Raw genomic sequence first — 144179 nt, forward strand, 5'->3', positions numbered from 1 at the left:
CCAGGTTCCGCTAATTGCTCCCTCCTCTGGCTGCTCAGGTCCTCGGGGTAGTCAGGCCCCAGGGTAACTCTCCCTTCTGGGTTCCCTGCACCTTGCAAATCATTTCTTTATTAAAGGTTCCTCAAATTGCCCAAGTTGAATGTGCCATCTGTTCCCTGCCAGGACTCTGACTGATAAAACTGCTTTTCAAACTTGACGTTGCTGTCTAAATGCAAGTTATTTCTCATTTATCTTTGCACAGAGCTTTACACAAAGCAGATTGCTGCTATTAATAACAAATGGTAAAATGAATGTTTGCAAGGATGAATGAGTGAATGATCCTACCCTCTCCCACTTCACTTATGTTCTTCTCTGGGGAATATCTCCTTGTCACCTTGATTGGATTTTGTGATGCCCTGATCTGATTTCTGTTCTTGGAACTCACTGTCTCTTAGGTGAAAGGTTTCTGCAGATAGTCTAACTCAGGCTTTGTATGTTCCTAGTGGTTTAACTTGGAAGGGTTAACTTTGTCTGGAATATCTAAAACATCTGCCTTCAATAGGCTGCACACTTACCTGATATCAAAATGGATTGCTTATTTGTTCATTTGTTTGTATTTTTTGTTCATCAACGTAAAAGTTGGCAAATAAATCAAAAGCAAGCAAATTGATTGTTCTCCTATCACTTGAGAACCAAGAGCATATTTAAGGAACTAGTAACCCAGATTGAGGTAATTTTTTTCAAAAGCAGAATAAATACATGTGGGGTAAATTATTTCCTCCACTGACCCCTTTCCTAGGTAAAATCCTAGCCAATGAATGGACAATTGGGTATCTTCACCAACTGATCTAAACAAAGATAAATCTCAGAATTCAGTATCTTGATATTTATGAAGAGGTGAGATCATGACTAATTAGACTTTAATATGAAATTAATTTATTTACAGCAATTACAGACTATCCTTTTTTCCTGAATCCTCACGTATCTCAATAAAACAAGAGACAAACATTTCCTCTTATTTTAACATTAGGTGGATGACTTAAAAATGTGAAACTGACCTACGGAAGCTATCTTTATAAAACATAATTTTGAGTAAACACATTTAATGGTATGCTTTGATAATGAGCAGGTATTATTCATTATCAAATAATTGCATAACTGGAATTCTTAATTAAAATTTGTGATGAGAAATGAATCTGTCTATCCTGTAATTATGACCCAGAGATTCAGAACATATTGGGATAGATTATGAGCACAATTCCTCAAATTTTAATATAATAAAAGAACTCACAAAGCCTTTAAATAGGGACTCTTGGAGGAAAACTACACATACAACATGCATATGCATGGATTCAGATGCAATAATATTTGAAAAGTCAACTGTTGAATATAACTATTAATATAACATGGAAATATTCTTACCTAATGATGCGTGATACTATTAAAAATCTCACTATTAAAAACAGTACTTCTGGACCTCTCTGGATTTTCCAGAAAGGCTCTTAGCCAATAGTTTCTTATTTCAGCTTTGTAATTGAAATACAAATTCAAACAATTGAAAACTCTGTGAGACTCCTTTTTAAAGCTTTCCTTAATAATACATTTGAAGCAATTGTTCAGTATCCATCACAATTCACGCTTTTAGAAGATGGCCACGCAGGAGTCCATCCTGGCCCATAGTCAGCTGAATCAGATAGTGTTTAAATCTAACTTGGCTAACTAGGGCCTCCCTGATAAGAAATTCTGTTATAAAAATGAAATAGACCTTGTTGTTTTTACTTGCTGACTGTCAACATGTGATAGGTTCTAGGTTCGAAGACCAGAGAGATCTGGGGACAAGGAGAACATGGGTGCAGAGTACCCTGTGGAACCAAGCAAAGGCTAGATAAGCTGCAGGTTTCTCCTAACCTCATTCTAGAACATAAATGAAGCCCCTGTAACTGGGGCTGGTGCAGCAAGCATTACCTCCTGTCACCGAGCTGTGCCATTGCTGACTCAATGGACACCATACCTCAGACCCGGATTTAAGCACTTGTTACCCAGATAGATCTCCTGTGTGCTGCTGGGCCTTGCCACTTCATCACGGTCTAACAGGGCACTGGGGATTTTAGACAACTCCTCTAATTACAGTGGAGCACTGACATGTTTGCTATTGATTTTTATCCCACAATGTCAACTTCTTCTGATCCTCTGTACACATACTATGCTCACTCCCCTGCATACCGGCAGTGTAATTTTTAAATGACTTTAATATATTTAATATTAACAAGATGCCCGTCATAGTAAGCATCCTATCTGAGAAAGCGAAAAGAAACAAAGAAAGAAAAAATGTATTGTGTGCCTTTATTTTGAAAGACAGGAATTACCCAGAATCCTATTCCCTTTCTTTAACCAATAGGTGGCGCTAGTGGTTGCTGTCAATACCTCGGCTCTGTAGCTCTAACATGTAGAAGTTCTAGCACTTAGAGGATCATCATCATCACGATTTTGTCAAAACTTTGATCATATAGCCCTAACCACTAACTGAAACATTTGTAACCTAACCAGTAAGGTTGATTTTAATATTAATTCACATGCTGCTAAACAGGCCTATTTTCTCTTTATTTACAAGCAATCCAGGGGAATTACATGGGTAATAGAATACATATAATGTATAGAGGTTTAAGCTATGTTTTAAACCCCATCAAAGGATTCCTGACACTAGTTTATAGGTAACAAACAAAAACTAGCAAAGAATTAGAAACTGAAGCACACATTTTAACCTTACTCTGAGTATCTAGTTGAGGATTTTTTTAAAATGTTTTTATTTCCTTTATAATTCAAGACATGTTTTTTTTAAACTTATGCTCTTTCCATTTTTCAGAGCATAGTGTCCTTGAAAGAAAATTAGGCCTGAGAGCCAAACAGACCTGTATTAGACTCTAGGCTCCATCATCCACTGGGGCTAAAAATCCTGACAAGATGGTTAACTTAAACAAGGACGGGTTTCTTTGTTCCTAAACGATGCCTGTCTCCAAGAGCTGTGTCAGAATTAAGTGATACTATTATGGCTAGTCACAGTTTCTTCTCCCTTTGTTGATTTGAATTTTAACATCGACTTAAGCAAAGATAATAATAGGAAAGGAGGTCTATTTTTAAAAGCAAAGTAAAAAGTTACATATTTTTGAAACAGATGAAATTTTCTAATTCTCTGCCCCTTTTGATTGTTTTTGTTGTCTTTGTCCTTGGTTAAGACATTCTAACATTTATTAGGTATTATTTGGTCCCAATTCTTCAAGGTCAGAGGCTTGGTTACTGTAAATTTGTGGAGAGAAGGCTGTCAGGAACTTACATAGAGTCTCATAAGCTGACCTCCTTGTATCCTAAGCTTTCCTCCTCAACGTATGTATAAATAAAATTAAGCAACTCAAACTGAGTTAACACCTCTTTATTTGACCTTTCCTTCAGAAAGTTTATTTTGCTTCTGTTTGTTCAAAAGATCTTCGATAAAATGTTGATAGCATCCTGCCTCTTGTCTGTTTTCAAAAGCGCTAGTATTATTAAAGGTTGTTTGCTCTTCATCCTTGATGGAAAAAGAAAAGCCTGATTCTTTTTATTTGTCGTGAGCATTCAGTGTCCTTCCACACAGTGGCACCTGAGGCGTCATTAGCAAAACTAGCTAAGTAACTGATTTACTATTTCCATAAATGCATGGTGCATCCCCCTTCCTTTGGAGTGCACAGCAAAATTAGTCATGCTAAGATGGAGTAATCACAATGACTAAAAAAGCACATTTTTATCATTCCAAACATAAGCAGAACTGTGGTGGTATGCTATCATAGTACATAATAATCGAAATGAATTATGTCAGTAAAATCTTGAGGTTTAAGATTTATCATGATAAATATTTTTCATTAAAGTGAAATATCTTGGCAGAGTCACTTTCATATGCAGACTGTTGACACAGGAGACCAGCTGTGCCTATGCAGATGCTAAGATTTGGGTCTATATTATTAATGATTTATCATGTCATGGAGAGCATAGATTAGTTTCTAAAGCAATCCCTTGGCACAAAAGCACTTTCTATAATGTGCGAATGCAAGGAATACTATATGTGCATTTCAAATTAAAGTAATCACAGAAGCTATAGCTACCTTTGAAATTTCAATACCTCTAGCTTTTTATTTTGAAACATGAAATTCTACATTCTAAACTGTATGATTCATGAAAATTCATGCAAAATGTTATTTCATATCAACTGCATAGTAAATGGTATATCTGAATTTTTATATATATATATTATACACACACACACACAGATGACGAAATTAAAGCAATGGAATGGAACAAAAATTTATTGCAAACCTATTGTGTACCATGTGCTTTTACCCTAAGTCTCACATTTAGTGTGAGGTTGGATTAAGTTTCTAATCCAATTCCGCAGGATTCCAAGGTTGCTCTGCCTACAGGGCATGTATAATAACATTGGCTAATATTTATTCAGTGCTTGCAGTGTTCCAGGTAAGATGCTAAACACTTTACATGCATTATCCCATTCAGTTTTCATAAAATCCATTTGAAGTATTGTTATGACTCCTGTTTCACAGATAAGAAGACTGATGCACAGTGTAGTTAAATAAATTATCCCAGGAGAGGGGGGGGAGTCTGGATTTGAATCCAGGTTGTCTAATGTTTCCAAAACATTCACTATTTACCACTGCTGTTAGCTGTAACCTCAGAATTAACCACTATTATAACTAAGTAAGAGGTTAGGTTTCTCTTACACACTTACTACCAGCGTGGCCTTAGGCAAGTCACTTAAACCCTCTAAGCCTCAGTTTCCTCTTCTGCAAAATGTAGGTAATAATAATACTTAACTCATAAAATTGTTGTGCACATTAATATTTTTAAAATGCTTAAAAGAGACTGACACACAGTAAACACTAATGTTTTATTTAATAGCTGTAATAGTTAAGGAGTGGTATTCTCTGATAATTGATAAACTTTTGCTATTACACACTGATTTTCTACAATTTTCAGATGAATTTTATTGTTAAAGCTGTATTAGAAATGAAACATAGAAACAAAATTTTGAACTTTTCCTAAAGCAAACAGACAAAAAAATAGATTGTAAACAAAGTTATTACTTATCACATCACTGCTGGGAGATGTATACAGATAACACAAAAGCATAATCCTTAACCATCTAAAGCACAGACCATTTTAAGCATTCTTTCTAGGTATTAAAAGAGCCAAATATCTTCTTTCTTTCTTGATTCATTCATTCTTCACTCATTCAACAAACACCCTTGCATAGATAACTATGCTTGCCCTGGGGATACAAATGAATCAATCCCTACTGTGGAGAAGCATACAATCAAAAGATAACTGTTTTCTCTGGTTCAGCACATAAAAGAGTATGTTGGGAAAGTTGTGGCTTCCCTTGCCAGATCTGTTTAACAAGTACTTGTTGAGTGTCCACTAAATGTCAGGCTAGGCACTGGGGGTTATCCGGGTAAATAAGACAAGATCCTTGCAGTTAAGAAGCACCCAGTAAGGAAGACATACTGAGCAATTATTTTCCCTTCCATTTGGTAAATTAGAGAAGTGAACTTGCTAGGAGAACACAGAAGAGAGATGCTTATATCCATCTTGGGGGCTAGTGAGCTAAGGGAAATTCTGACACCTGAGTTAAATTATTAAAAGTCAAGAAAAGCAGAAACTAAAGTACCTGAAGTGATGGAGAAAGAGTACCCCAAGAAGCAGACAAAAGTGCAGACATGTAGACAAGAGACAGTGTGACGGGGGGACTTTACACAGCAGGGCTATGCCAGAGCCTAAGGGCTTCCCAGGTGGCACAGTGAGAAAGAATCCTCCTGCCAATGCAGGAGATAGAGACTCGGGTTTAAGGCCTGGTTTGGGAAGATTCCCTGGAGTAAGAAATTACAACCCATTCCAGTATTCTTGCCTGGAAAATTTCATGGACAGAGGAGCCTGGTGGGCTACAATTCACGTGGTCACAAAGAGCTGGACACGACTGAGCACGCAACAGCAGCTAGAGCCTAAAGCATACTGTAGTGTGAGCAGAGAAAGTCCAGTCTGACTGGAGAAGTAAGCAGGGCTAAAAGGTTGTGTAAAATCAACCGAAAGGACAAATGCTAATAAACTGCACAGAGTGAGCAGTTCCCTTAGATTTCTCTCCACTAAAACCCAAACAGAAAGAGTGTCATTTTCTTGACATTCAAGACTCTGGGAACCAGAGAAATGACTAATCTTTAAGAATAATATTTTTATCTGACCAAAAGTAATATTTTGATTCTTTTTTTTAGATTTCCACTGTAATGTGTTATTTCTAAAATACATCTGAAACAAACATATAAAATATTAAAATGTGTTGAAGTTGAGTGGTGGGCATATGAATGTTATAGCCTTTAATCTTCTAGTTGTTTGAAAAGTTCTTTTTCTTACAAATTACACCTTGAATATAGGGCCTGAATAACACTCTCCTAGGTCTGCACTGTTACTTGGTAAAAGTAACGCTCAGTAAAATTGTTCTTTACCATTCTTTTGGTGTCACTAGATTGTCCACTTCCCTCTCTCTCTTTCCCTCTGGACCAAACATGGGGATTGGCTCTGAGGTGTACACTGCTATTTAGACTGAAAACATGTCTAACCCTTGGCTCGAAATGACCTATCAGCATATTCTTCTGCAACCTAAAAAGTGTTTTCGTTCTTGAATTTAAGAACTCAGTCTAAGGTGAATGGCACTCTCTGGGGTGGCACTCTTTAAAGCTGGCCATCGCAAAATTTCAACAAAGAATTCACAGATCTGGAGAACTGAACTTCTTCTTCTTCTTCTTTTTTTTTTTTTCTTGGTTGCTACTGCAGACAGAGGACAACTCCTAAGCTTTAGGTGGGTGGTGATATGATTCGTCAAGCCACTGGTCACCCCTTTGCATATTCATTCAATGCACAGAGCGCTCTGCCTGCAGCGGGGCTTGCTCTCTTGATGGAGAAAGGATAGAATGACTGGATACGAGTAAAAGAGGCAGAGCTTTCAGGGTCAGAAGTTGGCTGCAGAAGGGCCCTGACTGCCAAGTAACTTGCAATGATGTCAGAGCCCAGCACAACCCGAAAACACCAGCCAGCCAGCCAACAAAAGTCTTAACAACAACCGAAAAATCACAAAGCTGTGTTGCCAAAGCTGTTCTTTCCGCCCCCTACCCTTGACTTGGAATAGGAAGAACAGCAGGAAGAGCTTATATTTTAAAAGACTCCAGGTCCATCCTCTTTCTTCCTTTTGGTAACAAAGTGTTAACTAGTAAGGAAACAGTTCTCCGGATGAGTCCTGTAGCATTTCCTTGGGGTGTCTTTTTTGGGTTCCTTTTCAAGGCTGTCTGTGGAAGTTTCACAAATTACTCAGAACAGGGTATTTTTTTTTTTTTTTTTCTAACTGTAAACAGTAACTGTGCTTGGGAGAAGCAGGAACCATTGAGGAAAGGAAAATACTTTGCCCCCTTCTCTCTTTCACGGTAATTAACCATACTCAAATGAAAATTAAAAGTTTGGCAGAAAAGCTTTCATCTTTTTCTTTATATGAGGGCATCATGGTTCATTCCAGCCATTTAGAGCCCTCAGTGATTCATAATTCAACTGGAAATTTTAATAAAACAAACCTGTTCTTGGATATGAAGTTTGAATTAAAATCCTCTCGTTTTTAAATGTGTGAGTTTTTCCCTTTCCTTTGTGACAGTCAATTTTAAATGATGTCACTTCAAGGACATTTTCATTTCTCCCACAACATATTACACGAAACACTTGCCTGTAAAACCGGCTCATTAGCCTGCAAAATTATACTGTACTGAATGGCTTTCATTCAAAGTAGAAATGGGATTTTTAGTAGGCAATTTCTGTATTTTATAAAGATAAAACAATGTTTGATTGCTTCTCCCCAGCTGTTTTGCTTAGTGGTTATAAAGAGAAGTTGGGGCGGGGGGACGACAAAGGTCATATGGGGGCGGGCTTGTAAGGATGTGCTTTAAAAAATAAATCTTAGATCAGGAAAGTAAGGCACAACTTTATGGAGCAACTGTGCCTGCAGCTCCTCTGGGCTGCAATGATTTGTCCTCTAGATGTCTGGAGGAAAGCTCTGAAAAATCTTTCAGAGAGAGAAAAAAGAGGGAAAGAGGGGCGAAAGCGAAAAGGCTGCTTCGCAGGCTGCAGCAGCCGCCGCGAGCCGGATGACTGAGGCGCTGGGAGTTGCTGGAAGGAGCAGCTCTTGAGAGGTGGCGAGAGGGAGGGCGCGCAGCCGAGCGCCGGGGAGGAGGGACGCGGAGGCCACCGAGGGGTCAGCCTGGCCGCGGCGCCGGGCTGGGGGCCTCCAGGCGGCGCTGGCCGCGGCGCTCGGGCGAGCGAGCGCGCCGGGCCGCCCGCGCCGCCTGCTGTCCGCGCCCGGGGGTGGGCCCCGCGCCGCGAGCTGCCGAGTGCGGGGAGGGAACGAGACTCCGGCTCGCCTGATGGATTGACTTGGAGATGGATCGAATTACACCATTTGCCGTGCCTCGATTTGTTTTGCTCCCGCTTGGTCCGGCTGCTGCTGTCGCTGCCGCTGCTGCAAGGACTGGTGGCGGCGAGTTTCAGGATTATACCGAAGAAACCAAAACCTAAAGAGACACAGGGATATATATGTATTTCGATTTTTTATTTTCATTTCTCCTTGAGCGTAACAAGCTTTTATTATTATTTTTTTAAACCAAGCCTCCCCCATGAGGTAAGACAGCCCTATAAAAATTTGCTAATGCTCTAAGGCGCCTGGTGGGGATCGGACCCAGATCCTTAAAGCCTGAATCGCTTCTAGTGTGTGTGTATGTGTGTACGTGTGCGGGTGTGTGTGTGTTGGCACTGGAGAGTTGATTTCTTTTCCAAGCAGCTTTCCGCCTGCCGTGCAAGAGACGCGCAAAAGGCTGGAGGTTTGGTGGACGCGTCAAAACTGGCATTGCTGGAGGCTTGGGGGGAGGGGCCCTTCAACATTGTGCACCCCCCCCCCCCAAAAAAAGGAGGAGAAGGAAGGGGCTAGCAAAAGTTTCTTGCCAGGCAGCGCCAGCTCCGCGCTCCCCCACACCTTATCAGGGGGAACCCGGGCTGCTTAGGTGTCGGGCACCACGTCCCCAGCTCTCGCCACCGCCGAGCCGAAGCTAAAGGAGCCGGCTGCGGGCTCCGCCGCCCCCTTCCGCCCGCCCGGCAGCCCCTGAGCTGCCCCCGGCATCGCCGGGCCAGGCAAGCAGTGGACGGGCGACCACTCGCCCGCGCCAGGAGAAGGGGCGCAGCGCAGCCGCCGACACCCGGGCAGCTCTCGGCCGACGCCGGCTACCTGTCGGTGCGCCTCGGGCTTGGACGGCCGGCCGGTAGTGCCGAGGGGCGGGGGCTCGGGGGACTCGGCCCCTCCCCAGCCCCCAGGCTTCGGCCCCGAGGGCGGCCACTTCCCACCCTCCCTCTCCCCCTGCTGGCCAAGCGCGCCGCGGGCGGGCTCCGGAGCCCGGAGCTGCCCACCGCCCACCCCCGCCTCCCACCCGGCGCCCCGGTTTCTCTTCCCAGCCACTCTCCCCCGCAACTTTCCGAGCTTTGTTCTCCCGCTGGAAATGATTCACGGAAGCGTCTTGGACAGGGTCTCCGCCAGGCGGCAAGAGCCCAGCGCTGAGATGTGTTACGTTCTCATCTACCCATCAATTATGGATGGAAACAAATAAGGAAGAGTCAATTTTGCATGAGCCCCTTCTCCGGCGGCCAGAGGCGTCCGCAGCCGGGAGGGAGCCGCCGCGCGCGTCGGCAGCCGCTGGCAGGGGGATGGTGAGGACAAGGTAGGGAAACTTTTATTTCCCGTTTTGACAGCGGTGGTGTTTGTTCCCGGTCTGCAGAAACTGATACTGCAGCTGCCTTGGGTAATTTGGAAGGGCTTAAAGCTTCCTCCATCGTGTATAACTCTTGGATTGAAATAAAAGGTCATAAGGACTTGAAGGTGTGGATGAGAACTGGGTTTGAAAATGTTTTGCCGTCTAGACTCTTGGGACCTCTGCTGTCAGGTGATTCTTTAAATCGCGAACGTGTGAAGAGCTAAATGCCAAGGAGCTAGAGATGAGGGAGGCAGCAGTGTTAGAGAAACTCGGAGTACTACTCCCCGTTCCGAGGTGACCAGTCGGTAACCGAAGTTCCAGCATCCCAACCTCTCACCGCGTTCAGCTGGGAGATTCACACAGAAGGATTATGATAGATACACAGACTTTGTAAACAGTCATTGCTTCTTATGTCCATTGCTACGGGCGACTGCTTTCCCTTAAAAATAACCGTAGTGTTTCCAGTTACTTGGGAGAAGAAATGACTGGGACAGTTTTCCCAAGAACTTCTGGCTCCTAAGAGTTTAAATCTGCAGTAAAATGTTGAGTTGCTTTTTAAGAATTATCCTTCCCTCTACTTGATATTTGGGCCAGTAAAGTGGATTCTTTTATTCAAGGCTGAAATCCGAGGGAAAGGTTTAACATTTTTCTAATCTGCTTTGGTCTCCCCTCCCTGCCTAGACTTGGACAATTACTTGTTTGGAGAAAATTTTCAAGGTTTCTTTCTTATAGAATTGCAAAATCTTATCCCAGACAGCTCAAGGTGAGGATTTTACTGTTCTTTTGGTGGTTTAACAATAGGTTTTGATGCTGGCTTATATTCATGTGGTTGAAAAATCCCCTCCCTCTCTTTGGTATCTAACTTGAGAATTAATTAAGTTGTGTGTAGTCATGTTTAATGTAGTAAGTGACAGGCATATTCTGTCAGGCTGGTGAGTACTATACAGACATTTACCCTCGCTCAGATAAATAGAAATTGCTAAATAAGTTCTGAGATGTAAGCCTATGTTACCATGAACTTGAACATCTTTTTTTTTTTTTTTTTTAACCCCATCCCCTGCCCCGAACTTGAACATCTTTGAGTAAATAAACTGTAGCCCAGCCATAACTGAGTTTTATATTTTATAGTTAGTGTCTATGCTTTGATTTAGGTCCCTGGACTGTTCTCTTAGAAAGACAGTGAAGTAAAAAAAACCCTGAGATTTCCAAATGTGTTGTTTAGCAGACTGTTTTTTTCCAGTGGTATATTTGGTGAGATTTTAACAGCCAGCACCTAGTTCGAACTAGATACTGGTTGTTACCTGTCTTTGTTTCTATGAGGGATGCTACATAGGTGAACTTTTTTTTGAGAAACACTTCTGTGTTTCAGGACAGTGTGCTAGGATTATTGTGGCTTCTTCTTCAGCAAACAGCTAGTTAACTTGAATTTGATTTAGATTTGTGGGCATTCTGCCCTTGTCCTCTTCTATTTATTTATTAGTTACTTATTTATTTTGAAGTCCTCTAATAGCACCATCTGGCCTTGTCTCCCCTCATTTGATGGATTTGAAAGATGGTTGTGACGTAAACTGTAGAGTGGGGGTAACTTACTTAGAAACCCAGTGGACATCAGTTCACTCGCTGCCTGCTAAACAGGAAGGATCTGTCCAGTACCTTGCTGGGGTAAGTAGGCCCCTGAATCCTGTGTGGTGATTTCTATCTCTTTAAACCACACAAGCAAAGTAAGCAGGAATCAGAGCTTGGATTCGCAAAGATACTCATAATTGTTAAGGACTTAATGAAACTGGAGAAGTTCTTCACTTCTTGCTGCTCCATCATAATAAACCTTGGTAATTAGCTTAGTCATTGTTCTTGCATTTGAGTTTCACTAAGTTACAAAGAGTGAAAAATACATCTGAAATAGGGTCATTTTTCACCCTTACTGATGCATTTTATGCAGAGTTAAGAGCCTGGCTGAATGCCTAACCATTATTGGTATAAGAGTAGGAGGTGAACGCCTTCCTTAGCATATTGCAAGATAAAATATTACCTTTTATTTCAATTAATAGACTTTAAGCCTGCCCATTCTAGATTCATTCCTAGAGGAAGCAAGAGGCACTTGGGGTATGCCAGGCAGTCAGCATTTATTGAGTCCCTGTCGTTTGCAAGGAGCTATGCTAGCCAATGTTCCAACATCACGTGAGGCAGACATGTTTCTCTACGTTAAACTTAGTAAGAATCTAAAGAAACAGAGGATGGCAAAACTGGATCATTTGGTGAGAGATGTAAATCTGCATCTTTTTCTGAAGCATGTTATTTCATCCTGAAGATTTTAAGGCAAGATTGTCCATACCAGATATATACAAGGGGCCAATCTTCCTGCCTTCAACAGTAATAATGCAGTGTACTAGTAGTGTAATTCACATGTTGGAACTGTCAATGGAGCTGGAGACCTCGCTGTCAGCAGCTCCTGTGAATGGAGACTTAGTGTTAAAATCTACCAAAGCCAGTGTCTTAGGTTGCAGCTTATTTTGTGAACAGCTGCCAACTTCCAGTTGGGGGAAAAAAGTGTGTTTTGATTTATTCCCATGACACGTGGTGAGAATGAAAATCATATAACTATATTAAGCATATCGTAACCTTTTCAGTTACGGTGGCTATTGTCAGGCTGACTTTTTCCCCTCAGACCTGACAGCAGTGGTTAGTGCCTCTGATAAGTGAATCTGCTTCCATTCATCCCAACAGGAAAACTGGGAAACGTTCTTACTTTGAAAAGCAACTGTTTATGTAACCAAGAGCATTCGAATCAGTGCTCCACATAGGTACCACATGAGGTATACTTACTTCTCAAACTTTTCTATTAAGCCTTTGTTAACTCACCCAGATTAGCATTTTAACAACCCTGAAGTGAACTTCTGCCATTCTCTCTACTTGGACACAGTCTGTAGATCATCCATCATTCTGTCCTTGGCTACAACAGGCTGCTGGCTCCATCACCATTTGGAGCTACACAGAATCCATCCGACTGTGAACAACACAGCTGGCTACAGCAATTTTTTCTTCCACACCACTGGCAGCATTGTCTGGCTGTGGTAACTAAAGTTAACACCCAGAACAGGAAGTTTCCATTGTTTGCCAACCTGTGCTGGGCCCCTCACCCACTTTGGGGGGGGCGCACCTGCAGAAAGACCCTGCTGGCTTGCCGTGGCCTGTTCCACTTAAGACGAGGCTTGCCTCAACCTTACAGGACTCACAGGAAAGCCTCTTCAGACTTGATACAATTAAATCACCAGAATTACAGAATTAGAAGGAGTCATTCAGTCGTCACTCATCCTAGACCTTTAAAACTCAGACTATCGAAAAGGGGAAGAAAAGAATGAAGTGCCTTTAGCTGGTGATCCCAAATGACTGAAACAGAAAAAGACCCTGTCTGGTTGTTTGAAGAAGTGAAGGTATCACTGTTTTATCTCTTATCACAAAGAATGTGTGATGGACCTAAAATCTGGGACCCAAGCCTAATGGAACCCAGTGCATTCTATAACTTTTTTTTCCCTCTTCCTTTTACTCGGTTAAGATACCTGTTACAGTAGTCATTGCTTATTAAAGTGAGAATGGCATGAATTAGGTGGACATGTTTGCAAGGTTATGTTGTCAAGAAAAAGATTTTATAAGTACCACTTTTGGAGTTTGATATAGGAAGCGAAAAAGACCCTGATGCTGGGAAAGATTGCAGGCAGGAGAAGGGGATGACAGAGGATGAGATGGTTGGATGACATCACTGACTCAATGGGCCTGGGTTTGAGTAAACTCCAGGAGTTGGCGATGGACAGGGAGGCCTGGCGTGCTGCAGTCCATGGGGTCGCAGAGTCAGACACAACTGAGCAACTGAACTGAACTGAACTGATAGGAAGGGGAGAGGGTATCATAATTTGGTGGGAGCTAGTCTTCTCACCTCTTTTTCTAATGTTTACTAATGAAATCAGCTATAAGATAGCTGGGATGATGTGATGATGATGATGATGGAGGAGGAAGAGGAGAAAGCAGCAACCTTGACAACCATCACTTATCATTAGTCTGCTTACTAATTTCTAGGTACTACGCTAAGATCTTTATCTTAATTATGTCCTGTAACACTCAGACAGCTGGGATGATTGAGGCGGCTTCTGTTATTATCACTGCTTTATCAAAAAAGCAGAAAAAGAAACTCAAGCACCTGAGAAGTCAAGTCATTGTCCTGAGATCATTGAGCAGGGAAGTAGTGAAGTCAGGATTTGAACTCAGGTCTGCCTGATGTCTCAGCCCACTGTCCCATCACTGCACTGAGTTGTTTTCAGGAATCCGGACCCCCAGGCAATTTGCTGACTCTTTGATACTTCTGACATTCTTTTTCAATAAAAGAGTTCTATTTTGAGGGAAATCTTTGCATTGATTGAAATGATATGTGCAGAATATGTATGCTCTTAACTTTGACCTTTCTCTGAACGAAACTGTATTGACACATTCTTCTTCATTTTAATTCCTGTTAGGCAAATAATTATGACATACCCTTCTTTTCAAGTGTCCTAAGGTAGCATCTTCTCCCACCATTTTTTCCCTGTTAGGTTTTCCTGTCCAAAATTGCATGGCACAGGACAAATGGCAATATTCATCACTCTACCAAAAAGTGCTTTTGCATCAGGGTGCAATTGACATTCATTTCCTTGATCTTGGCAGGTGAAGATCCATTATGTATCTTTGTCCTATTTCCCAGGAGTATTTATGGGCCCCATCAGCAAAGACAGTGAGAGCTGCAGCTGTTCAGGCTTTAGTGGCAAGAGGATGAAAAGTGTATTACTGAAGTTTGACTGCATATTATACTATAATATACACTTTTCTTATTTATGGCTGAGGGAGAATCCTTTTACCTTTGTGAGTAATCAGATATGTTGTTTGAGAAATCATCACCCATGCATCAGCATTTTTGGTTGATCTTTCTGATTCAGGATTCCTATGGGAGGGAAGAAAACAAATACACATTACCACTACCTATAGTGCTGAAATTTAAGGTTTTCAACATTTATTTATGGAAAGGAAATACGGGTTTTAAAAAGTCCAGTATGTTCGTACATGTATAAAAAGTCCTTGGGAAGATCTGCAATTACTTAGCCTATTATTGGAGTCTGTATTTAAAAATAAAGTCAGGAGTTTCTACTCAGGCGAGGAACTGGCACATATGAACCAGAGCAGATGAAGCTCTTTGGAAAATAACACTTCAATTCCCAGGAGCCAGCCGTCAGTAGACCAGGGACTCAGACTCCCCCAGCACCTACATTGATCGAGGGCTCCTTTGGCATTAGAAGGGTCTCTGGAAATACTTTTTGGTCTGCAGAGTTGTCTACATATATCAGTAATTCCCCAAACCTCCCCTGGGTAATTGCTAGATCAAGTAAATATATTTTTAAAAGCTATTGAAGAAGAAGGAGGAGAGATAGAAAAAGGAGGGATAAAGAATGTTGCAGTTGCTTCTGTTTTTGTCATTGCTGGGGTAGCCATTTGTTCATACAGCTAATTTTTACCAAGTGTCTACTCCTTACAAGGAGGTGCCAGGGTGGGGAAACAGTTCAAAGAGGAACTGACATGGATCCAGAGCTCAAGGCTCTTACTGAGTGGTGTATTGAAGACGAGGTAAACACATAGCCAAAATAAAATGGCCAGTGTCTTAAGTGCCAGAACACACACGGACCTATGGAAATTGAGAGCAGTGAGAAGTTATTTCTGGCTGGGGTGGTCAGGGAAGGCTTTGTGGAGCGCTGATATTTGAGCTGGTCCTTGAACTAGGTAGGATTTGGACAGGTGGACACAGGGGCAGTAGGGGAGGTGCTGAGAGGGAGGGCATTCCAAGCATAGAGAACAGCTTAGGCAAAGGCCCTGGGACGGGGGCGGGGGGTCTAGGTCACTTGTCCTCTTCTGAGGCCTGACCTAGACTTGCGTTTCAGGTGTGAAGAAGCAGTTTGTCATGCAAATCCACAAATATTTATTGAGTGTCTGTGGTCTACGGTACGGAGCCGATCAGCAGATGGCCCTGCAGCTTAAGCCATCAGAATGGATGGGATCAATCTTGTGATGATTCAGGAGTTTGCTTCGTGATCAGAGCTAAACCCCCCACATCAACTGCCAACTGGTTCAGTGTTACACAGGAACATGGCAAAGAATCACGTGGTTTGCCTCATATTACCCTGCAAGCTGGTTTCCCCCACAGAGGGGTTTAGAAGAATCAGACTAGAATGTTGCTGCATCATGGGCTTCATCTTTTTGCTTTAACTTGAAAAGACTAGGTGTAGACTCCTAACAAAGAACACGTTGCATATGTAGATAGGGACTTGGGGAGGATGTGGAGAAAGGAAGTGAAAGAGAGAGCAGCAACTTGTTGAAATTGTGAGAAAAGCATGAGTTGGACTCCAGGTGCTCCTTCGACTGCAGGCCCCAGGAGCTTAGACTGCTTTATTCATCCCTGTAACTTAGCGGTGTGTGACACACAGTAGACGTGTTGCAAATATTGTAGTAAACGTGTTAATTGAGTCTTAACTTCTTATTCGATTGTAGTTATAATCTATCATGCCTGGCGAAGTGTGCAAGCAATGGGGTTGGAACTCTGGCAACCTTCTCCTGATAGAACAAGAGAAAAAGCAGCAGCAAACAGCTTGGAGTCACTAATGTAATACTTCCCTTTGGAAGACCCCATCCTTGAGTGACCCTGGGGACCTAGCATCCCTTCCTGCGTCTGAGCTTTCAGGGTAAACACCCCCCATTAGTGGCTCTTCACCATCCTGCCTCCCCAACTCCCTTACCTTCTCCCTGCTTCCCCCCATGCCCATGCCTCTTCTATGTCGGGCTGTTTGAGGATTTCCAAGCCGTTATTAACCCCTTGAGTTAGCGTAAATTGTAATCAATCCACAGTTACATATAATTGTGGAGGTGATAAGCTTTCTGGGCTTCCCTGGTGGCTCCATGGTAAAGAATTCACCTGCCAATGCAGGAGACACGGGTTCAGTTGACCCCTGGGTTGGGAAGATCGCTTGGAGAAGGGAATGGACACCCATTCCAGTATTTTGTCTGGGAAATTGCATGGATAGAGGAATCTGGCGGGCCACAGTCCACAGGGCCGCGAAAAGTTGGACACGACTGAGCGTCTAAACAACAACATAAGCTTTCTGAGAGGAAATACCAGAAGTTCTCAGTAGTATAACACGGGAACACATACTAAAGGAAAAGTAAAATGAAAACAATTGCATTAGGGGATGATTAAGCCAATTGCTTGGCCAAGAAATGCTCCAGTGGTTCAATTTTCCTTGGTATATTTAAGTCTTTTATAAGTTAACGGTTACATGACAGTCTGAGAGCAGATTCTTAGTCTGAAGAATCACTGCCAATGAAAGATCAATCAGAGAAGATAAGATAGGTCAATGGGGAAGAAGGGTTAAGCATATACCAATTCAGTATTAGGAACTTTTCAGGAATATTCCAGTGACATAAAGCAGAGAACCTGTTGGATTTCATAATTAGTCTGGCTCCTACCCAATTACTTTCTGAAGTGAAAGGCATGCTGCCTCCCCTTGCATAGAACACAGTTGCCTTCCAGACAAAACCTAAAATAAACCGTCCTGGCTCAACTTGCCTAATAATAACAGCTAGCCCTCACCGGGTGCTTACTGGGTGCTGTGGCCCTGTGCCTAGTACTTTACGTATGTTATCTAATTTAATCCTCATGCTACCCCTGAGAGTGGAGGATGGATGAATAGCTAACTCAGAATTAGCACTTATTAAGTACTTGCTGTGTGCTTGATACTCTTTTAAGTGAATATATTAAATCTTCTGGTCAGAATTCTTTAAGGTGAGTGCTACTGTTTATTACTTCTTATTGCACAGGGGAAAACAGGGATGGGAGATTAAGTAATTTTACCAGGGTCAAACAACTAATGAGTACTAGAACCAGGGGACTTGGGCCCGTGAGAAGCAACTTAGGAAGGTAGTTAAGACATGAACTCTGGCACCAGCCTATTGGGGTGTGAGTCCTGGCTATGTGATCAGTAAACTGTGTGATTTTGAGCAAATTACTTAATCTCTCTGAGCCTTAGTTTCATGACATGAAAGGGGGACGATGATGAGTGGTAGCCACCTGGTAGGATGTTTGTGAGACATAAATGAATTAATATTTGAACGGCACTTAGAATAGTGCTTGGCCTGTAGTGAGTACTATATTTATCTCAGTGTCTGTTAAGTAAAAGTAAATGCAGTCTGGCTCCAAGGTCCATCCTTTTAGCCCTTATACTATGCAGTCTTTTCACATGTGGTTCTGTCATATCTCTTTGACTGATATATAGACCTTGAAGCCAGTTTTACAACCAGCTCTCCTCCACCCCCACACACTACACTTGCCACACATTCAGCCAGACTGGAGAGGGGAATTTGGCAGGAGAGCTCCAAGGCCCTAGAGATGTACCCAGACCTTGATGCCTAGTTGCCTAGCCCTGACCCAGATAGCAGCCATTTCAGATTCATGATGTCAGAAATCTGGCTCCACGGATGGTTGGGCTGAAGGACAAAATGTAGGTGATTGGCATGTGTTCTATGCTGTTTGCCCCCTAGGCAATTAAAGCCTGAAGAACATCATGGAAAATCAGACCCATTGCTGTCATCACCCACATCTTTGATCTCTGCCAGTGGTCCTCAAACTTTAAAATTGATCAGAATCACCTGGGGCTACACGCAGATTCCCAGGGCCCCAGCACCAGTGGGTCTGTGTTGTTGGGTCTGGCATGAGGCCCCAGTGTTAGCATTTTCAACACACTCCTCAAGTGACTCACATTCTACGGTACCTTGACCACAAATGGAGAAATGATGCTCTGGTGTAGCCAGAGTTTCTCAAACCTCAGAGCACCTGCGGTTTGCCCAGCATCTTGTAACATTCAGATTCCCATCCAAGCAAGGTGCTAGACGTCAAGACTAGTGTTGGCAGGCCCCTGGGTAGGAGGTTGCAAACCTCTTGCCCACAACTCAGGGAGAATCCATATGAGCCAAAGGCAACCCGGCCAGCTGATGAAAGAGTGAAGAGAGTCATAAAATCTGCTCAAAGCTGAAGAGACTTTTTTTTCCCGTAGTTTGCAAAGGATCCTCCCGGTGAGAAGAAATTAAGAGAGAAAAAAGGCCCTCACTCACTCCTGCTGACTGGCGTATATCATTTCATAAATGGAGTCCTGGTCCAGTATTCGTAGCAACAGTCTTTGATTTAATGATAAACTGAGATAAGGGTAATCAAACTTCATGCTTCAGGGCATCAGGTGATTGCCTGCTGTGGTCAGGATGAAATCTTTTCCCTTGTGCTTTGCACAATTGACTAGATGCATTTGAGACAGGCTGCAGGCTGTGCTTGCAAGAGCTGGGGCAGGAGGCGCGGGCGAGAAACGCCGCTGGATGAGACCACGTGGGAAATGGTCTTGTGTGGGATGAACAACCCCATCATCATTTGGCCTTATCATTTTTATTTCATTTTAAGATTCTCCATACCCTATGTGTATATTTCTATAAACCACATGATGAAATCGGCAGCTTGCTGTGTCTGGAATGACATAAGACTCCCAACTTTGGCCAATACTGGCCTCTCTGAGTGACCTAAGGAAAGTGCTGTCCCCCTCGGAGGCTCTGGCTCCTCATCTGTGGACTTGCAGTTAAAATGAGCATCAAATAAGACAGTGTTGATAAAAGGGCTTCATAAAAACCAAAATGCCACTCAAATGTAAGGGATCATTATGATACAATGAATTATACTTTATGGAATCACCATTTATCACAATCATAACATAGTTATCTCATCTCTATGTAATGATATCATACATAATGACGGTGAACATTTATTGAGTTCTTCATTTCTGCCAAGCACTAAAGAGTTTTATTTACATTCTCTTATTTAATCCTCATGTCAGCCCTTTGGGGCACATATTTTTTTACTCCATTTTTTAGGTAAAGGCACGGGTGCTCCAGGAGCATCAGTTAGTTTCCTTTTGCTGTTGTAACAAATTACTACAAACTTAGATATCTAAACAACAGGGATTTATTACCTGACAATTCTGGAGGTTTGAAGTCCCAAATGGGCTTCATTGAGCTAAAGTCGAAGTGTCAGCAGGGCTGTGTTCTTTCCAGAGGCTCAAGGGAAAAATCCATTTCCTTCCCTTTTCCAGCTTTTAGGAGGCTACCTGGATTTCTTTGCTGTGGCCCCTTTCTCCAAACTCAAAGTTAGCCATTCTATAACTCTGACTTCTGCTTCCATAGTCTTGTCTTCTTGGATGCTTCTGCCTTCCTCTTCCACCTTTTAAGGACCCTTGTGATTACATTGGTTCCACCGATGTAATCCAGGATAAATCCACCTATTTTAAGATCCCTTACTTAATCACATATGAAAGTTCCTCTTTCCATATGTTACGGTATATTCACAGATTCTCAGGATTGGGCATGGACATCTTTGGAGATGAATGGGAACATTATTCTGTCCACTACAATTATGTACCTGCTAGGAGCGCACAGTGGCAGAGTCAGAATTCATGCCCAAACCTGTCTGACTCCAAACCACTCACTATAAAATCTCCTTGATTCATTCAGTGAAAGAAATAAAATCATAGAACGGAAGTAGTGAGGAGGGCCATGTTACTTTTATAATACCAATCGGGAGCATTTAAATCATTATAATAGTAGCAATAAAAAAGAGTTAACCTGTATTTACATGTATTCCCAATCGTGGCTGATTCATATCAATGTATGACAAAACCCACTGGAAAAAAAAAAAAATAAAAATAAAAAAATAAAATAAAAAAAATAAAAAAAATAAAAAAAAAAAGAAAAGCAAACAAGGGAATAAATGTTGGAAAAAAAAAATATATTCCAAAACAAAGTTTGGTTAAATAAATCATGATGTATGTAATATGTAGACTTTCATGCATCAATAAAAACAATATTTTATAAAATAAATAAATAAATATCTCTAAGTCAAAAAAAAAAAAAAAAGAGTTAACCTTACTGGTCTTCATGTCCTACTTTGTCCTAAGCATTCTATACGCAGTCATTCACTTTTTTCTTGGGAGGGTAAATGTTATTTACCTGAATAACTGAATTGAACGGTTCCTAAATCCATCTGTCTTTCATGGGGTGACTAAACAAAGAAGGAGTAGGGGGCCAGGGGACCATTTTGGAGGACTATAAAAAGATGTTTTAATGAAGCTACTGGTTCGGCAAAGGATGGTTGATCAAAGGTGATGGAGATAACCAGGCTCTCCTTTGCTGGCTCTGACACTGTCTCTTGGCCAGTCAGATATGGTTCTTCAGGAGACAGTCACCCTGCCCACTCATAGCCAAGATCATCTCCAATTTATGGGCTTTAATGTCCTCAGAGGTCAATCAGGAAATCAGATGCTGTGCTTGATAGGAAGTGTGGGAAGTTATCAGAGATCTCTCCCTCACTCTTTGCTTGTCATCTCTCCTTCTCTGCCACACACTTAATAGCTAATTTGTGAGGCTTAATGTCATTTTAAAGTTCAAAACATGGTCCCATCACTGAAAAGGCCATCAGAGCAGTTTAAAAAGGAGTGAGAGGACAGAACTGGGAGTCCAGAAACCTGGCCTGGCAACACTATTAGCCAACCAGCTATCTCTGGAGAAAGCCCTGGCCTTCTGTGGTCCTAGTGCTCTCATTAGAACAAAGTGAGGTTGGGATGGGCATCAAAGAGAATCTAAATGATTTCCAAGTTTCTTTCTAGTAGTAGCATTCCTTAATGTTATATTTATCTTCATATTTTAATTGCCATATAGTATCAAATCTACTGGTGATTTCAAAAAATATGAACCCACCTCATGAACGTGCATATACTTATCTGTACAAAGACACACACACACACACAAATAGCCCCACTTCTCAAATTTATTATTGCCATTTACATTTTATAACACTTTGCCCTTTTCTTTCAAGATCACTTAAAACTTCATTGCTGCTAATATAGTTTTTATACTCAATTTTCAGAAATATATAGATAATATTTTCAGTTAGCAGTAATTGCACCTCATTCAACTCTCAGGAGTTGATACGCTACCATGGCACAATTTCCCTCTAATTTTCAGTTACATCCGTGAAGAGCCATTCCCCGTGGAACACATAGGACAGGCAGGGAAAATGAGTTTCAAAGTAGAGAGGCCAAACCTGACTGGTAGTAGGCTGTTGCATCTTGTGTTGTAGAAATGTGTGGGGCTACATCAAATGTCAGGGAGAAAAAGGACACCTTTATTGATTTGCAGAGTCTTCTATGCGAAATAGAGTGCTTGGTAGTCCCAATACAGCACATTTGCCACCTTTGATTTAATTTTTTTGAGACATTCATCTCCCTTAAAACACTCATGCATGCATGCTAAGTCGCGTCAGTCATGTCCGACTCTTTGCAACCCCATGGACTGGAAGTCCATCAGGCTCCTCTGTCCTTGGGATTCTCCAGGCAAGAACACTGGAGTGGGTTACCATGCCCTCCTTCAGGGGATCTTCTCTACCCAGCGATCGAACCTAAGTCTCTTACATCTCCTGCCCTGGCAGGCATGTTCTTTATCACTAGCGCCACCTGGAAGCCATCCTCACTAATGATCTCTGTATAGGTTGATGCGTATTTAGTGCAGATGCCATCTGGCACGATGTCTCAGAACAGAGCTTGAATTATCTGACCTGTGAGAAGGCAAATAAGTAACTCAATGGATAAGCAAACTTGGTAATGATTACTTTTGCCAGTTCTTTCCATTTTCTTTGTTGCTGTTGTTGTACAGTGACTAAGTTGTGTCTGACTCTTTGCGACCCCGTGGGCTGTGGCACGCCAGGCTTCCCTGTCCTTCACCATCTTCTGGAGTTTGCTCAAACTCATGTCCATTGAGTTGGTGATGCCATCCACCATCTCATCCTCTGTCGTCTCCTTCTCCTCCTGCCCTAAATCTTTCCAAGCATCAGGGTATTTTCCAAGGAGTCGGCAGTCTTGGGCAGAGAGTGGGACCACTACGATCAACTTACATGGAGGAGACTAGTTTATTATTGAATACATGTACAAAATCAGCATTTTGTTGCAAACTATTCACAACTGAACAACAAAATTTGTATTTATACATTGTTATATATGCATGTTATATGCACCCCACGTAACATTACATAAACATGTTCATGAGGGCTTACAAGCTAGAAAACTTTGGTGTTTGGCCAGAAATATTTTTCTGCCATTATGAAAAAATTTTGCATCCCTGGAACAGCACTTTCATTTAATTAGGCAGTTTAAAAATGTAAAAACTATGACATTGGCGGGCAATGCTACAAAAAAGTGGACAGGATATATCAAATGAATTTGCTCTCATATTTTTTTTCTTTTATTTTTCCTCCCTGTGGCTTGTTTTAAAAGATGCCCCTGCCAGATTTACACTTTGAAACATCATAATAAATACAAGCCATAATTATGAAGCCATTTCTATCTAGAGAGGTAGAAACAGAAACATTCTCTCTCTTCTCTTCAGTTCTGAGACAGATGTGAGTCTGTCATCATGAATGTTACCCACATTTTTGCCTTTCTGTCCCTTAATGAAATATTGCAGACTACCTGAGTGGAAATCTCAGCCTGGCGAAGTCTTCCTTCACTTTGAGTACAGAGTTCAGCCTCTGTTAGAGTAATGCAGTGAATCAGATCCTAAAGCCCCATAAAAGATAGGTGAGGAGGCTCCTCCTTTACTTGTCTTTATCCAGATTTGCAATGAGCTATAAAATTAACCACCTAGATTTTCAATATCAGAAATTTCTACTTTCAGGGTTTTATGACTGCATTTTTGCTCACCAGAGTGAAACTTCACTCAGCCCTTATCAGATAAAAGTCTCATTCCTTAAAGGCAGGCCGTAGCCCTTGCTCTGCTGTTTTGTGTATAGCCAACCTTCCAAAGAACTATTAGTCTTCAGGAGTCCAAATGGTCCTAAAGGCAAATTCTGTCTGATGTGCCACTCGACCTCTGGTAGCCTTGTTTTCCACACTGGAAAATCAGGATAATATATCTACTTCATTCACAGTTTGATGTTACGAGGTCTGTCTTCAGAAGTATATGTAAGCACTGAGCATGGTATCTGACATAATAAAACTCAACAAATTGTTGTGTTGTTATTATTACTACTGTTTTCAAATCAGGGATGCTTGGCAATATATGAAATACTCGCATCTGAAGTATTTTGTAGTTTTGCACATGGATAGGTTCTGTAAAATATATCTGGATAGCTACTTCTAAACACAAGAGACAGAAAAAGAACACAAGACCAGTTCTGCTAAGAAGCTGGCATTTCTTGAGCACATAAAAGCACTGTAACACCGCCACGTGTAAACCTCGCTGCTCACATTTTGGACATGGTACTGGCAACTTACTTATGCTGGGGCTAGGAAATTTTTTGTGTTGTGAAGTATTTTCAGATTATGAATTGTGTCACTTAAATAATGGACCAAGTTTTCAGGGTGACTTACTGTATTAACTCAACCTGCCCCTGGGTCTGAGATGTAATTTTCTAGCTGCATTCTTTCACTCATTCACCTACACATTCACTCACTTACCCACATGATAGATCATTTTTTGAGCATCTTCAGTGTTCAAAGAGATGTTCTTCCCCTTGGCCTTCAAAGAGTCTCAGTGTAGTAAGTGCTGGCGTGACCGCAGCCAGGATCAGTTTCATGGATGTGTTTCTTGTACAGTCACGCTTGGCCCCATGCCGAGAATGTGCTGCTCTAGCCATATTGAAATTCTTAATAATTTTTGAATAAGGAGCCCCTGTTTTCATTTTGCGCTGGTCCCTGCTTATCATGTAGCCTTGCCTGATTGCTCCTTTTTCCCAATGCCATTTCTTCTGTAGCATCTGAGTAGACAGACATGAGCTGGAAAGAGGCACGTTTTCTGGGTCTGAGTTCGCTCTGCACTGCACACTCAGGCAAGGCACATAATTTCCCTGGGCCTTGGTTCTCTCCGTTGTAAATTGAGGCAGAATAGACATGGTGTTCAGGGCCACTGCTAGTAATCTGCACACTTCAAGAGAGTATAAGACATCAGTGTTAAATGACGTCAGGCCTGGGTTTGGGTTATAACTGGCGTGACTAGACTCTCAGAATTTAAAATTACGGTATGGGGATTATATGAGATCAACAGAAAAAGTAGAAGTCAGGGCTCTTCTTGCGAAGTTGAGCTGTATAGCTGAAACTTTTGACCTCTAGACTAGGCCTACATGTTGTATGGTGATTTTATAACATAGAGTCAAATTGATTCAGCACTGGAATTATTCTGCTCATTTCATTTGGATCTGTCCTTTCCTCTCTATAGATTTTATGCTGATATCCCAGAGGAGATGTAACTCACTCCAGGACTTTTGCCACGCTTAGAAAAAAAATCTATATCTGAGACTTTAAAACTCTAATATACAAATATTGGCATCCTTGAGAGTTCTCTAATTTACTGCCCCAGTTTTGTATATTACAAGGTGATAAACTATTTAGCCAACCCACTGGCATGGGCCACTGACCAGTTAAAACACACCCCACAATGTGGCGCCAAGTGAAGGCTGGTTTGGGGTCTATTCTTTGCAGTCTTTTCTTTAGCATTTTTGTTGGAGCTTAGTTGCTTTACAATGTTGTATTCGTTTCTACTGTACAGTAAAGTGAATCAGCTATATGCATACATATAGCCCCTCTTTTTTTATTTCCTCCCCATTTAGGTCACCACAGAGCACTGAGTAGGGTTCCCTGAGCTGCACAGTAGGTCCTCATTAGTTACCTATTGTATACATAGTATCAATAGTGTATGTACATCAATCCCAACCTCCCAATTCATCCCACCCTCCCCCTTCCCCCTTGCTATCCACACGTTTGTTCTCTAAGCCTGTGTCTCTATTTCTGCTTTGTACATAAGATCTTCTATGCCAGTTTTTTTCAGATTCCACATATATGCATTAATATACAGCGTTTGTTTTTCTCTTTCGCTCACTTCACTCTGGTGAGAGTCTCTAAGTTAATCCATGTGTGTGTGCTAAGTCACTTCAGTCGTGTCCGACTCTTTGTGACCGCATGAACTATAGCCCGCCAGGCTCCTCTATTGATGGGATTCTCCAGGCAAGAATACTGAAGTGGGTTGCTTTGCTCTCCTCCAAGGGATCTTCCCAACCCAGGGATCAAACCATGTCTCTAATGCACCTCATGCATTATCAGGCAGGTTCTTTACCACTAGTGCCACCTGGGAAGGCCAGGTCCATCCATGTCTCTACAAATGACCCAATTTCGGGGTAGTCTTAAACTTAGTTATAACTTTTAGAAAAGGTGCCACTCTACTCATGGTGGCCCAAGTATCTAGTTCTGTGCAGACCCAGTCTCTCCAAGATTCAAGAAAGAGGCACCACCAATGAATCTGCACTTACTCTGTGTGAGAACCATGATTTTTCTGGTTCAGTCATTATGACACTTCAGAACACTTGGAAATTCTGTATTAAAACTTATAGCTGTTTAATGGGAAGCACAGATTTCAGGTCTACTCAGGTTTTCTTTTTTTATCAAGTTGAGGTACCAACTTGATAAGTAAATATGTATCAAATAAAGACTATCAAAGAAAAACAACTTTAATTGAGATGTAACAATTATCATTTTTAGATAGATCTTCATTTCTGCCTGGAGCCACCTTCCACTTGAGCAGATTTTAGATCGCAAGAGAATTTGGTGCTCCAAGTGTCTCTCATCACCCACCTAAACGTTTACATCATTTAACTGGACCTTTTCCACTTTACAAACATGTTGTTGGCTGTTTAAGTACAGAGATGGGAGGCTGTTCTGTAATGTTAAAGCCCACAGACATCTCCAGTGTAAGCCACGGTACCATGAGCCAATTAAAAGCAAAGTCTTGATGCTTGATGCTACAGACTTCATCGCTTAAATATTAAGCAATTTTTACTTTGACACTGATCAAGAGGTGTTAATGTAGATTCTTTTAAACAACTTGATTTAAGGTGTGTATATGAGAGAAAGAATAGTAATCTTTTTGACTTTTGAGAGCTGGAAGTATCATCGCTGTGGGCCTCCTAAAAGTTACTCAGTTTAAGGGTTGTTCATTCATTTATTTTAATTTAATTTAACCTCATTTAATTTTAGTTTATCTTAGTAGAGAACATCTTGACTTCTGCCTGTTTTATTGTGTGTGTGCAATAAGATGCTTAACTTAGGAGCCTTGGAACCAAATGGGGGTTTATACTTTAGCTCCCAAGACTTTTCTTGAGCCCCTAATGACTGGCTGACTGATGTGTTTACATTTATATTAGTGTTGAGTGGGCTGATTCAAAAAGGGTTACAGATAGAGCTGGTGTGTGACTTCTTGTTGCTTTAATACCTAGAGGCAGAATTATGGAATTATCTTTCTCTACTATGGAATCTATTTTATGACTAAGAAAAATGGCTCAATGCGACCAAATTCTGAAATGGATTCAGTGTTCTAGCAGCCATTTATCTTTTAAAGTAAATTGTAAACATCTCTGCTTGGACATTAGCTTAGGAAAATGTGTATTTAATGTTTGTCTACACACACAAATAAAAGTATGTTTAATGCTTAGAATGGCACTTATGTGGCTCATGGTGGAGTAAGCTGATGACTCCAGCAAGAAGGCTGGCAGAGAAGTCATCCTTACTTCTTGCCACTCCACTCACCGGGCTGTAAGAGGAAGTTTGGAATTTGAGTGGGCCAGGTCTTTCTTCTCCATTTTCCTTTGCATGTTTTTAGGATAGAGAAAGGAGACCTTACAGCCAGTGTTTAAACAACCAGGGTAAAAATGGGTTTGGCTTTAAATATCCAAGGACACAATTGCAATCAGTTATCCTTTTGCTTTTACTGGTATGCACTTGATTACTGAGAAGTCTAACCAGGTTTTCTTTCTCCTGTGTGACTGGAATTCTTGATTTTTAATGCAAAAGACAAACACCATCTTACCAGCACCAGGAGTGCAGCAGTGATTTTGAATTGGGATGGATCTTTGTGAAAATCAGATTAAAGTTCACTTTAAAAATAGAAACTGTTGTTGCTGGTTTTATTTTAGCACTTTATATTTTGGAAGCCTAGGAAAGAAAAATTGACGGTTAAAAGTGGTGGGGGGGAGCATGGGGTGGGAAGCAAAGCCAAAATTATGATATGCTAACTTAACTGAAATCTCTGAATTACTTCCATCTTCTTTTATTAAATGCCCAGAGTGTAAATATGATATATAAAATTATAGAAGACTTATTTTCTAAGACTTTATCATCTAAAATAATGTTTTAAGAGACAGATTCCATAGGATCCAAGTATTAGTTCTTGGCTTTGGTCAACAGGTCAGTAATTGCCTTCATCAGGAAAATGTTTAGCTTATTTGGGTTGGAGAGTGATTTTATATTTTTAATGGATCATAACTCCATCTCTCCTTGTATAATGTTAAAAGTATTATTCTTAAAGGGGAAAAATCCTAAAATAGCTTATTTTGCCTTTATTCCCTTTTAACATTTGTCAATATGTATCTCTGTTTTTATAGAGTTGTAATTAATGAACATATATTTTTATACTATGATTTCCCCATTTGGTATTACATCATAAACTAAGGATTACTGGTCTTCATTATTATCATCTTAATGGTTGCATGATATTCCATGAGACTGGTATAATGTACCTTTATTTTTACTACTTCTCCATGTTAAATAAGCATCTTCTTTGTTCTTCTTTAGATCTTTTGCTTAGGATAAAGTATAAGAAGTAAAAATCACTGAGTCAGGGTTAGTATTGTTAGCATACATGGATGGGAGCAAGTGTGTACACACTGACTTATTGTTTTCTAAATGGTTGTAACTTTTTTACCCTGCTATGTCTAATATATCAATTAATTCCAATTAACATTATATTTTATCCTTGAGAAAAAAGACATGTATTTGCCTTTTGTAAAATGTACCGTGTTGATATAATTTGCATTCCTGATTATTAACAAGAAGCCTGCTGTTTTTTTAGAAACTGAGACAAGACCGTTTAGGAACAAGTTTAGTCCTGCTGACACATAGACAATCTGAAGGCCGGGAATTGTGTTAGCATCTACATTCTGACCAGCAGCTTCCTGTGTCTCTGCCGTATACCCAGCTCTGACAGCTAATTTCAGTCTTCAGCTGGACCAAGAGGAGAAAGCAAAACAAAGCAGTATTTCAGGCAAAGAGTACCTTAAAGGATCTAGGAAAGGATTCTCCCCAAAACATGCAGTATATCAATTATCTAGCTTCATTACAGACCATTGCAAAACTGAGTGTTTAAAATAATAGCAATCATTCATCTGACTCAAAAATCTACAATTTGAGCAGAGCTCAGCACAGCTCCACTTTAAATCAAGTAGGGTGATTCGATTATGGGCTGGAGGATCCATTTAAAAATTGGCCCATTCATGTGGGAAGCCCATGTGTGTTGCCTATAAGCTGGGGGATCAACCAGGGCTGAGCCTTAGTCTCAGAGACTAAACCCCAGTCTTGTCTCTCTCTACATGGGCCTCTTCATGAAGGCCTGATAAACAGCGTGGGCTTCCTCATACCATGGTGTGTGTGTGTATGTTCAGCTATGTCCGGCTCTGTGGCCCCATGGACTGCAGTCCACCAGATTCCTCTGTCCATGGAATTTTCCAGGCAAGAATACTGAAGTGGGGTACCATTTCCTACTCCAGGGGATCGTCCCAACCCAGGGATGGAACCCTGAGTCTTTTGTGTCTCCTGCCTTGGCGGGCAGATTTTTTTTTACCACTCGTGCCACCTGGGAAGCCCCATACTATGGTGGCTGGGTTCAAAAAGTATCTGAAGAAACAGAAATTGGAAGCTGCCCATTCATTACCTTCTGGACCCACAGGTGACGAAACATCACTTCCACAATATTCTATTCTGTTCAGGCAAGTCATATCCTTGACTCAAAGGAGGGATCTGTATACCCACTTCTAAATGGGAATGGTAGAAAATATTTGGGGACCATGTTTTTGAGAGGCTAAGAATCTAGATATTTGAAGCATCATAGTCTGGGAATTATTATAGCATTGATCTCTACCCTTGCTTTCTAGAATATTCCAGGAATGAGTTCTCCAATTATTTAACTCACCTTTCCCACAGCAGGGAATTCAGTCATCGAGTTGTGTCTCTTCACTGACTTTTCCACTAGGGAAAGCTAGCAGCATTCCTTCCACTCCCCAGCCTTCCCTAGGAAGCCAGGTCTCAGGGCTTTTAATCATCTATGTCATGGCTGTTTTCTTCTAAGACAGATATTAGAAGTGGGCCTGAATATGTGATGCATCTCAAGAAAAAGTAACAACTTTAAGTATACTTGGTGCATTTACACCAGTAAAATGTTTATCATCTGATGTGCTGGAAGATTCCAAGAGAGAATTTAGAACATAGAAGACCCTGAAATCACCAGAGGTGGTCTTCAGGAAAGATTAGATTATCACAGGGCAGGGAACACAGAAACAGAGTTATGTCAATACTGATACTAACAGCAATAACCATAATAGCTAAGACTTCATTTATTTGCCTGCACACTTTTCAAGGTTTTCTGAATACTAAGCCTGTAACCTTTAAACAGTCCTTTAAGATAGTCTACTTGTTTTCTATTTTTTTACAGGTACAAGGCAAAGTTGGTTTTCCAAGGTCACACAGCTAATGGGTAGTAGAACCAGAATATCCTTAAACCCCATTTCCTCAATGAATTGTATGAGGGTGTTTATTCTCAGGCACAGTGAGAAGATGGGCTGTCATCTCACAGCTTCTTCTTCAATATGGGTTTCCATATTGACCCCCTTTTTCCAGCCATTTCTCAGGGTTGAGATGGAGTATGGATAAGAGTTTCCTTTTTTACTGTTCTGATACTGGTCATTAATGATAGAAACTAAAAGAAGTAGATAAGCCTTCAGAGGTGCAGACTTTCCTTCTTACGTGCTCCGTGCCACATCCACGCTGCCTGGCCTGCTGGACATTTACAGGAAGGGACTCTCAAGGAAACCTTCCTTTAACTCTGAGAGACCCAGGAGCAGAGGGACCGGGTGGGCTTTCCACCCTCAATTTGTGTCCACACAGGAGGAGCACCTGAACAAGAAGGCTCCCTGATTTTGGAGCTGGGTCCCTATTTCACCCCTGCCCTGTCACCTCACCCCCCCGCCACACACACACCAGACATGACTTGAAGACTTTGATGCTGGGTCCGAGATGGTAAGGAAGAGTCCCCGACCACTTCAAAGGTGGAGGTAGGAAGAAGAGGTGGAAACCAACTCCCAAGACTTAGCGAGACAGCATTTTTGCTCACTTCCTGCATAAAGGTCCTCTTATTATTTTGTTGTTTCATAAAATCTTTTATTTATTTATTTGTCTGCTGCAGTTACCTGCTAGGTCATTAGGCTAGAAGAGGACATGAATGCTGTTTATATTTCAAACAACAATAATAAAAGCAAGCTCAAAATATGACTATGCTTTTCTTAATAAATTAAAAAGGCCCCTTTCTCTTCTCCTTTCTGTTTCTTCTGCATTATCTTTTTCTGATGTGATTAAGACTATAGACATTGGAGTCCAACTGACTTAAGCCCTATTTAGTTTTGTGACCTGAGGCAGATTACCTTTTTATTTTCATATCTGAAAATTTGGGAAAATAGCATCAGCCTCCTAAGGAGTGTTTATTAGCACAGTGCCTAGTGTTTCCTTAGCATTCAACCATGGCTTGTTGTGCTCAGAATCATCTCCACTTTTCTAGTTTCTAACATGTGCATGTTACTCGGAACTCCAGGCGTGTCCCGTGAAAATAAAAGAGAAGTATGTTACTAGGCAAACCCTGCTCTCTTAGAGAAGTGGGCATGGGAAATATTTCATGTAGTGGCCTGTGAACTTATTTCCACTAAGAAGTCTCAGATCCCACCTTCCAGAAACTCAGTCTCATCAGAAAGACTAGCATGTAGATGGTCAGTGCAACCTACCATGGTCAACCCACAGTCAAATGGATGGAACGTTGCAAAAGGAGAGAAACGGAAAAGGGCTCGAATTGGTGAAAGGTCCTAAGGGATGAGTAGGAACTTGCCATCAGAGAGGCCATGGAAATGGTCCCTGGTCCAGAGAACAGCAGGAACCGAGAGTTGGCAGCCCAGCCTGGCAAGCTCTCAACTTGCAGAGTAGCTGCATCCAGGGAAACAGGAAGGTTAATATTCATCTCAACCAAAGCAGAAGCAATGTCAGTGTACCGTGCTGTTGCAGACTGGGACTAAATAAAGCACTGATAATAATACTACTACTTCACACGTATAGCATCTTTACAATCTACAGAGTATTTTTACTCTCATTTTCTCACTTGTTCCTTTAAAAAACCATGGTGAGTTAGTCAGCAGTGATGCTTCCTTATCTTACTTCCATAGAAGCACTGGGCTGGTCTAAAAGCGTGGGAGGCTGAAGAATCCCACACGTGTGAGTGGTACCCTTGCCCTGGGATCCCTCTGCTCCTCTGGCCTCCATCTCTTCTCCCTTGGGCAGGCTGGATGCTGCAAAGGAGACAGTAAGCAGAGAAGGCATAAAGGATCACTCGAGACAGAGCTTGGGGCCTGGGAACTTTGGATTAGGGCACCTCTGAAAGGAATGCCCCCACCTCCCTTGGATTGAGGGTCGTGCCTATTAGTGGCTGCTACTCCTTGATTTCCTGCCACCCTGAGGGCTGACTGGGACCTTAGCATGTAAAGCATGAAAGAGGCAGCTCTCCTTCCCCCAGCTTGGTGTAGACACACTTTGGAGGAAATTCAGAGGTCCCTCCTGTCTTTCTTCTCCAAGTACCGCTTACCAATTCTCTGCTGAATCTCCTTGTAAGCCCACTTTTGTCCCTGTATCCTTTATACAAAAGACCTCCAACCCTCCATCTCCCCTGAATTCTTAATATTTCCTTTTTATCAAGGAGCTGTGAGTTTGTGATAAGGGTGGATGGTAGAAAGGAAAGCCAGCCACACTTTTCCCTCCAAAGGTAAGCAGGCTAATTTCAACAGTGTTCAGCTTGTTTGCATGAATAAAGCACCAATTATTTTTCTATACCTCCCCAGGATGCTGCCTGGGACAATGGTAGAATTGTGGGCCCCAGGTCCAAGGCATTGATCATTAAAGGAAATAGGTCAGAGAATATTGCTAGAACATTATTGAAACTCCTGTATATCTATCCCAGCAATAGTAAGATCAGTGGACGTCCAGGTCTTACCGTGGTTAGATCAGCAGTTGTAAGAGACCACCTTCCCCACGTACTGTAATATCATTCAGTGTTGCTGCGTCTGTTCCTTGGTGACTGGGGGTAACCTATTGCTAGCAATTCACCATGAGTGGGTAAGGTGCTCTTCGAAGATTTTTTAAGTTTTCTTTTTTTCTTCAAAAGATACAGAGTGGCACAGGGGCCATGCTAATCTTCTCTGTATCGTTCCAATATGCTAGACAGAAAAAGAGACACAGATGTATAGAACAGACTTTTGGACTCTATGGGAGAAGGCAAGGGTGGGATGATCTGAGAGAATAGCACTGAAACATATATATTATCAAGTGTGAAACAGATCGCCAGTCCAGGTTGGATGCATGAGACAAGTGCTCAGGGCTGGTGCACTGGGAAGACCCAGAGGGATGGGATGGGGAGGGTGGTGGGAGGGGGGATCAGGATGGGGAACACATGTAAATCCATGGCTGATTCATGTCAATGTATGGCAAAAACCACTACAATATTGTAAAGTAATTAGCTTCCAACTAATAAAAATAAATGAAAAAAAAAAGATACAGAGTTGCATCTCTCAACTCATCTAACCAATAGCCATTAAAAAAAAAAAAAAAACCTATATGGTACTGATGAGCCTATTTGCAGGGCAGGATTAGAGATGCAGACTTGGACATAGTGAGGAAAGGGGAGGATGGGAGAAATTGGGAGAGTGATATTGACATGTATACACTACCGTGCGTGAAACAGATGCTAGTGGAAAGCTGCTCTCTAGCCCAGGGAGCTCAGCGCAGCGCTCTGTGATGACATAGAGGGGTGGGGAGGGGGAGTGGGGGGAGGTCCAAGAGGGAGGGGACGCACGTGGACATGTGGCTGATTCACTGTTGTACGGCAGAAACTGACAACATTGTACAGCAATCATCCTCCAAATAAAAACAAAGCGACTATGTACCCACCACTTTTTAAGGAATATGTTTATGGATGTAAAGGACATAGTCTTTGCACTCAAGGAATTCACAGTGTGGGGCTGGGCCAGGGGAGAGAATGTTGAGAAAATAAGGAATTTTATTTATTCTATTTTTATTTTCTATATTTATATAGATATATTTATCTATATTATCATGTACATAGCATACTGTATGCTATGTGCTCTGATAAAAGGTGAGCCCAGGTTTTGGCAACAGGTGGAGGAAAAGAGGGGAGAGCCTGGTGGGAAGTGATATCTGATTAGAAACTGACCACATGAAGCAAGAGGGAGGACAAGAAGGGCGCCCGAGGTGGTAGGCACAGCATGTGCAAGGCCAAGAGACAGGAGAAACAGTGTTGTTTTTAGAATTCAGTGAATTCGTACACCCAGAATTGGGGTACTAAAAGAAGTGTCATCTGAGAAATGAGATCCAAATGCTGACCTCTGGACCTTGTGGGTCCTCATAGTTTTAAGCTCCTTGGACTGCAAGGAGATCAAGCCAGTCAATCCTAAAAGAAATCAACCCTGAATATTCATCAGAAGGACTGATGCTGAAGCTGAAACTCCAGTACGTTAACCGCATGATACAAAGAGCCAATTCATTGGAAAAGACCCTGATGCTGGGAAACACTGAAGGCAAAAGGAGAAGGAGGTGGCAGAGGATGAGATGGTGAGATGGCATCACCTATTCAGTGGACATGAATTTGAGCAAACCCCAGGAGATAGTGAAGGACAGGGAAGCCTGGCATGCCACAGTCCATGGCATTGCAGAGTCAGGAGAACTCTGTTCAGTGACTGAACAACACCTTGTAAATTCACCACTGAATGTCACTGTGGAACCTTGTTTTTCTTTTTCTATGCAAATCCACTTTGAGCTTTTCTGACATTAGCCACTGAGGTGATAGAGCAATGAACCTGGAGACAGATGATCTAGAAGCCTGACCTGGAGCAGTTCTTAAGCTCCTCGTCTCTACAATAAAGATTCATTCACTCACTCAGCAAACATTCTCTAAGTAGGTACTGTGTACCAGACAACATCGTGGTTGTGGTTGTAAAGATAAAGCAGAGAACAGAACAGATGTAACTTCTGTCCTCATGAAGCTGACATGTTGTTCAGTGGAGATAATAATTTCTGTCTTAAACCTGTAAGGACCAACATAGATAAGGTATGTCTGCTTTAAAAAGTGCAGGACACTATAAAAGTGAACAGCCCATTGCCCGTGGTCTCTGGTTTGGGATGACTGTCACTGAGGGCGGGGAGTTCCTGATCCCTGGCTACACACACAGAAGTTAGTGAAATACCTCCAGCAGACCAGCTGCCAAGTACCTCTGGGAACTCAGAGAAGGGCTAAGAAACTTAGTGGTTCCTGGTGTATGTGACCTGAACTTCCCACGAGCATGTCCCTTCAATTTAAAGAAGAAATTGAAAATGATCTTTTTGACCAGAGGGAGGGCCCACACCACCTCCTCCCTGGGTCCAGAAGCTAGAGATCAGCTTCTAAAGGCAATATTTCCAAATCCACGTGAGTGTGAGGGGGAAAAAATGCACCCTCTGCCTTTCCATCTGGCTTAGAGTCAGAATGCCAGATCCACACACATCAGTATGTGTGGAGACACGTTCTGTGTTGAACGCATCTGTCGGTTTGTACTGCAGAGCCCGTTTGTGGTTTGGTGTTACAGATCAGAGGCAGTGATCACAGCTCTCCTGTCTCGGGGTTCAGAGGGAGCATGTGCGTTTTGTATCCTAGGCAACACCAATGCTATAGGAAAAATTTACAAGTGTGAATTGGGAATTCTGTTCCTTTTGGTGAAGAGCCCTTTTCAACTCAGGCACCTAAGTCAGAATCAATAAAATCTAATGACTTAGAAGGACCTTAGGGATCATTGATGTTCTAGCCCAACCCCTTGTTTATAGATGAGGAAACTGAAGCCAGAGGAGGTGGGGCCTCTGGGCTCCTAGAGTAGAATCTAGATTTCTCAAGCCCCTGTTATCTCCAGGTGTGTTTGATATGTTTGATGTTTGGGGTGAGATTAACATCCCCTCAGGTGAGTCATAAGGAGAGGCGAGAATAAATGTAAATAAGGGTCATATAACTACTTGAGGCATAATTCTCTCCAGCAATAGCTTGAACCACAAGCCCTTCCTCAAGGTTGTACGGTTAGCCTTGCACCTTCCTGGTATTCACCTGATCACAGAACAGGATCAAAGGAGCTCAGGGCACCTCACCTCATTAGGCACCTCACCCAGTCCTCACAGCGTCTTTCCCTGAGAGCAGCTGCTAGGTCTCCCCACTTTACGGGAAGACAAGCAGAGAGCAGTTAAGCAGCTTGCCCGAGGCTAATTAAGTGGCAAAGCTGGATCTCCTCCCTGGGCATCTTGGCTCCAGAGTCATGTCCTCAAGGTGGTACTGCACTGCTCAGCACTCACTCAGGCTCCAGCCCAGAGGAGGAAGGACCTGACTGCTCGGACCCTCTGGGTGTTGAATCGATTTGGTAAAAATCAAAAATTGGCATCAGTGTACCTAGACTCCCATTTTGCTTCTGTGAACACAGAGGTTTCTAAAGCTCATAGATTCGGAGCCCAGACAAAGGGATCCAGGTGACTCCCAGGTAAACTGACTCTGGCCCCGACTGAGCCCTCACAGAGATTTCTCTGGCCATAAAATTCACTTGGGCCATTTATTAGTCCAGGACTGCTGGCTGAACCCTCACTGAAGACTTCATTTGCATCAGTAGAACAAAAGAACATTTTTTAGAAGTTGTTTTGAACGGATTATAAACTAACAGGAAATTGCAACAGTAGCAGAGAACCGTGTACTTTTCACCCAGGAAGTGGATTTTTAAAAACAAGTCACAGTTCTTGAATGGAATACAGATAATTGTAGTGCTATGCTTTAGATCCTTCTGAACAGTTAGTAAATCATTCTCTACATTTCCCATAGGCAAGCAACTGTTAACTGTGGTTTCAAATAGGAGGGCAGATACAAAGGCAACTGGAAGCCATAGTGCTTGGATCAGGAATTTGGGGCTTTACAAATAAGTTTAAAGTGCACTTTTCTTTCTCTGGGTTATTAAGTTTAACCCTTCTGTAAACCTTCAGCGACTGTTTTAAATCATGACATCACCTCGGAACCTCTAGTGAGGGGGCTTGCTGAAGATGAAACTTTTTCTGGAAGCCATGAGCTGCTTCTTGTTAGAGTGAATCCCTGCGTGGGCAGGGCTGAGAAATGTAGATCACTAGACTCTAGTGACATCTGGATTCTACACTAGTTTCATGACTCCTGGACCTTAAGTCCCTTTATTTATCTCCTCACTCTTTCCTAGGAATAGGAGCAGCAACCCATCCTCAGTCCTTCCTTGCCTGGGTATTTTTCACGTCCTTTGAAAATCCTAAAAACAGAAAGAAAAGGCACTGTGGAGGATACTGAACGCTATGTCTCCATAGAGGCGTCATCAGACATGCCAGTAGGATCAGAGCAAACATGCTCTACTTCTGTCATCCCAGCCTGGAGGGAAGAAGCAGGCACGGACCCAGGCCCTGTTATACTGAACTGAATGTCATGGCGCAGGCCATACGGCAGCCTCAGCAGGTCAGCTGCTAGAAGAAGCCAGTGTTCCAAAGACAGGCTGAGTCCCTTGGCATCTCAGTCATCCCTTGGAACCCTGAGCCCTTCCTTTGTCTAGAATGGTTCCTTTCGTGGAGGCCAAAGGGGAACAACCAAGTTGGACTGGGACCACACATTTGGAGGAGGTAATAGAGGAAAAGCTTTTCATGTTTCTTGTCACTAGTCAGCCTTAAAAGCCTTGCGGCCCTCCCCTGAAGAAAGAACACACCTTTGTGTTCATTTCTGCCACAGCAACCTTCTGCTTTCTCTCTCTCTCTCTCTCTCTTCAATTGTAGATGATTCCTATGTTTTATGTTTTCACAAAGCTAGTTCTCGTCTTGATCTCTTAAGGCGATGTGTTCTGTCGTCTGCCTGGTTAGCAGATATTCTCTGCTTAGATTGGGGATCATCCTCTCATTAGTTTCTTGTGTTATTTTCACTTTAAATGAAGATTGTTTCTAGAGTGGTTTAGCTTTAAAAATGTTACCCAATTTGAGTTAGGACGGACAGGCAAGATCTTGCAGGCAAGTTGTCACTGGAATTATGCTCCCCAGAGCCATGGTTCTGATTAGAGGTTGAATTCTGGGATTCCTGGTCAGATTTGCCTCGAATTTGGCAGAGACAGGTTAGATCCTGTTTTCTGTCCCTTCCTGCTCGATTCCTTTTAAGTGCTATTCCTTTTTGAATTATTAATATTTGACCAGAAGCTTTACTGATGGGGATATTGTTATGCTTTGCTTTAAGAAAATCTAGGCTTGAAGGGAAAATCTTACATAAGAGCTGCTTTAATTTTCAGAAGACTTCTTTAAATAGCCAGCTTTCCTCATGCATGTAAAATATAATTAATATAAACAAAACTGACCCAGCTTTTAGGAAGACATTGATTACAAAAGCAAGGCATTAATAAAGAACACAACAGGCTTCCATACCCTGCAGTGTGCCCTTTTCTGCCTTCTGCGGTGTCTGCTGCCACCTTTCTTTCTCTTCTATCAGAATCTAGCCCCAAGGAAAGATCTTATAAATGTATTCATACTGATTTCTGGCTTATGTTATACTCTAGCACCACGTACTTTATACCTGGAAAAAAGGCTGTCAGCCAAAGAAAATAATTTCCCGTTGTAGAGTCTCCAGCATCGGGCAGCCATTAGGCAGGCTGGTTTTTATTTTATTTTTGCTTGTTGGGTAGTGGGGAGTCAGATAGACTTCCTTTTCTGCCAGTTCCATATACCCTGCTCTTTAATCTCAGAAATAGCTCTGCTTTCCTTTTCTTGTATTGGGAAGACTGTAAAATGAGGAGGAATTTCGGGGCGGGTTGGGTGACAGAAATCACCTACTCTCTTGGCCTGTGTTGCCCATCCCTCCCGGATTAAAGAGCAGTTTGTTAATGAGGCGAAGGTGTGAAAGGAGGCATCTGTTGCCATTTGTAAGAACCTGTTGGTTTTGGAGCACCTCGAAGTGCCCGGGGCTGATGAGGCTTAGGTACTGGTGCTGCCAGAGGAAAGTAATAGACCCGAGACTTGGTGCTTGTGGCAATGATGGCAAAGAATTCAAGCCAAGGCACCTGTGCCATCACAGCTAAGTCACTCACATGTGCAGCCTTTGTCTGTCTATTTTTTCCTCTATCCTTTACATACTCATTGAGGACTTCCTTACATGCCAGGCTCTGTGCCTGATGCAAAGGATAAAGAAGGTGAATACAGTGTACTCTTTCTCAAGCAGTCCAGTTTGGTAGGGAAAATGTGGAAATAAGTAACATTATGACAAGTGGTAAATTCTGTATTTACACAGTATCGTAATATGATTAGTCATCCTGAGGGAAACAGAGTTGCCTGGGGAGAGAGGGATTTGGAGTATGGGAAGAATGGGAAAGTGGCAAAGGCCAGGGACGTTTCGAGCTTGTAAGTAGACAATTTCCAGGAAGAGCTTTTGAGGGAGAATAGTGTGTAGAACACACCACTTTAGGATCAAGGTTGGGAAGCATCTAAAGCTGAAACAGAGAAGCTAGCAAGAATCAGATTGTGGAGGACCTTGTACGTCTTGGAAATGAATTTGGACTTTATTACATAGGCCTTCAGTAGCCATAAAATAGTTTTTAGACAAGGAATTAACATGATGCTATTTGTACTTTGAGAAGATTATTCAGGTGGCTTTGTGGAGAATCACCTAGAAATCTCTAAGGGCAGAAACCAGTCCAGAGTAGATTCTAGAATGTTGAAAAGAGAGAATCAACAGGATGTATTAACAGGTTGAAAATGGGATGATGGGGCAGGGGAGATCTAGGGTGACTCCCAGGTTTAAGGCTTCAGTGACTGAGTAGGATGTTGAAATACACATAACAACAACAATATTGTTGTAACAGTAATTGCAGCAATAATTGTTGTAATTGTTGGGTCTATACCAGCTACAAAAGATTTAGATATGTGCTTTGAGTAGATTATTTCACTGAATCATTGTAATATTAGTGCTAAATTATCTTCATTTTATGCATGAAAACTTGAGACTTGGAGAGGTGAAGTAGCACACCCAGGGTCACATTGCTGATAAGTGATAATGCATGAATCTGAACCCAAGCATTTGAAGCTCAGATTCTGCCCTCTGTAGGGAATTTAACAAGATTACAAGTCAAGGCACAGTATCTGAATTTCAGGCTTGCACCTTCCAAATTTAAGTTGCCTATATTTTATGAGCCAAAATATCTAGCAAGAGAGTTGCACAACTGGATCTGGAGCTGAGTATGGTCTCTGCTGAGCACAGGGAGCTGAGGATTCATCAGTTAACTGGTGGTGGTGAAGAAGGTGGGTGTAATGTGGGTGAATCTCCAAAGAGCCAGTTGAAGTCATGAAGAACCACATCTAAGGGTGGGCACGTTTGGACAAGTTTGGGAAGGTTGCTGAAATGGAGTAGCTAGAGAGGTGGGGAGTTCACTAGGAAATCCAAAGGTCCAGTTTCAAGATCTGATGGAGGGACTAACATGACTGAATGCTTCAGGGAGATGAAAGAAGATTTAAAATGAGAATTGAGTTGGATTTGACCATATGGTAGCTGATGGGCAGGAGTTGAAGTTAGACTGGGGCCGGGGGGGGGGGGGGGATTAAAATTTTAGTAAAAAGTGAGTAAAGGGAGACAGTGAGCTCAGACTTCTTATTAAAGAAGTTTGGCTGGGGAGGGGGTGAGAGATGGGGAGGTAACAGAGGCAGCCTTAGGATCAGGGGGTCCCAGTGTGCAAGGGAGTCACTTGAGATGCTGGTATGTGGCAGGGAAAGGCCATGTGGAGTGGCGGGTGTTATATACCAGGATGTTTATCTGAGCAGGTAGGAAAGTTAGAATCTGCCCTCCAGTCCCCAGAAGGAGCTCACAGACTCTGAGAAAAAGTGCTCCTACACTTTGAACATACCTACCTTTTATTACATGCAGAAACTCAAGCCCCAAAAGTGAAGTGACCTGGTGCCTGGTCCCTTTCCTCCCCCGCTGCTGGTGTCAGTGGGAGAAGCAGCCCTGGTGTGCCTTCTGGTCCCCAGCTCCCAGTCCTCCAGACCAACTCTTCCCTGCTCTATCAGAAGGCACTTCCTTCTAGATTCTGACATGTCGGCAGGGCTTCATCTGTATGGGGGCGGGGGGTGAGTCAGAGAGCTGCTTTGCCATTTCCTCAGCATGCCAGAGGGTAGTGTTTTAAGTTGTTAAAGTGTCATTAACAGAACAGTGCAGGGAGGAACCATCTCTCAAAGTCAGGGGGCTTTCAGATGTCTCTTCTCGCCCCAGGGTCAGGAAGACATTTATTCATACCTGGTGCATGGTCCCCCAGCCCTTGTGCAGAAGAGAACTGGGTGGGTATGGGGTGGAATGTCAACTGAGAATTTCTTCAGTGAGAGAGCAAATGCTCTCCCGAGAGACTCCATCAGTCAAGAATCACTGCGTGAGCCTGGATATAAGAAGCTACCTACGCTGCTCAGAAGGACCCAGAGAACCCCCAACTCTGCTTAGAGGTCTTCTGGAATCCGTGTCATCATCCCTTCTTCTCATCTTCTTATACTCCAGAGGTTGTGCTGTCAGCCTGGCTCTCAGACCATTCTCATTAAATACTGATGTTGAGCACCAGTTAAAATCCATAGCCCTACAGAGAATGAACTGCCTAGAATCTAGAAATGTGAGCACTCTATAAACATAAACTTCTCTTTTGTAATTGACCTTCAATTACAACCCTCTGTGTGTTGCTAGACTCCAAGGAATAGCAATTAACTTTCTTCTCTTTGCTCTTTTTCAGTCTGCTGAAACCCATTGCTCCTTTTCCCTTTTGTCCTGTGAGGCTGTCAAGCCACAGACGTAACTCCTGTAACTCCGCGGGCTGTCTTTCTCATCGATTGCCATGCGCACAGTGCCCCCTGGAATTTCATAGGCTGTGGAATGAATGGTGCCCCTTATGCTGCAGCCTCAGGTCCACGCCTGTTCTCTCCTCCTGTTCACAGCACTCTCAGTAAGAGAATAAACGCTGTTTGGGAGCAGAACCCGGGGTGCCTGTCCTCCCTGGGTTTGCTGCTCTCTCTGGTTGCTGCTGTTTTGTTTAACAGTATTCAGTAAATCTAAATCAGACAGAAATCCAACATGCTGGCCTTGCCCTGAGAGGTTTACTAGAGCCTGTGGTATTCAGGGCACACGATTAGTTCTTTTGTACCTTCCTTCCTGCCTGTACACTCCATTCACAGTTGTGCGAATGTTGACAACTGTGAGACATGCTTGTCCCAGGGAACTGGGAAAACTCTTCTCCAAGCTCTGGAAAAATTAGGAGGACTTAATTAGGTCAAGGATGAGAGGCAGGAAAGGCCATCCAGAGGGAGAGAGGAGCAAAGAGTTGGTGGCATTGAGGTAGCATCTGACACATTCCAGGGTCAGGTGGTAGAAACACAAGTAAAGAGGGAGAGAGGCTCGAGGTTGGAGAAGGAGCCAGGACTCAGAACAGGAAAAGCCTCATGGCAGAGATCTGGACTTTGTCCTAGAAGTACTAAGAAGTTCTGGGAGGATTATGAAATTCTGTGATGGGGTTCATATTCTGAAAAGCTCATTCTCACTTCATCTACAGAATGAATGGGAAACAGACAAGGGGCAGCCAGAAAGTAAGTAAAAGGTCATAAGAATGTGGTAGAAGGGAAGGGAAGGATCCCCAGTGCTTGAAAAAGCTGTGGACCATCATCTGTGTCGTAGGTTACTGAGGGATCCCATGACATAGAACTGGAAAGCATCCATTGTGTTGAGCTACCTGGAGGTCATCAGTGTTTTTAGAAAGGAATTATGGAGAGAGGAGCTAGAAAAGAGGAAGTAGAAAACAGTGGAGGGTGCAGAGATGATGACAGTGAGAATGAAGAATCTTTTGTCAGTGTCTGTGAATGGAAGGAAAGAGGTAAGTTGTGGCTGGAGAAGGATCTGCAGTCATGGAGCTTTTTCACCTTTTTTTTTGGAGATGAGAGTGGTTTGGGCAAATTTAAGTGCTGGTAGATAGTTTTTATGCAATAAAAAATTAGAGAATATGCCCGTAGAGAAAAACATAATCCATGTTTTTTTTTTTTTTCTTTCCTGTTCCAGGGAAAACAGCAGGGATTGGATTTAAGGCACACGGAGAGGAGATGGGGGATGAAATCCTCTTAAAGCAAGAGAAAAGGAGGAAAAACTAGAGGAAGAAGCATATAGGTTGACGTTCTTGATAATGGGAAGGGGGAAGGAATATGGAAGTTCTTATCTTAAGGCTTTATTTTCTAGGTGAAGTAGCTGTGAGGTAGGGGGGAAGAATTTATAGAGTGAGGAGGGAGAAGAGATAAGGGCCTTGAGGAGAAAGGGGAAAGTTTAAACTTACTGATTTGGGATGAAATCTACTGATCTAGTAGAAAAATAGTGGACCGCACAGTTTTATAACTGTGAGTTACAGTTGGTGGTAACTTGCAGGATAACTCTATGACGTTAGTTCGTACCAAGTTGCCATAAACTGTGGTCGACTCAGTTGCTCAGCTCCTCTGGAACAGGTGCAGAAGGCTGAGTTAATCCACAGTAGAAGCTTTGTGAGAAGCTGTGACACAGAAACAAGGGATGAGGGAGTTTGGAATACAGGCAGAAGTATTATTGAAGTGATTGACTACTGAATTTCACATGTAAGATGGATAAAGTGTCAAGACTGGGGGTGGATAATGGATGAGAAGAAAGTAGCCTGAAGGCCCTGATGAGAAGAAAGTGTTGTCATGGTGCAAGCAGTTAGATAAGCAAGCTAGAAGGACAAAAGTTTGGGATCAAAGCATGTAATGCTTGACTTCATGATTTGGGGGATGAAGAATCTATACCTAATACCAAGTCTGAGAGTGGAACCATGGACCAGGACTGCTAAAGTCTTTGAAATGTTTTTCTTAGAAAGTGACTGGAAAATTATTAGCTAAAAGAACGGAGGAGGGAGAGAACCTCAAGTAAGCACAAGATTTTTTTGTAAAAGGCTGGAAGCTCAAGGTCTCCAGATTTATTTGTGTGGGTCTTCCCAAGGTTTCCCAAAGGCAGAGAAACTGGGAAGAAGAAACTCCCCTTTCAGATCCTGAGGTTGGGGGAGTATGAGACTAGCAGCTCCTGTTTGAGAAGGAGCATTTCCAGAAGAGAGCCAGGAATCTAAAATCAGCGTGGTATTTTTTCTTCTGAGTTCTTTGGACTGGGGAGAAAATTAAGTAGGCCTGCTCTATTTCTGAATTCTCATTTCCTTTGAATTAATATAGTTTTAAGGGAGATAGACTATAGATCAGTTTCTCTGTCTGGGATTCATTAATTCCAAATGTGGCCACTATGCTTTAACCATAAAAAGAACCTGTATTAACCAACCCTATAAATTTTCGTGCTTAAAGAACTTCCTTTCAATATTTCTTTTATTTTGTGTCTGTTACACAATAGATCTCTCATTTTTGCTTGTCATAAACGTCTCGCTTCATTTTTGAAGCATATTTTCACTGATTATAAGATTTTAGGCTGGAAAAGTATTTTCCATCAGCACTTTAAAAATGTCATTCTGTGGTCTACTGGATTCCATCATTTCTATTGATAAGTCAGCTGTCAGTATTCTTGCTTCTTAGAGTAAAATATCTTAGCTTTTAACATTTTTAAATGTTTATTTTTAGCATCTTGACTATGATGGATATGCGTGTGCTTTTTCTTTGTGTTTATAAGTTCTTAGAACTCTTTTAATAGGTGTCGTATTGTCTTTCATCAACTTTGCAGCCATTATCTTGTCACATATTGATTCTATTCATTTTTCTCTCCTCACTCTCAGGGATTCCCGTATGTAACATCTTTTCACAAGATCTTATGTATCTCTTACTCACTGGTCTGTTTTTTCCAACTTTTTTGCTGTCCGTGTTTCTGTCTGATAATTTCTGTTAATGCATCTCCAGTTCACTAATCTTTTCTTCAGCTGTAAGAAATATGTTGCTAAAGACATCTATCAGAAAGCTGTAATTCTGTGCTTTTTAGATGGAGAATTTCTGTTTAATAATTGTCAGTAGATTCTAGGTAGCTGGTGAAATTCTTCATCTTGTCATCTTTTTTTTTTTGGACAAGATAAACATTGTTTTTAAAACTATTTTTGAGAATTCTAGTACCTGAGTCCTATTTTCTGTTGTCTTTTTTCTCTCTTAGTTCTTGGAATGTCTTGTCATTGCTTTTGGAATGTTGAGCACTTTGTGTAAAAAATTATAGTCTCTGGGTGATTATCTTTTCTGTAAGTAGCTAGAGGGAGAGGAGTTTACATTCATCTAGTCCAGACTTAGTTTATTAGAGATCAAATTGGAGTTTTTATAAAGCTTGATCAGTCTCTAAAGATCTATACTGTAATTTTCAGAGGTCCAAATGAAAGGCTTTGGATATTTCTAGGACCACCCTCCCTTGTTGGTGGGTCCTAAATTGAGACTTCCAAAAATTTGGCATTTCATTATAACGACAGTCTCACCTTTATATAATTTAAGAACTGGCAAACCCCATAATGTGAACTCAACTTATGAGTGTGGGGCTCATTTCCATGTCCTTTCCTTTTCTCCTAAATCCTATCATTCAAACCCTGGCTATCTTGGCAACTCTGAACTCCTTTAAAGAGCTTTTGTCTTTATATTTAGGCTTAAAATCAGGAATGTAAGGGGAAGCCCATGTAAGAAAATCCAAACTATACTTACTTAAGTACCCCTGCTCTCTCACTGAAGGAATGACCTCAAATAGGTATGTACTTTACTATAAACTTATACATTAGAAATGTGGTTCCCTCATCCTCCTTGGAGGCATCTGTGTCTATGAAGCTGTACCTTATCCTCTAAGAATATTATGATGATGATGATGTATATAGACAGTTGTAGGTAGTTATACAAAATGAAAGAGTAAACACTTTTTCCTTTTGCCCCGTAAGATGTAACAATAATATTCACTAAAATGTACTAGAGATTTACTATGGGCCAGATTCTGTGTTAGTTGTTTTGTATAGATTATCTTAGAAGAACCTGTGAGGTAGTAAAGGTAATTATTCCTAGTTTACCCTTGAAGAAACTGAGGCTTAAAGAGGTTAAGACACCTTAAACAAGGTCTCAGAGCCAGGAAGTAAATGGCACAAGCAAGTTTAAACTCAGATCTTTCTGGGACTTCTTTGGTGGTTCAGTGGCTAAGACTCTGCATTTCCAACGCAGGGGGCCCAGTGTTTGATCCCTGGTCAGGGAACTAAATCCTACACACCACAACTAATTGTTCATGTGCTGTAGCTGGAAGATCCTGCACACTTCAGCAAAGACTGAAGATCCCACATGGTGAAACTAAGACCCTGCGCAGCCAAGTCAATAAACTCTAAAAAAATAAAATAAAACTCAGATCTTTCTAACCTCAAAGTCTATGTTCTTTACCAACATCTCGTCCTGCCTCATGTCTTGCCTTCATTCCACATATTTGGTTTGATGCTCTTACTAGCCCTGGAACCCTGAGATTAAATACTTCCTTAAATAAGATGAGGACAAAGTAGTCTAAATAGTTTACATACAAACAAATCTCCTTCTTGGTCCATTTTTCTCAGGTATTTCCAAATTCTTCCCTTCCCTACTCAGCTTTGCTTTGATATGTATTTCACATTAAATATTTCCATTTATAATTTCTATGGCAAATCTGAAAGTAGTTTTTTAAATACAGCTTTATGCAGGGACAGGAAGTAATTAGCAGTGGGGTTTTATTTTTGGGAGATGAGATTGGTGGGGAGCGGGGTATAGCGAGAAATTGCTTTCTGCAGTGTCAGTTGAATGACTTATAGGAAATGATGGCTCAGCCAGCAGCTTGGTGCTTGCCAGTGAGTCAGCAGTGATTCCATCCTTATCTCAGTGCTGGAATCACAGCTGTAAAAGACACTTTTCCTGGTGAGTGCCCCTCCCTGCCTTGCTGTCTGGGGCACGGGGGTTCTGCCCACATGATGGGAACTGTTCAGTTACCTGCCCCAGAGGACAAAGATTCACAGAATTATCTTGTATTCAGGCAAATGTTTCTATGTTTCTTTAAGATTCATTGGTGTTTCTCATTTTTCCATCTGATACCCAGCAGAAACATTCAGTGTGGTATTGATGTCCTAGCAGAACTTAATTCCTAGGGCAACATTTGATATTTTTATATGTCCAGAGTCTCTTTTTTTTTGGAGTACAGTTGATTTATAGTGTTATGTTAGTTTCAGATATACAGATATACAGCAAACACACACACACATATATATTCCTTTTCAGATTGTTTTCCCTTAGAGGTTATTACAAAATGTTGAGTATAATTCCCTGTGCTATATAGTAAGTTCTTATTGCTTATGTATTTTATCTGTTTCGTATATATTAGTGTGTATATGTTAATCCCAAACTCTTAACTTATCCCTACCCTCTGTTCCCTTTTGGTAACCATAAGTTTGTTTTCTCTGTCTGTGAGTCTATTTTGTTTTCTAAATAAGTTCATTTGTATCATTTGTATATATTCCACATATAAGCAATATCATATTTGTTTTTCTCTATGGCTTACTTCACTTAGTATGTAATCTCTAGGTCTATTTATTTGGCTGCAAATGGCATTGTTTCAGTTTTATTGCTGAGTAATAGTCCATTGTGTATGTTCACACACAATGTCCCAGGTGGCACAGTGGTAAAGAATCTGCTTGCCAGTGCCGCAGGAGATGTAGGAGATGTGCGTTTGATCCCTGGGTTGGAAAGATCTCCTAGAGGCAGAAATGGCAACCCACTGTAGTATTCTTGCCTGGAAAATTCCATGGATAGAGGACCCTGGTAGGCTACAGTCCAAGGGGTCACAAAGAATCAGACATGACTGAGCTCACACGCACGTATGTATGTATAAGTGTATATTGTTATTGTTGTTCAGTCGCTCAGTCGTGTCCAGCTCTTTGTGACCCCATGGACTGCAGCATGCCAGGCTTCCCTGTCCTTCACTGTCTCCCATAGTTTGTTCACACTCTTGTCCATTGAGTCGGTGATGCCATCCAACCGTCTCATCCTCTGCTGTCCTCTTCTTTTGCCCTCAGTCTTTCCCAGCATCAGGGTCTTTTCCAATGAATCAGCTCTTCTCATCAGGTGGCCAAAGTATTGGAGCTTCAGCTTTAGCATCAGTCCTTAAAATGAATATTCAGGGTTGATTTCCTGTAGGATTGACTGGTTTGATCTCCTTGCAGCCCAAGGGACTCTCAAGAATCTTCCCTAGCACCACAGTTCGCAAGCATCAATTCTTGGGTGCTCAGCCTTTATGGTCCAACTCGCACATCCTTAAATGACTACTGGAAAAACCATAGCTTTGACTATATGGACCTTTGTTGACAAAGTGATGTCTCTTCTTTCTAATACTCTGTCTAGGTTTGTCATAGGTTTCCTTCCAAGGAACAAGTATGTTTTAATTTCATGGCTACAATCATTGTCTGCAGTGATTTTGGAGCGTGTCTTCTTTAGAGTCTTTAAAATTGACAGAATACTGTGGAAAAGCAAGACAGGGAGATGCCACTTAAGGAGAAGTAGCAGATTGAAAGAGGTTCTCTTCTGGGAAGATTGAAAATATGTGCATGTGGCAAGAAAACTGGAACCAGATCATCATAGTTGTTGGGTTGGGATGGTAGGATTATTAGTGATTGCTTTTTACTTTCTTTTCTATGTTTGATAAATAGGCTCAAGTTGTAAAATTTATTCTAAAAACAACTTTAGCATTTTAAACCTTTGGGAAAACAATTGACCAAATAGCTTTAATATTTTAGGATGCCTTTTTTCCACTCTGCCCATGTTCTTAAGGTCAACCTAGTCATATGCATGGTGTCCTATAGGATATGAGAGAGGAGGATTAACTTTGCTCAGAATCTGTAGGTGTCAGCCACTTAGTTCTTTTTCACCCAATGGAGAAGGTGGTATTATCCACATCTTATAAATAAGTTATTGCTAAGAGAGATGGAAGAACCTTTCCCAGGTTGATAAGCCAGTAGGTGGTGGAGTTCCATTCAAGCCCAAATCCCATCACCACCAAGTTCTACGGTCTTTCAACTCAAGTACAAGATGATGATGCTGCAGGTTCCATTCCACCAGACTATTTTCAGGACACTTTAAATGTGTTAACTTACTACTGGATTAGTTGTCCATTGAGAAAAATTGTCCTGCAATATTTTTCTCTCCTTTTGTAAAGCTAGGATTCCAAATGTTGCATATACATACATGGCTTCTACTTCAGTTAAAAAGATAAATATTGAAAGTGTTACATAGAATGCATGTGTGTGCATCTATGTTTTTGACATTAAGAAGATGAAGCAAAAAAAAAAACTAAAGGGATTTCCTTGGCAGTCCAGTTGTTAAGACTCTAGCCGGGGTGTGGATTCAATGCCTGGTTGGGGAACTGAGATCCCGCATGCTGTGTGGCACAGCAAAAAAAAAGAAGATGATGATGAAAGAGGTATATAGTAACTATTAGTTGAGTGGTTGAACTCCCCAAGAATTTGAAGTGGTTCTTATGATCCCTGATAAAGTTTTTAGATATATAAGACTGAGACTAACAGTATAGTAGCAGTAAGTGACAGTTTTGGTCAAGGAAGGGGTGATACTGTTGCAAAGCAGAGCTTTTACCATTTCACAAAAATATCCATTGTCCCAGCAGGGCCTTAGTTTATTTTCTTAATTAATTAATAATATTTTAAAATTTTATTAAAAAGTTGCAGATAATAATGTACAATTAATGCTATAAACTTTGTTCATATACTGACATGCAATATGCTGCACATACATAACTGTACAACTTGATAAAATTTAGCATAAGCCTACACCTGTGAAATATCACTTCAGTAAAGATAATGAGTATATTCATTACCCCCCAAAGATTATTTTTGTAGTGCTCTATTCTCTAAGGAGAAAAACCCAGTCATTTCATTTCATTATCTAATTTGATGAAAAAATTATCCACAGTCTGGATAGAGACTCAGGTGATGTCAATCTGGACTCTCCGATCTTGCCCTAAATAGTTCCATGAAATTCAGTGAGTCCCTTAATTTTTCAGGCCTTAGTTTTCTTATCTGAAAAATGAGGGGGTTGGACTAGATGGTCTCTAAGGCCCCATATGGCTCTAAAGCTTAATAAAGCTAAGAGGACAGGCATACTTAGGGTATTGGTTTGTGTCCAAATGCTTTCATGTAAAAATATAGACTTCCCCAGTGGCCTGGTGTCGGCTGTGCTGGTCATCCCTGCCCTGCTTTGCCTGATTGATTGATCGTGAAATCATTTCATTTCTTTTCATTCTCTTTCACCCTGATTCAAGGTCATTCATGTCATTGCTTTCATGCTGTTCTTTCTAAGCTTAGGGAACTGTTCTACTTAAGAATTTAGGGGGTAGCTTGAATAATGCTGGGAATTTGGCAGTGCCTTAAGGGGCTGAGAGGGGCTACAGGCACATCAGCTCCTTGGATACTCTCGAGGCAGCTTGGGCATTTTTGGGGGGTGGGGAGGGCAGAGACAAGCTGTACTGGATTTATTTCAGGGATGGGGGAAGGGAAGCAGATTGGCATTTAATTAAAATTCTAGTCCCAACTTTGCCCATCTTCTTGCCAAGTCAGCAGCCAGCATTTCTGTCTGTGGTTCTGGTGATTTTGCTGTGATGACATACGTAGTTACCTCAGAAACTCTTGCAAATGGGCCTAAGACTTCAATGTGCTCACCAGATGCTTTCATCCGGCTTGGCAGAATGACGCCTTTGGCCTGTGTTTTCAGAGGTATCTCCTCCACCACCGCCACCTTTCTGATGGGAGGGGGACGTTGGAGAGAGCTCATGATGAAAACCGAACTGATTACAAATGACAAAACTCGTTCATCACAGCAGAGATCTTTCCAAACGATTTCTGTTTTCCAGGTAGCTGAGTGGGATTTCTGAGGAGGGGCTGCTCTGCCTTCACCTGGCCCAACCATGAGGTTCTTCCTGCCTTGTGCCTACATGCTGCTGCTCCTGATTTCCCAGTTGAGGGCAGTCAGCTTTCCTGAAGATGATGAACCCCTTAATACTGTGGACTATCACTGTAAGTAATCTAAAGAATACGCGTTTCTAAGAAGGAAGGGTTTTTTGGGTTTTGATTTTCTAAGCATATTCATTTTTAGAAAGAGAATTTTATGTCTTTAAAATGTTTTACATCCTCACTTAGCCATAATCATTTCCTAGTGTCTGAAGAAAATGGGACAGTTCAGTTAAGCACTTTTCTAAAGCAACCCATATATAGATTATATGTTTTCAGTTAAAAAGAAAAAGACCATTTGGTGATATTCACCGTCTCTTATTCATTCATATTCAAGACCTTAAGAAAAGAATTTAGTTAAAACCCTTCTACAACTAGTATATACAGCTAATCAATGCTGTATATCGATTCTTCAGCTCTGTAATCCTGACTGATGGTTTAGCCCGTTTTTACTTGCAGATTCAAGGCAATATCCGGTTTTTAGAGGACGCCCTTCAGGCAATGAATCACAGCACAGGCTGGACTTTCAGCTGATGTTGAAAATTCGAGACACACTTTATATTGCTGGCAGGTAATTTTCCTCTCGTTGGTTTATTAGATTAAAAGTCTTTTCTCTTGTGGTGCTTGCATTAATGTGTCTAGTTCATGAAAAACTAATATGTGATTGTGATCAAAAATTGCAAGTAGCCAAAAATATTCACTTGAGAAGAGTCAGCACTGTGTACCAGGAACAAAATACAGCAAAAGCCTTCAGCGGTCCTATTTTATTACTACCGTCAAGAAATCAGACACCACTCTTTATTCCTAAAGCAGCAGGAGAAAAAAAAAATTTTTCTTTAGTCTTTTTTTAACTTGGAATTATTCAAGCAAATATTAAAAGTATGTCTATGCTAATACTGAGTAGTGGTTTGACCCATACCTGAAGAAAAGGACTTTCTTCGCTCCCTAACCACAGTGATATATGAAAGTATCTCACTAATGAAAAAGTACTCTTTGTTGACTTTGTTGGAGACAGAGAAAATCCAAATGATCTCTGAAACACAATAAAAGCAGCTCTGTAAAAATAAAATAAGAAGCAGCTTAACATTTTTATGTATTCACATGATATGACCTACTGCCTTGTTTCGAACAGGGATCAAGTTTATACAGTAAACTTAAATGAAATCCCCAAAACAGAAGTAATACCAAACAAGGTGAGCATCTGTAGTTGGCAAATTTATTTGCATTCCCTCAGAACTTTGGTAATGTCCCTCTCCCCTCAATATTTAAAATATTGGTTTTGCTTGGTTGATACAGAAACTGACATGGCGGTCAAGACAACAGGATCGAGAAAACTGTGCTATGAAAGGGAAGCATAAAGTAAGTAAAACAAATATATGCTCACTAGATTGAATCTGTATGGTGGCTTTAGCCCATGATGTAGGCATATGGAATGTCTAATGGTAGTGTTGTTGTTACTTTCTTTAGGATGAATGCCACAACTTTATTAAAGTATTTGTTCCAAGAAACGATGAGATGGTTTTTGTTTGTGGCACCAATGCATTTAATCCCATGTGTAGATACTATAAGGTAAGTATATTTTATACAATGTGCTGTTTTTAATCAATTCTTCTTCCTCTACTGGTATGGTGGTAGTGTAGAATCCTTTCTTCTGTAAATCCAGTAATTTGTTTTATCTCTAACACTATGAAAGGATAAAGACATTATTCTTCCCATAGAATTTCAGTACAAATAAAGCAGTATTGCCTTCAAACATGTACATTGAACAGATGTGACACTAGCTATTTATTTTTCTTTTGTAGTTGAATACCTTAGAGTATGATGGAGAAGAAATTAGTGGCCTGGCAAGATGCCCATTTGATGCCAGACAAACTAATGTTGCCCTTTTTGCTGGTAAGATTCTTTAGTGTAATGAATATAAATGATTAATGACATTGAAGGTGCAAGAGGAATTTAAAGGAAGGAAAAAAGCTCATAACTAGAATAGCTACCTTGAAATGGCTGTTTCAAAGACTAAAAGCTATGAACAGATTTTTCAAAAAAGAGGAATTATAAGTGAGCATATTATAGGTATTCTGACACTTGGCTCTGTTGTTAGGCCAGTGACCCTGAATAAGCTGAAAGTGAAAGTGTTAGTCACTCAGTCGTGTCTGACTCTTTGCTACCCCATGGACTGTAGCCTGCCAGGCTCCTCTGTCGATGGATTTCTCCAGGCAAGAATACTGGAGCCATTCCCTTTTCCAGGGGAATCTTCCCAACCCAGGGATCAAATCTGGGTCTCCTGCATTGCAAGCACATTCTTTAACCATCTGAGCCACCAGGGAAGCATTTTTTTAATAAGTCGCTTAACTTTTGGTGCTCCCAAGTTCTCATCTATAAACTTAGATAATACAGGTCAACCTGTCACAAGCTGATTATGAACATCAGGTTTTAGATTTATTTGTATATATAGCAATGATGTCAGTGAAAACACTCCAAAGGATATAAGACACTACATGGGATAACATGGGCTTCCTAGGTGGCGCTGGTCGTAAAGAACCAGCCTGCCAATGCAAGAGACAAAGGAGATGTGGATTCGGTCCCTGGGTTGAGAAGATCCCCGGAGGAGAGCATGGCAACCCACTCCAGTATTCTTGCCTAGAGAATCCCATGGACAGAGGAGCCTGGCAGGCTGTAGTTCATAAGGCTGCAAAGAGTTGGACACAACTGAAGTGACTTAGCACACACATAAGGTAACACACTTATGATAACTGTGGCTATTTTTATTGAAATTATAACCTTGGTTTCAGATGGGAAGCTGTATTCTGCCACTGTGGCTGACTTCTTGGCCAGTGATGCTGTGATTTATCGAAGCATGGGTGATGGATCTGCTCTTCGTACGATTAAATATGATTCCAAATGGATCAAAGGTATCTTTGAAGAGCAGTATTGTGAGATCGCCAAGGGTGGCAGGATGGGTCCATGGGAACAGGAGCCCTGGCATTGGAAATTTCAGTGCATGACTTTATATTGTTAATTTAGAGCCCAGTACAAGCTGCCTTGATTGGCTGCATTAGTGGGAAATGAGGAGACCAGTAACTACGTCTGGAAAGTAGATTTCTATCTTAGGTGACCTCAAAAAAAAAAAAAATCACCATTCTTTGTACCATTTGCCTAACTAAATGCATGCACTACTCCTTGCCCACTTCCTTCTACATATCCTGGAAAGTTTAACCCTGAGAAAGTTAGTTCATATCTTCAGAGTTATTTTGTTCTTTGGAGTCTAGAAATCAAGATTTTTAATTTTCAACATAAGAAGTTTCCTTTACTAGCTAAATAGGTTAATGAATAAATCTGTTGAAACAAAGACCTTTGCGGTAGTTCAGTTCCCTGTAGGCTTTTTCTAGTCCATTAGCTAACATTAAAGACTCTGGGTTCCCTAAAGCTTCAACATACCTAATGGGACTCCTGAAACTCAGTGGCATATCAAAGTTCTTGGCTTGAAAGTAGCAGTGTGATGTCTGTCCGTCATGCCTAGCAGTCGGGATATGATGCTGATTGAATTACCCTTTAGGAACCAGTTTGTTTTCACTTTTTCTTTCAGAGCCACACTTCCTGCATGCCATAGAATATGGAAACTACGTCTATTTCTTCTTTAGAGAAATTGCTGTAGAACATAATAACTTAGGCAAGGCAAGTATATGATTGTGCACTCGTATTGCATGGAATTGAGCCCACCTTGGTAGGGTTTTTGCATGCTTTCCAACACTTAGTGCATTTAGGGCCAAGTGCAGAGAGTTGTGTTGCTTAGCAAGAGAATAGTTGCTGGGAAATAACTGAACAATGGCCAGAGTGGGAACAGCATCCTTGGACCTTGAGAAGGTTTTATTTATTTTTTCCTGTTACTACAGAGAATGTGCTGCAGGCACCCTTGAGCTGTGGATGCTTCTTTAACTCTTTAGAAATCTGTTGATAGCTGTTCTTTCTTAGTGTCAAAGGCAGGATAAAAAGTAAGGGCCCCTGTTCATTGTCGAGTACTTCAGTCCAAGACCGTAAGATTCTAAGATATTGCATCCCCTTCTATGCCAGGTTTAAGGATGGTGCGTTTCGTTAACAATATGAGAAGCTAAGTGGGGAATGAAGTATGGGAATGGTTGCCATCCAGCCAGGCAGTTCAGTGGCTCACTTCTTAGGGAGCTTGTTTGGCAGAACAGGAATATGGCCCTCCTTTTTTGTTTTTCTCACAGGTAAATATAGTTTACATTCTTACTCTACAGATCCCTAGAGGGAAGGCTGCCGGAGTCTTTTGGACCACATGTATCTTTTATCATTTTTTGTCCCTCCCTTATCTGGCAGCTTTTTGTTCCTGTTCTCCCTCCATGCTCATGATCCTGTTGCCTTGCTTTTGTCCCCTGGGCAGGCTGTCTATTCCCGTGTGGCCCGCATATGTAAAAACGACATGGGTGGCTCCCAGCGGGTCCTGGAGAAACACTGGACTTCGTTTCTGAAGGCTCGGCTTAACTGTTCCGTCCCTGGAGATTCCTTTTTCTACTTTGATGTTCTGCAGTCTATTACAGACATAATACAAATCAATGGCATTCCCACGGTGGTAGGGGTGTTTACCACACAGCTCAACAGGTGAGAACCGACCCCCGGCGCTTCAGAAGGCACTCTGTGTCTTGTTTGTGGGAACCCAGAATAGGTCTGCTGTGCCCTGATGCGGCGCCTCTTTTCCAGCATTCCTGGTTCTGCAGTCTGTGCGTTTAGCATGGATGACATTGAAAAAGTATTCAAAGGACGGTTTAAAGAACAGAAAACTCCAGATTCCGTTTGGACAGCGGTCCCTGAAGACAAAGTACCAAAGCCAAGGTAGGAAAGCAATAAAGACGGAAAGGATTTCTGTCCTTAACAAAGCCCTCTGGTCACTGGAAGCATGCATCCTCAGAGAGCAGCTGGGCCCGCCTCCCTCTCCAGGAAGGGTGTCCCTCTGCGGCCCTGCAGATGGAAGCTCAGTGACTATCACTCTGAGAGCCTGAATGTGGGGAGCCCACAGAGTTCGTGGAAATAACGTTACCCAGAGGGTTTGGCTCACTCTCCTTCCTCTCTTGACCTTTTCTTCCAGAATAGACACCTTTTCTCTAGATACAAATTGTGAGGCGGGGAAAACACTATTTTCCTTTCAGGCCTGGCTGTTGTGCAAAGCACGGTCTTGCCGAAGCTTATAAAACCTCCATCGATTTCCCGGATGAAACCCTGTCATTCATCAAATCCCACCCCCTGATGGACTCGGCCGTCCCACCCATCGCCGACGAGCCGTGGTTCACAAAGACTCGGATCAGGTAAGATTGGGCAGACACGCAGGCCCGCTCCCATTCAGTAGTCCCCCTTCCTGCTGGCCCCCTCTCTAACCTGATTCACCTCCTCTGGCAGGTACAGACTGACGGCCGTCGCCGTGGACCATTCTGCCGGACCCCACCAGAACTACACAGTCATCTTTGTTGGCTCAGAAGCTGGCGTGGTGCTTAAAGTTTTGGCGAAGACCAGCCCTTTCTCTTTGAATGACAGCGTGTTACTGGAAGAGATTGAAGCGTACAACCATGCAAAGTAGGTGTATTATACCGGAACGCTTTTCGGGACTTCCAGTGTCTATTTCATCTAGTCATTTCCTTTCAGCCCTCTATATTAGCAGTGGTAGAAATGGGGGTGGTTAGAAGCTAAATCTGGAGAAGGCAATGGCAACCCACTCCAGTACTCTTGCCTGGAAAATCCCATGGACGGAGGAGCCTGGTAGGCTGCAGTCCATGGGGTCAGGAAGAGTCGGAGATGACTGAGCAACTTCACTGTCACTTTTCACTTTCATGCATTGGAGAAGGAAATGGCAACCCACTCCAGTGTTTTTGCCTGGAGAATCCCAGGGACAGGGGAGCCTGGTGGGCTGCCGTCTATGGGGTCGCACAGTCAGAGATGACTGAAGCGACTTAGCAGCAGCAGTCGCTAAATCATGTCCCACTCTTGTGACCCTATTGACTGTAGCCCACCAGGCTCCTCTGTCCATGGAATTTCCCAGACAAGAGTACTGGAGTGGGTTGCCATTTCCTTCTCAGAGGATCTTTGCAGCCCAGGGATGGAAACTAGGTCTCCTGCATTGCAGGTGGATTCTTTACTGATTGAACCACCAGGGAAGCCTCAAATTAGTAGTGGTTTGGCTTATTAGTATTGTGGTTTGTTTGTTTTTCTCACTGAAGTAAAAACCTGGATTTGGTGTTTTCCTGAGTCTCTTAGGGTTTGGAGGGTGGACAGTGATACATTTAAAAATAATTCAGCCCTTGTTTGTCACCTATGGAAGATGAGAATATTTTCCCCACCCCTCTTACCTTATGGATCTATTTTAGGATGCTGCATCTGGAACTATGCTACAGCTGGTTGCACATAGACACACACACACATACCCCATAATTCTTGCAACCGCTGATATAAAAAATTACGTGAACCATTAAAACAAGTGAGATAGATGAGAGTAATGGAGCAAAGAAGACTAAGAAGAGATCTAGAAATATCTAGCACAGGAAGATTAAAATGCATTAGAACATTATCCCTTTTCTTCCCTGTAGCCTAACTTGCTCTTCACAAATGCAGTTCCCTTCCATCATCAGAACAGGAAGCCAATCTTTAAAAAACCCTTTGTCCAGCCTGAAATTTAACTAACCATGCAAAGCAGTAGAAGATGAATCACATAATTATTACATCCTAAACTGCGTACTTGCCTAGTTTGCTACTGAGAGTATTCCTTAACACCTCCCCAGCTCTCAGCAGTTGCAAAAACCAAACCTCACTTGCCTCGTATAGTTCCTGTAGCTCTTGACTTACTAAACATCTGTCTTGAAAATGTCTCCCACAATATAGGTGCAATGCTGAAAATGAAGAGGACAGAAAGGTCATCTCATTACAGTTGGATAAAGACCATCATGCTTTATATGTGGCGTTCTCTAGCTGCGTTATCCGCATTCCCCTCAGTCGCTGTGAGCGTTATGGATCATGTAAAAAGTAAGCTGATGTTTCTTTCCTTACCCTGGGTTTTTCAGGATCATGACCTTTGATAATGAGAAAATTCAGGTTACCTCTGTCTGGTTGCATACAGGTCTTGTATTGCATCTCGAGACCCATACTGTGGCTGGTTAAGCCAAGGGGCCTGTGGTCGAGTGAGCCCAGCGATGCTGTAAGTACACTTTGTCACATTAACAGAGATCTTCTCCAGATGTGCTTCTGTCTTCTCCAGGGACTCTAAAACCAGGAATTTTAGAAAAATTCCAGTAACACTACTTTGATTTTTTCTTTTCTTTCTTTCTTTGCTTTTTTCTGTTTTTTTCTTGTTGTTGTATGGGAGAAGTTAAAACAAAGAAAATCTGGAGCTATGACAGGGAAAGGAGATTGTAGACAGTATAATACTTAAGGGAAAGGGATGGATGGTGAGAAAGAAAACAATTCTCTTTTGCTCTCTTAAACACTCTAGTTACCAAATGTTGAATACAAATATTCATCTTAGCAAGCTATGTTGAAATGTCCATTTTTCTCTCTCTGCTCATTCTTACTAATCTGTCTGTGTTCTTGGTTCTGCTCTGGTTGTCACTTGTGTTCCTATGAAGGCTGTTAACTGAAGACTTCTTTGCTTTCCATAACCACAGCGCTGGAGGATTTGAACAGGACACAGAATATGGCAACACGGCCCATCTAGGGGACTGCCACGGTAAGACCGAATCTTCCTTTCCCTCCTGGCGCTTCTTTTGGACCACATTTGCACGTGAACATTATTTTACAATCAGCCTTTTATAATGACTGAGGACACATGCCACCTAGCATTTAACTTGAACTTCGCAAAAGCTGAGCTGTTTGATCATGGGGATAAGTTAGAGAAGAATCTTACTTTTTTTTTTTCCTTCACCATTTACAATTCTATAGGAAATCTAGAGAAAGGTAGTCTAACCAGTAGGTTCATTTTTTAATTTATAGTCCTTTCTTTTGACTTTTTGAGTTAACTGGAATTCGTAAATTTTTGCTTTCTTTTGGTTACTTCGTACTGATTACTTGTTCCTTTAATTCTTTTAGAAATTTTGCCTACTTCAACTACACCAGATTACAAAATATTTGGCGGTCCAACATCTGGTTAGTTTTTTTTCATTTTTTTGAATTAACAAACCTTTTCTTTCCTTCAGTTAAGCATTTTCAGCCCCTTCTCCCCTCCTTTTGCGCAGTTTGGCAGCCCCTCATTTTTGTGCTTTGACTCATTAACCCCCTGATGGTCCCAAAGACTTTTTCTTACTCAGCACTTCACCTTGTGTAGCATGTTAACAGTCCATCATTGACCAAGGCACATCCTTTAAGAAAATCCAATGGATTAACATAGGCTGCATTTCAGCTGCACGCCCGTCCACCTGAGCTTTCTTCTCTCACCCCCGTGCATCGTGAATGTTCCCTGCGGCCATCTATTTTTAATGGATGGCAGAACTTCATTATTTCCCCCTTCTCTCCTCACCTTTCCTAAGACCTAGTATACAAATACACATTTCCCCAAAATGTGTATTTATAAATTTTAGAGATCTTTTTTGGAATGGTTTGTGGTAATCCCTGGAACCTTTGAATGTTGTGATCTCAGTGGTGTGAAAAAGGTTCCCATCGAATGAAGCTGGTTTCTGATGTATTAAGATGTTCACTGGGTTCCCTGTGCCTCCCCGCCCCGCCTTGTCTTCATCTGTTCTGGAGTCTTTATCTGTGACCGTTGCACCAGTCTGAATTTGGGTCTCCGGAGTTTTCACTTAAAATCATATGCTTCCATTTTGATGGAAAATCTCCTTGGCAGAACTCAGTAATAGACACTCTAAGAGTTAAGTTACTCCCGATCCTATCGCTGGTTCTAAAATTCACTAGCAGTTTCATTCCTCAGAGGGGAGAAAAGGATGGTAGATCCTATGTATCAGAACATCCTTAATCAACTCATAAATGCCATTTCTTGCGCATGAGTTGCTTCTTACTCTTTGGAAAAAAAAAAAAAACTCCCTGGGCATTCTGGAAAGCTTCAGTGCTTCCCCATGGACAGTAGGCCTTCAGTGCAGTCAGTAATCACAGATGGGGCGGAGGTCTGTCCGAAAGCAGGACAGCCTGTTTGTCAAGTCCAAAATTGAGTGTTTATGCAGAACCAACCAGGTGTTTTCTGATGAAGTTACACTCTAGGTTCCCCAGTGAAAGATATACAGCTTCCAACCATCAATAAAAATTATTTTTTAAAAATGTGCAAAAAAGAAATGAAATGATGCCGTCCCACAGAAAGATGAGGAAATCACAATCTTTGGGATTCATATTACCTTTTCCATGAGTGTCATTAATCACCCCAGAGGTTTCAGTAGGAGTATTTTGAGTGTCTTCAAGTTTGAAATCTGCTTAATGTGTCTTTATGATTAATTTTTAGTTTTTATTTTTCCCTTGAAAGAAAGGGATTTGGTGTAATCTCCTTAGATGTGTTTTGATGAAATCCTCGAACAGGCTTTCTCATAAAATTTGCTTAAACTTTACTTGACAGTACAACAGCCCAATCAGAAACAATGGGCTGACACTACCCACGTTAATAAAAATCTGTTTGCCACCACAGACATGGAGGTATCTTCATCTTCTGTTACCACAATGGCAAGTATCCCAGAAATTACACCTAAAGTGATTGATACCTGGAGACCTAAACTGACCAGCTCCCGGAAATTTGTAGTTCAAGATGACCCAAACACTTCTGATTTTACTGATCCTTTTTCAGGTATCCCAAAGGGTAAGGCCTCACCAGGGAACTCATCTCTCACTGAGTGGAAACCTGATTCCTAATATCTCTGAGGAGTGGATGGAGGTGAACCCAGACGGAGCCACCTCTGCTATTATCACCGCCTCCACTGGCCGCGGTCACTCCGGTTTTCTGTGGTTACGTGGAGTGCATTCCTTAACAGCGACAGAGGTGGAAAGCTGAAAGGGTTGGTGAAACAGCCACTCAGACAACCTAATCCATGTTGGCTTCTGTCTGAAGAAGCTGGACCCTGCTGGATATCAGAAAATGCCGAGGGACACCCGGGCAACATCCCAAAACAAAACTCATTAATTGCAAATATCCTGATACTGGCTGTTTTTTTTAGGATCCTTTCCCAGTCTTTTGTTTAGCTCCTGTTTATAATGTGATCTGAGAAGTATTGATATATGCCAGGCACCAAGTTGTTTGAATACCACAAGCAATAAAACATAACAGAGCCCTTGTCCGGAACGATCATTTTCGGCCCATAATAGAAGCAGTTTATCAAATAGCTGCCTGTTGAATTACCTTATTAGATCTAAGACTCTAGGGGGGAAAAAAATCTATTCTTTAGTGCTTACTAAACTGTGGTATCAGGTTTCCAACCAGTTTTTATGGCAGTGCATTGTCATTTATGATTTACGTCTGTTGATTTTGGATTTTTATGTTTTCATTGTAAACAATTTTATAATCATTCTTCCTCTTTTATTTTCTTTCATGATTCCGTTTCTACTTTTCTTTGTCTTTTACATTACCACTGAATTCCATTGCCCTCAACATTGATTAAAAACAACTAATGTTTGAAGGCCTTAGTACTAACCTAGAGCAACAGAATCTTCAATTCACTCTGACTTACCTTATTCTGGGATAGCTGTGTTTGTAGCATGTAACAGACTTGGATACCTCTTAAACTAACATATCTAGATGTCTGTGGTTGCATTAAAAAAAAATAATTACAAACTAATTCACTCTTCTTCTTCCAGTCTAATTTAAATATTTCCTAAAATATCTCAAAACAATTGGATAATATCATTTAACTCTAATACATAGTATACTTCCTTAGACTGTCTGGATTTTTTTCATAGCAGACAATTCAAGAGTGCTTCACTCCAAGATGGAATGAAAAAAAAGCAAACAGGAAAGGTTGTATTTGTAGCTAACAATGACTAAGCAGATGCCTTTAGTTTGTGAACAAATTATGTAGTTTCATGCTAATTAAGAAGAGCATAATTGTATTAGCATAATTATTTTAGCAAAATGTGTATATATACAGATTCATACATTTCCCTAATCCCAGTAGCTGCCCTTTAATCCTGATTTATGAATTAAGAGAAAATCATGAGAAAGAAAAACATTTTATGAATTTTAAATGGGCCAGTTAGAAAATATGTAATTTCTAGCCCTAATTTTTAGATAGAAATGCTTAAAATTTTGTATGTTATATAACAACTATTTAAGAGGGATTGGAAGGAAAAAAGACTAATACATAATACAGATCAATGGAAGAGTTATCCTTTATTTGTAGCAGTTGTAAGTGTCTCTAGGGACCCTGTTGTGATTAAAGAAAAAAATATGTGATTTGGGAGTCCACCTCACTCTCCAAGATAAGCATATGGACCATGTGAAGGTAGTGTTGATTCAAGGCAAGCCATTTGCTGGCTAATACTGTTTTAAAGAAGCTCCTCACTCAGACTCTTTTCCTGTGTGTCTGTTGCAGGTGTACGATGGGAAGTCCAGTCTGGAGAGTCCAACCAGATGGTCCACATGAATGTCCTCATCACCTGTGTCTTTGCAGCTTTTGTCTTGGGTGCATTCATTGCAGGTGTGGCAGTCTACTGTTACCGTGACATGTTTGTTCGGAAAAACAGAAAGATCCATAAAGATGCAGAATCTGCCCAGTCATGCACAGACTCCAGTGGAAGTTTTGCCAAGCTGAATGGTCTCTTTGACAGCCCAGTCAAGGAATATCAACAGAATATTGATTCTCCCAAATTATATAGTAACCTGCTAACCAGTCGGAAAGAGCTGCCACCCAATGGAGATACAAAATCCATGGTCATGGACCATCGAGGCCAACCTCCAGAGCTGGCTGCTCTCCCCACACCTGAGTCTACACCCGTGCTTCACCAGAAGACCCTGCAGGCCATGAAGAGCCACTCAGAAAAGGCCCATGGCCATGGAGCTTCGAGGAAAGAAACCCCTCAGTTCTTTCCTTCTAGTCCTCCACCACATTCCCCACTAAGTCATGGGCATATCCCCAGTGCCATTGTTCTTCCTAATGCTACCCATGACTACAACACTTCTTTCTCAAACTCCAATGCTCACAAAGCTGAAAAGAAGCTTCAAAACATTGACCACCCTCTTACAAAGTCATCCAGTAAAAGAGATCACCGGCGTTCTGTGGATTCCAGAAATACCCTCAATGATCTCCTGAAGCATCTAAATGACCCAAATAGTAACCCCAAAGCCATCATGGGAGACATCCAGATGGCCCACCAGACCCTAATGCTGGACCCCGTGGGACCTATGTCTGAGGTCCCGCCCAAGGTCCCTAATCGCGAAGCATCTCTCTACTCTCCTCCCTCAACTCTTCCCAGAAATAGCCCAACCAAGAGAGTGGATGTTCCCACCACTCCTGGAGTTCCAATGACTTCTTTGGAAAGACAGAGGGGTTATCATAAAAATTCCTCCCAGAGGCACTCTATATCGGCTATGCCTAAAAACTTAAGTTCACCAAATGGTGTTTTGTTATCTAGACAGCCTAGTATGAACCGTGGGGGGTACATGCCCACCCCTGCAGGGGCAAAGGTGGACTATATTCAGGGAGCACCAGTGAGTGTTCACCTACAGCCTTCCCTCTCCAGACAGAGCAGCTACACCAGTAATGGCACCCTTCCCCGGACGGGACTAAAGAGGACACCGTCCTTAAAACCTGACGTGCCACCAAAGCCTTCATTTGTTCCTCAAACCACCTCTGTCAGACCACTGAACAAATACACTTACTAGGCCTCAAGTCTGCCCTTCCTTGTGTGGCTTTATCCTGTCTATGTTGTTGAGAGGATGATATGGTAAGGGTACCTTAAGAGACTCGCTTGTATTTCAAGAGAACCAAGTGGCCAAAGAAACTCTTCCTAACTTTGGCAACATCAGAACTTGCCATATGTAGCTACTGCAGCAAGGCTTCTGTGTACTTGCCTGAAAACAAAGGAAGGTGCTGGTCATTCCATTTCTTTTGTTTGAAGCTAAAGAGATGTGGCTCTGAGGGGCTACCTGTAACCAGTATAAAGAGCTGATACAGTGCTCAGAAGAATCTGTCTGTGAGCAAATACTTGAAAATGGGTTCAACTTAGACTGCCATTTTGTGTGGTCTTCCCATTAAATGTGAACATTTTAATATGTATGCATTCACCTTGCCTCTTGCACAAATGTCAAAAAAAAAAAAAACAATGGTAATGTCTCAAAGAAACGAACTTGTAGATTACCAAACAATTTGCTAAAAATTCAGTCTTTGACCCAAACTGTAGCATCTTTTTCATGTGTGGCATTTTTTTCCATGCCACCAAGGAACTGTGTTGCGTGTGCATGTGTGTGTGTGTGTGTGTGTGTGAGTGTGTGTGAGTGTGTGTGTGTTCTGTCCACACTAGCATTTGTTTAGGTGCCCATTGCATCTTTTTGTGTTATGGAGTTGTTTACATCGCGCATGACTGAACAAGAGACAATAATTTCTTCCCACAGCAGTCCATTGGGTTCAGCTTTGAGAAAGAAAACCAAGGCTGATTTTGACAGTCAAAATGATTAACTCGACTTCCATGTTACCCAATGCCAGAATGTAAGAGTACTAAGTAATTTTGTGCTGCTATTCACTGAAACTTCTATTACAGTCTTGCCAGCTTAAGGAGATAGAGATGTTAAGCGGTATCCTTGATTTATCCACCAGTTTCAGTAGTAAAATTCACCAGTCCACTGTGAATCCAAGCCCCAATGACTATATTAACCTTGGACACACTAACAAGGTTTTATTTTTATTGTGTTTGGTTTCTCCCCTGTGGTAAAATTCCTCTTGTTTTAACTCCCCTCTAACCCCAAAAGGGGGGGGGGGGGGGGAAAAACAACACACAACACACACAAAACAGAAGACAAAAGAAGGGAATGTGAGAGGGTCTTAATTGGCTTAACAGAAACAGTCTATGAAAACCTAACAGTGGTGCAATCATGTTGTCTATGTTGTGTGATGTGAGAATTTTCTCCTAAGTCATGCAGGTAACGACAGTATACTGTAAATATTACATGTGGGTTTACCTGAATCTGTGCATTTTGTGCCTTATTCATGAAAATGATAGAAGTACTCAAATATGTCAAGTGTTTTCAGTATAGCACATCATTTACTGAGTGCCAGTTGTACATGTTTTTCAACCAGCACCTGAAAAGACTTTTCAAAAAAATCGTAACAACAGCCTAGAACAATTAACTGTAAAACAATCCATCCAGATAGCCGCATTACATCCTTTGCCATGATAAACATTCCACTCCTGCTTTCAGTAAGGATGAATCAGTGATAATGTGAAGTCAAATGAGGTTTCCCGGGTAATGTGACACCTGCAGAAACCATATAGAGTCATTTATTCGTAGTTTTGCAGAAGCCACTTACAGTTGATGATGTGCAACCCTGACGACTGTTTCAGTTAATATGCTGCACACCACGGTTTATTGAACCTCATCTAGAAAGTATCAAGGCAGAGGAATGCTCCTGACTTAGTCAGACAAATAAGTTCAACTGATTTCCTGCGATAATATCTATTACTTGGGGGAGGATGGGTTGCAAAAGACCAGAGCATTTTTATACAGAATGTAGAATACGGATGCAGTTATTCTTTTTCTTTGAGAATATTGTTTTATAAAGAACATGATTCCCTGAGGTCTCTGGAAGCTCAAAAGCTAAAACTTCTGTTTTTGCAACACGTCAGCTTTGAAACTAAAATATTACAGATTGATAATAAATTAAACCAACCAACGATAAACACTACTCAGTCCACCGCCGACAAACCTGTTTGAATTCACCCTGCCAATATTAATCCCGGCGTGCGGAAAATGGAACAGTAACTGTATGTGAACCCGGATAACATTTTGTAACATTGTGCTGCCTTGTAGTTTGTAATGTGAGTTCTATCAGTATTTATGTTGAGATTTCTAACATAAAATCTAGTCTCTATCCTGTTAATTTAATTTTTAAATGCTTTATTCATTTGTGCAAAGGTAAACACAGATTGTATCTTTTTTAATGGTACGGCATAAAAAGTAACCCTAAAGTGAAGTGGCTCTATACTGTTTTATAGAGTACTTTAACATGTATAGATATCTTGTAAACTTGTATTGTGGATGTGTAAATAATATGTACTTTTGGTTTTTAACACCGCATGTAAAGTCAAAATAAAATATACAAATCATTATATTCTGCCTCTAGATGTGGAAGAGGTTTATAAGGTGTCATATTTTTAAATGTCCTTAAGTCAGTCAACACCAGTGAGAGCTTCTTTTAAAATATACCAAAATATTCTTACCTAGAATACTTGCCACCAAGTCATGGTTATAACACATTGCTCTTCTTGGAGGCCAATGCTGATCATCAGAGCCCCTGAAAAATGTACACTACAGAAAACCAAGTGAACTGTGTTATTTAACAGTCAGATTCTTCAGGCCAACATCCCAGTGGCTCAACTTGTCCATGTGTTGCTAGTTCAACAGGCTTTTTTTTCAACATTTTTAGAAAATTTATTTTTAATCAGAGGACAATTGCTTTACAATATTGTGTTGGCTTCTGCCATACAACAATGTGAATCAGCATAAGTATACATATATCCTCTCCCTCTCAAACCTCCCCCCACCCCCCTCCAGAACTTGCCACAGAGAACCTCGTTGAGCTCCCTGTTTTATTACCCAGCAACTTCCCATAAGCTATCTGTTTTACATATGATGATGTAAATGTTCCAGTGCTACTCTCTTAGTTTTTCCCACCCTCTCCTTCCCCTGCAGTGTCCAAAATCTGTTCTCTGTGTCTGCATCTCTATTCCTGCCCTGTAGATAGGTTCATCAGTACCATTTTTCTAGCTTCCATATGTATGTGTCAATATGTTACTTGTTTTTCTCTTAACTTCACTTTGTATAACAGGCTCTAGGTTCATCCACCTCACTAGAACTGACTCAAGTGCATTCCTTTTTATGGCTAAGTAATATTCCATAGTATATATGTACCAAACTTCGATCTTCTTTATTCATTCATCTCGGTTTCTCCCATGTCCTAGCTATTGCAAATATTGCTGCAATGAACATTGGGGTACATGTGTTTTCCAGTTATGGCTTTCTCAGGGTATAAGAACAGTAGTGGGATTGCTGGGTCATATGATAGTTTTATTCCTAGTTTTTTAAGGAGTCTGTCTCCATCCTGTTCTCCGTAGTGGCTATATCAGTTTACATTCCCACCAACAGTGCAAGAGGGTTCCTTTTTCTCGACACCCTCTCCAACGTTTATGTTTGTAGATTTTTTGATGATGGCCATTCTGACTAGTGTGAGGTGATATCTCATTGTAGTTTTGATTTGCATTTCTCTAATAATGAGCAATGTTGAGCATCTTTTCATGTGTTTTCTGGCCATCCCGTATGTCTTCTTCGGAGAAATGTCTGTTTAGGTCTTCTGCCTACTTTTTGATTGCATTGTTTGTTTTTCTGGTATTGAGCTGCATGAGCTGCTTGTATATTTTGGAGGTTAATCCTTTGTCAGTTGTTTCATTTGCAATTGTTTTCTCTCATTCTGAGGGTTGATTTTTCATCTTGTTTATAGTTTCTTATGCCATGCAAAAGCTTTTAAGTTTAATTAGGTCCCACTTGTTTATTTCTGTTTATTTACATTGCTCTAGGAGGTTGGTCAAAGAGGATATAGCTGTGATTTATGTCAAAGAATTCAACAGGCATTTTTAAAATTTGTGATTTGTATTCTCACATGAAATTTGTAATATCATTTTAGTCTAAAATTATAACTGGTAAATCAGGTTCCTATGAATATTTCTTGCTGTTTTGTATAAGATGTTTCTCAGTTCCATCATTTCAATTGAATAAGACTGTAGTAAGATATATGGTCAAGTATTGAAATGGGAGGTAAAATCATGATTCCATTTGATTCTCTTAGCATGCATGAGTTAGTAGCTGCTGTCATTGGATTTAAAAAAACGAATGAAAGAAGAGACAATAAGGGAAATGTATCTTCAGCCTTGTTTCTCCTTGGCTTTTTGAGCATTGTATTCTCTTTCATATCCATTGTCTATCTCTATTAAGTTGGTGTTTATTATACTGCCTGGCCATCATACCAGTTTTCCTGGGTACAGCGATCTTTTTTTCTAAAAAGTGCATCTTTCTCTTTTCCCTTTATGGCAGATTTTAGCCTTTTTCAATCGTGGACATCTTTGATAACTTAAAGAATGGTATGGACTGAGAGCTGAATTTCATTTTTTTTCCCCAGGAGATTTACAGACCCCTTAAATCATATCTATGAATCCTCAAGGTAAATGCTTAGATGCCATTTGAAAGAAATGGGGTTAGAGAACTTAGAGCTTTTCATAAGGAAGGCTTTGTAAAGAAACATAAATTAATTAACCAAGACGTACCAGAGTGGTGGTGTTGCCAGAAATCCCATTGGTTGGCATTTAAGTTACTCTGGGAAATACGACAAATGAAATGCTGATTCAAGCTAAGAAGAAATGTTGTCTCACATGCAAGGATCACCTAGGTGCTGGCCAGGTTCCAGGAGGACTCGCCTCCCTGCTGAGAGAAGCTGTCTCTTTTCCTGCCCGCCCAGCTCTTCTCCTTCAAAGAACGAGGTGTCCAAAATAGCTCAGGGTCCAGGTCTGGGAGCTGGATTCAAATCCTGACTCCACTATTCATCAAGTCACTGCAGCACTATGCCTCTCTTTTCTTTAACTTTTTGTTTTTTGTTAGAGTATAGTTGATTAACAATGTTATGTTAGTTTCAGGTGTATAGCAAAGTGATTCAGTTACACATATACCTGGATCTATTCTTATTCAAATTATCTTCCCATTTAGATTGTTACATAATACTGAGCAGAGTTCCCTGTGCTACACAGTAAGCCTTGTTGGTTATCTTATTTTAAATATTAACAATGAATACATGTCCATCCCAAACTCCCTACCTATCCCTTCCTCCACCCTTCCCCATTGGCAACCATAAATTCATTCTATAAGTCTGTGAGTCTGTTTCTACTTTGTAAATAAATTCATTTGTATCATTTTTTTTAGATTCTACATATAAGAGATATCATGCAATATTTCTCTTTCTCTGTCTGACTTGCTTCACTCAGTATGACAATCTCCATCTATCTTGCTGCAAATGGCATTATCTCACTCTTTTTAATGACTGAGTACTATTTCATTGTATATATATACCACATCTTCTTTGTCCATTCCTTTATCAATAGGCATTTAGGTTGCTTCCATATCTTGGCCATTGTAAAGTGTGCCACAATGAGCAGTGAAGTGCATTTATCTTTCTGGGCCATTTTTTTCCTCTGGATATACACCCAGAAGTGGGACTGCAAAATATTATAGTAGCTCAACTTTTAGTTTTTTAGGGAACCTCCACTGTTCTCCTCAGTGGCTGTCCCAATTTATATTCCCACCAACAGTATAGGATGGTTCCCTCTCTTGATTTGTTTTCTTATTTTTGAAAGAAGATGGTTCAACATCCATTTCTCTGACAGTTCTATGGTATCTGTCAACTCTATAATACCATTAGCTATTTTATGAATGCTGTGCTTAAATATTAGTCTTTCAATAACTTGGTTTGTAGGCCTTTTATGACTGTGAGAGGCCTATTCCATGTTAGATGTGAGATATATGAGATTGGCAATAAAATAAGGCATGAAAACAATGCATCTTAAGTCAATCAGCTTGTGTTTATATTTGATGCTTACCTTTTTTGCATATATAACATGCAAAACACTTAAATATCTGCTAACATTGCATTCTTTATCAAATAGATGTGAAACCATAAACAAGGAGAAACTGGGCAGATAAGAAAACCAATCTTTAATTCACAGAGGAATCAGGGGATGAGAGGATGGGGGAGGGCACTCAAATCCTGGATATCCAGACCATGGAGCTACAGGGACTCACATATTAAAGAAAATAGAATATTTCTAGACTCTGTCCCATGATATAATTCTTTTTAAAATTAGGTATTGATTGTTGATTGATAAATCTCTCTACCCCATGTACTGTGGCTTGTTTTCGCTTCTAGTGCTGGGTGTGGGGGAAGAAAAGAGTGATAAGATCATTTGTTACATATGCACTGTTACTTTGGACTGCTATTCATTTGTGTGAGATGGATTCACCTGATGTTCCTGTAAAGACTGACTTAAGGCCAGTTAGAGAAGGTGTGAGAGGGAAGATTTGTCAGTGTCAGACAGCCCAGTCCAGCAGAACTTTCTCTACTGATGGAGATACTGTATATGTGCTGTCCATTAGGGTGGCTCAGTGGTAAAGAATCCACCTGCAAAGCAGGAGACATGGGTTTGACCCTTGAGTTGGAAAGATCTCCTGGAGAAGGAAATGGCAACCCACTCTAGTATTCTTTTCTGGGAAATCCCACGGACAGAGAAGCCTGACAGGCTACAGTCCATGGGGTCGCAAATGAGTCTGACATGATTTAGCAACTAAAACAACAACAGTAATGCTTTATGTTGGAAAAGGATAAGATTTGTCCTTCCCATTTTCAAGGTACAGAAATTGAGATCAGCGGGGCTGTGACAACTATGGAAACATAGATGACAGCCAATTTACAAATCAGGGCTAACTCACGTATTTTCACACTCAGGCCCTGTGTGCAAAGCAGCACACTCCATGAAAGGGCTGAAAGAGAATATCAGTTTTCTATCAGAAAGGGTGGCCTCTCTCTGCATTTCACATATAATTAGGAGAGACAAAAAGGGTAGAATAATTACAGTGTCCGGGGGTATGTGCCAAACATGGAATGAAAAGTGAAACATTTAGTCAATCAGTCACATGCTTGGCCATCATAATAAACATGTCAAATCAATTGCTTTGAAAAAAAAAAAAATCCCTGAATTGAGTTGATGCAGTACTGTAGGCTGAAAGCAACCAGAGAGGATGTATTTAGAGACATTAAAAGAAATTAACCTGATGTGACCAAATTGTACCCATCTAAGTTTCTGGGCATCATGCCAGACCTACATCTGTGGATTGTCAGAGAGTCTTTGGAGAGAATTCACTTTATTTCTTATTTTGGAATTTCTTTTACATTGAGCTGGGGTTGTAGATTGGGAGTTAAACACAGTTATAATTTTTTCACTTTTCCCTATGTTTTGGGGAGCTAGAGAAGTCAGACTTCATCTTAAAGGAGAATGTTTTCTGATGATATGAGCTACCTAGCCTTCTGTGAGGTCTGCAATAAGCCCCTAGAAAATGTCTGTCAAAGCATCAAATTTGAGGACTGTCTTGGGGGTTTTATTCTAATTCAGGTGGCAGGGTCTGGCCAGACATTTGCAAATGTTAATGATAGTAAGCATAGCAGAAAGGTATATACCACTTCACATTTTCAAATCAGGTTCCCCATCTAGGGGATTAGAGGATTCTTTAACATTCTGAATGGAGCATACCAAAGGATTGGGAGAGTTTTAGAAAGTGTAAAAAAAGAAACAGAATCTTTGGGGTACTTTTGCAGACTTGAAAACCTCAGGCGCTAGCAGATGTTTGGAGTTTGAAATAGGTTCCAAAATTCAAGGACATTTCAGGTTGAGAGACAGAACCATTCACTGATCTGGACAACCTGGATATTTGCTGGTCAGTTACAAACCTGCGGCAACTCATGAAGTTTAAATCGAACCTTAAAATTCAACCTGACTTGATGACAGCCTGGTCAGACTGCCCAAGTGAAGGCTGTCCCCTGAATAAGCCCATCTGAATACCAGGACTTACTAATCTATTATTTCCAATTACCTATGCAACACATCTCAAGAAAGGTAGAAACTGTTGAACTCTTGATATTGGATTAATTTATATAACTATTTATCATACATTTATTTAATGAAAATAGTAAAATATTTAACTGAAGAAAGCAATGGGATTCAAATTATTTTAAATATAGAAGGGAGTCTGGAAAGAAATGCACAAAATACTAAAAACTGGTTGTTATCATTAAAACTAATATATTTTGAAGTGTACTTCATTCAAACATATATTTTGCTAAATTTGCTTTAGGCTTTCCTATGGTTCAGTGGCAAAGAATCCATCTGCCAGCCAATTTAGGAGATGCAGTTTAGATCCCTGGGAGGGGAAGATCCCCTAGAAAAGGAAATGGCAACCCACTCCAGTATTCTTGCCTGGGAATATTCCATGGACAGAGGAGCCTGGCAGGCTACAGTCCATAGGGTTGCAAAGACTGAGACATGAATATGTGACTGGGCACGTATGCACACATACAATTTCGCTTTAAAAAGAAAAAAAAAAAAATCTGGGAGACAGCCCCTGATTTTGATTAGTTATCTGGTCTCAAGAAAAGGTGACTTCTGTCCACTGCTGAAAAGAACTGTCCATGAAAAAAGTCCATGAAAAGAACTTCTGTCCACTGCTGAAAACGAACTCCATGGTTTGATTTAGCTGAGAGGGAGATGTCACTATGATGATTGACCTCGGTATGCTTTGACTTCTAGGGTGTCTAAACAGTGTATTTCAATTTTAGCTGGAGATTCTAAGAATGACATGATGGAATATGAAAATTGTGAAAATCCCAAAAGGCAGAACAGAGGCTTCCAAAGGAACACTGGGGGCCAAGGTAGAGAGGCCCAGGCCGCGGCTGAGCCAGGGCAGGAGCAGATGCTGAGAGTCCAGAGCAGCACCTCAGAAAGGAGAAGCTGCCTCAGCCTCCGTCTTCTCCAAGGGCATGGACACCCAAACCTGGAAAAGCCTATTGTCTTCTCCTCCCTGGGTCCCAGAACAACAGAAAGCTAGGAAGCACATGAACAGAGAACAGGTAGCTCTGAGGACAATGAGATTGTTACCGTGATGACAACTTGTGAAAATACAAAATAATTAGTAGAGCAAAACCCTCTCCTCTGAGACAGCATGCCAATTAGGGCTGTCAGGAAAGCTATACCCCTTACCAAAATTCCCTGTGATTCCCCCCTCACCCCTCCCACCGAACCCCTCCCTTTTTAAAAGTGAATTTTCTCAACTTAACAAGTTCTCCGTTTGAAGAAACTGACTTTGCCTCTCCTCTCTATTAAAGCATCGACCACCTTAAAGGGATTTTAAAAAGTTTTGGGGGTAATTTTAACCAATGTAGCCAGCTAAAATAGAAGTCAACCTCTTTATCAGCATTTAAGCTGTATGTATCATGTTTTTTCATTGGTAATTTATATCGAGTGTGTCAGTAACCAAGCCAATTCAGTATGAAGTTCTTGTTCTCTGAAAATAAGCCTAAAATGCACAAGGGGGAAAGAAACCGCTGAAGAGAAAATTACTCCCATTGTTGAAAAAATTTAAATAAATCACATAACTGGACTTGGGTCTTTTAGTTTTAGGTTGGTCACCTACTGCCAGGGAATGAAGAACTATCTGTAGAGGAAGAATACTTTTTCCATCTTTACATATGAAATCACCTCAAATGAATCATTTTAATTTCTAAATCTCCAGTACCTAAAATGGGTGGCCTGGGCACACTAAAAATACATTGGTTAAAACTTTTTGAGATTCCGGCTGCTCTAGGCCTTATTCACATTTATTAGAATCTGATCAGGTGCTAGTCTGACAAAGTTATTGTCCAGTGCAAGAAATTGAAGGTGTCTAGGAGTCAATTCTGTTGCAATCTTTTTTAAATGGTTTTATGCCTTTTCCAGGGATCAGATGTTTTGCTTTTTTTCTTCTCTCTTTTACTCAGACATCATTATATTTAGGGAATTGTTTAGAAGAAATACAGAATGGATTCAGGTTTATTATATACATATATATAAATTTGTTTGACAACTGTTTGGTTTTGTTCACATCTGATTAAAAGATAACAGAAGAGGCCATCACTCCTAAAAACAAACAATGACATAACAAAATAGGACAAAACTCCACAGCAAAATGGTTGTATTTTAGAGCTTTGTGAAGAAACTCCCTTTCATGTTGGAAGAGACATGGGAAAAGAAGGAAGGGAGTCTGGAAAGAATGGATTTCTCTCTCGCCTGCAACAGGGAACTTCTGCCATTTGGGTAGCAAAAGTCATGAGGAAATATGGCATCTTTAGAAATTCAAAATAGCATCTCCTGGGAGAAAATGCATCTTCCAGCAGCTTAGAAGGGACAAGATTAATTACTGGCTTTCATTGGGAAAGTAGAAAGAGACTAAAGGACCTTAACACTTAAAGGGAGTATCAGGAGACCCAGACAACTTTTCTAAGCACAAGCAACTAGTTGAAAGAGGATCAGTAAGAAAAGACTTTACTTCATAACTGTGTTGCCCTGACACCCCAGACAACAAAGCATGAGGCAGGCTAAAAGATCTATACTCATGTTTTTTTAAAGTAGTCAACAATTATTTTTCTTATTTATTTGACCACGCCACAGTGTGTGTGGGATCTTAGTTCCCTGATCAGGGGTCTAATGGTCACTTCTTGTGTTGGAAGCATGGAACCTTAGCCACTGGATGGCCAGGAAGGTCACTGTACTCAGTTTTAATTGGACTCTTTGATAGAAGTTGAAGGAGAGAATGGAAGGAAAACTGAGAAAATTTGGGAAGTAACAGGCAATATTTAGAGATCAATAAGAAAAATATCTCTGTATATACCTTACAGAGTTGCCATAATACAATCCTCTTTTGGTGTGTAAAGAATGACAACCCCCTTCCCACACATAAGTATACGCATTCTTTGATGATTTATATTAGGCATTGAGGGAATTACTAAAGTATAAACATCAGGTGTCAACATTTGATATTAGGCTGAAATAAAATAGTTAAAACTATTATAATAACAATAGTAGAATGTGAGCGGGAGAATGACCACAGTAAAGACCATCTGTGATGTAATTCTATTTATGCATGTACCTGTATATACAAATACATGAATATGTATCTTTAGATGAGCATAAGGAGGCACATGAAAGAATCAAGGTGATTGGTCATCTACCCAGTAACCTTCTACACACCTTCCCCTACTGAGATTTTGCTAGGAGAGTCCACTCCCCACTACAGAGGCTGAACATGCTGGGTACTTCTTTTCCAGTCTCTTGGACAGTGAGTACCTGGAAATGTAACCCACTTCTTGCCAACAGAATTGAGCAAAAGTCTGGGAAGTCTTTGGGGAAGTTTTCTTTCCCTGCTAGAAGGGAATACTTGAGGAGAATTCGCTTCCTTTGGATGGCGGCAAGTGATATGTGGTGTACAAATCAGGAGCTACCACCTTGGTACCATGAAGTAACTGAGAGAAAAGGCCACGTGCTGAAGATGGCAGAGCAAAGACAGTTATTCAAGAGCCACTGAACTCACCAGCTATGAAACCCCTCATATCTGGATTTCCCAGTAAAGGAGAGACTAATGTTCTTGTTGCCCGATTGTTGATGGGATGTTGTTTCTTCCAGTTGAAACACCCTACCTGATAGAGTCACCAACATGCTCAAGGCAACTGTCTCACAAGGGAGGGGTGATGGGATGGACATCTCTCTCATCCATCTCTTTGCCCGTACATAATTTGTTTTATATTAGTGGTTTTCAATTCTGGCTGCATATTAGAATTACCTGGGGAGCTTTTAAAAAATACCAATACCTGGGCCACATCCCAGAACAATTAAATCAATTAAGTTTCAGCATCTCTGGGGTGGACCCAGGCATGCATATATTTGGAGTGTGCTCCACAAGGTTCTGATGTTCAGCCAGAATTAAAATTTCCTGCTCTATGGTATATGCTTCTTGTGTGTCATGAAAATGTTACTATGTATATTAGTCATCTAAAATAAACTTGTAGCACAAACGAGATGCTTATTATGGCCTCCCAGGTGGCTCAGTGGTAAAAGAATTTGCCTGTCAATGCAAGAGACACAGGAAATGTGCATTCAACCCCTGGGTTGGGAAGATGTCCTAGAGGAGGAAAAGGCAACCTGTTCCAGTATTCTCATCTGAAAAACCCATGGACAGAGGAGCATGGCAGGTTACAATCCACAGAATTGTAAAGAGTCAGACATGACTGAGCATACACGCAAAAGCTTATTAGCATGTGATGCTGTAGGCTAGTGTTGTGGGCACGCTGGACTGGGTTCTCTGCTCAGGGTCTTACAAGACTGTAAGTAGGGTCTTTGCTGAGTTAGGCTCTTACCTGGAGCCTCTGGAAAAGAACCTACTTTCTACTTTTTCAGGCTGTTGGCAGAATTCACTTTTGGTTGTACAACAGAGAGCCAGCTCCCATGCCGGCTGTCAGCTGGAGCCACAGACATTCCCTTTTATGTGGCCTCTATCTTTAAGAAAAACCAGAGAAAACTCACTGCATTTAAAGTGCTCACTTCAGCACTCCAAATGATTGCATCAGGTTCCTACCACAGGGTCAACTGACTTGGGGCTTTTTAATTTTTAAGATACAATCTCTCTTTTTTTAATTTACATTTTATTCATTTATTGCTTTTGGCTGCCCTGGATCTTCATTGCTGTGTGCAGGCTTTCTCTAGTTGTAGTGTGCAGGGCCTACTCTTCGTTGCTGTGAGTGGGCTTCTCATTATAGTGGCTTCTCTTGTGAAGCACAGGCTCTAGGTATGCAGGCTTCATTCACTGTGGCACATGGGCTTAGCTGTTCCTCGGCATGGGGGATCCTCCCAGACCAGGGATCAAACTCGTGTCCCTTATGCAGGCAGGCAGATTCCTAACCACTGGACCACCAGGGAAGTCCCTGGCTTGGGTTTTTCTTTATATTTGCAAAATCCCTTCGCAACAGTACCTATATACTATATGTGATTGAATAAGAAGAGAATGAAAATCTTGGGGGGACCGTCTTTAAAATTCTGCCTGCCACAACATCTCACATTTAATGACTGACAGCAATGATTATGTTCCATAACTGTATAGGTTGGCAACTCCGGGAGGAATCAATCAGGACTTCTTGCCTCTGCTCCACACGATGTTGGCTGGGCTTTCTCATGCATCTGAGTCCATCAGCTGGTGGGGCTGGTTGTGATGCTGGCTGGTCTCTGATGGCTTCACATACCTTGGACCTCAGCCGGGATGTCTGAGATGAGCGAACCTCTGTTGTAACAGGATCTCACTCTCTCCCTGTCTCTCTCAAAGAGGCTATTCTAGCTCATTTCAAGGCAGAGTCCCAAGAGTGGGACTCACTTTTTGAAAGCAACAAAAGCTTAGTTTTTGCACAGGTCTTCTATGTGACCATTTGTATGATCCTTCTAAAACAACTTTGATCGCTAAATTACTCCCTGATTGCTCAAAAAGCTTCAGTCATTACCTTAACAAAAAGAATAAGTAATAAAGCCCAACTTGCTTATTGTTGTATACAAGGCCCTTCCCAATATGTCTTCAGTAATGGGTCTTCATTATCTCCAATCATTTCCCTAAGTCATGCTTACATGCCACTATTGTTTAGACATTTTTTTTTCCATCTCTTTTCCTTTTTGGCCACACCACTCGGCCTGGGGAACTTCCCTGACCAGCAATCAAATCTGTGGCGCCTACAGTGGAAGCACTGAGTCTTTACCTCTGGACTGTCAGGGAAGTCCTAGAAGCCAGTATTGTTCATTCAGTAATTTAGTTATTCATTTAGTCAAAAAAGAATTCACTGAGCATCATTATGGACCATATATAGTCTTCCAGTTGCCAGAGATTCAAATATGAACAAAGTATTGTCCTCTCTCCCCCACAACCTGTCAGTGGATTCAAGGCTTACTTGGGGCCAGAAATAAAATTTTAAATGGCAATTAGAGTGCACACAGTGTGATAATTATGATAGCTCTCCAACCTCAGTTCCTTTTTGCAAACATTCATCTGTTCAATGGACGTTTAGTGAGTGTCCACCGCTGAGCAGTATGAAAGCACCTGAAGAAACCAGTGGGGATGCTCTGAGCTTAAATTTCCCACTTTAAGTGGGCTTCCATGGTGAATGAAGAAACAGAAAACCAACACATAAAGGTCCAGAACAGTTTATCCATCTTTCCCTAAGCAGTGCATTCCGGTGCAGAAGAGCCTCCAGTCTGAGGAATCGTACACATATTGGAGAGTACCGCTGCCCTGCAGCCTGTGAGAAGGACTGAGTCAAGTACAAGGCTGGGGATGCCTATGGTGAGGGTATGAAATGAAACAGGTTTTCACAGAAACTGGTAGTGGCAGACTGCAGGACAAAGGCCATGCTAACGTTCTCTAAAACCTGTCTCCCTTCTGTTTCCCGTGTTTTCTGCTTTTGGTTCTTGGAAGATGAGGAGAGAAGCAGGAGAAAGGGGTTTAAGGGATAAAGTAAACAGCCTTTGCTCTGGGGTTATTTTGTTTCTTTTATTTAAAATCAATTAATTTATTTTAATTGGAGGATAATTACTTTACAATACTGTGGTGGTTTTCGCCATACATCGATATGAATCAGCCACAGGTATACATGTATCCCCCCATCCTGAATCCCGCTCCCAACTCCTCCCCACCCTATCCCTCTAGGTTGTCCCAGAGCATCAGCTTTGGGTGCCCTGCTTAATGCTCTGAATTCTCACTGGTCCATCTGTTTTACATATGGTAATGGACATGTTTCAGTGTTCTTCCCCATCAGTTCCCACCCTGTCATGTAATCTCTGGAACAGGCTGTGAGAGGCTGGGAAATCCAGGCTGAGCGTCCCTTTCGGTTACCTCACAGAGCCCCTGTTCACTCCTATTTACCCTTCCACCCAAATCCTTCTCTTATAGAGGAGGACAAGAGCAAAACGAGAAAGTCGGTGAGAGAGGGAAGGGAAAGCACAGCTTGAAAGAAGAAAGAACAGCAGGAGGACAGATTCACAGACATGACACAATCTACATCCCTTTCATGTGCCAGAGACTCCAGCTGAGCTAAACTTCCTAGTTTCTGCACACGCAGGGTTCTCCCAGCACATCACCAGTGTGTGCGTGAAACTTGGGCTTCCTTTAAGGTCCAGGGCAGACAGAGCCACCTCCTCCATGGAATTTCCCCTGATCTGCTGACTGGAAGTAATCCGACGCGAGGACCCCTTAGTCATTCTCTGAACCTCCTTTATGGCCCTTCTTGCTGTCTATGCTGCCACCAAACTGCGTGTGTACAGGTCATTTCCCACTTTTGACCGGAAGCCTGTTGATGCCAGGTTCTATATCTGGCACATCTTTGTAATCCCGGACAGTGCCTAACCCAGCCCTGCACGTAGTGAAGTGAAAGTTGTTCAGTCCTGTCCAACTCCTTGCAATCCCATGGATTATACAGTCCATGGAATTCTCTAGGCCAGAATACTGGAGTGGGTAGCCTTTCCCTTCTCCAGGGGATCTTCCCAAGCCAGGGATTGAACCCAGGTCTCCCACATTGCAGGCGGATTCTTTACCAGCTGAGCCACAAGGGCATGATACACCCTCAAATGTCTCAAAGCCAGGAAACAGGGTTTGAGCTCAGCGTGGTTGCCTGCCCCATGTGTCTCTCTCTGCCTCCAAGTGCCAGTAACTGCACTCTGTTCTCTCTCTTGGGTCAAGAGATGAGAACTTTTATCTGTTATTATTAGATGCCAGATATTACACTCATTTCCCTACAAAAGAATTTTATGAACTCTTTTTCTATTAAACTCAACTCCAATAATCCTAATTTGAGTGTATTGTTAATTTCTTGCTCGGGCCCTAATTGATGCAGATTTTGTCAATGACAATAACAGCTGCTATCTATTGAACCACTTATATATATATATATTTCCTCTCCTCTGTCCTTACAATAAACTAAGAGCTGAGTACTTTAATTTTATCCTTGAGAGATTCAGGAAGGTTAAGTTAATTTATCTAAAGCTGCACAGCTTGTAAGGTCTCAGTTCAAGTCTTACCTTCTTACAGGAAGCCTTGGCTCACTCAGTCGTGTCCAACTCTTTGGGGCCCCATTGACTGTAGGCCACCAGGCTTCTCTGTCCATGGAATTTTCTAGGCTAGAATACTAGAATTGGGTGTCATTTCCTACTCTAGGGAATCTTCTCAACCTAGGGATTAAACCTGCCTGTCTTACATCTCCTGCATTGGCAGGCAGATTCTTTACCACTAGTGACACCGGGGAAGCTCATAAGCAGCCTTACCTACTTGAAACAGCCCCTTCCTCTCAAGCCCTAATGGTACTTTTTATCCCCTTCATAATACTCATCACTATCAGATATTCTGTTAATTGTTGGTGCTTTATATACTTGTCTTATCCAGCCAGAATGTATGCTCCATAGAGGTAAGACTTCCTTTCATTCATGGCTTTACCCTTGGAATAGACTTGATACTCAGTAAGTATGTGCTGAATGAGTGAGAGAAAGTCGCTTCCTTCAGCCCAGGTTGCCTGTACATTGTGTCTCTCCTAGTAGCCTGGGAGTTCCTTTCTGTTTGCATCAAGATCTTCAAATCCAGAGTTTAGATCATTAAATTCTATCCCTGTCAACTCTTTGGACCAAAAGTAGGGAGTCTCTCAAATTAACTCTGACATTTTTATGAAGGAAATTAAAGAGCCGAGAAGAAGCAAAAGAAGAGAAAGATACAGAGGGTGTTACAGAGAGACACAGAGAGGAAGGGAGAGACCCAGAGAGACAATGGGAAAAGATACATTGAAATTCTCCAGGGCGAGCTGCTTGGGGACCGCTTATAAAGGAGCAGCGCAGAAGCAGCATATGAAAACCTGATCAATCACTCCCTAGATTGCATTTAAGACTGGGGTCCTCTGGCAACTCACAAAATAGTGTGAACAGTCCAAAGATGGTTGACACCATGTACCCTAACACAACAACAAAGTAAAAAATGTCACATTTAATAAATAAATAATCTTTGTAAGAGTTCAAAACCAAACAGCCCACAATCTTGAAAAAAAACAAATAAGTACAGATTGTAGCGCATGTTCTGTAAATACTATACAATCTATTCGCTTGTGAAAAAAAAATTGTTTTCCACATACTCTCCTAAATTTAGTGCTTGTTACTATAGTACACACCTACACAATTTCACATTTAAAATATTTTAAAATTTCAAATGAAAAATTTCAAATTCATATGCTTCTATATATAAAGTAGTCATTTGCCTGAAAAATCAGTTTTGAAAAAAATCAGTTTTGTACTTAACTTCTTGGCAATTCTTTAATTTTGTTTCATAAACCACTCTCTCTGCACAGAACTGGTCCCTGTCTACTAAAGGTCTACATGAAGCCTTGTTCTGAGCTTTTTCTGTTCAGAAAAACAGGATTCAGTTAAACTCTCATTTCTCCACTGTGTTCCCTATTGCCCACTGTGAATTTCCCATGGATATCACAGTAAGGAGAGTCCTGCAAAAGCTTTCCAAAATCTATAGGTTGTAAGACCTTGAGCCAGGGAACCTAGACCATGCTTGGCACATTAATGGAAATCAAGTGATTCCATTGGCTGGCTCAAGGAACTCAGGGCTTCCTCAAGAGGGTAAATGTCTTACTCCTATTGTGCTATTTTCTTTCCATAGAAAAGAAGTTGTTGCTATATAAGTCTCTGTAATTTTGATGCTATGTTCACTGTGTAAATATGAGGACACTTGTTCCCTACACACTTCCTGATTAAAGCAAGCCCCCGGAATCAGAATGGACAAGCATGGTTATCTGGAGAAAACATCACAGACTAAAATAGAAGAGTGCTGCATAGGCAACAACGTGGGTCAGAAACAGGCCTGAAAGTCCTGTTTCTGGCTGTTCATAACTGTTGCAATGATGCCAATCACCACTGAAAGGACCACGGGTGAAGGACGAAAACTGCATACAAGATGCTGCTTCAGCAAACCTAGATAATTTATATAAAATGTTGCTCTTATTCTTATCAGACAATTTTTGTGTGTGTATCTAAAATCTTTGTAAATTCTATAGAGATGTTGTCCCAACAGAAATCCTGGTGATCACTGTGAAAAGTTCTGAACACATTGTCATTTTTGGAGAAGAAAATCCATGCAGTGTGTGTCCCAGAGCTGGACCCTGTTGTGGGACAGCTGCCTATCACCGTGACTATGAGGACAGGTCCTGAGAAGGACCACATCCTGCTGAGATTAACTTGACCTTCAGTGAGTCTCTGGGCATAGCACGCATGTGTCAGCAGCTCTGTGGCCAAGCCAGTTCTACAAGGGTGGTTTCAATGGGGCAGCCTCACAGACTTGCATAGGAATTATGAATTATCAGTGATGTGCAATTCCCTGAATCAACCTCCCATTCCTCTTTGGATCAATAAACATAAGTTTCTTCTTTAAGGAAAATAAACACCATGGTATGTTTTGGGCTGTGCCCTAACATTCTTACATCAAACAAATTCTATCATCACCCTGAGATAAATGTTTTAAAACCCAGTTGCTGATGCAAACAAAAATTACAGCAAGATGGAGTGAGAATATTTAACCCAAGGGGTTTTGTTGTTATTTTTGGTTTGCAACTACTTTGTTGTTTTTAAACAATGCAACATAGTTTAGGTTGGAATGCACAGGAATGGAGGTCAGGATATAGACTGTTTGCTGCATGAGCCTGAACCCTCAATTTCCTGAGTAACAAGAGGTTACATCAACTAAGCTCTAACATTTATTTCAAGTCTTGCTTTTGTGAGTTTATGCAGTGGAGCCAGTTGACCTGGGGTTGCTTCACGATCACTGGCATTTATTAGCCTATGCTGGGAAAGATTGAAGGCAAGAGGAAAAGGGGACAACAGAGGATGAGATGGTTAGATAGCATCACTGACTCAATGGACATGAATCTGAGCAAATTCCAGGAGATACTGAAGGGCAGGGAAGCCTGGCATGCTGCAGTCCATGGGGTTGCAAAGTGTGGGACATAACTTAGCGACTGAACAACAGCAACAAGCTATGCAAATTAGCCCTTCTGCAAAAAATAAACCATGCTGGATTTCCTCATTTGTTAAATGGGTACAATAACAGTATATATACCTCTCAGGGAGTTTGTGGAGATTAAATGAGTTCCTATATGTAAAGCGTTTAGGCAGCCCTGGCACTAGGAGTACCCTATGCATATTAGCTATTGGTATTTACATTTTTATTATTATTCTGACTTCACTGAAAAAAGCTAAGCCAACATTTCAGAAGTGAAAATGCAAGCTGAAGATTTTGTGAATGTTCATGTAGGAATGGGCTTGAGTAGCAAGGTTTAAAGGAGGGCTTTACATTTTATGATGGTGAACGATGGAGAAGTGAATGCCCTTGAAACTCTACTAAAGCTTTCGTCTTGTGAACCTCTTCCCAAGGAAGTCACTTCTTTCTGAATAAACAAGTCAGGCTCCATCCAGGGTAAGCACTCCATGAAGCCTCCTTCTTTGTGTGTGATAGGAGTCTGAAATAAGCATTTCAATTAGATTCATTAAGACAGTTATTACTTGGTAATTGAATAGCAACAGATTGCAAAGGAACACTTATTGAGGTCTAATAAGTATGTAGGAGAGAAATCTTCTTCTGCAATTCCATCAGCTATAAACCAGTATAATTAGATTCTTACTAACACATCCAAATTGAAGGGAATGTTGAGGCATATAATTGGCACTTAGGAAGATACCTGCATCACGTTAGGATGCTTTCCATTTACATGCTTATTAAGTGTCAGTTTAAGTTGTTAAATAATTGAGACTATTGGACAGTAGTAGGTCAACTGGTTAAGAATTAAATTCTTAAACATATTAATAAATTAGGACCAGATTTATTTTAAGATATAAAATGCAACTTTACTGTGTCCATAAGTTTGTATCAATACATAAAATATTTCAATGCATTTCATTAAAAATTTCATGACTCTGAATTGACTTTCTCAAGTATGATAGAATCATTCATCCTTCATTTGCAATAATTTTTTGAGCAACTACTGTTTGTAAAAAAGCACATTGTTTGCCCTCAGTTTGATAATGGAGATTAAGATAGGTATATAAGAAAATTTCCTAGTTTGTGGCACAAACAAAGCGTGCTAGGAGAGCATAACAGAAGAAAAAATACAGATTCTTTTTATATTCTTTCCATTTCATGGGACAAAATTCTCTTTGGGATTTAAATTGTCTACAATTATATGGCTATATAGTTCTACTTCCAAGTCAAAGTACAAACTTCTGGGGAAGGTCCTTATTCTTTATTATTTTTGATGGAAAATGATGACCAGATGCTATGTAAATAGCAAGTTACATTAAGAACTTATAAAACCTCAGATAATTTTTATACTGAAAATATACTTAATTTTTGAAGAAATTACATTTAATGCAATTACATTAATAGCCAAAATTTGGATAACTTAGGTTGGGCTTTCATTGAAACCATTCATAAGAAAATATAACTTCTTCTTAAATACAAATGACTCATATCCCAGAAAGTTCATAGAGAAACAAAACCTAAAATGACTAGAAACCAAACTTATAAGGCAGAAGTTTCACTTGATTGTCGTTGACATGTGCAAAAAACTACCACTTTTGTTACCGAAGTCCCCAAGAAGCAAAGAAAAGCCACCAACCCCCTCCATCCTCCCATACCAAAGAGTAGGACTTGATAATACCCACCTTTGATGATTTTCTAATTTATAAGCCTTGCCAGGATGTGTACAGATTGCTAAAAGTTCTTATTGTTGATATTTTCCTTCTCCTCTCTTTTTTAACCACCTATTTATCTAGCAAGGTACAGAGAAAGAAAGAAAATGTCTTTTTTACTATTCTGGCACCATTTTGATTTTACTATCAAAGCCCTGGTAATACCACAAACCATATATTTATAAATCCAACTCCTTATCTAGCAGACCAACCTCACCCTGCTCGCTCGTCATCACAGATACCATTGTCTCCCTCGTCTTTCATGCCCACTATCACAGGCATGCATCTGACACTACCCTTTCTCCCTGTCACTAAAAAATGGATGTCACTAAGCCTTGTCACTTTTCTCTACAGCATCTCTAAAGCTCCATCTTAGCCTTCCATGTCTGTTAAACCTTTACCCATGTTTTATCCTGTGTGAAAACATAAAATGGGCTTATGTGACAACCAGAGGGATTTATCTTGAATATAAGGGAGAATTTCTTGACCATGAAGCATTGGAAAAGGCTTTTATAAGAGTCTGTTATAATGTTTAAGGATGACAGATTGACCTTGGATGGGAACCACTGAAAAGTCTCTGAAACCGATTTTATTCCTCTTCTTATTTGGGGTCATGCTTTCCCTCTCCCGTATGCTGTCTTCACTCTGTTGCTTCCTCCAGCTCCTATTTTCACCTTCATTATTTCTTTCTCAGCCAAGTAAGTAGACTTCTCTTTTGTTGATATCTTAGCGTTTCTTTACAAATTCCCATGAACATCCCTCTGAAGAGTCACTTAAATGACCATTACAGCAGAAGCTAATCTTTATTAAGCACTTACTATGTGCCTGACAATGTTACTAGCACATTGGTTATATTATCACATTTAATCCTGTAACAACCATAGAAGTCAGACACCATTATTATCTCATTTTCTGAATTGGGGAAATGAGATTTAAGTTAAATAACTTGTCCAAGGTCACATGGCTATTAAGCACTAATATCTGGGTTTACATCTAGGATGTCTCCCTTTTAACTACCCACAGCATAAAATGTCATTTTATTAAATTTCAGGTTTGTTTCCAACACAACTGATGCTTACTGCTATATTCCAGTATGCATCCCCCTTTCTTCCCTTAAAATCTCCAAGATTTTTAAAAAAATTGTTTATTTGATTGCTCTGGGTCTTAGTTGGGGCACACAGGATCTTCATTGCCGCTTACAGAATGTTTAGTTGTGGCATGCAGGATCTAGTTCCTTGACCAGGGATCGAACCCAGGCCTTCTGCATTGGGAGCATGAATCTTAACCAATGGGCCACCAGGGAAGACCCCAAATCACCCAAATTTTAATGAAAAGCAAAAAAGCCACTCATCCCCAAATGGTCCCAGTACTAAGAGAAAGTGACCCAATCACAGACCCAATGGAGGACCTCTGTTGGTGGGAACCAATCAAGGAATTCCATTTCCTGGGCCACATCATTTATAAGTGGTGGGCACATGACCTAAGTGTCTGAACCTCAAAATCCTTGCTTGTAAACCTCAGACCAGGAGTGCTCTCCCTGTTGCTGGGTTGTGAAAGCAACAGCCTGGAGCTGCAGTCTCTCCAGAAACTCATCCTATGGCCACCAAAGAACCAGCTTCAAGGTAAAGCTGCCATCCAGAAGGCAGAGTGGAAACATCAGAAGAAACTGCTTGGGCTACTGCAAAGTCTGCCAACCTCTGCAGTTCTCGTTATGTGGCCAGTGAATACCTTGTATTGCTCGAGACAACTCAAGTTGAGGCATTTTAAGGATAGGAAGGTGGCCCATTTGCCCAGGACAGCCCAAGTTTATACATGTTGTCCTAGACTAATTAGCAGTGCCCCCTTTCACTCTCAAAGTGTGGATAATAAATCATAGTCTCCCTAGTTTTCCTATAATTGGAAGCAACAAGTCCTAACTAAACCATTCAGTTCTTTCTCAGACTTGATTTCTTTTTGTGCTTTTCACAAATATCCTACAACTTGACATGAGAGGATCAGCAAAGAAAGATGCCTTGATAAATGAAATAGGGTAACTTTGGCACATCAAATTCTTGAACCCTCCTTGCTTTTAGCCAGCTAGGAGGAGGTCTCTTTGTGCCCGAATTGAATGAAAAGGCCATTTAGGGGTTCAGGATCCAGTAAATTACTGGTGCTGTACACCGCCTGCAAACTCAGCTCATCCCTGAGTGTGACCATCAGAATCTAGAAGCATCTCCCCCACATTCATTTTGTCATCAGGTAAAGCCTAAGCTGTGTTTTGCTGCTCTATAAACAGCCAAATGTAGCCCCTTAGAATAGAAAAAACCATGCATCACTGAACACCATACTGATGCCCTGGCACCGCACATCAGTGCCGACACCCTGGGAACCAGACTGCAAAGGTGTTCTTGGCATCTGACTCAGAGTTAAAGCAACATACTGAGTGAGCTACAGATTCCAGCTAGGAAAGCTAATTTTAGCAGGCGACGAGAAAGAGAAAATGAGGGGGAAATGGCTCTAACAGAGAATAATAATTGGGAACATTTGGATTTATATCCTGAAATGTAGCACAGGCCTCAGGACTTGAGGTCTGGGGAAGAGAAAACAACAAAGTGATTACCAGGTACAAATAAGAAAGGGTTCACGCACCCAGATTTTTCATGACCTTTCTGACTTTGAATATTTCTTTCTACTCAAATACTAGGAAGAAAAAGAATTGTAAATGTTTACTTTTTTCTTATGTTTCATGTTCATCTTGCTTAAAAAAAGAAAAATAATTAAAATAGCAACCATGTCAACTAGGGGGCTTCCCTTGTGGCTCAGACTGTAAAGAATCTGCCTGCAATGCAAGAGACCCAGGTTCAATCCCTGGGTAGGGAAGACCCCTTGGAGAAGGAAATGGCTATCCACTCCAGTATTCTTGCCTGGGAAATCCCATGGACAGAGGAACCTGGTGGGCTACAGTCCACAGGATCTCAAAGAGTCAGACATGACGGAGCAACTACATTTTCACATTCATGGCGACTAGTATGGTAAGTATAAGTGGGTATCCTATCTGGACAGAAGTTGGGTCTCCAATACTTTGAGGGTCTCTCTTTACACATAGTAGTTGTGACTCGTAGGAGAAAAGGTGAAACTCATCTGGTGAACCCTGGTTGGTGTCATGATGACTCTGTATCTGAGGGCCCCAGAAGGTCTGCAGCCAGTGGAAAGGAGTCTGGTGAGGAGAAGGGACAGACACGGAACAGGGCAGAGTATCTTCAAAGGGAGTGGAAATCTGAACACAGCTCAGATGATCCTGTAGAATTTGTCCTTATCTGGGAACCCAGGAATCTATTAAAAGCAATGACTGCTTTATACAGGCCAGGAATTGGTTGACTTCTCTGCCACGTGTCAAGTTGTCCAGGGTCACTTCATGGCATTCAGCTGGTAACTGGCTTCACCTGGAGGGGCCAGAGGCTATGGCCACATGGCTGGGGCCTTGGCAGGCGTGGCTGGGCCATTCCCCTTTGCGTGAAGTCCCAGGGCCTCTGCACCAGGCTTCTCAGGCAAGGTGCTCGGATTTCTTAGGTAATGGGGCCGGGCTCTGGGAGGTCAAGGCAGAGGCTGCCAGTTCTTTTAAAAGCCAGGGCCAGATCCAGCTTAGATTCACTTCCACAGTCCTCATTCTCCTTGTCAAGCACAGGCCGGCCAGAGCCACGGGGCGCGGTCGGGGGAGGACCAACAGCCCCACCTCTCCTTAGGAAGCCTGTCAAAGAATTTGCCCCCACCTCAGTTTTGTCACATCCAATTACGTTATCTGTGTGTGTGTGTTTATACATTAGAAGCATATTTTCTAAGTACTTGAGGGCTGCTCATGTAACCTTGCTGTGGGTACCTTACTCTCTTACAATAAAAATGAAGTCATTCTCTCCCTTGACTTCAAAAGTGCTGCCCTGAGCACGTCTGGCACCCACGCCAACCTCAGTCAGGTAAGGCCATACTCAGTACTGTAGGGAGGCAAGCCGAGTTCCCCCATCAGAACTGTGTCTCTGAGGACGTGCTGGCCTGGGGGCTGCTGACCTAGGCTCACACCCCCACACCTGGAGGAGGAAAGAGCCGGAACACTAATTGCTGTGGTATTTTGAGGCACAAGCTGACTTTCTGCAGGAAATCCTGTTTTCCACCCTCAATTTTCCTGGCCCCACCCTCAGCTTCTGACTCTGCGGGAGTGGTGACAAGGATCCCTGGCACCCGGTCAGGAGGTAGTGTTCCACTCTCCCTGACCTGAGGAACAGTTGATTTTCAATTCCTACAGGATGGCCACAGAGACAGCAGCTGTATTTTAGCATTAGAACAGTCCCTCCCCAGAAACATCAAGGCAGGGATACAGAGCGCCCATGAAATACAGAGTAGAAGTTTAGAAAGCAGTGGTGATGAGCCACAAAACCAGTTACTCTAGGGCTAGAGTGGAGTGGGGTGGGCAGTTACGTATGTAAGGGGCTTGGAGCCATTAAGATTTGGGTATTAAAACTCAGTCTTTCCTTACTGGGTGGTGAAGCCTGAGATAGGTGTGTTATACAGATAGGATTTTTTTTTTTTTAATGAAGAAACAAAGTTAAAATAAAACATCCACTAACTACTGACAGCCGACTTAGCAAAAGGAAAGGTGAAAACAATGGAAGACATGTAAAATAATCTTCATTCCACTCCATCTACCTTAGTTCTCCACTTACACAGTTTGAATTTCAGTCCCAGTGGGGAGAGGTAAATCGCAGGTACTCCTGAGCTACAGTTACAGGCTTTTGTAGAGGTCCTCGGGGCATCCACCGAACAGTCCGGCTTCAGGCTGGAAACGGGCTGAACAGCCCAGTCTTTTTTCCCCTTGGGTTCTAAGGGCTTGAACCATAAGCCTGAAACTTGAGAGGTAAGGACATCCTTCATAGAAGCATCATTTGTCATCATCTTGTGCTAGCTCCTTCCTTTAGTTTATTTCTCAGAAATGTGAATAATACATTTCACCATGAATGGTACTAGTAAGAAGGGAAGAAATTATTAAAGAGAAGCTATTTGATGATATTTAAACTTCAATTTGAATTGTAGCATAACTTAATGTCCTTTAAAGAAGTGAAACTTTTAATAGTAGTCATGGATTCTAATGTGTTTAAAGCAATACTATGTTTATTTTTTTTCTTTTCTTTCTTTTTTCCTTTTTAAGATGATTTTTTTCATAAAAGTAAAAGCAGTTTGTACTATTTAGATCTACTATTTAAGGACAACAACTATAGAACTGAGAAGAGAAAAAATTGCTTAAAAGTGATCTTTAAAATGATCTTATTGATTAAATGTTTCAAGAGAAGACACATTGAGATATTGCAAATATGTGTGCAGCCTTATACAATGTATGTAACTATATGTATATATATTTTATAGGAAAGAAAAATATTAATAATCACTTTAATTACCTCTTTATCTGAGACTAAATCTCTCAAATAACATGATGAAAACTTAATCCAGCTTCTAAAGTGAAAATAAAAACCAAGGAAAATATTGCAATAAAAGATCATGAGTCATTGTGTAGGTAAAAATTCAACATACAGACCATCCCTAACTTGTTAAATAAATTTTCCACCTTTACTGAGATGTAATTGACATGTAACACAGTGTAAGTTTAAGGCGATGACTTGATACGTGTATATATTGTGAAATGATTACCACAGTAAGGTTAGTTAATACTTGTATCACCTCACATAATTACCATTTTGTGTGTGTGTGGTGAGAACATTCTACAAAACCTTCCATAATATATGCCGTATTCACCTGATGTGGATTTAGAACCATTGTTCTGAATGACATAAGAGTCACTGGAGCTGGAGCTTATTCCAGCCATGGGTATAGACACCTGGACCAGCTTCATAGGTAGGTTTTCCACCACCGCGTGCAGGTGGGCTGAGGGACTCACACTGTGAAACAGTGCACCCCCTTTAGCAGCTGTAAACCCCAGGTCCCTCTCAGCAAGGCTGCTGCCTGGAGGGACTTAATGAGCCTCCCCTGTGCTCCCGCTCTTGCTCAGGTGGAAGGCACTGGCAGGAGGGTGTATAGGTCATAGGCTAGAAATCAACATCATCTACTCCACCACAGCACCGAGACTCGAGGCTGAGTGCTAGGGTGAGGGGTAGAAAAGACACACATGCTAGGACCCAGCAATGGAAGCAGAGGTCACAGACCAGAGGGGCTGACATTGCCTGGGAGCCGGCTCAGAGCTGCAGACAGAGGACAAATTGCCGGGGGGCCTGGTTCAGCATGAGCTCTGCTTCCATAGGTGTAGGGTGAGCCCTGAAACCCTGAACTCCTCCCTAGCACACTGATGCTGCTCCTACAACAAGCGTGGCTCTAGGGCACCTGGTAATTTCAGGGCAGTTCCTGTTTTTAAGCAAGCACTTTTAAAACTGGAAAACATAATTAGATATTCCCATGAAATGGATCTCATTATTCTAGGGACTAAAAATATTGGGATTGATAAGGGAATGGGAGGGCGGATTCCCTGTGGACCAGTGGTTAGAACTCCAAGCTCTCAATGCCAAGGTCCCAGGTTCCATCCCTGGTGGAGAACTAAGATTCCACAAGCCATGTGGTATGACCAAATAAAAAAGCCCCCAAAATCCTATGGACTTCCCTGGTGGTCCAGTTCATGGGACTTTGCCTTCCAGTGCCAAAGACTCAGGTTTGATCCCTGATCTGGGAGGTAAGACCCATATGCCTCCTGGCCAAGAAACTGAAACATAAAACAGAAAGAATATCATAACAAATTCAATAAAAACTTTAAAAATGGTCTGCACCCAAAAATAAATAAGTAAATAAGGCAAGGGAACTGATAGTGGAGGGAGTGGACAGTGGAGGACAGTGGACAGTGGAGTGGACAGTAGAGACTTACCAATAGTTCTTCTGGATCCAGCAGTACACAAATCTTAGGGCATGCATCTTCTAGTCATCAAGCCTACACATGTCTCAGACGCTCTGTGTTTTTATATTGTTGTTATTATTTATTATCATCATTATAGCAGCACAGTAATTAAGAGTAATTAAATAACATGGAAAGGGGTGGTTTAGAAAGATAGCTCCCTGTTTGCCATTTGCATGACCTTGGACAAATCTCTTACCCTCTCTGAGCATCTGTTTTTTCTTCTGTAAAATGGCAAGAAAAATTATGCCTCTCTCACTGACTTGTGAGAGTGAACTGCAGTTAAAGAGATTATGAGGTTAAAGAATAAATGAACTATTCATATATTAATTGTTGATACTGCTCTTACCAACAGTTATATTGCATGGACCCAGTTGTCCTGAATGCACTTAGGTACCTTTTCCTGGGGCCTGCTTGTGTGCATGCTCGATTGTGTCTGACTCATTGTGACCCCATGCACTGTAGCCCGCCAGGCTCCTCTGTCCATGGGGTTTTCTAGGCAAGAATACTGGGATAGGTTGCCATGCCCTTCTCCAGGGGATCTTCCAGACCCAGGGATTGATCCCACGTCTCCTGCATTGGCAGGCAGATTCATTATCACTGAGCCACCTGGGAAGCCCTGGGGCAAGCAATGAGAAATTAAGCCCCTTCTGTTAAAATGGGAATTCTCAAAACCAGTCAGAACAGGGGAATTAATGGAATAAACTAAACAATTTGCCTGAGTCAAAGAGGGAACTACTGATACTTCTAAGGACTCAGAGAGCCTCTGAGAAATAATCTATACTCTCAGATCTCTGGGGAAGGGAGGGTCTGCCTGGGTTTGAGTGACGGCCTTACTTTTTGCCCCTCATCAACCAGTGAGGCCACAGGCAGACCTGCCTTCGTTGTCCTAGAAGCCGAAGCCCAGTTCATGAGACCTGCCTTATGTGAAGTCCCGTGCTATGTTGCTGGTACAGGTGAAAATAAATGATGTGGTTAGAAGAGGATAGGAAAGAATATTTAGGAACCGGTGAAAAAGTGAAGATTCCCAACTCTGGAAGATTTCATCACTTTTTCCTACTACTTGTTAAACTTCAGGCTGGAAGGGAGGAAGGGCAGGGAACTCAGATCTAATTAAAGTATTCTATGAGTCAGTTCTAGATACTATTATCATATTTAATTCTCAAACAACATTATGGGTTAGATAAAATTTCCACTGTTTCAGAATTGAGTAGACTACGGCTCAGAGAGGTTAATTGCATGTTTGTATAAGCTCACATAGCTCACAAAGGATGAGGCTGAGACATAAACCCAGGTCTGGCCAGACTCCAAAGCCTACAGTTTTTCCATCCTATCTTGCCACTTCCTGAAAAAGACAATTTGGGAGATGTTCATGTTGCTACACAAATGGTGTCAACATAGTTTGTGGGTTTCTGAAAAAATTGCTTTACTTAAGGCAGTTGTTCTCAGACTTTAGCAGGCATCAGAATCTCCTACAGATCTGGTTAAAACACAAGTTGCTGGTCTCTCTCCCAGTTTCTGGATCAGTCTGACTCTGGTGAGGTCACAGAGTTTGCTTTTCTAACAAGCTCCCAAGGGATCCCCATGCTGCTGGTCTGAAGACCACACTTTGAGAACTGCTCACTTATGGCAGTGATTCTCCAACGTGACTAAGCATCAAAATCACATTGGTGGGGGGTACTTTAAGAATCTCAGTGACCAACCTGCATCCCAGACCAATTACATCAGAATTTTTTTTAGGGTTAGGTGGTACCAAGGCATCAATGTTGTTTGTTTGTTTGTTTTAATTCTCCAGGTGATTCAAATGCCCAGGCAAGTTTGAGAGTCTGTGTCTAAAGATACGGATGTGATGAGCCCATCAGTGATACAGTTGTGGAATGGGTGGCCTGGAGCATTTGTGGAATGCAAGAGGGTTGTTCTTACAGTTACAGGATAGGGAGGGGAAGAGGAACTGGGGTTTTGTTTATTTTTTTGGCAGTGGTGGAGGACTTCTTGGGTGGAGAAACTCACTCAAAGTCCACAAACGGGAAGGTCAATCAGGGAAGTCTCCATTCCGTCATGTTTTCTGTTTCCTATTCCATGTCAAAGATAATCTGCCTATTCTCTCCAGCCTCTGTGAGTTGCTTCTTTTCTTTCCTGCTTTCAGGGTAGAGCCTGTGATTTAGAAGAAACAGAATGCAAATCAAACCTAACTGTGCTCTACAGTTCATAAAATAAAAGTAAGCAAACTTGATTATGCTGATGCCGTGTGGTTCAATGTGACAACACCCCAAACTTTGTGGTACATTCAGAATCATCAGTGTATGTTGTTTATTTTTTTTCCTAGTCCCCCAAGCCTTCTTGGCTACATTGCTTCCCTGCTTTTTCACTCAAGTATTAGAAGCTTATAGGTGCTTAATTTTTAATAAATGAGATATTGATTCATTTCACAAAATGCTGTAGCAGGTAAACCTTAATTGACTGGTTCCTAAACATCCACTTGGGCTTCCCAGGTGACTCAGTGGTGGAGAATCTGCCTGCCAATACAGGACATAGCTTCAATCCCTGGGTCAGGAAGATCCCCTGGAGAAGGAAATGGCAAGCCACTCCAGTATTCTCGTCTGAGAAATCCCATGGACAGAGCAGCATTGCAGGCTATAGTCCATGGAGTCACAAAAGAGACAGATGTGATGCAGTGACCAAACAATATCAAAAACAAAGACCCGGGTTATAAAAAAAAAAAGCCATTAGACTCCACAATTACACTCTGATTTTTTTTTCCTTCTAACTTCAGAAGACATTATAAAGAATTCCCACCGTGACCTCCTTCAGAATTGTTCAGGATCCTTAACAACAGAAGCAGATGCAAACTATTATACATAGTATGGATAAACAAGGTCCAACTGTATAGCACAGGAAACCATATTCAATATCCTGTGATAAACCATAATGGAAAAGAATATGAAAAAGAATGTGTATATGTTTGTAACTGAATCACTTTACTCCTCAGCAGAAATTAACACAATATTGTAAATCAACTATACTTCAATAAAATAAATAAATATTTATTAAAAATAAAATATTCTTCAAAAAAATAAATAAAAGTTCTCCTCTGAGACCTTTCTCTCACTCTCAGAGGAGCTGTCCCATGGCACTGACCTCAGGAATCCTGTCATCTCTAGAGTGAATTTTCATCTCAGGCACTTTAACTTAGCTTAGGGTCTCAGATTTGCTCAAGAGCACACATTGGGGAAGGGGTGGGGGGCAGCAATTTTCTGGGGAATGTAGGAAGTGCTTCCTGCTGATCAAGGAACGGGGTGAGGTTTCTGAATGTAAAGGGATTACTAGTGCCTTGTGGCCAGACTGCTTGAGCAGGATCTTTATGAGATAACTATAAAATCACATCTTCGCTCTGCAGCTTACTGAACTGCCTCACTGGTTGAGAACACAGAGGGAGATGGAGGAGGAGGCAGAGTTGGAGGGTAGGAAGGATCATCTGAACATGATATTCCAGAGTAGGCAACTGTATCTTTGTGCCAGATAATTAAACATTAACCCATGACACTAAAATTTAAACACGTGGTTAATAAACTAATGCATGAGGCCACAAGGCTAAACAGAAAAGCCAATTTGTAGTTACATCCTTGGTCCTGGGGCTAAACCTTTGGATTTTGAGACATGGACTGAAATGTTCATTTTTCAAAATATGGCAAAACTCAGGACTGAATGGCACCAGTAAGGATTAAATAGCTTATGAACAAGAACTCAAGAGGACCCACATTCACACTGCAGGTCTAAGTGGCCTTCACCATTCCCAACCAAATGCCCTCTAGTTATCCTGAACAGATCAGTGCCAGCATTTGGTGGTGGGGAAAACCTAATTGTCTAGTTGCTGCTTCCTTAGTTTGATTACAGTTTTCCCCTAGTTTGACCTACCTGTCATAGTAGTGGTTAACCTGTCAAAAGGAATTATTGTATATCATGCAAAGATTTGGTGTGGGCAGCATTTGGTGCAGTGCAGATCAGCGAGAATGATGCACATTACCTCAAGCAGAATCTAGATGAGATGACATAGGCTGATCTCATCAAGCCAGCGAACCCCAATTCAGCAAATAACTAAGTAATTACTATGCCCTGGTAGGTGAAGCTAATCTGATTGTCTTTGTTTTCTCTAAACACATACATACACGTATATTTATTTTGGGAAAAATGATAGCAGCCAGTGGGAGAAAAACAAACAGAAGCAATACAAAGTACAAAAGGCTAAGTAAGAAAATCACATTAAGGGGCCCCAACAGACATAGTCTCTAACAGAGGTATCAGGGAACTTTGGGGAACATCATTCCAGAAATTCATTTACAAATAGAAGAAAGGAGGTTAGGAGATAAGTTTCACAAAAACTAAGTTACCATACAAGTTATTTTTTTATAACTATTTTAAGCTTAATTTACATAAATGTTAGCAGGATTGTTGTGTGTAGTTGTAAATTGTATCTGATTCTTTGTAACCTCATGGACTGCAGCAGGCCAGGCTTCCCTGTCCATCACCAACTCCTGGAGCTTGCTCAAACTCACGTCCATTGAGTCGGTGATGCCATCCAACCATCTTATTCTCTGTCACCCCTTTCTCCTCCTGCCTTCAATCCTTACCAGCATCTGGGTCTTTTCCAATGTGTTGGCTCTTCACATCAGGTGGCCAAATAATCAGGATAAATAACCAAATAAAATAAAACATAACTGATCTTTAGATAAAATTTTTTAACATTTCTAAAAGATGCCTAAAATTTGGAAGTAAAGATTATGGATAACATTAAGAGGCTGAAAATCATTTAAAAGGAAAAAGACTTCCTATTCTGACTTTAAACAATATTTATTAATGTTTCATTACAAATTGTAAGGAAATTAGCATCCTACTCTTTCTCTCCATCTCGAGATTATTATTATGATTGTTATTATTATGCTATTCAGTCTGGCCCTACTATTTGTGAGGTCTGTGGCAAGAATAAAACAAAAACTCACTTACCCTGTTCCTAAATATTTATTACACGTGCTAACTGTTAAATGAAATTCTCTTTATCTTCCTATCCTGACAAATATACCTTCGTAATTATGAATTTCTGGAGAACAGAATGGCAATCCACTCCAGCATTCTTGCCTGGAGAATCCCATGGATGGAGGAGCCTTGGCAGGATCGCAAAGTCGGACACAACTGAGCCACTAACACTATTACACTAATAACGAATTGGAAACTATGTAAAACTGTAGTTATTAATATGGCAAAGTTGGGAAATATCATAGAAGAGAGAATATAATATTGTTTTTGCTCCTTTTGATGTGTTTTGATGTTTAAATGAGTAATAAAATATATAACTTACAAAGCATTGTGGACTTACTTTTGTAATTAAGCCAAATCACATTTTATAATTGATACTTTTACATAAATTATGTTATACTAATAGTGTGAGACAAAGAATTAAATATAAAATGTAGTTTCGTATAATATATGAATATATTTGGACCAAAAGTGTAAATTAAGAGAAACATAAAAGTCAAAATTATTATTCATGTGAATTTTTCACATGTGTGGTTAATTGTTATTTATCACTAAATGTTGTGAATGGAGAAGTTTAAGTTCACTTAAATATTTTTTCTTATAATTATGATTTGCTTGGATGCCATGAGATTCTTTTTTTTAAATTTTATCATGAGTTACTTTGTTGTAGATCACTTTGTATCAGTTTTGCTGCTGACACAGTTGTTTTTATTATATCTCTGACTATTTTAAGATTTCATCTGTTTTGTATCACATATGAGAGACTCTATAGCATAGCATGCTCACTTGCTTCAGTCTTGTCTGACTCTTTGTGACCCCATGGGCTGCAGCCCACTAGGTTCCTCTGTCCAAGGGAGTTTCCTGGCAAGAATACTGAAGAGACCTAGATGGCCATTGGCAGATGAATGGATAAGAAAGCATGGTACATATACACAATGGAATATTACTCAGCTATTAAAAAGAGTGAATTTGAATCAGTTCTAATGAGGTAGATGAAACTGACGCCTATTATATAGAGTGAAGTAAGTCAGAAAGAAAAACACCAATGCAGTATACTAACGCATATATATGGAAATTAGAAAGATGGTAACGATGACCCCTTTATGTGAGACAGCAAAAGAGCCACAGATGTAAAGATCAGACTTTTGGGCTGTGGGAGAAGGTGAGGGTGGGATGATTTGAGAGAATAGCATTGAAACATCTATATTACCATATGTGAAACAGATCGCCAGTCCAGGTTCGATGCATGAGACAGGGTGCTCAGGGCTGGTGCACTGGGACGACCCTGAGGGATGGGATGGGGAGGGAGGTGGGAGAGGGGTTCAGGATGAGGAACACATCACCCATGGCTGATTCATGTCAATGTATGGCAGAAACCACTATAATACTGTAAAGTAATTAGCCTCCAATTAAAATCAATACATTAATTTACAAAAAAAAAAAAAGAATACTGAAGAGGGTTGCCATGCCCTCCTCCAGGGGATCTTCCTGACCCAGGGATCAGACCCACGTGTCCTGGGTCTCCTGCATTGCAGTCAGGTTCTTTACTGCTGAGCAACTAGGGAAGAATAGCAGTTGAGAACATTTGAGACTGCAGGTTTCAAATCTAAGCTCTGTCACCTATCTTCTAAGTTCCTTGTTTTCCTCACCTATTGTGTTAGTCTGTTTAGGCTGCCATAACAAAAGACCATAGACTAGGTGGCTTGAACAAGAGAAATTTGTAGTTCTGGAGACTGCAAGTCTGAGATCAGGGTGCCAGCAAGGCTGGGTTCTCATAAGCACCCTCTTTCTGGCTTGCAGATGACTGCCTTCTCACTGCATGCTCACCAGGCAGAGCAAGAAAAGCAGAGAGCGGGAGAGGGGAAAAGAGAGAGAGAGGGAGACGGTGAGTTTTCTGGGGTCTCTTCTTAAAGGGTGCTAATCTTATTAGATCAGGGCCTCAGCCGCACAATCTCATTTAACCTCAAGAACTCCCTTAGAGGCTTCATCCCTAGATATAGCCACTCTAGGGGTGGGTTGGGGGTAGAACTTTCATATATAAATTTGGGTGGGGGAATACAAGTGTTCTATCCGTAACAGCCATGAAATGGAGACCTAGTTTATATAGCTTTTATAAAGATTAAATGAGTTAATAAAAGCCTTAGAGAATATCTGACATTTACTAAACATTATATAAGCCTTGGCTATTAATATTATCCATGAACACCTTCTATATATTTGTAATGCTGCTGCCACTGAGTCCTTTCAGTCATGTCTGACTCTTTGCGACCCTGTGGACTGTAGGCCACGAGGCTCCTCTGTCCATGGGATTCTCCAGGCAAGAATACTGGAGAGGGTTGCCATGCCCTTCTCATGGTTTAATAACAGAAACGATTCCAGATCTGTGCTCTGTCCCTTAGCAGCTATGTGACATTTTTGTTATTATAGAATGGGCAAGCAATATGACTGAGCAACTGAACTGAGGCAGTATCATTCCAATATGGAGGTAAGTGCAACGTATATCCTGGAAATGATTGAAGCAAGTTTAATGTAAAGCCTGTACCAATTTGCAGATTTCTAATAGAGTCTAAGAATATCCAAATGTGGAGTCACATTCATGTTTTCCTGTAAGCAGAAGGGAAACTGAAGTCTTATGTGAGCCAGAACTCCCTCTTTTCCCCTTCAAAACAAGATCAGGTGGACATATGAAAAGCCACACTCTCATTCCCTAAGTCACTGACTAGAGGGACACTCTCCTATCTGTACATGTTACTTTCCTTTCAGAACTTGGGTTTTGGGCACCACCCATCAGCCTCAAGACCAGATACAGTTCACTTGATCCCTTATCTGGCTTGCACATCCCTTTCTCAGGCAGTGCCAGCCACAGGCATAGTCTTGAATCCTCCCTTCTCTGTCTCCCCCTCTCCAGCACCCAGCTCCCTCCCAGCACGTGCCGCTTCTGTTTTCTTTCCTCCAGGTCTTGTTTGCAGTTAGCTGTCATTTAGTTGTCAACAAATTTCTAGAGGTATTACCTGATGGATTATTCTTATCTCACTTAGGGGAATGACATTTTAATAGGGCATACTTAAGGCAAAGACATACCCAAAGACATTTAATACCCAAAGAAATACACCCTAAACAGTGACTTTCAAGCCTCATGGGTAAAAAGGGTGCTGGATAGGGTCAGAGAGAGACTTTTGTGATTAAGAGGACTTAATATTTGCTCATCAAATCACTGCTCACAGGGCAAGTCTGCTTTGGGAGTTCAGCCTTCATTCCCTGCCCGCTTCTCCTTCTAGGCTTAGCTTCTAAACCGGTGGCTCCCACTCCATGTCTCCTCCAGAGTCACTTCCAGCACTCCTATGTAGCTATTCAGATTTATTCATGCCTTCCCCTGAAAAATGCCGTTCCTTCCTGTCTCTCTGCCTTCATCTAAGCTGTGCATTTTATGGAGGTGTCTTCCTTACCCTTCTTCTTTCTCCCTTTCCTGAATTTCAAAATCTGGTCAGCATCTAAACCCCAGAATAAATGTCTCCTCGCCTACAAAGACTTCCCCTAAATTCTCCAGGCCGAGCTCTTGATATCTGACTCCCAGGATCCCCCCTGGATCCCCTGAAGACCTCAAATGGAGCATCTGCTGTGAAGTGTTTAGTGCATTGTACCTTCCTGAAGGCAGCCACTGGGTCCTAGTTGACTTGATCAGTTTGGCTCCCAGCACAAGCTTTGCATTCTGGTGCCCAGTAGAAGTCTCACTGGTTATTACTGTCGTCTGTTTTTTTTTTTTTTTTTTTTTGCTGTTGTTAATGCTACTTACAGTTTCTGCCATGAACTAATTCTACATTGTTGTTGTTTAGTCGCTCTTTGCTACCCCAAAGACCACAGCGTGCCAGGCCTCCCTGTCCCTCACCATCGCCTGAAGTTTGCCCAAGTTCAGGTCCATTGAGTCAGTGATGCCATCCAACCATCTCAACCTCTGCCTCCCTCTAACTCTATGCTCTTGATGTAATTATTTCTCTGGGCCTCAGTTTCCTCTGTTTAAAAATTAGTAAGTTGTATTCCTCATTATTAGAGAAATACAAATCGAAACTACAATGAGATATCACCTCACACCAGCCAGAATGGCTATCATGAAAAATTCTACAAACAATAAATGCTGGAGAGGGTGTGGAGAGAAGGGAACCCTCCTACACTGTTGATGGGAATGTAAACTGATAGAGCCACTGTGGAGAACAGTATGAATGTTCCTTAAAAAGCTAAAAATATTTGACTATTGATTGCATATGACCCTGCAACACCACTCCTGGGCATATATCTGGAGAAACAAATGATTTGAAAGAGTACATGCACCTTAATATTCATAGCAGCATTGTTTACAGTAGCCAAGACTTGGGAGCAACCTAAGTGTTCACTGACAGAGGAATGAATAAAGAAGATGTGAGATATATATATATATATATATATATATATGAATATTACTCAGCCATTAAAAAGAATGAAATGATGCCATTGGCAGCAACATGGATGGACCTAGAGAGTGTCATACTGAGCAAAATAAGTCAGACAGAGAAGGAAAAATATCATATGATAATTCTTATATATGGAATCTAAAAAGAAATGATACAAATGAGGTTACTTACAAAACAGAAACAGACTCACAGACTTCAAGATGGAGCTTATCGTTGCCAGCAGGAAGGATGGGAGGAAGGGATAGTTAGGGAATTTACACTGCTATATTTAAAATGGATAACCAACAAGGACCCACTGTATAGCACATGGAACTCTGCTCAATGTTATGTAGCAGCCTGGATGGGAAGGGGGTCTATAGGAGAATGGGTCCATGCATGTGTAAAGCTGAATCCCTTTGCTGTTCGCCTGAAACTGTCACAACTTGTTTGTTAATCGGCTATACCCCAATACAAAATAAAAAGTTTTAAAAAATGAGTAAGTGGGAAAAACTTATTCTAAAGCCTTTTACAACAATAAAATTCTATGATACAGCATCATGGCCAAAGCTAACCAAAACAAAAGCTGTTTTCTTAATGAGTTTGTCCTTTCACAACAGTAAATTTCTATGATACAGCATCACGGCCGAAGCTCACCAAAACAAAAACTATTTTCTTAATAGGTTTGTTTTCTAGAGAACTTTTGACGTGTGTTTGCGCAAATAAATATTGCCATGTCCACTGATTCATTTGGCCTGGAACCACAAGCTCACATACCAAAGAGAATCGAGATGCAACATGAGAAAAATACTTTCAATCTGTCAAAGTAGGAGTGTACCACTCCCCATTTTCATTCCATGAGTACTAGCCATTGTTGTCCAGTCACTCCGCAGAATGGCAGCTCTGGACGGCTTCTCCGGGGAGCACAAGGGTCAGAGACGGCTGCCAAGGCAACAAGAGATAGCATCACACCTGTCCTTCTTGTTGACTCTGCTCGGATTATTACAAATGAAATGCAGGAGAACCCTCAAAGGAAATGTGAGGCTTGAGAGGGACTTAGCTTTCTGACCATGACCAGAGAAAGAAATCAAGACAAACGCATTCCTCTGATGGTTTCACTTGGTTGCCTGTTCTGTTTAGTCTTGAAGGGTCTGAGCAAATGCCCATGTCCAGGATAATGACAACAAACCTGATTTTTTTCTCTCTGCCCACTTTGTAACTTTCTTCTCTCTCATGCACTCACCCTCTGCTCCTGTGGTAGATGCCATGGGGGCTGGGCCCAGACCCCCCACTTGCTGTGTTAATGACTCATAGCTACCCCCTTCTCCGGAGACCCACCCTCAGAGGACCAGAGCTGTCTTGCCAGGAAAATACACTCCCTGGAGGCCTACAGCCAGCACCTGATATACAAGGGCATATAGAAAGCTGCATGACATGTGCTTCAGAACCTTCTCCCATAGATCAGACCAAGGCAGGGCCTTACCAAAGCACATCCTCACTAAACTTCTCTGCTCACCCTACCCTGTGTCAGGCTCCGCTTCTAAGGAACCTGACCTGATTCAGCCCATCTCTCCTGGGACTTTCCATAGAACTCTCTTCTAGAAAAGCCAGTCTAAATGGTAGCTAGACTGCTTTGCTGAACAGTTGCTCTTTGGAGGCTTTATGCCATCCTAACAAATGCACTCTGTGGTTCATTTATATTTAATGGGCTAGTGGGTCTCCAATAGTAATATTTTCAGATCCCTGGGGAGCAGGAAATGAGGCTGGTGGTGTCATGGCGGAGGACTGGCTTGGGATAAATGGAACTCAGTCCAGCTCCACTCCCAACAGTCATCTTGACCAGAGGTCAGTTGGTGTGGCTCTTGGGTCTCAATTTACTCCTCTATCAAGTGGAGAGAGGAAAACATGAGCTCAAACGCCCCTTCCTGTTCTGCTTCTCCAGGGGTTTATGATTCATACTCTTCTTTCTGTTTCTATCTGGAAGGAACATACAGGAAGATAAACACATGCAGGAAGAGATATGTGGATGGGGTCGAACTTAAACTCAATTATTCGTTTCCTAGGTCAAGCAGAGAATCCACACATATATTTAGTGATATTTATTCAGCACTCAGTGCTTTCAAATAATTGGTTTTGTTGAGCCTCTTTTTTGGGGGGGGTCGTAAATAATTGGTTTTGAATAAATGGTCTAAAGTGAAAGAAAGTGTTAGTCGCTTAGTCATGTCTGACTATTTTCAATCCCATGGACTGTGGCCCACCAGGCTTCTCTGTTCATGAGATTTCCTAGGCAAGAATACTGGAGTGGGTTGCCATTTTCTTCTCCAGGGGATCTTCCTGACCCAGGGATCATACTTGGGTCTCCTGCATTGCAGGCAGATTATTTACCGTCTGAGCCACCTGGGAAGCCCATGGTCTAAGCATCTACTTTTTGGGGAGAGGCTGGCAGCAGGGCTTCCTCATTTCACTCTGGCAATCATCCAACATCTTCTCTTCTTGGCTCTGCATTAACAAAACTATATGAGAGCCTGTTGGAAAAGGTGAAACCTGCTTGGATCAACATAGGACTCATTTGTAAAAAAAAGGAAGGCTCTTATTGACTGTCATAGACCATAGCATTCACTTTAAGAGGGTTCAAGGGACTTCCCTGAAGTCCAGTGGTTAAGACTCAGTGCTTCCATTGCAGGGGTGCAGGTTCAATCCCTGATCAGGGAACTAAGATCCTGCATGCCATGTGGCACAGCCAAAGAAAAGGAGTAGGGAGTTCACTGGTTTTCTCTTTCCTTTGTATTTTCCAAAATACTTTCACATTCACTCCTTCATCTGGTGTCCTTACTGACCTTGTAACATCCTGCCTTGTTACTACATGTTACTTTGTAACAATCTTCTATTTGGAAAGCAAGGAAAACAAGGAAGGGTGTGGTTATATGACCTGATTTTCTTGTCACAGTGCTCTAATATCTAAAACAGTTCTAGGGCCCGGTTCTCAGGCTCTGAGTCACCTGAATTCCTACCAAATCACACTGCCTTTCTTAAGAGCCTAGAGTTTGCCCAAGTGTTCTCAAAGGAGCTCACAGTTCCTTGAAAGGTGGATAATTGTTATGCAAAAAGGAGTGGTCTGTGATGAAGTAAGTACGGGAAAGCCTAGCTTAAGCAGGCTGCTTTAGAGTAAGACATCTTGGAGCCTTTCTGCTCCTTAAGTGTTCCAAGGCAAGGCAATGCATGTACAGTTCCAAACACACTTAACCGTACAGACCTTTACTTCCAGACAATCTTGCATGTTGGAAAGCACTCTGAGAAGTCATACACATTGATGTATATGATACCCACAGTTTGGATATTTGGATGATTTCTGGTGTCAAGTAGGCATAACTACTATTCAAATCATTTCAGTGCCCAGTAACCTAATGCCTTGGTTTTATGTGTTTATTTGAGTAATGTGCATGCTTATGTGTTGGCAAGCCTCACTTGGTTGCAATATGATGAGTGTCATCTCTGGTCCTTTGTCTTTGAAAATTTTGTCACTGAAGATTTACCAACCACTCGCAGAACTGACTCAGGTCTCACCTTCTCAGTTTTCAGTAGTCTAACTGGGCTTTATGATTTCCAGCCAACCGGACATTCGAGGTATACTGGTTCTGACACAGCTTGTAATATCTTAATATTAAACCTTATCCAAGTTGCTTTCTCCCGAGAAGGTCCACAGCCCTCTAAAACATGTTGACAATCGTCTATAATTGCAAGGATTCAATTGCCTGCATATAATAGAATTTCACCAGTCCATCCTAAAGGAAATCAGTCCTGAATATTCATTGGAAGGATAGATGTTGAAGCTGAAACTCTAATACTTCGGCCACCTAATGCAAGGAACTGACTTATTGGAAAAGATCCTGATGCTGGGAAATGTTGAACGTGGGAGGAGAAGGGGACGACACAGGATGAGATGGTTGGATGGCATCACCGACTCGATGGACATGAGTTTGAGTAAACTCTCTGAGTTGGTGATGGATAGGGAGGCCTGGTGTGCTGCAGTCCATAGGGTCACAAAGAGTCAGACATGACTGAGCGACTGAACTGAACTGAACAGAATTTTGAGGACTCTAATCATGGTCTTCACATAGACATATCATACTGCTTTCAATTAAATGTGAGGTACCAATGATGGACTCAGTTTATGTATCTCCTCATTTGGCTCTGCCCAATATACCCCCAAGTCTTGGATTTTGCTCCATGGAGAGCTCTGGCTGCTGCCATCCTATTTCCTATCGCCACTGGCAGGAGCCCAGACCCCATATACAGACCTTGTAAGATCTATGAAGGCTCCTGGAACATCTTCCACATTCTGCGGCATGATGCTGGGAACTGGCCATCTCCCAGAAGGGGTGAGTGACACAACCTGGTGGTATGCGTTTGGGGGGTGAGGGATGGACTAATACCCAGAGAGACAACACCTGACCAGTAAGAGGCAGGAGGCAGAAAGAAACTGACAGGAAAACACTGCTCCTGTTCTCTCTTCATCAGACTGTTCTGAGGGGCAGTGGCTCCTCATAGCATCTCCAGAGCCCTTAAAGAAATTTTTTTTTTTCTAATTATCAGCTACACTGGTTCTTCGTTGTGCTGTACAGACTTCTCACTGTGGTGACTCCTCTTGTTGCAAGCGCAGACTCTAGAGCACAGACTCAGAAGTTGCAGCCCACGGGTTTGGTTGCTCTGCGTCATGCAGTATCTTCCCAAACCAGGAACTGAACCCGTCCATGTTCTCTGCATTGACAGGCAGATTCTTAACCTCTGGACCACCAGGGAAGTCTGCAGAGCCCTTGGGGCACCAGTTGTGCTTTCTTGTGGAGCTGTGGCTGCTTCAGAAACCCCTGCCTTTGACTTGCTTTGTCTGCTTCACTTGCCTCACTGTCTGTGGCTGGAATTGTATCCCCGCATGGAAGCCTTAGCATTTAAACTCTGCCTTAAGCTCTGCTCTACGAAACCCAGGTGGGCAGTTTCACGTATATCCAAGGGTTTTCCCTGTTTTTAAAACCATCATAATCATAGCTCTTGCGTACAGATCCATATTACACAGACTCCCCTCACACACTGTGCTTCCTACTGTCACACTGGATGGGAATAAAATCGTGACAGGCCACTGTCTGAAATCCTCTGTTTACTCCTAAGGATCCTAAAGTATATCTTTGCCAAAGTATCTCCTGCAGAGGACAGATGGAAGGGTTCATTAAGAAAATAAGTGTGATCTAAATAAGAATGTGGCCAGATTTCATCACTGGTAAAGCATGATTAGCTCCTGATCTTGCAGCTCAATCTTGCTCAAGGGATGAAATGTATTCAGATAAAAAGTGGGAATAGCATGTAGTGAAAGTGAAAGTCATTCAGTCATGTCCGACTCTTTGTGACCCCATGGACTATATAGTCAATGGACTTCTCCAAGCCACAATACTGCAGTGGGTAGCCTTTCCCTTCTCCAGGAGATCTTCCAGGCCCAGGAATCAAACTGGGGTCTCCTTCATTGCAGGCAGATTCTTTTCCAACTGAGCTATCAGGGAAGCCCGGGAATAGCATATGTACAGAAATTATAAGGGCTGTAGGTTTCACATAGGCCTAGGAAGAAAGGTAGATTAGTTTCACTGTAAACTTTAACAAAGCATTGAAAAAATTGGTTAATTTTCTATTCTTCCACAGTAAACTCACATACAGCTAAATTTTTATAGAAACTTAGTTTTTTCCTGTGTCCTAGATAATATGTATTTTCCTGGACTGGAAGTGAGAAGGAAGTTTTTCAAACCCTCATCTACAAAGTTCTCTATGAACTGCCAATATAGACTCCTTCCATTGGCAGCTAGAGGCTCCCCTCTTCTGAGAAGGGATTGGGAGAGTCCAGGAGAACATCACAGATTGTGCTACATTAACAACCAGGCAATTTTCTTACTAGCTTATGACAGTAAACCTTTACTTCTCATTCTCTCCACGTGTCCATCAATGGTTGGCAGGGGCTCTGCTCCAAGTCATCCCCACTTTGGAAGCCACAATCATCTGGCCATTGCCAGTCACCTTGGCAGATAAAAGAAGAGGTGGTGAATTATGTAGTAACTCTTAAAGCCTCATAGGAGATACTACAATTATTCCCACCCATATTTCAGTGAGTAAAGCAGATCGGATGGGCACAGCTCATTTCAAAGTGGATGAGGCAAAAGAGTTCTACCAAATGTCCTAAATAGGGAGTATTAAAATGTTTGCTTTCAGCCCTGAAAACTACAGCTCTTCAGCCCTAATTACTATGGTTCTACACACCATTGCCAAAGGAACAAATTACATCCTGGGAAAGGAAGGTCAGCAAAGCCTTTTGTTCCAAGTGCAGCCTGCCCTTTCTGAGGTCATAGGTATCCAGGAGTTCTCACATATTGGAAGGTGGTGCTACTACATGGGCTTCCCAGGTGGTGTTAGTAGTAAAGAACCCACCTGCCAATCCAGGAGACTTAAGAGATGCTGGTTCGATCCTTGGGTGGGGAAGAGCCCCTGGAGGAGGACAAGGCAACCCACTCCAGTATTCTTGCCTGGAGAATGCTATAAATAGGGGAGACTGGCAGGGTATAGTCCATAGCATTGCAAAGAGTCAGACAGGACTGAAGCAACTTAACACACACACACACACACACACACACACACACACTTTCCTCTGACTGCCTCGTATAAATGTTCACTTAAACCACTCCTATTAGAGGAAGGAGAAGTGGACCTCCCCTCTCTGTGTCGAGCAGCTTCGATGGAGGCGAGATGTAGGAGATTGCCAGCACTATCTGAGGCAGGCTAATATTCAGAAATCACTGCACCCCAACTGTCCTCCATGGTGCAGAGGGCTCCTTCCTCTTCCTGCAGACTTCGCCTTGCCAGTAGACTGAAGTACCTAACAATTTGACACCCGCTGTGCATGGCCTCCAGATGCATCCGTCTGCCCTGGAAAGCTTTGCAAATGCAGTCCCCAAGTTCTCTACGGACAGCATCCTGTCACCCTGGGAGTTGGCTTGTTTTCTGTGCCGCTGTCTCAGCAAAGAACCATTTTCCAGAGGGTTCCTGTGAATGGTTTCTGTAAACCAGAGTTGAAAGACATCATGGCCAGAAGCCTTTTAAAGAAATTTGTGTTCTTTCTTCTCTAGGCTTTTAAGAGAGTACATTTCAGAAGTCATTTTCTTTATCTATCTGGAGCTAAGTAGAGAATTCCATAGAGCAGAGACAGAAGAAGAATTTTCTTTATTTAAAAAAAAAGTAAGAAAAGAAAAAGGAAAGAACAAATCCTAAAGAGTTTTTAGGTACAGGAACCTAGAAACTTTGGTACTGGGTGTATCTATAACATGTCTTTGTTTCTTCTTCAGCCTCATTAAAGGGGACAAAGGAGAAGAGCATATTTCTCATTTTGCCCTCTGAGGTTGCTCCCCTTTACACTGCCAAACGTGCCCACAGCTTAGCGCATTAGGACCACTGAGCCCCCCGAGGCTCTTGCCTCTCTGCTCACCACCTTTCAGTTCCTCTCTGGCTGCTTGGAAAGCAAGCAGCAGTTTAATGAGACACGTCCCCCTTGGAGACGCCTCTTCCCTCTAGGAATTCAGTAAGTGCTTTATATAAAACAGTAATAGGATGGTTCAGCCAGACTCTCTGGCTCACACACTCTAACTGGTGTTCCCTGTGGGAAGGAGGAGCAGGTAGCCGAGTGATAAGGCCATTAGGACTGACTGCACTGTGTGAGTGGCTGGTCCCTGAAGCCACTTTTCTTGCCTGTTGTAAGTATGAAAAGGCGTCAGGGAATGGCTGATCAGAACAGACTTCCTGGTGGGATGTAAAGATGTCCACGGGCAGAGTCTGGATAATAATGGGCAAAGAGTGATTTAGTATCATGATTATTCCTCAACAGAGCCCGGAAGCCTTGCACCCAGGGAGCTCAGAGGAGATGCAGAGGGAGTGATGAATGAGAAAGCAGATACACTGGCTCCACAGAGGGGAGACTGCCTGCTCTTGTCATTGGAAGGAACCAAGAGAATCCTCTGGGAAGCCTTAGCAACACCTTGGAGAACACTAGCAGACATGAGGTAAAAGAGGATCACAAATGGGAAGAATTTCTCTCCTCCTTACATGTCACATTACCTTGTCCTCTGAATTCATAGATTCTCAGCTTTCTTACAACTCAAGGCCTCAAGGGTACTGGGGCTTGGCTTGTGTTGAGTCCTATTACCTAAGAAGTTGCGAATGTCATAAGATCTCAACAACTGTAAGATCAACAGCTGGAGTCAGGGAGAAGTTCCTTAAAGCAGTGAACACTATCAGAATGGCTTAGGATGGAAGTGAGTAGAGCAAGGTAAAGAGTGAATATGTAGAGAAGAAACTTACAGTTAGCAAGGGAGGAAGAGGAGGTGGATGAACTGGGGGACTGGGACTAACATATACACACTCAGTTCAGTTCAGTCTCTCAGTCGCTCAGTCGTGTCCGACTCTCTGTGACCCCATGGACTGCAGCATATCAGGCCTCCCTGTCCATCACCAATTCCCGGAGTTTACTCAAACTCACGTCCATCGAGTCAATGATGCCATCCAACTATCTCATCCTGTGTTGTCCGCTTCTCCTCCCACCTTCAATCTTTCCCAGCATTGGGGTCTTTTCAAATGAGTCAATTCTTCGCATCAGGTGGCCAAAGTGTTGGAGTTTCAGCTTCAGCATCAGTCCTTCCAATGAATATTCAGGACTGATTTCCTTTAGGATGGACTGGTTGGATCTCCTTGTAGTCCAAAGGACTCTCAAGAGTCTTCTCCAACACCACAGTTCAAAAGTATCAATTCTTTGACATTCAGGTTTCTTTATAGCCCAACTCTCACATTCATACATGACTACTGGAAAAACCATAGCTTTGACTAGACGGACCTTTCTTGGCACTAAAATGAGGCTTCTCTGATGGCTCAGTGGTAAAGAATCTGCCTGCCAATGCAAGAGATGCAGGAGACACAGGTTTGATCCCTGGGTTGGGAAGATCCCCTGGAAAAGGGCATGGCAACACACTCCAGTATTCATGCCTGGAGAATCCCATGGACAGAGGAGCCTGGTGGGCTACAGTCCTTAGGGTCACAAAGAGTTAGATGCAACTGAGCACACATGTATAAAATAGATCTGATGAGAACCTACTGTATAGCACAGGGACCTCTGGTCAATACTCTGTGCTGACTTAAGTGGGAAGGAAATCTGGAAAAGAGGGGATATATGTATAACTGATTCACTTTACAGTATAGCAAGAAACTAACACAACATTGTAAAGTAACTATACTCCAATAAAAATTAACTTTAAAAAAGAGTGACAGGAATAGAATTACGCTTTCCTTTTTCCTTTTCGTCTTCATTTTAATACACGCTATCTATTGACGTCTCCCTATTAACTGCACAAATTAGAAATTCTACTCCACCAATGAAGTGATTTTAAGATAAGACTACAAATTCTTTTCTACATCACCCTTTTAGAAATGGGGACTCATTCCCTAAGTGTGGGCTGGACTATGTTATTTGTTTCTAACAAATAAAGTGAAGCCCGTGGTGTGTGATGTTGGAGTCCAGATTATAGAGTCTGTGGCCTCATGCATGTCCTCTTTCACCCTCTCACTTGAAGCATTCATTCCAGGGCGGGGTGGGGTGATGGCGGCGGTGGTGGGCAGCTCCCATGGCATGAGGACTCTCAGGCAGCCTGTGGAAAATTCCACAGAGTAAGGAACCAAGGCCTCCAGCCAGCAGCCATGTTGAGTGCGCAATCTTGGAAGCAGCTCCAGTCAGACCTTGACTGTTTGCAGCCCCACTCAACATCCTGACTGTCGCCTCACAGGGGATCCCAAGCCAGACCACCAGCTAAGCAACTCCCAAATTCCTGACCAGGAGAAATTGTGAGATAATCTGTTTATTGTTTTAAGCCACTGCATTTTAGGGTGGTGGTATACAGCAGTCGATAACTGTGACAACTGGGATTACAGTCACTGCAACACAGACAGTGGTCCAAAGTAACAGATCATTAATATAAAGTCTGCACCAATGTTCCATGACTTAATGCCACAGTTTGCTAGCACCTCAAAAGTCTGGGGAGCAAGAAAAGGAAAATAAGCCAAAAACTTTCCATTCAGTCCTTGTCCCTGGCAAAATGACTTTGTTATTTTAAAGCATCCCAAGCTTTGTTCCTGTGTAACTTTCCTCTGGCCAAGTGAACAAGACCTCAAGTTGAAGCTACATTCCAAGTTGTGGTTTATATATTAATATTCGTGTGATCATCCTTTTTGAGTAGTTTAGATAACACACATTTCCTATTCTAGATTTAGACATTCTTAGATGGGCAAAATTGGATCAGAAAGGAAGGAGGGAAAGAGGAAAAGGGGTGGAGAAATGAGCAAAAGTGAGATCTGTAGTCTTTATTAGCTCACCTGAAAGCATCAAAAAATAAGGAAATTTCATATTTGAGCAGCTAGAGGAAAGGTGCCCTCCCGCAGTTCAAGTGTTTATGAATTTTGTCCCTAAGCTTTTCATACCTATCTTGATTTATTAGCCTTTCTCAGCATTATATCTTGTAGACCTGCCAGAAGAACACAGTGGAATGAAACATCTGGCAAATTTTCCCAGATTCTATTATGAAATATCTTCAATCTTCAATTCAGTGAAAAGTAAACAAGTCATTGTCTTCCCCAGAAGTGATTCACTTTGCTGTCAGAGCCCATGAACTGCAGGGGATGGAGGTTTCTGGGTCCCTCCCCGGGCTGAGGGGCACACGGGCCCAGCCTTTGGCAGTCTGGCTTAGCTGAAAGGGTCACAGAACTCTCAGATGCTTCACCAAAATAAATACATCTGCTTGCTCAGTGAGGTGGTTATTTTTTAATTTCTGAGTGATGTGCTTTGAAGCTGTTAACGGGTCACTTACAAATTGACATTATATCAGCGAATAGTAATTGCTTAATTTCTGCAAAAACATCTAGTTTCATTTGCATTCCAACCTTCCAACCCCAACACACACACACACACACACACACACACAAGACAATGTAGATAACATGGCTACCTACAGCTGCTTGTCGTATCACATAGCCAGATTCCTTTTCAAAGAGAAGAGTTCCAGCAGAATTTTCAACATCAGCCTGTTCTGAACTTGAATTAAAATGGACATTATTTCTAAAATCTTTGTATTTGTTAAACATAAACCAAAGAGACTGACTATTATGCTGGTGAGTCTATCCAGGGATTTTCTTTTTTTTTTTTTTTTCATCAAGGCATCTTTAGAGATATAACACACAGCCGTACTAAGCAGATACCCTTGACTGACAGACAGGGAGTCCTGAACCAGAAGGATATGAAACAAGCACAAACCAGCTTTTAAGTTCCCTGAGCCTCTGAGTGACTTAGAACCAGATGATTCTATAACAACACATATGAAGAAATTGAGGTTGAATGTGGGAAAAACATTTGGTCAGTGTTTCAAATAAGTGATGTCAGTGTGGTGCAAACAATTCAGATGTAGGATGTTGGGAAAAAAACAATTCCAAAATTAGAGTGAGTCAACTTGATTCTACAACCACCACTGCTCCATGGCAGAGATTCAGCAATGTCTCACAACAGTACATTTTAACTGTTGCTAGCATCTGATCCCTGTGACTCCTCCCAGACTGTCCCAGCAGCCCAGAAAGTGGAATCCCTTCTCTCACAAGGAGCTCTGGTTCATTTTTACAGAGATGAAGTTATAAAGAGGTTAAGTGCAGAATCTGTGGTTGTCTTTTTGTTGTTGTTTTTTTTTTTATTTTTATTGAAATACAGTTGATTTACAATGCTATGTTAGCTTTAGGTGGACAGCAAAGTGATTCAGTTATATTTTTTAGTTTCTTTTCCATTACAGGAAAAGATATCGAATATAGTTCATGGGCTATACAGGAGGTCCTTGTTAATGATCTGTTTTATATATAGTGGCCTATATATTTAATCCCAGACTCAATATAGCCCTCACTCCCCCTTTCCCCTTTGGTGACTCTAAGTTTGTTTTTTTATGTCTGTGAGTCTATTTCTGCTTTGTAAATAAGTTCATTTGTATGATTTTTTTTTTTTTTTAGATTTTACATATAAGCAATATCATACAACAATTTTCCTTCTTTGACCTTCTTCTCTTAGTATGACAATCTCCAGGTCCATCCAAATTGCTTCAAATGGCATTATTTCATTCTTTTTTATGACTGGGTAATACTCCCTTGATTAAGTCTTTTTAATGGTTTCCATTTCAACCATGGTGCTGGGCACATTTAATAAATGCTTGTTGAGGTGAAAAGATGGGGATAGTTTCCATCATTTTGGATCGTACCTTATATATTAGCTATGTATTTCTTGCCTTTCTTCTTCCTTTTAAAGCTAAATGAAGGCAGAAAGGGGCTCTGGTACTTCCTAAATTTCCTTCTCAAAATAAATGAGCCAGCTGGAAACTCTCAAACTTTGAATCTCTAGTAATTTTGTTCATGCAGTTCCTCTGTCTTTCTCTCTTTTTGATTTCACCTTAATAAGCACTACGCGTATTAATGCTTCCACTCAGGGATGCAAGCAAGGGAGAGAAGAGGGAACACCACCTGCATTTTGCCTTTCCTTTTTCTCAGGGAGCCAAATTATGTTATTTTTGTAAAAGCATCTCTCCTCTTTTCCTCTCATCAGCCCCAGCCATCTCTCCTATCTAACAGTGGAGCATCTCAGCACGGAGGCTGCTTATCTTGGTGGGGATCTGGTGGTGGGCTTTTAAAGATGCTCCAAGCTGAGCTGGAGGTCTGCAGTTCTTAGCACTGTTTATTTAGGGAAAAATAAAAGTGGAGGAAGAGTCACTGCTGTCTCTTCTGGTACACTGGTGTAGAAAATGCTAGTGAACATTTTCAGCTCCAGTTTTTTAAGTCCTTATAGTGGAAGAAAGAAAGAGAGCAGGCTAGTCAACCTGGGAATTCACAGACCCACGCTCATGCCTGGCATTTGTTTTTGTAAACATTGTAATAGGGTTCAGGAATGAGAGACAAAGGCATGGAAGAACATCTCGAGGCAGTCTGCTCCAATCAGTACTGTTCTCTCCTATCACAGTTATTCTGTTTGTTAAGCCTGTTTGAAAATGCTAATGTAGATTTGTTTATGATTGGCTCTCAGCCTGTAAGTCTGCAGGCTGGCCAAGCCAGGCAGCCACAGTGACCCCATTCCCTATCCCAGCCTTACCTGTGCGTCACAAGCCTTGTGGAGGACCAGCGTGCCACAGCATAGACAAGGGCAGTGGAAGCTGGGGCTAAGAGCAAACAGCTTCAATATTCTCTTGTATTCAGTCACTCAGCCATGTCTGACTTTTTGTGACGCCATGGGCTGTAGCCCACCAGGCTCCTCTGTCCATGAATACTGGAATGGGTTGCCATAATCCCTCCTCCAAGGAATCTTCCTGACCCAGGGATCAAACCCACATCTCCTGCATTGGCAGGCGGGTTCTTTACCACTGAGCTACCTAGGAAGCCCAGTACCAATATCAGTCCACCACTTACCAACATCCAACAAGCTCTTCTTTTATCATTTGTTGTTGTTTAGTCGTTACCTTGCATCCAATGCTTCGAGACCCCATGGACTGTAGCCCACCAGGCTCCTCTGTGCATGGGATTTCCCAGGCAAGAATACTGGCGTGGGTTGCCATTTCCTTCTCCATGATGTTTTCTTGCTTTACGTGAAAAAAATTGGCCAAGCTTCTTCCAAACCTGCTTTGGAAACCTGGGTTCCAGAAGCTATGGTCAGGAAGAAGTCAAGGAGGCTAAATTCAGCAGTGAAGGAGAATCTTGACTCCTCCACCAAGCCCCTCACGTAGGATGGGAGAGGATGGCCATGAATGTGATAGAATAGCTTATTGTTGTTGTTTAGTCACTAAGTCGTGACTGACTTTGTGACCCCACGGACTGAGGCCCGCCAGGCTCCTCTGTCCATGGGGTTTTCCAGGCAAGAATACTGGAGTGGGTAGTCATTTCCTTCTCCAGGGGATCTTCCTGACCCAGGGATTGAACCCATGTCTCCTGCAGGAAGACTCTTTACCACTGAGCCACCAGGGAAGCCCCACAGAGCAGCTACAAACTAATGCAAATGAGTGGGCTCCTCATGGGCTGCTGAGTGGCAGCATCTCAGGGACCCCGAGCTGCTGGTCCTGGACTTGGTTCATATACAAGGGGCCTGCTGGCCTGGAGGAAAGCTCCTCAGTGCCAGAGGCAGACACTAGTTCATCTAATCTCTGTGTCCATAAAATAAAGAAATTAAAGTCAGACGTGAAAAATAAGAAGGCAAAGAGTGGTTCCAGAGCCAGCCAAGAGGACACGCAGGCAGCACATGACTTAGCTGTATCTCTCCTCCCTGTCCATCTAACCTGGGTTATTCTGTATTCTGGGCTTCCCTCGTGGCTCAAACAGTAGAGAATCTGCCTGCAGTGCAGGAGACCTGGGTTCCATCCCTGGGCTGGGAAGAACCCCTGGAGAAGGGAAAGGCTACCCATTCCAGTATTCTGGCCTGGAGAATTCTGCCATCCCTGTAATTCTTAGGCAGACTTCCTCAACCTCCTAACTCACCTCTAATCTTTTCTTCAAATCTCCTTGGCTCTGCAGCAATTAGCAGGCCTGGGGGTGCAGGGCCTGCCGAGCTAGGCAGCTACTCTGTCAGCAACCTCGTGCCAGCTGAGGAGCGTAGGAGGCTGTGATGATTTATTAGGTTTATTCTTTCCATCAATATGAGTGAGTAATCAGGCCAAACGACTATTTTTTTAATGCCAGGAATTAACTACTCCTGAGGTACCATTAAGCTGAAATAAAATGATTGGTAGAAAACTTTAGTGTACCATTGTGCTAAATATGTAATGGTATAAGATTAAATTGCTTAATGCTCTCTGTTCTTTTTGTCTTAAGGTCTGACACTCTGTGTGGTATCATCAGATGATATGTATTTTCCATCATTAAACCAGATAAAATGTTGCTTCTTCACTGTCAGAGACTTGATGAAATTGTTTCAGTTGGGTTGCTTTGTTTTAGTTACTATTTTGGGAGATGATTTTTTTCTGTTCTATTTACCTATTGCTATTGAGTGAAATTTACATAGGGATAATATTTTATAATTATACACCTGTGCTGAATTTACATACAGATAATGAGTTTTATAAACGTATATACCGATACGTGTGTGCTAAGTCATTTCACTCGTGTCCAACTCTGTGCAACACTATGGACTATAGACCAGCCAGGCTCCTCTGTCCATGTGATTCTCCACACAAAAATACTGGAGTGGGTTGTCATGCCCTCCTCCAGGGGATCTTCTTGACCCAGGGATTGAACCCACGTCTCTTAATGTCTCCTGCACTGACAGGTGGGTTCTTTACCACTAGTGCCACCTGGGAAGCCCATAAACATCTGTAACCATTTCCCTAATCAAGACATAGACTGTCTTCATCATTCCAGAAAGTTGCCTTCCGTCCTTCTCCAGTGACTTCTAACTACCTCATTGCCCTGAAAGATAACTACTGTTCTGATTTCAAAGGTTAGTTTCATCAGTTTTTAAACTTCGTATGAATAGAAGCATACTCCACATAGTCTTTGGTTGTTTGCCTCTTTTGCTGAGCAAGTCTCTGCATGCATAAATGATTTGTTCGTTTTTATTGTTGAGTTGTACTCCATTATATAAACGTTCCATGATTTGTGTATTCCTTCTCCTGTTGAAGGACATTTGGGTAGTTTCCAGTTGGGGCTGTTGTGAATAAAGCTACTATAAAAGTTCTTGTGTAAGCCTTATTTGCAGGTATGTTTTAATTTCTCTTGGGTAGCCGTAGAATGGCAAGATCAAAAGGTAGATGTATGTTTAACACTATATGGAACTGCCAAGTAGTTTTCCAAGATGATTGCAACATTTTTCATTTCCAGCAACAGAGTATGAGAGCTCTGGTTGTTCCACATTCTAGACACATTCTTTGATTTCAGCTATTCTGGTAAAATGTGAAATGGCAATTCATTGTGGTTTTAATGTTCATTTCCCTGCTGATAATGATATTGAGCCTTTCTTCATGTAATTATTGGTCATTTACATATCTTTTTCTGAGAAGTATCTATTCAAATATTTTCCCCATTTCATTATTGAGTTATTTGTCTTTTTTAATTCAGTTATTTGTAGAAGCTTTTATATATTCTAGATACAAGCTCTTCACCATATCATGAATGTGTTCTGTAATCTGTGACATATCTTTTCCTTTTCTTAACAGTAGTTCTTAATAAGAAATTTTAAATTTTGGTAGTCTAGGTTATTGACTATTTTCCTTTATATTTAGCATTTTTGTTTCCTCCAGAAAACCTCTATGTGTTTGGGTGACGTTTTGATTGAAACTGTTAAAAGAACATTTTCTAAGTGTTCTCAAGAATAAACATTTCCTGATTATCCATGTTCACAGAAATATTTCTTTATTTTCATTATTTTTATTTTATTCACCCAAATGTAGTGATGTGCTGGTAAACTGACTTTCTTGGCGAGGAAAGCCCTGGTTTATAGTATTTGACAATCTCCATGGTGTAAACACTCCCATAAGGACTAACTTTCAAGCTGTGTGTGCACTAGTGGCTCAGTTGTGCTGACTCTTTGTGACCCCGTGGGCAGTAGCCCACCAGGCTCCTCTGTCCATGGAATTCTCCAGGCAAGGATACTGAAGTAGGCAGCCAATCCCTTCTCCAGGGAATCTTCAATACTCAGGGATCAAACCCAGGTTTTCAGCATTGCAGGCAGATGTTTTACTATCTGAGCCACCAAGGAAGCCCAACTTTCAAGCTACCAATGGCTTAACAACTGGATTACAAAATTTCTGAATATTTAACAATCCATTGTCACTAGCTATTTTATGATTTCCTCCAGTACACCGTTGCAAATGACATGTGAAAACAAATGGCAAAGGGTAAACTCTTGGGGAAGGGCTTGATCCCAGGGACAGTGCAAAGATGCATGTTTTGAGGAACTTTTGGTGACCCAAACTGGAGAGTCAGTGACCAGGACTGAGAACAGATCCTGACCTGACTCCCCACTGGGGCGACTATTAGCAAAAATGCAGGGATAGGTGATGTGAGAGTTAAAAGACAAACACTTAAAATGAGACAGTTTTGACAAATTAGCATAAAAGCAGAGGCTCTGTGATATTCCAATTATTGGGGAGATCAAGAAGCAACTTCCTCCTAAAGATACAAAAAGGACACTGAATGGAATGTTGAAGGACCTTGTAAGGCTGGAGGATGGACATTTAGATTATGAGCAAAGGGAGCCGAATATAAACCAAGACAGTAAGTGGTTCATGAAGAGACCCAGGAGACATCTTGCCTAGTGAGATCACTTGGAATAAGAATCAAACAATAAATAGCAAAATCCCAGTGAGATGGTAAATGACACATTTCATCCACAGCTGCTGTGGCCAAATGGTCTGCTTGATGATTTGACCCAGGAAATGATCATGGAACCAAGACCTTCAAGTCGTGAGGAAGAGCCTCATCCAGATGACTTTCTTTTCATCAAAAAGATCAGAAAACGTATAGCAGTAAGCTATACCACAGCAGTAAGAGAAGGAGGTGTCTCATAGCAATCGTTTACAAAGAATTCACACATTAGAGTAGAAAAAACCTGGAGATCGGCAGCTGTGCATGGTTTTCTGTAGAAGCAATAATAGAAATAGAGCAAGGGAAACACATTTTACAATTTTTATTCTTTCAAAATTAAGCTTTGGCCAATATGAACTAGTATTTAGAAGTATTTCCAGTAAATATGAATACATAGGCTTCCCAGGTGGCGCTAGTGGTAAAGAATCTGCCTGCCAAAGCAGTAGACTTAAGAGATGCAGGGTCACTTATACACACACACACACACACACACACACACACACACACACAGGGAAAACAAATAATTCTCTTCTCTTCAGCAGAGTTAAGTAACCATGAATATTGTGTATGTGAAAACAACCATGAATATTGTGTATGTGAAAACCACTTAAATGCCCAGGAATGGATAAATGTGTAATTAATTAGAAAACAGTAAATGGGCTTCAAAAAATATTTAAAAAATTATAATTATATGAAAGTATTTAAAGTTTAAGTAAAAATATAGGAAAACATTGAGCATCTATTACTAAGCACCTATTACTTTTATAATCAGAAAAAAGAATGTTTTCATCATCACCTGAAATAATGGAGTCTACTGAGTGACACAGCTCCCAGGAAGATTATCTGCCATTTGTAGACATTACCATTAGACATGGTAGGTATGATGTGCTCCTGCTTCTTATAGTATTATGTTTGTAAAGGACTTTTATTATTTTTTGATAACAACTACATGAGCTAGGTTTTCCTGCCCTGCAGAATATAGAAACAACGTAAGATCAGGCAAAAGACAGTCAAAATCAGAGCAGTGACTTCGATGCCCCTTGTCCAAGGACACTGGTGGTGGGGGAGTCCTCTGTGACTCCTTCATACTTTCCTCTTTCAAGAAACATGGTCGCAATGCACATCTCCACCTCCTGGGAAGTATGGTCATGTGATTTCCTTTGCCAAAGAAATATGAGCAAGAATGATGTGTTTCACTTCCTGGTAGAAACTTTAAAAGTCAGGGTGTAATTAGTCATCGTCTCTTCCTGGGAATGGGAAATCTATGAATATCCTGGGGACACATTTAAAAATGAAGCTTCCATAAATCTGGATCTCTGAGATCCCCATCTTTTCACCTGCTTTGGCCATGTAGCATGAACAAGAACTAAACTTGCAACGTGCAAAGTCATTGTGATTTGAGGGCTGTTTGAACAATTTAACTTACATTTTGCTCAAAACAGAAAACAGTAAACTGGATATTTCATAGTCCAATCTATTCTCAAAGACAATTGAATATTGACTATTGGTATAAATAACACATAATGTCAATAAAATTAAAATATTAGATCAAAATAGTCAAATTACATTTTAAAATTATTTAGAATAATTTTGCAAAAGGTAAAGAAGTAATTGTTTATATTCAAAGGAAGAAATAACAAATGTAGTTTGGATACAAACTCTTGGCACTGCTTTTTGCTCCTCTTCTTCCCTTCTTTATTTAATTTTTAATAAAGGATCCATTATTCTTTAATTTCTTTACTCTTTTGGCTGTACTAGGTCTTACTAGTGACATACGGAATCTCTCAGTCTTTGTTGTGCATGAGAACTCTTAGTTGCAGCATGCAGGATCTAGTTCCCAGGCCAGGGATTGAACCCAGGCCCCCTGCACTGGGAGTGCAGAGTCTTAGCCACTGGACCTCTGGGGAAGTTCCTCCTCTTCCCTTCTTTAAAAACGATTTATTGTAATCCAAGAATGAGTTACAACAGGTTGAATAAAATAGGAAGCCATGAGTCCACACTGATATAAATAAATGAATAAAGTAATGAGTATAAAGAGGAAGCTCTTTTTTAGGATAGGAAACCAGCTAACAAATGTAGAAGGAACCATGTTATTGGGAAAACTACTATTTCTATCACAGTGGTAATTAATTCAGGCAAGAGGCATATTGAAGTGTGCTAAAACTTACAGATAAAAATTGGACGAGGAGTAAAATTTTTCATAGTTTCAAAATATCACCCACAGTACATTTATTAATTAGAAAAAAAAAGCTACCTTACAATGGAGAAATCTGGCAGACATCATCTCAATCATATGATCAAAATTAATACCAGTCATAGGACAAATAGACATTATGTGCCCCTAGACAGGATATACTGAACATAACTCCAACATCTGTGATATTCCTTCCACAAAATAAATAACTGGGGCCTAAGCATGAGGAAGGGCTTCCCAGGTGGCTCAGGGGTAAAGAATCTGCCTGAAATGCAAGAGACAGGTTTCAATCCCTGGGTTGGGAGGATCCCCTGGAAAAGGAAATGGCAATCCACTCCAGTTGTCGTTTTTTTTTTTTTTCCCCAGATTGCCTGGGAAATTCCATGGACAGAGGAGACTGGCAGGCCACAGTCCATGGGGTCACAAAAGAGTCAGATACGACTGAGCAACTAAATAATAACCACAGTCTAGAGGAAGCATCAGAAACCCTAAATTGAGGAATTTCTAAAAAATGATTTGTTGACAGTCTTCAAAAATGTCAAGGTCATGGAGATTAGAGAAGACTAAGGAACTAGTTCAGGTTGAAATAATTGAGAGACTGACAATAGTCTTAATGGTTGATCCTGTGTAGACCTTCTCTATAAGGGATGTTGCAGAGACATTTAGCAAATCGTGAATGGAATTCTGGGTCAAAAGTATATAGGAGGTTTCTCTACTATTCTTATCACTTTTCTCTAAGATTGGAACTGTTACAACAAAATATTACACAAGTCTCTTTGCCTGGCACAATAGGTTCCCAGAAGCCGATAAAGAGAGAGTTGGGAGCAGGGAACTGGCAGGGAACACTGTGCCTGGCAGAGGCTGGTATGTATGTGTTAGGCACTCAGTCGTGTTTGACTCTTTGTGACCCCATGGATTGTCGCCTGCCGGTCTCCTCTGTCCACAGGATTTCCCAGGCAAGAATACTGGAGTGAGTTGCCATTTCCTCCTCCAGGGGATCTTCCTGATCCAGGGATTGAACTCAGGTCTCCTGCAGCACAGGCAGATTCTCTACCATCTGAGCCATTGGGGAGGCATCGCCAATATTTCTCAGTCTTGTCCAACCAAATCAGCCTCTTATGTTCTTCCGTTGCTACATTACAGTGAGTGGGTCACGGGGACTGTTGATGAGATGGGATGGGTAAAGGGGCTTTCCTGTTTCTGGAAATTCTGCTTTGTATAGTCAAGTAAGAGAAGAGTAATTTGGGGAGCACAGGCAAAAGGAGGAGGAGGGTGAGGCCACAGAGGTAATGAAGAAGCTCAGAGGAGCTGGGTCCCAGGCAACTGAGCAGAGAACAGACCCTGATGAGAAAGGCAGGAGTGGTGAGCCGTGAATGAGGGGAGAAAGCACAGTCAGAAAAAAGTAAGGGAGCATACATAGTTTGGTATAAAGACTGTAATACGTGGATCGTGATGAAGTATAAAGTTGGGAACGATCACAGCCTGCTATTCAAATGTGACAGAGGGGAAAAAGGGGGAGATTTCCCTTTAAAATCACACCCTAATAGCAAGCAAGAAATCTGCTCAATACCTTAGTAATTAGATGAACATCCAGTGCTCAGAACATCATTGTGGAATCAGAGAGAGCAGAAGGGAAGAGGGAAAGGCTCACCCAGGATTCCTAGTAGGGACCCCAGGTTTCTGATGTGACCAGCAGGAAGACACACAGATGTCCCTTGCATAGCCTGAGAGTATTCACCTTTGGACACTGAGTACCTAATGCAATTGCCAGTCACCTAGAAGTTGCTCAAAAATTTGTTAACTCTCCAAGGAATGAATGTTTCTCTCAAAGGCAAATAAAGAAAAACAGAGAGGTCTGTATCATTAGGTAAAATCTCTGGGAAATTATTAGGAATAAATAATTGTATATAGCTCTTTGTGATGACCCAGATGGTTGGGATGTAAGAGTGGGTAGGAGGGAGGTCCAAGAGAGAGAGGATATATGTGTACATATGGTTCATTCATTTCACTGTACAGCAGAAACTAATATAACATTGTAAGGTGATTATATTCTAATAAAAATTAGGTTTAGGTTACCTTTTATATTTTATTTTCAAAGAAAGAAACCCTTGCAAAGATTCTAGACAGTAATGTATCACCCTAAGTAGTGGGTTTAGTAACCATTTCTAGCTAGTCTTAAGAGGACTATATAAAAATTCAAATAGACCCTGACTATGGAAAAGAGAATAAATGATTTTGAAGAGAGAGAAATTTTTTCCTGTTTTAAAAGGAGAAGTCGAAAACTGTCATTATCTTACAGGAAAGACTGAATTTAGGGAAAGCATCTTAAAAGTCATAGAGAGTGGTAGGCCATCCTGAAAGATAAGACGGCAGGTAGAGTTATCGATTTAATGACTTCAGTTGACCTCTACTGATGGAGAAATGCTGGCAGTTGAGAATAAACAACCAGAAGGGACCAGACATCTGGTTGTCTTAAAGTCACAAAGCCATAGACATATCATGATAAGGGACTGTATTAGAGTTCTCCAAGAAATGGAACCAACTGGCTATATAGGAAGAGATTTATTATAAGGAATTGGCTTACACAACTATGAAAGCTAGACAGTCTCACAGTCTGCTTTCTGCAAGCTATAGATATAGGAAAGCAGGTGGTAGGAATTCTAGTCTGACTCCAGAGTTCTGAGAACCGGGAGCACCAAAGACATAAGACCCAGTCTGAGGACAGAGAGCAGTGCTCAGCTCAAGCAGTCAGGCAGAGAGAGAGAGTATTCTCCCTGCTTTCACTTTTTTTTTTTTTTCCTCTGTTCCGGCCCTAAAAGGATTGGGTGATGTCCACACTAACAAGAACAATCTGCTTTACTCAGTCTACAGATTGAGTGCTGATCCCACTTGAAAACACTCTCACAGACACACCTTGAAATAATTTTTAGCCAAATATATGGGCACCCAATAGTCCAGCAAGTTGACACATAAAATTAACCATTACAGAAAGGGAAGAAGGACTAAAGAGCCTCTTAATGAAAGTGAAAGAGGAGAGTAAAAAAGTTGGCTTAAAACTTAACATTCAGAAAACTAAGATCATGGCATCTGGTCCCATCACTTCATGGCAAATAGATGGGGAAACAATGGAAATAGTGACAGACTTTATTTTGGGGGGGCTCCAAGATCACTGCAGATAATGACTGCAGTCATGAAATTAAAAGACGCTTGCTCCTTGGAAGAAGAGCTAAGACCAACCTAGACAGCATATTAAAAAGCAGAGGCATTACTTTGCTAACAAAGGTCCATCTAGTCAAAGCTATGGTTTTTCCAATAGTCATATATGGATGTGAGAGTTGGACTATAAAGAAAGCTGAGTGCCGAAGAATTGATGCTTTTGAACTGTGGTGTTGGAGAAGACTCTTGAGAGTCCCTTGGACTGCAAGGAGATCCAACCATTCCATCCTAAAGGAAATCAGTCCTGAATATTCATTGGAAGGATTGATGTTGAAGCTGAAACTCCAATACTTTAGCCACCTGATGCAAAGAACTGACTCATTGAAAAAGAACCTGATGCTGGGAAAGACTGAAGGCAGGAGAAGGGGACGACAGAGGATGAGATGGTTGGATGGCATCACCAACTCGATGGACATGAGTTTGAGCAAGTTCTGAGAGTTGGTGATGGACAGGGAAGCCTAGTGTGCTGTAGTCCATGGGGTTGCAAAGAGTTGGACACAACAGAGCGACTGAACTAAAGTCTTCTCTAAAACTTCTTTGAGTGGAAGGAGAGACTTTGTTTTCTCAAGTGATGTAGCTAGGAATTTAACCAAACCAAGAGAGCCACAAGGACATAGACTGATTATAAAAAATCTTTTTAAATACCAAGTTCTACAAACACAGAATCCAAGTAAATGGTGACAGGGAAAGTCATGCGAGAAGAACTTTCATCATAAACCTGAAATATTACTTGAATTCCATCCTGCAGAGTGAAGTGCTTTTGAGGCTAATGAATCAATAAAGAATCAATCTTCTCTTTCTCTTCAGAGAAGAATTCGTCCCTCTCCCCTCTTCTTCCACTAGATTGGCTTTGTCTTCCTAAAATAAAACTCTTGCCAAAAACCTGAGTGGAAGATTCTAAGCAGATGGGAACTCAGTTTCCACTGATGGCCAGAAGTAGCCTTTCTCCCTCAGGAGAAATGTTTTTTTGTTTGTTTGTTTGTTTTTAACGTGGATCATTTTTATTTATAGAAAGAGCATTTTATAAGCCCTTATTCAATTTATTACAACACTGTTTGCTTTATGTTTTGGTTTTTTGGCTGCAGTGCAGTGGGATCTTAGATCCCTGATCAGGGATTGAACCTGCACCTGCCAAATTGAAAGAAGTCTTAGCCACTGGACGGCCAGAGAAGTCCCTTGGGAGCAATGTTTAAGGAAGAAAGACAAGAAAAACATCAGAGAAGCCAGAAAACCCTCAATTAGGTGGGAGCTGGAGACACACAGGTGGAAGAAATCTACATCTATGTGTTCAACAAGCAAAACTGAGAACTTAGAATGCACAAAGCACTGTTCTCTGCGCTCGGGCTCTGTTCCTTACTGAGAATGCTAAGCAGAAGTCATTGTCACTAGTGGAAAGGTATAACTGAGTCATAGTGAAAAGAGAAAGGCAGACTGTGGAGGCTAAGATGAAAAAAAGGCTAAGACTTGGTCTACTAAGAAATGGGAAAGTTAAAGCTGCTGGGCTGTTAGGGTACACAGATGGTGCATTGTTTGCAATGGGCATTCATTGAGGGAGGAACTTCTCTGCATTTTGAGACAATTGTTTTACTGGCTTTCCTTTTGGAGCAGCTTACATACTACTACAGGACAGGATGATGGAATTAACTTTTGAGGTCATCCCAGATTTTAAATTCTGTGTGCTTATTTATGTTTCCTATCTTGCCTTATTTGTACACTGTATCTAAACCTGCCTAATGCCTTAAAGGGTCAGTTCAGTTCAGTCACTCAGTTGTGTCCGGCTCTTTGAGACCCCAGGAACTGCAGCATGTCAGGCTTCCCTGTCCATCACCAACTCCTGGAGCCTACTCAAACTCATGTCCATCGAGTTGGTGATGCCATCCAACTATCTCATCCTCTGTCATCCCCTTCTTCTGCCTTCAATCTTTCCCAGCATCAGGGTCTTTTCCAAAGACTCTCAAGAATCTTCTCCAATATCACAGTTCAAAAGCATCAATTTTCAGCACTCAGCTTTCTTTATAGTCCAACTCTCACATTCATATGTGACAAGTCACTGAATTAAGCATCTTGAGGTCCAGAGAATAAAGGAGACATGGCCTCTGACTTTGAGAAGATAAAATCATAAGAGGAGATAAAGCAAGTGCCAATTTATATTCTATTTTTAAAGTTGTATCAAAACAGTAAAATTAAACCACAAGCAAAACCACTTCAAAATAGGCAATCAAAAAAGTTGTGGTCGACTGCAAAAATTTTCCCAATTCTCCATTCTTCCTATCTATGTCCCATAAAATGTGATCTTGCAGTTCCTCCCATAAGGAGTTGTATCGAGTTTCTTGCTCTTGAAACTGAGTTGTACTGGTGATTATCTTTGGCCAATAGAAAGGAGTAGAAGGAATGGCATGCTGGTTCTGAGTTTAAGCCTCAAGGGGTCTTGTACACTGCCTGTTTCTCCTAGAACTGCACCACCGTGAGACCATGTCCAAGCTAATACATTGTAGTATGGGAGACCATGTAGGAGGAAGGCACAGTTGTCTTGGCTAAAACCATCCTAGGCCACCTCACTGCCAGCCAACCCCCTTACATGCAAGAGAGTCCAGCCAAGACGAGCAGAACTTTGCGCCATCACAGAGCTGTCTGTGGATATGTGGGTGAACCCAACTGAGACCAGAAGAACCATGCCGCTGACCCATATATAGACTTGTGAGGACAAATCAATGTTTACTGCAGTTTGCTTCCACAGTTTGGTTATTTGTTACTCAGCTACATTGTGCCAATTCATAACTGATACCAAAGACTTCACGAGGCAGTCATCTTTAACAAAGCCACAAAGAACGAGGAGAACTGTGACAGGCAGTGTAAACAGGGAGGATTTCAGGCCAAAAGAATAGCATGAATAAAACCATGGAGCAGGCTGTCCGAGATATATTCTCAGAATGGTGATAGCTCAGCTCAAAGAAAAAAGTCTCAGAGTTTCAAAATGACTCTATCATGTTATCAGCTCCAAGAATGGATCTAGAAGGGTGGTTGTTCTCTAGACAAGCAGCCCTATTGAAAGAGGGTTCATTCTGACACAAGGTTCCTTAGATGCTGGGGCCGTGGAATAGAGTTTACATTCCTCAACGGGCTGAGGCAAAGGAGGTGCAAGACGTGGAAAGAGTCAAATGTCATAGTTGCACTTGTTTTAACACATGCATCTGAGCAGAGCAAGGAAGCAAACACTGTTTTGAAGTGAAGATAACATGACTGGATGGTGGAACAGGGACCTGAAATAAGTGAATACAGATGTTTTTGCTGAGACACATTTTTTGTTTCACTGGAACTCAGAAGCACTAGAGTCAGATTTTTGTAATGGCTTGTTGCTATTTTGCCAAGAAACTCAGTTTAGGAGCATGCAGGTGTTGCTGAGATGCTCTCACATTAGATTGCCTCGAAAGTCTTTGGGGAGGTAAGTGGCATATGAATGATCAATAAATAGCTAATCCCTTTCTAGAGACACTGGAAGAAAAACAAAAACAGTGTTGACTTCCTCACATTGATTGTTTGCTTTTACTTTATGTTCCCTCCTCCCACTTCCTGTAATTGCCAGGATGCTAGGTGACCTCTGTGTATTTAATTACCCAAAAGAAACATGCAAGAAATGAATGCCAGAGGAAGAGAGATGTCCCTATTCTTCAGCTTCTTGTCAATATAACCACCTTCAAACTTTTTTCTCTTTCAGTAGGATATGTGATGCTTGTTTGAATTGAACAGAAAATGAAATGGATAAAGCCTATGGCTATGAGGCCAGAGAAGACGGAATAACGTAGGGACAGCTAAATGAAAATGTGCCTCTGCAAGGAGGAGTCTCAGTATCATTCTTTAGAAAACAGGGGTTCCTAAATGGTTCATCCTTAGGAATCCTTCGAATAGAATTCTCAACTCAGACACTTCTATCAGAGCGCTCCCAGTCATTAAATCCAGTTCTCTTGCCTGACCACATGATCATTTCCAACCCAGTTATTGCATAGATGGAGCCTCTTGCATAAACAACTCTGAAGAGAATCAGGGAAATGTTTCAGAGACATTGCTACTGAGTCAAGTGTCACACGCCACTTTCTCCAACTAGCACAGAGAAAATAATATTAATTTCCTCTCTCATTGCCTTATTTGCATCAGATGCCTTAGGTGCCTAATAAAGCTACTTACTGCCCTGGATTATGTCCTGACTTACTGGCTCTTTTATTTCACTATTATGGGGCTCAATAAGAGATGCAGGGGGTGACACGGGAGGATTGCAGTTTGAATGATAAGATTTCTCTTTTGCAGTCTAACCCCTGAGACAGAATGGCTCAACTCCATTTCACAGCCCTCCAGCCAGAGTCCACACTGGCAGAACCTCTGAGCATGTGCTTGTCAGGGGACACTGTTTAGGAATATAGAGAGACGACTTGGAAATTCAGAATCTTTAATGGGGATTGAGAGAACAAAGTAGTGTGTGGAGGAGGTAAAGGGGACAAAGAAAGGAATCATGTCCATGTTAAGAAGTCCAGCGGTTGTTTGTTCAGTCTGGAGATTATGGCTTCACTTAGTACACACTCCTAGAGTGCCAGAGCTACATGGGCCCTAGGGATTATAACCTCCAAGCTACACATCCCACCACGGGGACACTGAGCCCGATAAAAGAAAAAGAAGGTTGTCACACATGGATCCCCCCCTCACTGTTCTGGGCACCACTACACCATGAGCTTGATCTGGATCCAGTCATGCTTCAACCTAAGGACCTGGCTTTCATACCCATCCCTATGCAAACCCCAAGGATTTCTGAGCACTGAACTAGTCATCTCTAGCATGCCATCCCCACAGCCAACAATTCAGAAGGGCACACATCAGCATGTGTGTGCTTGATTTGCCATCTCAACGACTAATCCAGATTGATGAGTTCCACCAAATGGATGCTGTCATGGTTGGGTTCCCCAGACCCACAGATCTGGTTTAACTATTTCATATGACCTTCCCTTTAATCTCAGCAGATTGTCTGTTGAGAAAAAGGAAACGAACATCATCATTCTTCCTGAACTGGACACTTTCTTCCTGAACCAGCCACTGGAGGAATGTTGCCCGAAGAGTTCCTCCGTGACCTCCATGAGATTCCTCATCCCAGCTGTCTGATCATAAGACCTGGAAGTCTAGCCTTCAGGTGCTAGGTGGGAAAAGGAACAAGTGGCAAGACTGATCATGAGATGTGATTTCTTCTCTTTACCACAAAAAGGGTATGGAAAAGCTGGTCAGTAAATGGATTTAAAGGGCTGAGATAGCGATTCTTTACCTGTGCTAAGGGAACAACTAATTTTCCCCCAATATTTTTTTGTAAATAATAATTTGACTTTGCCTATGAATGACAGACTCATCTGCACACTAGCACTGTCTTGGCCACCTTAGAAGCAGTGTTGGACATAGACTCAATAGAGTCTACCTTCTTATCATTGCCTCCTCAAAGTTGCCTCCTCGTCTCCAACTTCCATGTGCAATAATATTGCTTTCCGTGCTTCAGCCTGAGATCCCTGGTTTAAATGTTTGTTTTATTTTTACTCCTTTCCCTAGTGTCAGTGTGGGAGAGTTCAGGCATGTTTTCATATGCACTGAGATGTCAGAGAAATTAAAGAAGAGGCAGATTTTTCATATCAGTCAGTTAAAGACTAATTATAACTGTGCTTTCCAGCAAACCAGTGATTGTAGGCTAATTTTCAGTTATGAAACAGAAACTGAGGTTAATGAGGCTAATTGTGTTTACCAGCATTTTTTTAAAAAATGAAAAGAAGCCAACTTAATTTCCAAGTGAGTTCTTTGTCACGAACAAATTGGGGAAAATTGCTACAGTTGTATCAGCATTTCCCGAAACTGCTTAGTGCCGTGCTCGGGGAAAGTAAAGGAACATTCTTGAACACAAGCTGGCAGTACAGAAAATCTAGTCTCTAGAGATCAAGGCTTTCCTGTCATTGCTGCATGACAATAATAGCTGAGTCTTAGAACCAATGAGTTGAACAGACCTTCCAGTGGCCAGCTCTCAATTCTGGCCCATAGTGCAAGAAGAGAGGCAGAAAGAACCATCATATGCTGATGTCTAATAAACTAACATCTGGCTTTTGTTGTTGTTCAGTCACTAAGTCATGTCTGACTCTGTGACTTCATGGACTGCAGCACACCAGGCTCCCCTGTCCTTCACCATCTCCTGGAGTTTGCTCAGATTTTCTAACCATCTCATCTTCTGCCGCACCCTTCTCCTTCTGCCCTCAATTTTTCCAGCATCAGCATCTTCTCCAATGAGTGGACTCTTCGCATCAGGTGGCCAAAGTATTGAAGCTTCAGCTTCAGCATCAGGCCTTCTAGTCAGCAAAGACTGAGGGAGGTGATACAGACAAGGAGCCACCTGAGAAGAAAACCTCACCCAACTGGAGATTAATATGGTCCTGACACTCCCATGTGAAGTGACTATAGCACCATCTGTTCCCTGTTTGGGATTGCCCGTGAGTGGTTCATCCATTCTTTCCAATAATTCCATCAAGCTAGAAGATTGGGTATAGCAACTCCTAGGAAAAATCATCAGTTGAGAGGCAGATTTTCCTGAGGCCATGAACAGCTTATCATGTAATAGAACAAGCATCAGCTGAAAACTGAATTCATAGAATAAAGAAAACTGCTTCTATGATAATGTATAGTTTCAGTCTGGAATAGGCCGCAGGGGCTACTTGCATTTTCCGTGTGGGCTTTGCCCACTTGCTCTAAAGGATTCTCCCCTTTGATTACACAAGACCATAGGGTAGCATTAACCGTGCTCTGGAAGAAGTTGATTTCGCACCAACATCAGGTTACTCTGGTCTTAAATTTAGGTTCCAAGCTCTCAGTGTCTCAAGAGGCCTCTGCAGAGAGTCTTTGTGGGGCATTAGGCAGACTCTAGTGGTTCAATAGTTTCAAAGAGAATGGTAGTATTTTGAAATGCATCACATTGTCTACTATGATTCTAAACAACCACATTCTGTCTTAAAGGATATCTTGGGTTCTTTAACTTGAGGTTGTTTGTAGTAACCAAATCTTTTGATACTAATAGATTGATGATGACAATTGATACTAATTGTCATTGATAAATTGATACTAATATTGATAATGACAATGACAATGATGTGCCCATGACTCAGCCAGGGTTACTTGAGCACAAGTTGTGTAATCCAAGGAATACAAGAGAAAAGGATAACAGGGCTTACACTAAAAGATCTTATTCTCTTCCAGGAAGATCAGAACAACCCTCCTCCACCACCACAGTTGACAAAATTGAGCATGAAACAAATTGTATATTTTAAAAGACTGTCACATTGTGTTTAATCAAATGCTGCAGTGCAAGATATAACAAATACTGAAAACCATCAAAAATCAGGGATCATTCACATTCTCCAAGCCTTATTTTACATATAAACTCTTAGGTCTCTCTCATCTTTCTAGTCACTGTCAGCCTTATTTTCCTTAGGCTTCCCAAAAAATAGTATTGCAACTTTGATTCAGCAATTGTTTCACCATGTCTTAACTGGTATACTTGTCTATTTCACTGATTTCTTCTTTAAATTGTAAGCTCTTTATGACAGGGGCCTCAACCTACCTTTATATTCATCACTGCACATAATACTGACATTAAGCAGGCACTTGATATATATTTACTAAAATAAACACGAATGAAGAGGAGTTATTGGTGTTTTCTAGAGATTATTAGGGAAAGAGTTCTAGTTAATAAGAAAAAGAAGTCAGAGGTAGAAAGATAAGGATTTAGGTAAGAGAAAAAGAGGTCGACTTAAAAAAAAGAAAACAGATTGGGCAAATAGAAAGGAACAACTTTTGTGGGTGACTGATGGGGAAAGGGTAGGGATCAATGATGGGAAATCTGACATAGATCATAGATGAAGAAAAGTTGAGACAGATTTGGGAGATTTTGAAGAAATTAGGCTAAGTATAAAAAGCTTAGGTTTGCCAAAATTCAATTTATTGATCTCTTCCATCTCTTTCTGAAATGCATGAAGGTGATTCTGGGATGGGAGCCCGAGAGCTTGGAAAGATATTTATGGCTATGAGTTTGCAGCTCTGGATGCCTGCTCCCCTGGTCTTTTAAAAGTTGGAGAATATGGGTGCTTATGTTGGAAACAAAGCTTTAGAATTAACACTATGTACTAGGAAGTACTTCTTTAAAAGTCAGACTCGATACTCAGCAGTAGAAAGGAATGAAATTGGCTCATCTATAGAGACATGGATGGACCTAGGGTCTGTCATACCGAGTGAAGTAAGTCAGAAAAAGAAAAACAAATGTTGTCTATTAACGTATATATGTGGAATCTGAAAGAATGGTACAGATGAACCTATTTGGAGGGCAGCAAGAGATGTAGACATACAGAACAGATATATGGACATGGCGGTGGGGACCGATTCACTTTGTTGTACAGTAGAAACTAACACAATTTTATTAAGCAACTATACACCAATAAAAAATGTCAGACCCAGAGTCTAATTATTGTGGGGTTCCACATTATATCTGTATGCACAAAATAGCTTTGCCACTCTGATTGGTCTAGCCTGATTGGAATGCTAACATGGTTTTGGCACCTAAGACCTGCGTACCAGCTCACCAGAGTCAACAGAATTAATCAGTTACAGTCTATCAGTCTATCAGTCTATCACTGTACTATCAGTTACAGTGGCTTTTCGGATATCACAACCCATGGCAGACCCACATTTCACATTAGATTTCCTAGTTTCCCATAGGATCATAGCCTCTGTTCAAGACAACACAAGCCCATGACCATGCTAGTTTGCAAAGACTCCACAATTGTCTAAGGTGGGAGGATCCAGGCCTTTTCCTGCGGTCACGGGCCTGAGTGTGAGCATCCCATTCACCCCAAGGGACACTTGGTCACAATAGGGCTTTGAATCCTGACATTCTACTCAGCGATCCCCAGAGCTCTCCACAGCAGAGCTGGCCCAGGAGTGGTTCCCAGTGGGCACAGAGGCTCGACTCATTAACATTTTATATCTATGAGATAACGGCATTTTGTTTTTGAGTAGAAAACTAGTACAGAGTGGCACCCGAATTTCCCCATGTCTAGGCCTTCTATGCACCATTGTTTGTAAAATTATTACAAAAAGATGCATTCTTGCTATTTTGTAGGGGAAAGAGGAGGAAGAAGAGGGGGAGAGGAGGAAGAGGCAGCCCCACCGGGTCCCCCACCACCAAAATGTAGCCTGATTATTTCTCATGTTTTCCAATCCAGCATTCTAGAAGACTCTCTAGTCTCTAAGTCTTCAGACTTAAAATTTTAAACTATTCTCAAGAGAGAAGTCTGAAAGTTCTCAAGGAAGATTCAGGGCTTTTGCTCTTCACAACCTGCCTTCTGCAACCTTGAGGCCAAGGTCCCTGTCCATTCACCTCACCTGTCTTTCCCTTCTCGTGCCTGTGCTCTCCTGATTTGCTCACTCTGCCCAGGGTGGCAGCCCTCCACTTTCTGCCAAATGCCAGAAGGGCACTGCATTCCTGAAAGCCTGGTTCACATCCCATCCCTTCAGAGAGGTGGGTGGAGCGTGTCACTCCCCTGGCCCAGCAGGCCCACTACAGGAAGCTCGGCTCACTTGTGCATTATCTGACTCATTATGCTCTAGTGAAGGTTGTATGTGGATGAATGAGTCCCCTGCTTGCTTGCCATCTAAGTAAGCGTATGGAATGGGTTTACTCTCTTCCTACAGTGGTTGGCATGAAATAGGTGTTCAGAAATAATGTTTGCTAAACAAACGAATGAGTGAATGAATGAACATCTGTGTGCTTGGTTTCTAAGATCTGTCTGGTCTCTTTGCAACCCCATGGACTATACAGACCATGGAAATCTCCAGGCCAGGATACTGGAGTGGGTAGCCGTTCGCTTTTCCAGGGGATCTTCCCAACCCAGGGATTGAACCCAGGTCTCCCGCATTGCAGGCGGGTTCTTTACCATCTGAGCCACCAGGGAAGCCCATGCAAATTAATAATGCACATAAGGTGAAGTCGCTCAGTCGTGTCTGACTGTTTGCGACCCCATGGACTGTAGTCTACCAGGCTCCTCTGTCCATGGGATTTTCCAGGCAAGAATACTGGAGTGGGTTGCCATTTCCTTCTCCAGGAGATCTTCCCGACCCAGGGATTGAACCCGGGTCTCCCACATTATAGGCAGACGCTTTACCATCTGAGCCACCAGAGAAGTCAAATACGCATAAGACCACACATGTACCTGTGAGGTCACTGTGTGTCACACTGTGTGTGTCTGGGGGAGGCAGGGCATGAAGGAGGGATGTGGAGTACATGGACCCTGGATTTGAGTAGAGTTAAATAACACACTACTCCTCACAAGTACAGAAAGCAGTTTCACACTGAAAACAATCACAATAAAATACGAAAATTAAAGAGAAATTACAGATTTCTAGAAACAACTGTAGTTATTAAAAAAAAATAAAGAACATTTGTTATTACAAAATACGTGATCCCATTTCTCTCTATATTATTAATTTTATTTCCTTATATTCTTCCATTTTAAAAAGTTAGAATTTTTTTTGTTTTTGTCTTCCAGGTTGAAAGCAGGGAGGATCCCTACCAGTCTGTCTCAGCTGAATTCTGTCTTCCCAGCATTAGAGGCCAGCACTCAGTGCCAACCTGGCCCAGGGGTCACTAAGTCCATTCCTGGCAACAAACAGGAAGTATAATGTATTGATTTCAATTTTGAGAGATGTGCCTATAATAAATCAGCATTTCCCAGGTCTACTGAGTCCCATAGTAGAGATAATCTGTCTATTTGTAAATATTATCTAATTTCATATACAAATATGTAGTTAGAATTTCATTTAAAAAACGGACTGCCTTCACTAACATATACCATTCAGTGAAATTAGACTGTAGGTAAGTTCAACATGGCATGTAGAACAAAAATTAATTTAGGCCTAACTTATACAACAAAACTGATCAAGAAACAAGGGTTAAAGAGATTCTCTTCTGTACCCCTCTAAAAAGGTTTCATGATTTTTTCTCTAAAATTATTCATGTAGTTGCCTAAATTATCCTTGTATGTGTAGCTCCAGATGAAAACTTATTTCTCTCTAAAAATAAAATGCTTTCAAAATCGTTTTCTATGCCTAAATGAAAACCAAAAGAAAGACAAAAAATACTATATTCTGTTGGAAGAATGTTTCAAGTCTAATTCAATTACAGAATCTCATGATTCAAAGGAACTTGAGAGATCATCTGATAGGCGCCTTCTCTGAATTATTGAATCCTAGCCCAAGTGGGCATCTGTCTCTACTTGGCTCTTCCAATCATAAGAAGTGCAAGACAGGGCATCTCATTTGTTTTCTGAAAGTTCTCATTGTTTAAAGTTCTGAATACAATTTGCCTCTTGAAATTCAGCTCTAGCTATGTATACTGGAGCTCCACAAAGCTTCTTCTTTTACATGTCAGCTATACCCACCGGCTTCAGCCTTGAGTGGAATAAAAGTTGACAGGAGTGTGTCACTCAAGGCATCACATCCTGAGTAATCACGTGCCATTGTGTGAAAATTAGGACAAGTTCATGGTCAGCACCCGTAAGCTTTTAGGAATCTGTAAGGCTCGTCTGTCCAATATAGTAGCCACTGGCCATGTGATTATTGAGTACTTGAAACACAGCTGGTCTGAATAGAGATGTACTACATGTGTAAAGTACATAGCAGAGTGTGCAGACTTGTAAGAATGTAAATAAATCTCACTAATTTTCTATATGGATTACATGCTAAAAAGTAATATTTTAGATATACTGGATAACCAAAAACATTTTTATTAAAATTAATTTCACCATTTAAACCTTTAAAAGTATAGTTACTAGAAATTCTAAAATCATAGCTCCTCCAGTCATAGTATTTTCATCATAGAATTGATCACAATTTGTACCAATGTTATTGTACATGTATGTCTGGAGGAGGTGTGTATATGTGTGTGTGTATTTGCCTAACATCTGTGTCTAGTCAAATGTAAGCTCCAGGCAAGAGGACATTTTCCTTCACTCACTTTTTATTCCCAATACTTAGCATAGTACCTAGCATGTAGTAGCTATAAAATTTTTTGTTGAATGCTTAAATGAATGGAGTTTACTATATCAAGGAACAATTTCTACATCACTAGAGTCTTCAAACATGTGGTTCTGATTTCTGCATATTTAACTGAGGAGCCATATAAAACCTGGTGATGTCCTTGGACCTTAGTGAGGACAGGGCCAAGACAAGCCGCAAAATGTAGATAGCAAAGGACACAGGCTGGTTGGATTGGGGAAAGACAGAGGCAGGCAAGTATAAAGCATGGGCTAGGTCAGCCTAGATCAAAGCAGTCAATCCTATAGGAAATCAACCCTGAATACTCATTGGAAGGACTGATGCCGAAGCTGAAGCTTCTGATACTTTGGCCACCTGATGGGAAGAACTGACTCATTAGAACAGACCCTGATGCTGGGAAAGATGGAAGGCGAAAGAAGAGAGTGGCAGAGGATGAAATGGTTGGATAGCATCACCGATTCAACAGACATGAACCTGGGCAAACTCTGGGAGATAGTGAGGGACAGGGAGGCCTGGCATGCTACAGTCCATGGGGTCACAAAGAGCTGGACATGACTTAGTGACTGAACAACAACTAGGCTAGCCTTGCATTTGTTACCTCTGTAAGTAGCTACTTGCTCTCAGAGCAATGCTGTCTTATAAAGGACAGGGTTAGCCACATATGTGGGTTTATAGAGAGTCATAGAGAGTATCTTTAAGGAAGTATTATTAAAGGAAAGATCTGGACAGTAAAAAAGAATCATACAGGTGAAGACTGGGAGAAAGAATTTTTCAGCTGTGTGTGAAAGCTTTGAAGTGAGAAAGAAGTTAGCCACATCCGACCAAATGAAAAAAGACCCATGTCATTAAATTGTGGGAATCAGGAGGAGACTAGACCAAGATGAGGTTGGAGAAGGAGGCAGGGGCCATATTAAAGAGTCCTATAAATCATGCTAAGAAATCTGAACTTTAAGTAAACTGACTGCCAATAGAAGGATTTTAAGCTTACCAGCAACATGATGACGTCTATTGTTTTCATTTTTTGTTTTTTTTTAAGATCTACAGCCATGTGTAGAAGAGACTGTGAGGGTCCTTGAAAGGAAGCAGGAAGACAAGTGAGGCTGTTATTGACCAGAAAAGAGATGTGGGTTTTAAACTTGAGGGAATGGGAATGGAGACGGTAGATGAACTCAAAATAAAACTCTGTAGAATTTGGAATTAGAAATCAAGGATGATTCAAGTTTTCTGGTGCTTGGAAAGAGGAACATCTGCTCACTGAATGGAAGAAGGCAGATGAAGGAGCTGTGGAGGTGAGTCAGGAATTACACTTTGCCAGTGCTTAGCAAGTTGAGCCCTCTATGATGAAGAAAGTGTTGGGCTGGAGTGGAGGTCAAGGGAATGTGAGGACCCTCCTCACGGATAAGAATTAGCACTGTTTTATGCCAATCTTGCAGTTCCAAGAAGGACTGCCTACCTTTATGACCAAGGGAGCCTGTGCTCACCTGTGTGTAAGAAGACTGGAGGCACTGAGACCCATCTAGAAAGCTTTGAATTTGTCTGCAGAGCTTCTTCTTAACTGTTTATAAAAAAAGATTTAAGAGTTCTGGATGTAACATTGAAGAGGGAGCATTAAGTAAAATGAGAATACTAGAGAGCATCTTACTCGTAAGCGTGAACCTCCTGGGAAGCTTCTAAAGACTGGGCTGTTTCCTGCTTTTTAGGATAAGAGGAGTAAATCCCTGACCAGACAGAGTCCTTCCTAGTACATAAAAGAGGCATCATATAAATAGAACAGGGCTTCCTTGATAGCTCAGTTGGTAAAGAATCTTCCTGCAATGCAGGGGAATCCCAGGTTCAATTCCTGGGTCAGGAAGATCCCCTGGAGAAGGGATAGGCTACCCACTCCAATATTCTTGAACTTCCTTGTAGCTCAGCTGGTAAAGAATCTGCCTGAAATGCAGGAGACCTGGGTTCGATCTCTGGGTTGGGAAGATACCCTGAAGAAGGGAAAGGCTACCCACTCCAGTATTCTGGCCTAGAGAATTCCATGGACTTTATAGTCCATGGGGTCACAAAGAGTTGGACATGACTGATCGACTTTCACACTAACTTGCCAGGAAATAAGTAATATATCTAAACCTGTTGTCTTTCTTAGAGTCACAAAGAATGATGCAAAGAAAGAAGGAAAGCAACACAAGGGCCCAAGCAGATAGTGGTCCACAGAGGATCTTTGATGATTAAGAAGACAAGTCCACCCTGCAAACATAAGGAGGCCCCCTTTGTGGGCCCATTACATTGCCTGTCACATTGGAAGTTCTTATTGAGAAGGTGCCCAACACATCACTTTGATTCCTCTCTGCTTTTGTCCATCATCAAATTCTTCAGTGAGAGTATTTCCTGGCGGTCCACTGGTTAAGACTTTGCTTCCCAGTGCAAGGAGTGCAGGTTTGATCCCTGGTCGGAGAGCTAAGATCCTACATGCCTCAAGGCCAAAAAGCCAAAATAAGAAACAGAAGCAATATTGTAACAAATTCAATAAAGACTTTTAAAATGGCTCACATTAAAAAAAAAAAAATCTTAAAAAAGAAATCTTCAGTGAGATACTAGCCTGAAACCCAGATTTTCATGTCTTCTGGAGACAGAATGCTGCTTTGCTCCCATACTTTCAGCAGAACTGCTCTCTTCCACACCCCTGTCCTGCCACCTACCTTATATTCTAGCCATAGGTATTATTATTCCAAAATCTCGGAACACTTACAGTGTCAAGTTTCCTATGCTGTGTTAACACTTTAGGCTAATGATGCTATCCATGTTCTGCACATTCACATCGCTTAAGTAAATATTTTTTTATACATGAAGATTCCAAATTGCCTATGGAACAGTTACAAAATGTGTCAAGACAGAATAAGGACTAGTCAAGTATAAAATAGTACAGAGGAAAAGTGTTTCAAAGCAAACAAATTGACCAAAATTCACAGTCAATTGTTTTGTATCATTAGGATTTCACTAAAGATTGTATTTGTTCCCTCTTATCAAAGTTCTGCCATGTATGCATTTGATTGATCTACAGATGGGAATTAATTGCAGAACTCAACAACTTTTGTCAAAGTAAGAGACTTAGTTTGAAAATACAGTCTTCTGTTGCAGATCTTTGCTGATGATGATTTCTAAAATTGAAATTCAGGAAGAAACAACACCAAAAGCAGAAAAAGAAAAGAGCTCTATGCAAATCAAGACTTGCCAAAAGGAATATGAAAACCTGTTGTATATTCCACATTGAGCTCACATATACTGCACATTTCAAATGTTTCTTTAACATCTTTATTGGAATAATTTTCAGTGAAATTAAAATGGATCATTGCTCTTTAGTTGTATAGATGACAAAAATAAAGACAGGAAATGTCATTATTTAATTTTTAAATAATCCTAGTTCCTAATCTATTTTTAATATTATAAGTCCACTTTTTCTTCTATTCATGCATCAAAGGAAATAAATAAGTGCGTCTTTGTTATTTTTCAATTAAATATGCTTACTTATTTAATTTTAATGTTTATCAAAGTTATATAATATATGCATAATAACAACTCAAGTGATAATGGTAAAAATCTTTCATCTCTTTACTTTAGTCCCCTTCCTTGAAAGCAATCAACTCTAGTCAGTTTTCAGTTGTTCTGAAGTTATCACTGTGCCTCTTGAAAGATGCTTGGAATACCATATCTTGATTTGTTAAATTTAGAAGCTTTCTATTGACTTTCAAAAATGAAAGATGAAGATCTGGGTCATTTGCGCTGTCCCCTTCTCCTCCTCTGCTTTCAACATTTGATAGTTAAATGTCTAAAGTTTCTCTTTGTAGCTTTAAATATGCTATCCTATTTCTTGTCCCATTGACTTTCAATACATTTCTTGACACACTATTTGTAAAATAAAGATATTTGTGTCCTACTTTTTCTTCTGCCTTTTTCTCTCCTCCCTGTATTTCCCCTTCCATCACTTACTTGATGGCATTGCTAGCGTGGTTTACATTTACATTTCACAAGTACTTAGCTCACAAATTGATACAAACATTTAATAAAACAATAAAACCTGTTTACTAGGATTGTGTGAATTGTGTTCATTGTTGTATTGAACAGCATGCTAAGACTGTGTTTCTTCTTTGCAGGTCTTACCTCAGGATCCTGAGTCATTGGTAGAAAAATTTCTAGCATCAGAGTTTAAAAGCACTTTATGATGTTATACTCAATCAATTACATAAAAATTAAACATCCTACTCTGCTTTGTAGGCCATTTTGCTTTTGTTTATTTTTCTTGGAGTTTCCAATTTTATTTTTCATTTTAGTTTGCATTTTGGCCTTTATGATATCACCAAGTATGTCCAAGTCATCTTGTAAAGACGTCTGTAAATTTTTCCACTCAGAATCTGAACTCTCGTTTTCTGTGTGGGGAATTTTTACTGGATGACCCTTTCGGGGCAAGGGTGTTAAAGCCTATGTTCCTCTATTGGAAACTCAAAATGCATAAAATCCGCTTTCCTAATGTCCTTTGCATCCGTGGCCATGAACAAGCTACCTTGGATTTGCCCATCAGATTTCCCTACTCAGGACTTCGAACTGAGAACTAGTGATTCAAAGGAACAGAGACCATAGAGTATTCGCTCTGGTGGATGGTGGAGTCGGTGGCATCAAACAGGGTGTTTAGTGTCTGTGGACCCCAAACTAGCAGTGTGAGTGTCCATTGTCCAGGGCCCTCAGCATCAGTGAGACAGACTGTGTGGTCAACCTTCTACAGAAGTGGGAATGATTAACTAAGTTGTGACCTAATTTTGGGAAATCTCTGATTGCTATTCAGTTACTCCTTCTCTCTCACTTTCCTCAGTCTGATACTTCCAACTCAACAGTCATGAGATGTACATTTTCTGTGTCATTGATAACTAATAAGGTCTCCGTTCTGACCTCTCACTTGAGTGGGCAACAATTCTTAACTCAAATACTTAACAATACTTAACTCAAAACTGTAAAATTGCTTGCGCTGTTGTCTTCTAGCATCTTAAACTGCTTTAGAGAAGACCAATGGCAACCCACTCCAGTACTCTTGTCTGGAAATTCCCGTGGATGGAGGAGCCTGGTGGGCTGCAGTCCACGGGGTCGCTAAGAGTCGGACATGATTGAGCGACTTCACTTTCACTTTTCACTTTCACGCATTGGAGAAGGAAATGGCAACCCACTCCAGTGTTCTTGCCTGGAGAATCCAAGGGATGGGGTAGCCTCGTGGGCTGATGTCTATGGGGTCGCACAGAGTCGGACATGATTGAAGTGACTTAGCAGATGTCAGTCATATTCTTTCTCTTGGAGCCGAAATACTGAGATCTTCAACTGAAAGGACACACCAAATAGTGACTCCAAATAGTGCATAGTAACACTCATCTAGACATAGACTTGAGAATTCAGAACACCAAAACTGAAGAGGAGACCTCCAAACTTTTCAGAAATTATTAATTTTATACCTACAAAGGAAAAAGATCTGCTGACAACTAGAGTTAAAAAAACAATTTAGACAAACTTTCCTGGTGGTCCAGTGGTTGAAAATCTGCCTGCCAGTGTGGTGGCGGGGTGGGGGGGTGGGGGGTGGGACATGGGTTCGATCCCTGGTCCGGAAGATTCCACATGCCTTTGGGCAACTGGGCCCATGTGCCACACCTACTGAAGCCCACGTGCTCCAGAGCCCAAGTGCTGCAACTAGACAAAGCCAGAGCACAGCAATGAAGACCCAGCGCAGCCAAAAATAGATACTAAATATATCTAGGGCACAAGAGTTAGACACTCCAGACCCCTCCCTGACAAGGAAATCTAAGCTCTGTGAGAATGTGCTCCAGAATTAGTTTCCAGTCTGATTTTGTGCCTCTGGATTGAGAATAAACCAGTTATCCTGTCCAGTGACACAAAGGACGTTTCTCCAGAACTGGTGTAACGGCAGGGTCGAATCTGATTCATAGAGGAAGCCGTGCAGGTGGGAAGCCAGTTCCCACCTGGGGATCTGCGGGTCTGACTCTACTTACTGATCTCTCTTAACTCTTCTCCCTTGCCTTTTCCCTACGAAGAGAACATTTAACCCAGTCTGTCTTCTACTCCTTGGGTGCAGGGAGATGGAGTCTTATAGTCCACGGAGATGGAGTCTTATAGTCCACGAAGATGGAGCTTCATGACAAGGAATGGTCTCTAGGTCCATCCAGAGACACTGTCATCCTTACAGTAATACTAGGGAATGTAATTCTTCTTATTGGAATTTGTGTCAAGGCAACAAGATGAAAAACAGGAACTTGATATAGAACATCTTTACCCACTTTCTCTCCTACCTGGAGGAACTAATATACCTTTTATTTAAGGGTTTTAAAATAACATTTATTTCTTAAAAGTTAACATGTGCATAATAGGAAACCAAAAAAACACAAGAAGCAAAAAACAAAGTCATTCATAATCACAAGCAGTTTACCATTTTAAGTGTCCTTCTAGGTTTCATTTGTGTATTTTCACAACTAAGCATCACTTTTATGTAATTAAGATCATACATTCATTTATCATGCTGCTTCACACATTGTGTATTTGGGGAGTGGAATTGTTAAATGAGTCTAGGAGACTAAGCTGATTGTTCAGTGGGTGGTGGGTGGCGGCGGAGGGGACAGGGAAGGAATTGCAGAGAGAAGGGCTCAGTGCCCATCAGTCTTTAAACAAGTTCAGATCATCTAGCCATTGTTCTGTTTGTGCATTTTAGTTAATATTGCTGTGCATTAAAGAATAAGCAAGTCCTAATACCCAAAGTATATTAAAAGTAGAGGTGGAAAAATAACCCCTTGATTTATGCCCTTTTGTTGGTTTTTAGGAAAGGCTGTGTCTTCTGGGAGTATCTATGTTAATCCACTTCTTGGAGCTAGATGTAGTCTGATACCTTAACTTTTTTGTGTGGAGAAAAATATAGTCCTTAGAACTGATTCATTTAGAAGTAACCACTAACTAGCTATAAATATCAATTCTGAATTGTGAATAAAAAAGCCCACACAACTTACCCATATTAAGATGTAAGTGCTTAATTTTTCCACCTCACACCTTGCCTCTTAGAGTTATTTAGCCATTTTTTTCCAAAGGTGTCTGATAGCCTCAAGTCACTGCTGGAGAGAAGAGGCAAAGAATTTACATGGGGTTATTTGGTGATATTTTACCACCTAGCTCAAGACTTGCTTGTGCCAGAACCAGGAGATGGTGACCTTTTATAATTGAGGCAATCTCCTTAAAGGTCAATCCTGACAGAAAATGCTGTAATTGGTGTGGTTGAAATTGCTGAATCCCTGGGCTACATCAACCCAGCGGAATGTTTACTGTTTCCTTTTCCTGCCCTACAGACAGCAACCCAGCTCAGGCCACCTGGGGCTTTTATATCACCAACTGGGGGGAAAAAAATCAACCAAACACAACAGCCACCACTCCTTGGGGGCAGATTTTCTCCTTTTCCGTCATGGTATCGGTAGTATTTAGCCTGGTGCCCAAAGTTTACTGACTACTTGTTCTTTCACTAACTGAATAAACAAATGAAAAGAAAAAAAAAACTTCTTGTAATGTATAGTTACGAAATGCTAGCATCTTCCTGGAGTTTCCTCAGGGATAGACCCAATTTTGCCATTTCCTAGAATCATTAAGGGCTCCAAACTTCCTGTGTGCGTGTGTGCCAGGTCCCTTCAGTCGTGTCCAACTCTGCGACCTCATGAACTATAACCCACCAGTCTCCACTGTCCATGGGGTTCTCCAGGCAAAAATACTGGAGTGGGCTACCATGCTGTCCTCCAGGGGATCTTCCTGACCCAGGGATCTAACGACACCTCCTGCATCTCCTGCATTACAGGCAGAATCTTTACTGCTGAGCCACCAGGGAAGTCCCCAAGTTATCTGTAATTGAGGAAACAGGGAGATAAAGATCTCCACTGTCTTACCTAGAGCTCTTCTTCATGAAGGAGAGTGCACGCCTCATTACCACCCCTCTCAATCCATGTGGTGATTTTTATTTTACAGAAGGGAAAATTGAGATTTAGAAAGATGAGAGAAGTTTCCAGAATCATGTGAATAAGTACACTTGGATCTTGGATTTGAAATTCCG

At 41.4% G+C, this 144179-nt stretch overlaps 1 protein-coding gene and 1 non-coding gene across 14 annotated transcripts; one reads left to right on the top strand and one right to left on the bottom strand.

Annotated features, from left to right (window-relative positions):
- Window positions 1-8379: 8379 nt before the first annotated feature.
- SEMA6D (semaphorin 6D) lies at window positions 8380-65062 on the top strand. Of its 13 annotated transcripts, none has more exons than XM_043919068.1 (20): window positions 8380-8728; window positions 9553-9815; window positions 51075-51237; window positions 51631-51742; window positions 52304-52364; window positions 52468-52530; window positions 52639-52740; window positions 52974-53064; window positions 53961-54080; window positions 54755-54843; window positions 55571-55788; window positions 55888-56019; window positions 56334-56489; window positions 56581-56754; window positions 58054-58194; window positions 58289-58366; window positions 58794-58894; window positions 59254-59310; window positions 60791-60958; window positions 62685-65062. In XM_043919068.1, exons 3-20 carry the CDS (start codon window positions 51129-51131, stop codon window positions 63971-63973), a joined length of 3261 nt encoding a protein of 1086 aa, XP_043775003.1. In that variant the 5' UTR covers window positions 8380-8728; window positions 9553-9815; window positions 51075-51128; the 3' UTR covers window positions 63974-65062. The 13 variants fall into 13 exon arrangements, with proteins under 13 accessions (XP_043775003.1, XP_043775006.1, XP_043775004.1 ...); XM_043919071.1 differs by having other exon boundaries at window positions 60791-60946; XM_043919069.1 differs by having other exon boundaries at window positions 9623-9815.
- Window positions 33265-33370, bottom strand: LOC122706011. The gene has a single exon (XR_006344272.1). It is a non-coding gene; the product is annotated as a U6 spliceosomal RNA (small nuclear RNA).
- Window positions 65063-144179: the final 79117 nt, after the last annotated feature.

This window comes from Cervus elaphus, chromosome 12, assembly GCF_910594005.1.
Source record: "Cervus elaphus chromosome 12, mCerEla1.1, whole genome shotgun sequence".
NCBI classification, from domain to species: domain Eukaryota; kingdom Metazoa; phylum Chordata; class Mammalia; order Artiodactyla; family Cervidae; genus Cervus; species Cervus elaphus.

Coding starts and splice junctions, on each gene's coding strand:
- SEMA6D (XM_043919068.1), top strand. CDS start 51,129: ATGAGGTTCTTCCTGCCTTGTGCCTACATGCTGCTGCTCCTGATTTCC. Junction 51,743..52,303: donor ACACTTTATATTGCTGGCAG/GTAATTTTCCTC, acceptor TGTTTCGAACAG/GGATCAAGTTTATACAGTAA. Junction 59,311..60,790: donor ATTTGGCGGTCCAACATCTG/GTTAGTTTTTTT, acceptor TTGCCACCACAG/ACATGGAGGTATCTTCATCT.